Genomic DNA, 144179 nt, shown 5'->3' with positions numbered 1-144179 from the left:
CACTCAGACAAACCCCAAACACAGGATGTTCAGTCTCACTTGCATACATCTGCATATTGAATGGGTCTTCCTTGGCTGGGAGGGTGGAGGGCCTGACACTTACATGTTAAAGGACAGTAGCCTGCTCTCACACAAAGGACTGCCACCCCCCCTACTGGGATCCTGGCAGACAGGATAAAACTGAAAGGGGACCTTGTGCACTTCTAAGTCACTCTTTGAAGTCTCACCCACTTCAAAGGCACATTTGTATATTTAAACAGGGCCTCTGCCCCTACCAACTCAGACACCTCTGAGGTAGGCACTCGACTTCATCAAGACTCTTCCTGGAGAAGAACCTGACCCAGAACCTGCAACCTGCCAAGAAGCACTGCCTGGCTGCCCAAAGGACTCACCTGACTGCTTTCTGAGAAGGACTGCTGCCTTGCTGCTCTCTGGCTGTGCTGAAGAAGTGTTCTCCAAGGGTATGGATAGAGCTTGCCTCCTGTTCCCTGAAGTTTCAGGACCAAAAAGACTTCATTCCTGCAAGAAGAACTCCCTGTGCGGCGAAAATCAATGCACAGCCTGCAAGAAACGCCGCACAGACTGCATCGCGGTGAGAAAATCACTGCACGCCAAACCGGAACAATGCAGCCTTACTTTGCAAGGAGAAGATCGATGCAGCGCCAGTGTAGCGACTGGAAACTTGATGCACAGCCCACTGGATCGATGCAAGAATAACGCAGCCCGACTTCCTGAGAGGAATCGATGCAGCGCCTGCTGTGCGGTAGAAATTTCCACACAACGCCCACAGGATCGACACAGCCCCTGTGACTTCGTCCTGCAAGTGCGGGATTTCAATGCATCATCCATGGGGCATCCGAAAACCCCCCAAGAGGATCCCAGTCTACGTCCTAGAAATCAACGCACAGCCAGCCCAGCGTGAAAACTCGATGACGCATCGCCTGTGTGCGCCGGAAAAATCTATGCACACCTCCCTGTTTTCCACGTGTCTCCTCCTCTGCGGTTCCTTGTGGAAAATTTGAACGCAAACCAGGTACTTTGTGCTTGCAAAGGACACTTGTTGCTTTTAAGAGACTAAAGACACTTTGGCCCTCATTCTGACCTTGGCGGGCGGCGGAGGCCGACCGCCAAAGTCCCGCCGTCAGGTTACCGTTCCGCGGTCGAAAGACCGCGGCGGTAATTCTGACTTTCCCGCTGGGCTGGCGGGCGGTCGCCTTCAGACCGCCAGCCAGCCCAGCGGGAAAGAGGCTTCCACGATGAAGCCGGCTCGGAATCGAGCCGGCGGAGTGGAAGCTGTGCGACGGGTGCAGTTGCACCCGTCGCGTATTTCACTGTCTGCGCAGCAGACAGTGAAATACATTTAGGGGCCCTCTTACGGGGGCCCCTGCAATGCCCATGCCAGTGGCATGGGCACTGCAGGGGCCCCCAGGGGCCCCGCGACCCCCCCTACCGCCATCCGGATCTCGGCGGTCCGACCGCCGGGATCTGGATGGCGGTAGGGGGGGTCGGAATCCCCGCGGCGGTGCAGCAAGCTGCGCCGCCGCGGAGGATTCAATGGGGCCGCGGTACACTGGCGGGACCCCGCCAGTGGTGCCGGTCCGACCGCGGCTTTACCGCCGCGGTCGGAATCCCCATTGGAGCACCGCCGGCCTGTCGGCGGTGCTCCCGCGGTCCTCCGCCCTGGCGGTCAAAGACCGCCAGGGTCAGAATGACCACCTTTATGTCATTTTTACAGTGATATTTCAACATATACTTATTGCATCTTAATAGTTTTGACCTGCATCCTATCAGATACGTATTATATATTTTTCTAAACACTGTGTGGTGTATTTTTGTGGTGCTATATTGTCTTATTGTATGATTTATTGCACAAATACTTTACACATTGCCTTCTAAGTTAAGCCTGACTGCACAGTGCCAAGCTACCAGAGGGTTGGCACAGGATAATTTGGACTGTGTGTGACTTACCCTGACTAGAGTGAGGGTCCTTGCTTGGACAGGGGGTAACCTGACTGCCAACCAAAGACCCCATTTCTAACAGTCACCAAATGACGAAACGGTCTCCTCTGTTTGAACAGGAAATGGATTCCATGTTTTCCACTCGAGAAATTACCATGACCAGCACATTGATAGAACAGATCAGAATACATGAATGGTTTATCTATCCAGTTGGATAAATGACAAGGAAGTTAGGGGAAATTTTAATTGCACAACACTTTACTTAGATTTATACCATTGATGCCGGAAGGAGGTTTAGTAAATTGAATAGTTGTCTCAGTGATCTGCAGGTTACGAGTTTGCATGCCTGCAAGATCTATTCAGTCTTTCACCACATTAAGTCAGTAAATTGAGTACCATTAACTAGGATAGTGGTGACTCCTGCTGCTGACTGCTTATAAAAGACAGAAGTGTGGTGTTTGGCGCAATGTAACTTGAGGTTGATGCTCAAAAGAAGCAGGCCGCAGCGCAATGATATTCCTTGAGAACTGTTAGCAAGAATTACAAACACTCACCTCATTATCATTCATTAGGTAGGTATCTTGAAAATACAAACACTGGGATGGAGGCCTGCTGTTCCATGCATATAACTATTCACAATAGGTGGTCCGTTTCTGACTTATTGCAAACTGTTGCTTCAGGCTGCAAGGGCTTTTAACATCCTTCTGAACACATAAGGGGGAGCTGGTGGTAGCCACCATGTGAAACACTGAAGTGTGACCACCTATGTGAGCCATGGGGAGCTACAAAAGGGTCTCATTTCACACCATGCATTCTTATGCACCAATGTTGGCATGGTTCAGAGCTTACTATTACTGTATTCTTTACATGTTTGTAATGATGCGCAAAGTGCTTTTGTAGTGCAGACATTTCCTGACGTTGCAATCCTTTGTACATTTTGAAATAAGACTTTGCGTTCATAAAGTGATTTGCACTGAATTTGCAAACTAAAAGGCACACATTTTCTAAACTGTCAGATGAGGGGGCACAGAAGCCAAAATAGCTGCTCTGTGTTGCGTGACATGGAGGGAGCAGTAAAGTGCCATATCTACAGAGATATGGATCACTCCTCCACTCCTCTTAGCGCCGGCGCAGATTTTTGCTGCCATGCGCCACGCACACACCTTTGCAGCGTAGTGCAAGGGTGTGAGTGAGAGTCTAGCATAGGTTTTGTATTGGAAGGGTTCCCTTCCAGTACAAAAGAATTTGGGGGTCATTACAACGTAACTGATGTGCAGCGGCCAATGCGGCCGCACTCCTGCGGTGCCCATTATGACATCCCCGCTGGGCCGGCGGGCGGAAACAGAACGGGGATGTGGGCTGCAACATGGGAGCCGGCTCCAAATGGAGCCGGCGGTGTTGCGGCCGAGCGACGGGTGCAGTTGCAGCAGACAGTGAAAAGCTGCTAGAAGCCCTGTCAGGGCATGGGCAGTGCAGGGGCCCCCAGGGGCCTCGCGACTCCCCGTACCGCCAGCCTTGTCCTGGCGGTTCAAACCACCAGGAAAAGGCTGGCGGTACGGGGACTCGTAAACCCCTGGGCAGCGCTGCGCTGGTGGATTATCACCGCCGGGGCAAATGTGTCTCTCGTAATCCCCTCTGAAGCACTGCCAGCCTGTTGGCGGTGCTTCAGCCAAAACAGCCCTGGCGGTCCAAGACCGCCAGGGTTGTAATGAGGGCCTATGCCTGCGCAACATTTAAAACTTTTCCTACTTTGGATGTGTGCTGCACAGTGTAGCACGAATGCAAAGTAGGAAAAGAAAGGAGAAATTACAGCAATTCTCCTTTTACCGCCTGGTTTTAAAAGGCATTATGATTTTTGACCAAAACCCTGTCTAATATTTTTGGTAGATAGGGTTTTGCATCAAAAAGGGTGAGTAGTTGCATGGGAACGTCCATACAACACCCCTTGATGCTAAGTAATGCAAAGCAGCGCTTCGGGCTGCTTTGCTTTACTTTTAGTTAATTTACAGTGCAAAACACGTTTTGCGCTGGAAAGTAAATAATGAAAAAAGCATTTTGCTCTGGTTTGCTCTGGTCACTTTTATGACGCAAAGCCAGTGCAAAATGTTAGTAGATCACCCTCAAAGTCTTTTGAACAAAAGGTCCCATATTTGATGGACCCAATTAGGAATTGTACACCCCTGAACTAAAGTGTGGTGCTCCACTGATTTGTAGTTGGGATTCCGATTTTCAGGTACCCATACATGGTTTCTGCTCCCAGCAAGCTTGCAATATACTTAATAAATCAACTTTAATAAAATTAAGGTAAAATAGAACACAGCAAACTCACCTTAATTTGATGCCAGTTGACACTAGATTACATTTTCTACTTCAAGAATTCCACACGAAGCCTCAGTCCACCATGTAGATATGACACTAGATTATCATAACAACAGAAATATTTTGCCCTAAATATTGTTTAGAGAATGCTCTTCACAGAAATATGTTCCCCTTTGGTGATAACACTAGGCAATCTACATCCAATGAGCCAATATTTTTTTAAATAATTTGTAGCACACAATATTCCTGCTATACGATATTTTTTCTAATGATAGCCAGACACAGCCCTCGTCTGCTATCCCTAACTGCATTGCAGGCGATTCCTAACTCAGTCAAAGCAGCACCCACAAATAAGCACTGTATGCAAGCATCAAGGAGATACTTTTTAACATACAGTCACAAAATCTCGGCTTTGGAGGATTGCCACGTGGATGGCCATGATCGCTTTCTAACCTGATGTTTGCAGTATCAATATTTAAATTTGGCGCCTAGGCTCCAAGTCTAAAACTGCATGGCTCTTTGAAAAAAAATGAGGCACAGAAATTGATAATCATTTATCTTTCTGCCAAGCCACACATTAAACTTAACAGTGTGTTGCTTTGATTTCATCAAAAGGAGAACTATCCGCAGAGTTTTGCTTAATATATCTTGACAGACCGTTTCTATCCATGCAAAAACTGAGTTTACACCATATTAAATGACCACGTACAATAACCGCATGATGTTATGAAGTCATACGCCTGAATAGTTGCACAGACAGATCTTTAGAAGCATTCAGCTGAGACACATTTCCAAAGAGAAACAAGTATCAATTTATTGACACTCGGAGGAAAAAAATGTACTTTATACTCTTTTACACTGGTTTTCAAATTGGGCTGCAGTATTAAGTTAAGCTCAGACGTAAAGACAATCAAAGTAAAACAGTGGTGCTTTCATTTGAAACTCCAAGAGAACTGATTGTTCCCATGTGTGCCTAATTCTAGTTGTAAGTACTTCCGGGTGTATGTTGGTGCTTGATTTAGAGTGGCAGGATCTATTATGCTGCGGCTGGTAGCATGTTGCAGCTAATTGTAAGCAGGTTTGTGGCAAACATTGCCTTTGAAATAAGATCCTGCCTCCCTCTGGCTGTGCCTGTTAAAGATTAAAGTAATCACTCTGGATTTGGTGATTTAAATTTAAGCGAATTGTCCATCATAAAACAAAATACTGCACATGGATTTATATACTACATCATTTTGCCTGAAAACATAAAAGATTCCACTTTATCTGGGAATTATGGAGTGTTATGGTGTGTTTGTGAAATAAACTAGGCTCCCGTCTGTATTAGAGGTGGCAGCGGGGAGAAAATCAAGCCAGGGGTGAACTACCTTCCAAGATCATCAAGTGCTGGTTTTAACAGACCACACAACATGCAATGCGTCTGCTGGAACAATGGCTCTGTTTACTTTTCAGGAGTCCTTAATTTGCGAAAATAAATAATTAACCTATAATGTGCAGGAGTCTAAAGTATTTCACAGAAGCTTGCTGCTGGTGCTGCTGAATGCAAGGTTGCTGAATACACAGCAAGCCAGCATTGCCTTGATCCTCTTATGCCTCTTTGCCGCATCACACTACACTTGGTGTCACTTTATCTCTGCCTTGGAGGTTTTTTACATCCCTGCTTTCTCCCTGTGTTACAGTTTCCCTATCTTTCTTTTCATCATCTCTCCCTTTTCTAACTTTCTCTTTCTTGCTTGGGATCAAAGCCTGATGACGAAAATTAAGTCTGGGTGATGGTGCCTACCATCTGCAAACACCTTCACAAATTAAGCCCAGCTTGTCAGCAGTTACAGAGACAACAGCCCTGTCCATTATCATGGTGTAGTGTGTTCTGGAAGCATGGGTAGCATGTGGTGATGTTGTGTCCTCAGAAGAAGTTTTGTGCAGTGGACAAAGATACTTTTGTGTCCAATAAGGAATGAATAAAAAGCTAGGGAAAATGCGAGGTCACCAATTTCACAAGGGTTAAAATGGCTCCCTTTGTGGGCTTTAGTTTAATGGACATAGGCCTACATATGCACAACAATAAAAACTAAGACATGCTACTGATGAACAGAAACACCAGTTGAATCAATGTATAAAATTTGACTGTAATTACAATTCCAAGATGTACCAGGAAAAAACTAAAATATACTTCATCACAGTTCATTATACAAACAAATGTCACATAAGTATTTATGTTGTTGTTCCATATTGTGAATCTGCCAAAAGGCAGTAGAGTGCTGAATAGGCTTAAAGCAAAGATTCATTCAACAATGATGGGAGAGGAAGCGGGTTCTGGAAGTTAAAGAGACTCTAATTGCACTGTAATGTAGAGTTGTTTAAAAAGGTTCGGTTTCAGCTCTGCCCTAATTTAGAGCAAGGTTGGGATGGATGCTGGGTGCTCCACTTGTTTAAGTCTGTTTGGTGTTCTACACATAAAACACCAAGAAATAGATAACTTAAATTCTTCGTCGACAATCATTCAGAAGTCGTCTACTTTATTTTTATTCATAAATTGTGTCCTGTAAAGCACAGTGTAATTAAAGTATAGTGTTGTTGCTTTAATGAGAATTTACCTTGAAAAAACATAATTACATAAACAGGGTGTGAGGACTGTCTCAAAGTACAATCTCTCTGAGTGATGTTTTCTACATTTCTCTAGAAACCATAAAACAATTATAGCATTCCTTTTTGAGGCAAAGAATGTGGGTCGTTGACTTGGAGTCATAAATAAGGTCCTGATAACAAATGGAGGTGGGCCTCAAACTTGTGTGGACACAATAAGGGCCAGGTGTGTAACGTGTCCAGATGTCCAGCCTGAGGGGTGCGTGATTGCTGCATGTTACTATGTGTGCTGTGTTCTGATTGGCTGTATGTTCCTAACTTCCTGTGGCATCTGACTTTATGGTGTTTTGGCGAATGTGTGTACCCCTCTGGCCACAAGTGCTTTATTCGGGGCAATCTCCTGGGACCATTGTGGTGTCACTGCACCTATCTGTGGGATTGATCTGAACTTCCTGTTCATATTTGTCTGTTGGCTACGTGCTGCCCACATGTGACCTGTCAATCAGTAACCTCAGGCCTAGGTCTCAGAGCCTGCCTGACCATGTGTATCTCAGTCGGGGTTGATGGAGAGTTCCTGACGGATGAATGCAATAACAGTGATGCAATTTTGTTTTTATATATGAACATATCATTATGCATATCAACATCGACTTTTTCAATATTAACAGTGTAAGAGTGCAGACGCTCTTGGGAAGTATCAGTCTGAGAGGAGGTGAGTGGTAAAATAAGGGCACACTGTGTGGTAGAGTGTCACACTGCCACACTTGCTGCATTAAAGACATTCATGTCATCTTCAAACATTTAAATACTGCACATTTTTTGTATGCAAGATAGAGACTTCAAAGTATGCTTACAAGATATAGAGAGAAAGGGTGCCAACCTACCAGGAAATGATGATATCTAACTTAAGATAACCTCACAGATAATGTTTCTTCAGGCTCAGCTGTCAACCAAAAGGACTACTCTGTTGAGGCTTCAATCAGAGTGAGCACTGGAGAACCTGGGAACATTTTTAAAACTTCCCATTACTATCTTCTGCTGAGTCCATAATGGGAAGGTCCAGGTAATGCACAGATGCACATGACTCGAGCCAATCATTTGCAAAGCCTGCCACCTTCCACTCGCTTTGGGAGTTTGGGATGAGTAAGAAAAAGATTCCAGTGAAATATTACATACAGGCACCTTTTTAGCCTATTTGGAAAAATGTCTCTCATTTGTGCTGTTGTAGTAGAGAACAACAGTCCAATCATAAAACAAGGTTTGTGATTCCTTGCAGAGGGCCATCAACAGTTGGAAATGAACAGTAGTATAACAATCACTGAGGCTACTACTACCACTCTACTCCCAAACTTTACTCTCAATTTTTTCAGCTCAGGTTACTCTTGCCTTCTAACAAATGTACAATCTCTGGTTCATGGAACCACCAATCTGTTAGCTTTACTAAAGGTTAATGACCTAAAAGTGTGTGCAAATTAAACTATGGTGCAAATACATTTCATAAGCATTTGCCCCCCTCCAGAATATAACTCTTAACTTACTTAAATTAGCTTGTTACAAATTCAATGCCTAGAACTCACTTGCAAGGCAGCAGTGTTTGTTGTGTAATTGTGACTTGGCAAAGGGGTAGTAAATTAATTATCATGAAAAACAAGTTTGGTGATGAAAGGCATGTCTGTAAGGAGAAGCAGTTAAGTTTTCCTGACTAACTGGGTAGTGAAGCAGTTTCCTCCCAGCCAAATAAGTGGAGAAATAGAAAAGTTTTCCTAATCAAGAGAAATGATGAAAGAAAAAAAATGAAACCAACCTTGTTTTTATTATGTGAAGGGGGAAGAAAACTAAGATCTTCACAAACAACAGAATGAGAATAGCTGTAACAGTAAGATAGTACTGTGAGTTAACCTCTTACTTCTGAGATATGTATAACATATGCAAGTCCCACACCTGAACACATTTAGAGACAACTAAGACGTGTGTCCTTCCAAGGTAAATAAAATGAGTCAGTTGAATTTGGAAAAGTTAATAAAATTCTTCAAAATAGAATGAGTACATTGGAGTTAAATACAAAATGGCAAACCACACAATATCAAGGCAGGAGTACTTCAAGGTACTATCATTTCACAACTCCCCTTCAAAGTGTACCACAGCTAGTTTAAGAGCCATTCAGAACCACATGGAATTCAGTTGGATTGTGAAGACATGACTTTCAGTAGCTGAGGCTACAGGAAATGGACAAATCAAACCCACACCGTTACTAATAAATGCGGATAGACACAATAGTGTTTCTAAAAGTACCATGTAATCTGTAGGGAATGGGGGAGGCCACAAAGAATGATCGAGTTCAGTCACTTATAAAGAGCAACCCAAGAAAAGCAGTGGATATGACTAACATAGCCAGAGTTGGTGAATTTGGTACCACACAGACAAAACCTATGCGAACAAATAATGACACTTCATTATCAAAGTAAGTTTTTGATTGCTAGTGAAATGCAATTAGTGTTGTGTAACACTCCTGGTAATTTGTGAATTATTATATTACATCTTATTTCTTCATGCATGTCCCATGCACGTTCTTATTGAATTACAACCTGCAAGATCAGGAAACTACACCTTACAGTTGTGTGACAATCATATAAACTGAAAGTGCAGTACAATTTGTAATACCCATACATAACAAATTGCATGACAAATTCAATGACACATTGTTTCAAACCTAATGACAACAAAGTGATAATCAGCATAACAAACTACAGCTCCTTATACATAGTAAAGTCTGTACTGTTGTAAACATTCAGAACAGCAGCGGTGTTACTTATCTGGAAAGTGTTTCAGGGTGTCATCAGGGATATTAATACCATACTATTCCATACCATGTAAGACTTTGTTTATGAATTAAGCACCTAAAGACTATCTTTTATCATTTGCATCCAAAACTACTCAACACACTATTTTGTTCTTGATGACACTTTTTAACCTTGTGTCCACATACCTTCAGATCCATATTTACTACCATCCCAGTGTCACTGTTCAACCCTTCACACCAGATGTGCCCTAATGCCTCCTGAATTCTACTGCTGATAGTATTGCATATCATCCACACCACACATAACTACTTTTATGCCCTTAACCATACATAATTAATTAGTCTGTGCCTGTTCCGCAATTAACTGCTAGGTCTCTTATAATTTCACACCGTCTTCCACAGTTGCGCTGGAACTAGGGGCTTGAGAGGTGCTGTAACACCCCAAGATAACCCAGAAGTCTAGAATGATAATAAGCAAAAAAAAGCTCACTGAAATGTTTATTTTCTAACACCATTTGTTTATTTTCAAAGATCAGGCATTCTCCTGCCAAACTGTTGAAAATGATTTTAACATAAAGATGTAAGGTTTGCTTTTCTTTCTGTCACTGAATAATGAGGGAATGTTGTAAATTGAACTTAATGTCACTCCTTATTCTGACACATAAGTGTGTTTAGAGTTAGGGTGCCATATTTCTGGAAAGTCTGGTGTGTGGAGCCACAAATGGAATTTGCTTCCTCATTCCCTGAAGGCCATCTCCAAGAACCCATGTTCATGAAGACATTAAAAACCTTTTTGCCTCAGCCGAGGGTGATGTAGCCATTTGACCTCTCGTTGTCTCAAGCACCACAACACTGTGCTGAGTAGTTGAGTGCTTTACAAATTTGTCATTCATCCATTCATTATAAGAGTGTGTCAAAAGGAAAGAGTCTTTCATGTAAATAAAAGAAATGTGTTTGCTTTATAAATTAGACTTCATAAATGTTTTCTAATAGTGTATCAACACGCAAAGTACAATAATCAAACAAAGATTTGGGTAGACGTACTGGGACGATTCACAAAGCTATTTGTTCATGTAAATTCAACTTACTTGCGCACATCGCTCGCTTTCCAAGGAATAATTTACTCTACAATTCACAAAAGGGGAATTTGCACTTGTTAAGGTATTTCCTCTTGCAATTCAGTACCCCAGTAAGATGCAACACAGCCATAAGTATATTCTCACCCAAGAGTGGGAAATAGGCATTCATTCCTGCGCTGCCTAGGAAAGACCAGAACCACCTTAAACTTGTCAGTTTGCAGACACTCACAGTCTTCTTCAAAACCCACTTCCCTCCTGGAAACAGTCAATGATTTCCACTTGTCATAGGTAGGAGCAAAATCCCTTTACAAGGTAGGACTGGGAATGTCTGCTTCAAAATGGAGCAGGAGAAGGGTTTTGCTTTGTGGATAAATAATTTCCCTGTGGAGACAAAAGAGCTGAAAAATAAAATTGGGGAAGCAGAACTGGCTTCAGATGACAAGAAAAAGGAATTCACAAAACTCCTGGAAACTTCACTCTGTTGCTGATTTCAGAAGTACTCTTGAAAATCTTTCTGAACTTCCAAAAAATATATTAATCTGCAACTATAAGGGGAGAAAATCAGTGGGTGTAGGTGAGAGCGTGTTTTCTTCTCCAGGTCAGGATTCGAAAACGCTCACACCAAGGTCAATAGGATCTTTGGACCTAGTGAAAAGTGTGGTAAAACCAAACCCATTGAATCAAATCTCAATCGATACAGCAACAAATTTAAACACCATATGCAATTGGGGGATTGAAACAAAACTCCAATCAATGAAAAGTTTCAAAGCTTTATTACAACCACAGAGCCAAAACCATGTAAATAGTGCCCAAAACTAAGTTATAAAGATAAATGAAAGCCATAGGCTGGCCAAATCTGTGAAACAAGTTTATTCTACTCAACATCAATACCATTAAACATTTCAACAAAATTACGCAAACAAGCAATGATAATATTTGTGCAACAGAAACAGATTTCAAATCATTTGATGTTGACATCAGTCAATTTCTGAATTAAAAGATCAATACACCAAATTTCATTAGGATGGTTATCCCTACTGCTAAGACAAATTAGGATAAACGTGTGGAGATAGACTAACACATGAGGGCAAAACAGTATTGATGCAGATCATACCACATTTTTACCCAAAGTGTTAAACTGGGAGGGGACATTTAATTAAAATGTTATTTCTCCTGTTTGGTTTAATCTTTTAAATTAAGCACAGTGCTGAAAATGAACACCATAGTGTTTAGTTTAACTATGTGATGTTGCACGTTCCATATCGTTTCACTGTACCATATGCTGCCATTTCGGGACCTACAGCTACATCTTTGCCCTCTAGTTTAGATATTGTGCAGTCTGCTCAGCAGGTGCATTAGCCCACTGAGCGACTGCACCATTATTTAATTAGTTTAGTTTAATGGCAGCTCACATGTGATACTGAAATCACTGTGAGTTGATAAGTGACATGCTGGGTTTAACTCATGTTACTACCACAGGAGTCAGCGGCATCCTATATAATATATAATCACCCTGACATTTGCAGGTACCAACCATCATTAGAGAGGAGGACGCAATTAAGCAATTGTGATATTCTACATAGGCCCTATACTGAAAAGACTGCAGGGACGCTGCCCATGTTTGGCACTATTAGGAACAGAGCTTGTCGAATTACTCAGTAATCATAGACCAATTCGGTACATTCTGTGGGTTAAAATCTTCACTTTTTAGGGTATCCAATTAAACTAACATAGACAACAAAAAATACAGCAATAACTTGCCACGTGGTGCCCTGGCAACATTGAGCAATTTAGGAAACCCCCGGATGGAAGCAAGAGATGGTATAAGACACAAAATTCTGTTTGGCATGACCCTGACTCTGACTCAATATTTTTTATGCCTTGGCACAATATTCCAAGATGCTGAGTTTAGTGGTACAGTATTGCTTTTTTAGCAAGTGCAAAGTAGTGATTTATTTCTTGAGTTCACTATCAGTTCTAACTTTTTCCCGTTTTGGGAAGTTGTGGTTGCCCTGGAAAGGGGTGGTAGAGTCTGGAATGAGAACTGTTACAACTGTATTAAAAGAAGTGTGAAAATCCTTTCCTATAATACCAGGGCAGACAGAAATGAACCCTTCAATTGTTTCCTCTATGTGCTTGCTTTAAACGCAAGGACATGGAAGGTTTCCCACATAAGAGAAAGAAAGGGAAATACGGGCATAAAGAGTGACTGAAAAAGATATAAAATTTGCAAACCGGAAAGAATGATTTTTTTGATGGTTTGCATTACCAAACAGGGATAGTACAAGAATCAGAAGTTGGACTGAGGACACCTAGCGCATTTGGCATATTTAGGTGGACAAACCGTCATCGAAGGTTGAGATATAATTTTTTCACTTGAAGGTGGAGGACTCTTAGGATTGTGGCCACTGATGTGGAAGCCCCACTGGTTCTAAAGTTTGTCTTTAAAACAGACTATAATAAGTGGTGAAAGCAATTAGGGCTTGCTCTTTCCCAGTCAAAATGTAGATACCAGTATAGTGGTTGTTTCTGGTTATTTAATTACAAAAAATTATTTGATGGACAATATGCTATTTATAAATGGCATCCCCTAACCATGTCATATTTAGCCATATATTTGTGAAAATAAAATTAACAATGTCCCACTTGATTCCCCATGGTACTCTTTATTCTGCTGCTGAATATGTTTAGTCTTATGGCATGCACACTTTAAATAGCAGTTTGATTAATATGAACCCATATGCCTTTAGGTATGTGCTGTTAATGGCCAGCATCCCCAATTCTTAATATTGTTCCAGCGACTTTGGTCTCCCACCACCATTGCTAACACCAATTGCTAACAATAATTCCTTTAATTTTACACCAGTCACAAGACAGAACTTGGATATCTAACTTGTAATCCTCAGTCATATACCATATTCAACACTGGATCTACTGTGCGGATGCCCCATCATCTCTGCCATGTCAATGTTTTGCTTCCCCCAGCCCGATATGTTGTTCATGTGTTTAACCTGACTTTTTCTCCTTCACTCACTCACCAAAGTACTGATTCACCAAACATGTACTCGCTCCCCATCATAACAAAGGGCCACAACATGGTATCTTACACTATTCATGGGAAATAGATGTAACATACATATTTCATATATCATAATAAGGCATGGGAAAACATTTATGAGGTGCATATTTACAACTTGTAGTCATATTTACAACTGAGCGAGTGTTGTTTTTCAGCTGATATTAGCAACAACTTGGAGACATGCTGCCAGTACATATGAAGCTCCTCACAGGCTGTGTTTACTTAGTGATCTATGTTCCAGCTATTCCATTCATTACCCATTCACTCAGAACTGTCTGCAGTCATTACAACCATGGTCACATTGCCAAATCACTATTTTCTAAAATGCCAATACCATCTCCTTTAAGGAAAAAGTTGAGTTTTCTCTGGGTTCACAGAAGCCTGTTAATGCACAAGGGCACAAGTAACAATGCAACGTATTTAGACATCAAACTTGCTCTCTTCTTTACAGGGCCTTGTCACCAAAGTACAAGTTATAGTCAGTTTGTATTTCTTTTTGAGGCTTTATAAAGTGTTCGCCCTCCATAGAGGTTGCTTGAGTCCTATCAAATTATAGCAATCTGGCAAATATAGTGCATAGCAGGGGTGGCGCCTTCGCTATGGCGTCGCCCCTCTAGCCAGGGGATGAAAATAAAATGATAGTTGAACTATCATTTTATTTTTCATCTGCTGGCTCCTCCAGCAGTGCAGGGGGTGGCATGCTGGGCCTCAGGAGGTGGGAGGGGGGAGGAGAGTAGAGTGCACCTACGAGCGCATATGTGTTTAGCCGGCCATCTGAGGCCGGCCAAACACACATGCGCACTTAGGTTTCTCTAGCCCGGCTGTGTTTAACAGCTGAGCTCTAGAAAGGGCACAGAACTCAGGGCATTGTCTGAGCGGCAGTCACTGCCACTCAGACCAATCCTGACGCTGCTTTTATGCTAAGTTTGGCATGAAAGCAGCACCAGGATTACTAGGGAGCCTGTGCTGGTGTCCCAGAGACATCACATGGAGGAAAGAGAACCGCGAGGCGGCAGGAGACAGAGACAACGGTAAGGTAAGTTTATTTTATTTTATATTTTATCCGCTCTGTCTTCCCACCTTCCTGCCCCTGCCGCTGGTGCATAGCATAGAGCATTAAACCTTAGATTACATATTTCAAAACCTAGAATACAAAAATAGAACATAATGAAGATGTTTCAAGTAACGATGAATCCTCAATATAACATCATTTAGAGGAAATATATAGGAAGTGCTTAAACGGGTACCCTTTTGGCACAGGAGTCTCAGTGGATATAGTGGATGGACAACTTTTCTAGGGGCATAGGGGCTAGTGTTTTGCAGTGGCAACAAGTACTGAGACCTGCTCAACCAAGTAAAAGTGTAGGTCATGGATTATTTGTATGATTCTCAAGATTTGGAGTTGGTATTGCACTTCCTGTAATAATATTAAATTAAAATATAACTTGCTGACGAGGAACAAACCTAATGATGTTGGTTGTGACTCCCCGATGGGTAACGTGCTAATCGCCCTCCAATAAGCTACGGTGCTGGGACTCATTGAATGGTCTAGTAAAAAAAAAGTGAATCCTCTCTCTAATCATCAATGCCCGGTGCATCATCCCATAGTGGAATTGTTTCAGTGCTGCATCTGACTCTGAAAACCTACTGAGAGAACCCCATTATATTCTTTCCCGAAATATGCTCATTTAAATGTGAAGCAGAAGCTATATATAGAAAGGAGAGACCTACGATGGTACACATTTTGGCAAAATAAAATGGCTCTTCTTTAATTTTTTCATTTCCGAATAGTGCACTGAGTCTTCTTGTGAGTTTTAAGGTACAACTTGAATGTAGCAAGGGTGCAAATGGACACCCGGAGGCAGCGGATCAAGTGAGCCTTGGACATATACTTTGGACGTACAGGTGTCTTGGGAATTGCAAAAAAATGTATTAGTTACATTGGGACTGACTGCTCTTCTCATGAGATAATGTGTGAATGTGGTGGAGTCGTATAATTTATTTTTTATGAATGTAGAGAAAGAATATAAGTACACACATGATTTTTAGATTTGGCATTGGTTAACATGAACACTACAGTGGAGACTGAGGTCCATTTATGCGGAGATATAATATTTTGGGAACCAAGTCTATTTCTTATTTGAATGCTTCAGGTTAGATAGGCCCCAGAGAGAAATATAAAAGTATTTTAATTAATCAAATAGGTTTAATTTGAAAACAACTATTGCAAAGAGGACATTTGGTTAAAACAGTATGGATACTTCAAAGTAAAATAGATTTAAAGTGTGATAGCTTTCCACATTTATAGATCAATTTCATGTGTCAAGAGGAGTCACCATGATAATGCGCATGGAATTTAGTACAAAAATTGTCTACTTAGAAATTTGGGTTGATTTTAACATGGTGAAAAAATGATTTGTCTGATATATGGTTAAACATTTTTTGTATTGTGTATTGCTATATTAAAATGAAAAAAACTGAAATGTATTGTGTGCATGTTTTTGATCTATTAGCTGCATATTACATTATATATATTTGTAGAAATTATTACCTGGAGAAAGCTCTCACCGAAATAAGTATGGTAGTACTTGACAGTTGAAAGAGAAGAGTATTAGGAGAGGATGAAGGCGCAGAGGAAAAGAGGGGTAGAACAGGATAACAGTTGAGGCACACAAGGGGTCTTTTACCTTTTTGAACAGACACATGCTTAAGATGTAGACAATGGCCTTGTCGGAGACTGTGGAGGACAGGCAGTTGGAGCTGAACAAAAGTAGCTTCCAGGGCCATCATGGGGCGAGAACCAATTACAGGCTACCTGCATCACAGTCATCGCAACTGTAGGGGCCTGGACAAGATAAGTAGCAACAGCAGAACAGCGCTGATACCTTTCAAACATATTGAGTTCTAGGTGTCCTGTTGTCACACACTACGGCCCTCATTACGAGTGTGGTGGTCTGAAGACCACCATACTCGTGGTGGCAGTCTCACCGCTGCAGGCCGGCATTAAATGCCCCAGTATTATGACTGACAGAATTAGGACCGCCACAACGCCACCAGTACTACCACGATGGTTGTACCCCGCGGCCGGAGGTGAGCACTTCCGGCCTGGCAGCAGCCATAAGACCACCGGCGGTATTTTCAGTTGGCACACCGCTAGGCTTTCCATGTCAGTCACATGTCATGAAAACCCGTGGTAACAAACCCAGTGACAGGACTCACCATTACTGTCGCCGGCACATGCACCCCACATAGCCACACACTTTAGACACCCGCACACTTGTACACACATCCCTCATCTGCACACTTGCACACACCCCCTCCTCATCCGCACCTTTGCATACACACCCCCATCCGCACACACATCCACACAAACACCCCCACTGACTAGCAGACTTGCACACATGCACCCCCTCATCTGCACGCATCCACGCAGACACCCCCACTCACTCACAGACTTGCACACATGCACCCCTACTCGCATGCATCCCAATACATACACCTATTCACTCGCACCCCGACACACCCTCCTCCCCTCCTCATACATGCAGACACCCCATCCACACACATGCAGACACACACCCCCAACTGCACGCAAACATCCAGACATGTGCACTCGCTCATTTACAAACATGCACTCAGACACCCCCATTCGCACACATACAGGCACTCCGACACCCCATTCACACACAATCACACACTCAGAAACCCCCATTTGCACACATACACGCACTCAGACAGATACTCCACCGCTCTGCATACAAACACACAAGCACTCGCACCCAACTCCCCCCTCCCCTCTGCCTCCATTCGGACACACGCACTCTCCACGCACACATACATACACACACGCAAACCCATAGTGCTATATATACACATACACGCACACACCACACACATGCACACAACCCCCCCCTTTCGGACGGTCCACCTATTTGTCTCGGTGAGACGGTCATTCAGGAGGGGATGGGTCTCAGCGTTTTCCACTGCCAGCACAGCACCACTGCTCAGGAAACCGCTGCGCCATATTACGGATCGTAATACAGCAGTCGGTGTCCTGTTGGTGTGGCGGTGCTGACAGTGGAAACACCTCTCTTCCACTGTCGGCCAGGCCGACGGTGTCAGATTTCTGCCTGTAAACAGGCGGGAATACGACTTAACTCATAAAATGGTGGTCTCCTGGTACCAACAACTTCAGCAGCCTTTTCACAAGACCACCGAAGGCGTAATGAGGGCCTTTGTGTGTCTTTTCACACTTGCTTCTCCCTCTCAGTTTTATGTTTCATTATGAGTTTTTCATTTTCATGGATTCAGAGAAGCTTATGAATGCTTACCAGGACTGTTCCTTTGAAGCCAGATCTTGTGATAGTATTTACGAATTAGAATGGGGTTTTCAGGTACTTCCTGGATCCAATTACAGTTCATCTGTTTGAACAATGGGGTAAGACAAATGTTATACATATTATACCTGGGTTGTCATTATTATAGTAATCTAATTGATACACGTTTTCTGCTCACAAAGTAATTATTCAATGTTTTCCTTACATAAGGCTTATGAGGTCATGGTTCAGGTGTAGTCTGAGTTTTCGACACCATCTTATATTGAGGCTAGTATGTTCCGAAGACCAAGCCATCTTGTGATGTGTTCTTTTTTCCCTATCATTGCATGTTCCTCTGGGAAAGTAACAAAGTTTGCAGGATTTATTCTAGTGCTCTGGCTTCACAGTGGAAAACATCAATCAACTATGGGCCTGATTTAAATATTGGTGAATGGGTTACTCTGTCACAAATATGATGGTTATTCTGTCTGCTGTATTACAATTTCCATAGGATATAATGGAATCATAATATGGTAGAGGGGATATCTGTCACATTTATGACAGAGTAACCCCATCCGCTGAGATCTAAATAAGGCCCTAACATCTGTACTCTTCAAAACCCTCGCCATCATAGAGTCTTGGCAGTGTCTCATTACTGCACTACAGTTTTAATGGAAAACAGTAATGGATAGCACATGCAAATGTTGAAGGTATAATTGAAAAGCAAGTTGAATCAAGATAATCCAGGGATTATTCGGAAGATATTCTGCTAAATTGTTGTGCATGTGTGTTTTGACAAGTAGAAGGTAATTGATGGCCTGACTGTCAGGCGTGTCATGTGAGCGGCAATTTGATGGCCTGGTCCCTTTATGGGGATTGTAACGCATAGCCCTTTTAGGCTGCATGCTGTATCCAGAATGACTGCTCATCGTTCAGGAATTCACACTCAATTCTGCTTACCTGAATCGTTTGAGTACAGCGTCCTCTGTTTTCCATGGCGTCGTAGGCTTTCTCTAAGCGGTTCCCATCCTGCTCTCCTCTTTGTCTTCGCCCCAGCACCCATCTGCCCTATCGGTCTTCTCATCGGGGGGTATGCCAACTCTTTGTTCACATCTGACACAATCCTGCAAGAGAAGACAAACTAAAATTGGAAAAACTGGCACTTTCTCTCCAAGGCGGTAATGTGATTATCGCAGTAACATAATTATTAGGGATACTTATCTGATGTGACTCTTATGAAATGAATCCCTAGATCCTGGACTTTCTAAAAGCAAAAAGAGATACTCATTATAGTAGTCATGAACAAAACAATCATGGCTGAGTGTTGATTAGACTTATTTCTCTTCTTTATTGAAACTGGTGTTTAACGTTCCCATTATAAATGTCTGTGAACTTGCCTAATACAAGCTGTATTGTTATATTCTCTGGAAGCAGTGTTTGTCTCCACTTTCAGCAATGTATTTGTGGTAGGTGTTAGAGAGTCTAGAACTACATTTACCTGTCTGTACATCAAGACATGTTCTTAGATGTATTGACTTTGAATCTCTTGTATTTATAGATGCAGTTATCAGGAGCCGGGTTATTTCACAGCAATCTAACAGAAGGGAGCAGGGAACATTAGGTAAAGACACGGACATATTGCATATCAATAATTGTTCACATTATTATTAATTAGGAACTAAATCTTGTTGCCTAACTTATAGAAGCAAGAATGACGAGCCAGCTCAGAAGTCCTCCAGCGGCAGTCCGGTGTCCATAAGCTCATCCCTTTATCTTGGTAGATCAGGCCAGATGTTCATTACCTGATCTGCTTGGTCAGCAGGGAAGTTGAGAACTTTCTGCATGTCCATTTCACTCCTGCAAAAGGAGGATCCTGACAGAACTACAAGCCCACGTTAATATTTTGCCTGAGTGAAATGGAAGCGGTGAATATCACCCTTGCTGATCTAGCTCACATGATTGGTAATCTACAAAAGGAAAAGCAGTCATTAGCAATAAGGGTGTATGCCTTACAGGGTAGAATAAACAGAAATGCAGGTACACTAGGTGTAGATCAAGGGGGGAAAATTGCAGAGGGAAGTCCTGCACAATTTGCCGCAGTCGGAACTAGTCAGGGAGTTGGAACTCCTGTAATACACATTACTGCTTCCATCTGTTATATTCACCTCACCTGAGCGCTTTTCTCGAGATTCCACAAAATTCGCAACAGTGTCAATTGCATTTTCTGTGCAAACCTACATGTTTTCCAAATGACCATGCCAAGGTGGCTTTTATTTTATCGCAGTTATGGGCACTGCCGCAACACGATTGATACCTCTAATTGAGAGAGACAACCCATTATTGTATAATTCTCCTGCCTTCAAAGCAGTACCAAAGAAGTTGTTTGACCACCATATATTCACCCAATCCAGGGACACGGAATTGCTTGATCTGCAACAAGGAATTAAGGGTTTATTGACCAATATAACTATGTTCAAGAGATTGGAAGCAGAATCTGGTTGACCAGGGACTATGAGATGAACTAAAGGATCTCCTATTCCAAGTGTTCGATCCCCCAAAAAATTGTGCCGAATTGCTAGATTTGGTGGTCAAATTAGATCATCGATTAGCAGAAAACAGTTGAGATAAAGGTAGACCAGAAACTAAGGCAGTGGTTTATCAGGAAAGTAAGCCAGATGCAGAGAAAGGTGATGATTCCGAACCTATGCAGATAGGGAGCTTAAGTGACAAAGAATAACAAAGATGCAGAGTGTTAAAACTTTGCTTATATTGTGGTAATAATGGGCATTTTTTACAAGACTGTCCCATAAACCCCAAGAAAGCTGGAGACTCTGGAAACTAGAGCGCCTGTTTCTGGTTGTACAGCATGATTTAACCTCAAAATCCTTGGCTCAGACATCTGGTGTATGACATACTCAGCATTTTTTGTGACAGCTTAGTTACTTTCGGGTGGGGGCTCAGTTTGTTTCTAACTATTGATTGACTCTGGGGCTACTGGAAATTTCATTGATCAGTCACTTGCTTCATTGTATCAGATTCCTAGGGAGTCGAAAGATCAAATAGACAAAGTGAAAATAATTGATGGTAGTGCCTTGAAGTCAGGTCCTATTACTCATTCCACAGTTTCCATGTGTCTTAACACACAATGTGCTCACAAACAAAGGATTAGGTTCCACTTGATTCAGGCTCCCCAGTTTCAGGCTTTTTTAGGGATACCATGGCTGTAAACTCACAACCCCGATATTGATTCAATGACTCATATCACAGTCTTCCTCTCCACGTATTGCAAAACAAATTGCCTCCATAAGTCTCCAAATTCTAGCCCTGGCCATATCACAGCACTGACACCAGGTGTCAATTGTCCCCAGATCCCTTCCTGTTAATAAACAAAAGGCAACGCTTCTTCCACTGCATTATCCTTACGACTGTCAAATTGATCTGATTCCCGGAGCTTCTATCCCACGCAGTAGGATCTATGCCTTGACTGAGAAATAAAACATCCATCTCAGGGAACATCTGAATGAAATGTTGAGCATTGGGTTTATTAGACCATCTTGCTCTCCAGCCTATTCCTCTCTATTTTTCATTCTGAATTAAAGGGGCGAGTTGCAATTGTGTATTGACTGCAGGGGGCTCAACTAGGTAGTCGTTAAGAACTGTTATCCATTGCCTTTTATTTCTAGCCTAGTAGAGCAGTTGAACGATGCTTGGATATTCACTAAGCTAAACCTAAGAAATGTCTACCATCTGGTGCGTGTCAGGGAGGGAGATGAATAGAAAACAGCCTTTTTCACTAAATTTGCACTGAGTTTGGCTTGTTTGAATATCTAGTAATGCCTTTTGGTTTGTGCAATACACCTGCTGCTTTTCCATTCTTCATCAATAAAGTATTGAGATATTTTTGGGATATATGTGTAGTTGCCTATCTTGATGACATCCTAATATATTCCCTCTCCATGGCTGAACACGAGAACCATGTAAGAGCAATGTTGCAACAATTGCGAGATAACCACCTATTTTTAGATCTAGAAAAATGTGAATTTCATGCTCCTACTGTTTCCTTTCTGGGCTATATCTTGTCTTCCCACGGGGTGAGCATGGACCCACAAAAAATCACAGCCATTTTACACTGGAAGTCTCCAAACTCTGTAAAAGAAGTGCAGAGTTTTATAGAGTTTGCTAATGTTTATCGACAGTGCATAGACTACTTTTTCACCATGATAGCCCCTATAATACACCTATTGAAAAAAGGGGTGGCATTTAACTGGACCGAAGCAGCTGAACAAGCCTTTCAACTCCTAACAAAGGCTTTTGTTAATACTTCCATTTTACAACACCCAGATACCTCACAACTGTTCATAATGGAGGCAGATGCACCCCCATGCAGCAGTATGGGGGTTTGGGGATGTCACTGGGAAATAAGGAGACAGGCTTATTACGCCCCACTGCGTTCTTCTTGCATGAACTTGGAACAGCTGAAGTAAGCTATTCTGTATGCTATAAGGAACTCTTAGCCATCAAGAAGGCATTCGAAGAATAGCATCATTATTTGATGGGTGCTTTACATTTCATTACCGTAATTACAGACCATTGGAATTTCACATTTCTGAAATCCGCAAGATCCCTATCTATGAGGCAACTGCGATGGACCCAGTTCTTTACTAATTATGACTTCGTAATCCAGTTTCAGTCAGGTAGGCAACATGGAAAAGCTGATGCATTATCCTGCCTAGGGTTTGATGGTAGAGAAGTGAAGCCACATTGTCCCTCAATTATACACCAGATCGTATCCTCAGGACTACAGCACAGCAAACCAAAGAAGCAAAATAAATCACACATAAACACAATATCCAAATACAGTGCAATATCTTTACATACAAGATAGTATCTTTGTCCCCACATCGGTCTTACAACAACAGGTGCTACAGTGGTGTTCTACTCAAATATTAGCGGGTCATTCGGGTGAAAAGAAAACCATAGAATTAGTGAAACATCATTTTTGGTGGCCTGCTCTTGTACCCAATGTAAAACCGTTCGGAAAGAGCTGTGTTGTGTGTGCCCAGGGTAAAGCTAATCATCAAGCGTCTACTGGTTTATTACACCCGATATCTACACCTCCATATCCATGGCATACCATCTCTCTAGACTTCATCGCAGAGCTACCCAAGACAGAGCTCAGGCACATGGCAATCATGGTTTCTGTAGGCATGTTTTCCAAAAGGGCCCACTTTACTCCATTACTTTGTTTCCCTACCTTGAAGATCCTTGCAGACACCTTTTCACAATCTATAGTCCACTTACATGGTTTTCCATCAGTAATAGTGTCTGATAGGAGACCACAATTCATCTCCAGGTTCTGGGGAACTTTATGTGGAGTCTTACAGATAGTGGTTTAGCTATTCACAGGTTATCATCCACAGACAACCGGCCAGATGGAAAGGGTGAAACAATGCTTTGAACAATACATAAGATGTCAGGTGTTAAGAATACTGCTGATTGGAATGGCTGTCTTTGGGCAGCAGAATTTGTTTATATTAATGCACAACACAGCTCTACCAGAATCATCCCATTCCAATGTAATTATGGTCTACATCCTCATTTTTTACTATCCTCGCCTCCTCATACACCTAGGTTCCTGCAGTACAACATTATGTAGACCACATTAAGTTATTGTAACAGACAGCCAAGGAAAATCTTGAGCAAGCAAAACTTGTCGCTAAACGCAATGCTGATAGACATCATGGAGCAAGTCCTGACTGTCAGGTTGGAGTTCAAGCATGGTTGTCCATACAACACCTAAATCTACAAGGTCCTCAGAAGTTCAAACCACATTACATAGGCCCATTGTCAAGAAGATCAATGAAATCGCTATAAAATTAGATCTCCCATCACCACTGCGGGTACATCTGGTGTTTCATGTGTCTCTTCTAAAGTCTGTCTCTCTTGGAACCGTGCTTCCCCCAAAACCCACAGCTGTGGTCATGGACCAGGAACCTGAATTTGAAGTCAAGGCAATATTGGACTCTAAGCATATTTGCTATAGACTATTCTATCAGATTCATTGTAATGGTTCAGGCTCGGAAGATCATACTTGGGAACCTGCATGTCATGTGCACACCCCTTGCCTTTTGAGCATGTTTCGTTGTCATTATCCTGATAAGCCCAAACCAGTTGGGAGGACCTTGGGGAGGTGTACTGTTTGGCGTGTCGGATGAGGGGCACTTTGACAGCCTGGTCCTTTTAAGGGAGTGGTGCGCATAGCCCTTTACTGCTGCACATTGCACCCAGAATGACTGCTCATCATTCAGGAATTCACGCTCACTTCTGCTTACCTGAATCCTTTGCATTCAGCGTCCTCTGTTTTCCAAAGCATTGTACGCTTCCTCACAGCAGTTCCTTTCGTGCTCTGACAGAGGAGCGCTCCAGCACTCCTCTGTCCTAGCGGTCTTCTCGTCCGGGGGCAGGTTTGCTGACTCTTCATTTCCATCTGACACTTCCTGCAAGAGAAGAAAAACTAAGGGGGTCATTCTGGCTGGAACCGGCAGAATACCGCCGTGCGGTCAAAAGACCGCCGCGGGAATTCTGAGTTTCCTGCTGGGCGGGCGGGCGACCGCCAGAAGGCCGCCCGCCCGCCCAGCGGGAAACCCCCTTCCATGAGGATGCCGGCTCCGAATGGAGCCAGCGGAGTGGAAGGGGTGCGACGGGTGCAGTTACACCCGTCGCGATTTTCAGTGTCTGCCACGCAGACACTGAAAATCTATGTGGGGCCCTGTTAGGGGGCCCCTGCAGTGCCCATGCCAGTGGCATGGGCACTGCAGGGGCCCCCAGGGGCCCCACGACACTCGTTCCCACCAGCCAGGTTCTGGCGGTGAAAACCGCAAGCAGCGCCGCCATGGAGGATTCCTTTGGGCAGGGGTAAACCGGCGGGAAACCGCCGGTTGCCCTTTTCTGACCGCGGCTTTACCGCCGCGGTCAGAATTGCCCATGTAGCACCGCCAGCCTGTTGGCGGTGCTACCCCCGGCCTCCACCCTGGCGGTCATAGACCGCCAGGGTCAGAATAAGGCCCTAACATTGGAAAAGGAGGCACATTCTCTTCAAGGTGGTGACACGCTTATCGCACTAGCATAATTATTGGTTGTACTTATCTGATGGACTCTTGTGAAAAGAAGCCCTTGTCCTGGACAATCTAAAAGCAAAAAAGAGAGACTCATTATAGTAGTCATGAACAAGACAGTCATGGATGAGTTTTGATTAGACTTCTTTCTTTTCTTTATTGAACCTGGCGTTTAAGGTTCCCATTATAAATATTGGTTTACTTGCCTTATACATCTGCCTGAACATAAAACAGCTGTATTGTTATGTTCCCTGGAAGCAGTGTTTCTCTCCACTTGCATCAATGTATTTGGGGTATGGGTTAGAGGATCTAGAGCTATAATTACTTGTATGTACATCCAGACATGTTCTTAGCGGAATTTATGTTGAATCGCTTGTATTTGTAGATGCAGTTATCAGGAGCAGGATTGTTTCACAGCAGTCTGCAGTTATAAGGATCTGGGTTGTTTCACAGCAATCTAGCAGAAGGGAGAAAGGGCCATTAGGTAAGCACACTGCATATCAATAGTTGTTCACACTATTGTTAAATGGGCACTAAGGGCCTGATTCCAACTTTGGAGGACGGTGTTAAACCGTCCCAAAAGCTACGGATATACCACCTACCGTATTACGAGTTCCATAGGATATAATGGACTCGTAATACGGTAGGTGGTATATCCGCCACTTTTGGGCCGGTTTAACACCGTCCTCCAAAGTTGGAATCAGGCCCTAAATCTTGTTGCTTACCTTAAAGAAGCTGAGAGAAGACAAGGCAGCTCAGAAGTCTCCTCTAGTGGCAGTCCGGTGTCCATCAACTTGTCCCTTCACCCCAATAGGTCAGGCCAGATCATCATTACCTGATCTGCTTGGCCTGCAAGGAAGTTAGGAACTTACTGAGCGTCCATTTCACTCCTGCAAAAGGAAGGATCCTGATGCTGATCTTGTTACTAGAAGTATCATGTTCACATACAGGCATTTTTCTCTGAATTAAGGAATAGTTTTTTTGCTGTTTTTTTTTTATTTCTTTTTATGAGTTGATAGAGCAGTATATATGCATGTCAGGTAAGTATTACCATTAGTTAACCCAAGTGCCTGATAATAAATTAAAATAACCTTTACTACTTTCGGGTTTCACTCACTCTCCTCCTGCTGTGATGGTATAGCTTCCCATTGTGTATTTGTATATTCAAGCAAGGCCCAAGTCATTTCTGCCCAGGCTGCCAGGACATATTGGGGGTCATTCTGACCCCGGCGGTCTCAGACCGCCGGGGCCAGGGTCGGCGGGAGCACCGCCGACAGACCGGCGGTGCCCCGCAGGGCATTCTGACCGCGGCGCTTTGGCCGCGGTCAGTGCAGGAAAACCGGCGGTCTCCCGCCGGTTTTCCGCTGCCCGTCAGAATCCTCCAAGGCGGCGCAGCATGCTGCGCCGCCTTGGGGATTCTGACACCCCCTACCGCCATCCTGTTCCTGGCGGTTCGCCAGCCAGGAACAGGATGGCGGTAGGGGGTGTCGCGGGGCCCCTGGGGGCCCCTGCAGTGCCCATGCCAATGGCATGGGCACTGCAGGGGCCCCCGTAAGAGGGCCCCGCTTGTATTTCACTGTCTGCATAGCAGACAGTGAAATACGCGACGGGTGCAGTAGCACCCGTCGCACCTTCCCACTCCGCCGGCTCGATTACGAGCCGGCTTCATGGTGGGAAGGTCGTTTTCCCCTGGGCTGGCGGGCGGCCTTTTGAAGCCCAGGGGAAAACTCAAAATACCCGCCGCGGTCTTCCGACCGCGGTACGGTATTTTGACGGCTCCCGCCGGGCGCGCGCTGACCGCGCCCGGCGGGAGTCAGAATGACCCCCATTGTGTTTTCTCATCTTTTCTTATTCTCTTCATGTGACCCTCTTCTGCCCCAGCCCACCTCACCATGTCTGTGTCCCAAGCTTCCTTGTTGGGGCGTAATCCAGTGGATTGAAATATGTCTTTTTGCTACAGATAGACCTAGAAGGGTATAATATCTGCTGAGCTTCTTTTTTAGGAAAGTCCTAACAGGCATTTCCTAATCATCTGTCGGATTCCCCAACCTGTGGCCCCCCTTAGTTGAACCAGGACCTCTGTCCAATAGGCTTTCACTAATGGACAGTGGCAGACCATGTGAATAAAATCTGCGACCTCTGAATGGCACCTCGGGCATCTCTGGTCCCTAGAGGGGCATATGATGTATTGGCATTTGGGGGAAAGGTAAGTCATATGTATGAAGTTATATTGTACCTTTTTGACTCTGAAGCACACTGCCACCCCTTCACACCTGCACGTATCTTGAGCCAATCTCATGGGGAAAGTGGGTACGGACTGTGGTGTTGACATGTGTTCACTTTGGATAGTGGCTGCAAGTGCTGTCTGCGCACAGTGCTTGGTACAAATTAATTATATGTTTGCATCCTCCCACCATCGCCAGCATTGTGACAAGTGTTTGAGTAGGTTCTGAAGCCTCTGGAAATATAGGCCATAATTGTCTAGCTGTTCCTGCCACCTTTGGACATTGTAGAAATTGACCTGTGCCCAGGTTAAACGACTCCTGGGCCTGTGGTAGAGGAATGAATCTACCGTCCGGATAAAGGTCAGACAGTATTATGCAGCCTCCTTCCTACCACCATAGTGTGGGCAATTTTTGTGAAAGGTAATAATAGCCAAATATCTAAGTTCTGAGCATAGGGCGCCCTCTTTAGTACTTCCCTGGCAACTCATTACATGTGGGAATGTGTGGGGAATTCCAGCGCCTCACATCAGCAGTTCCCCTAATTATGTCCCTTATGGGATCCCTCCAGCAATGTCCTTTACCAGTTTAGCTTTCCATCCAGCCAGTGTACTGCATGCTGTAGTTTTGCATCTATGTAGAACAGTTCTAAATACGGGACCTCTAAGCCTCCGTTTTCCCATTCACGTCTGAGGGTCGACAGGCTTACTCCACATCTTTTGCCCTGCCATAGAAGCTCCATTATCATTTTGTCTAGTTCCCTGAAGACCTCTCTAGGGATTTCATAGAATGTGTTCTGCTTAACATATGAACAGTGCAGCAGCACCACATGTTTTAGAAGTGCTATCTTTCCCATTAAAGATAAATGTGTGGCATTCCAGAACTGGATAGAGAGTCCTGTTATTACTCTCCCCATGTTGAGTTCACAGAATTGTTTCTCCAGATGGGTGACATGAGTGCCTAAATACCTGACGTTATCTACCTTCCAGGGCAAGTCCACCACCGGCATGTTCTCTGATGGCCGACCAGCCAGGAAACCCAACGGAAACAGAACTGATCTTGGCACATGTACCTGGAGCCCTGAGATCTCCCAGTATTCTTGCATTACATTCAGAAGGATTGGGCGATATATAAGGTTGGCATAGGTATACCATAGCGTCAGCCACATATCATAAAACTATTTTTTCAGTAGCGACTACTGGTATTCCCCAATCTGTGAGGATCTGTCAGAGTCACTAAATAAAGGTACACTGTTCCAAGAGAAAAAATGAAAAATGAAAACAGGGGAGACCGTTAATCTCAGGAGCGACCACCCTCAAGCATCACTCTGGATGACTGGCATCATCATCGGGAATAGCTCCTCACTAGGCCGGCACTGCAATGCCTAGTGGGCACCCCGAAGTGGGGGCTCTCAGACGGATTTTTAAGATAGTGACTGAAAAGTTCAACTGTGCAAAATAAGGGTGCTGTGAGTCACCACCAAAAACAAAGAAAGAGGTTTAAAATTAGTTATTCATCCGTTAAACTCCATCATTTAATCAGTCTAATATAACAAGGATGAAGACCAAGGTTAAAAACATAGTTTTGAAAGTAAGGTTGAGGATTATGCTCAAAGACCTTTCAAAAAGTAAATCAATATAGTAAAGTGTCCTAAACATTAAAAAGAACCTCTATGTTATGGTCGACACATTTCGCGTCTATCGGTCCATCCGGATCCATTGACGCTTCATCAGGACCTACGTAACTAGATAAACAGACCTCTTTAAAGTATGTATCATTGATAAAGATACATGGAAACCGGTCACTTACTAAAGTTAACTGGTAATACAGGTATCCTGAAAGAAAAAAAGCCAAACAGGCATGGAACAAATCTCACAATTATGATATATCTATACATATATGTATTAGATGAGAATTAGCGTAACCAAACTCTGGTATAAAGACAAAGAACGGGACATCACACAAGAATAAATGCTTACCACCCCCTACTCGAGAACAGGTTCCATGGGTAAAGCGTCTCTGGGATTCAAGGTGACACTAAGGTGATCTCTCAGAGTCTACATGCCAACGGCGCCATGGTAATGGCAAAACGCCCTTGGGTGTGTATAAAGCACCTTGACCAAATTTACATAGGAGGAGCTTAGTCCGACCTTTTCAAGGACCCTCCACTCATCTCCCAACTGAGGGAAATCAAAAGCCTGCTCAATATCTAATAAGACTAGAGTAAAATATCCCTCCTGTATGTTCAGTGCGTGCATCACATGGGCCAGTCGCCTCAGGTTACACAGGGTGTTCCTATGTCAAATAAACCCCGATTGATCCTCATGGATCAGATGCAGAAGATACAGAAGAAGGTGGGTCACCAATACATGAATGAGGAGTTTAAGGTCCACGTTCAGCATTGATGTGAGGCAGTATGATCCTGTCTCAAGATGGTCCTTCCCTGACTTCGGAATCAGAGAAACCAGGCCTTCACTCATTGACCGAGGAAGTTGCTGCCGTTCATAGGCCTCATGTTAGACCTTAACCAGTTTATTTAGCAAAATAGTTGGAAAATTCTTATAAAATTCTGATGGTAGGCTGTCACCTCCAGGCTTTTTTGCCATTCTCAGCGTCTTCAATGTCTCCATGAGTTCCTGCTTACTGATTTGAGCTCCTAGTATCTTCCTGTCTTCCTGGGACAGGACTGGCAACAGGAGCTGGCTTAAGTACTTCAACAACTCACGCATTCCCCTCAGCAACTGTGATTGTGTATAGACTTCAAGCACATGGGCAGCAAATAGGCAACAATGGATTGTTGTGTATGCACCTCGCTGCCTCATTGGGCCCCTATAGCCAGGATTGGTTGTGCAGCTGACTCCGATCTAATAAGCCGTGCTAACAGTCTGCCCGCCTTATTTAATTCTATGTACCAGTGTTGTCTAGCCCTTTTCCTATTCTATTTCTCTAACTGGTGCCATAATTCGTACAGTTTATGTTTTTGCCCATTCGATACCGGTTTCATGGAATCATCTGTGGACAGTTTCTTTTCTAGTTTCCCTAGCTCTGTCTCATGATTAGATGACAGATCTTGTTTTAGTGTGTGTGACTCACTCCAACTGTCACCATGCATATTTCCCGAATGACCACTTTCATGGCATCCAATTCTTTGGCTATTTTACATGCTGTCTCCCAGTTTTCATCGAAATACTGGATGAATGATGTTGCTAAGGTTTCTCCAAATACTGTATCAGATAGGGTTTCAACATTTAACCACCAGAACGGGCAGTTGCCTATGTAAGGAGTATGTTAGTAAAAGTGGTGAGTGGTCGGAAAAGTAGTGAGTCAGGTGTTGTTTATCATGGACTCAGTTATCCACCATCCTCTGTACAAGGAAATAATCTAGACAACCGTGGGTGTCTGTGCCCAGTGTATAGCAGGAATATGTGTGTGTGTGAGGGTGACTCTAGCGCCATATGTCAATCAACCCTAGACTTTGCTGCACCTGTTGTACTACTGCTGTGGGGGGGGTTGAATTCCTATTTGAGGGGGGCTTCTATCGATATCCCTCTTCAATGCACAGTTAAAGTCTGCTAGAATAATCTCAGTGCTTGGTGGAATCTGTGTGGCACAGAGTACTGATACCAGAAAGTCTGCATCATTTGTGTTGGGTGTGTAAATTTTGACCTGGCAGAGGTCGTTGACATCTGATGATGTATCGCTCCTCCGCATCTATAATGACCGTAGTGGATCAAAAGGGGAGCCCTGGGGCTATCCAGATTAAGGTCCCCCTAGCACACCCAGAGAATGACAAGGCAAATACCTTGCCACGCCACCTCCTCTGTAGGGTTTTAAGACAGTACCCCCACAAGTGTGTCTCCTGAAGGCATGCTATTGCTATCCCATATCACCAAAGGTAAGCAATGACCCTGTTGCATTTCAATGGATTGTTTAGGCCTCTCACATTCCACATTATGATCTTATATTTTGTTCCCAGGTTCATCCTGGACATATGGTGCCTCTATACCCCACTTCTCGTGATCCATTGCGCTGGCCCGTGCCACCTATTGATGCATCCTACAACATGGAAGCTCCCCCCAACTATGTTATATGTAAATAACTGCAGATTTGTATGTTTGTCAGATAGAAAAGCAATCAATACATCTGCTTGTAACAAAACCTGAAACAGAAAACATTGAATGCCAATTACCCTACTCCCCCATTCTCAAAGGTAGTAGCCAGTAAATCCCTCCTACTCACCATCAGTCAAAAGTGTTGTGAACTGCGCCCCAAATTCTTCTCCTTTAATCTAGACTTAGGTCAGATTAATACTGTTTGCTTGGTGTAAAAACGGACCGAGACCCTCATGCCCCACTCGTCATGAGACCACAATAAGAGCTCAGCAATTTACGGAGGCCTGAGCCCCAGACTCTTCCGACCCAGACTATATTCAGCTCTGTGGCATTTTCCCCTGTTGTCTTATATATTCTCCATTTGCAGCATGTTTTAGGCTTTGTAATATTTCTTTCCTGTGCCATGAGGCCATCATGTCCCCCAGTGTTACCTGTCAACCCGGACCCCCTGTCCAGTCAGATGGTCCTCATAAGCCCTCAGCCCAACAATGCCTCTTGTTCCTAAGATTCCCACTGTTGGCTCATTGGGGTAAAGGGTTTTGTATTTCTATCTGTACTCTTTCTGTCCTTAGTGTCCCATCTTCTGAGACGAGCATCCGTTCCACACTGCATTTATGGGGTGTATCTTGTTGCTGTGAGGACGCCTTCCACTGGTGGTTGGAGAGATGAGTGCCTCTGCATCTCGGCTCCGGCCATTCTTAACAATACTCCCCTCTACCCATACCCCAGGAGTCCATCCAGTCAGATGCCTCTCATGGGGCCTCAAAGAAGTGAACATTGCTTTCATGTTGGACACATAGACGTGCTGGGAAAATTAGACTATACTTGATATTCTGTTCTCGCCTTCTCCATTTGACTGAGAGGAAATGTTTGCAGAGGTCATGTGCCCCCGGCGTAGTCTGGAAATGTCTGTATTGAGGTAGCCTCATATTGTGGGGGGCCAGTCATTCAAACATACTGAAGTACAATGTTCCTTTCTCAATGGTTAAACATCTCTGCTATAATTGCCCTCAGCAGGGCCCCAGGCTGCAGCTCTGGACCCAAAGTTCTGTTTGCCCGTTCCATTGTGAAAAACATTGAAAGGTCTATTGTGTGAATTGCGGACGGAATCCAGTCTTATAAGAACAGTTCTGCCGCGGGGCCCTCTGCACATTCAGGAAATCCTGGGAACCGTAGATTGCATCTGCGTCTTCCAGGCGTTCATCAATTTCAGGCCAGCCACAGTCACCTGTAGTTCCTGTACTCTGGTCTGTATAGTGGCCACGTCTTCCTTTGTAGTCATGACTTCTTCTTCCACTTTTCGAAGATCCAGCCTCAAGTGATTGATATCCATGGTCATTGTATCCATTTTTGTTTTGAGTGCCTCTCAGGAGCCTCCTATAGCGTCTGGTATTTTAGCCGTGCCTTGCATTGGCTCCCGTCCTTCTGGGGGAGGAGAAGCATCTTGCCTTGTGTCCTGAAGTCCTTGACCAGGCACATTGTACTGGACAATTTGTTTTTTGCACTGGGCCTTCCTAGCAGGTTTATCCTTCCCCACTGTAACTAATAACCTCAGATGTAGTCCCTTCTGGTGGAATTCTATTCCTGAGACAGGTGAGTATTATAGGGTGTCATTCTTTCTGGCCTCTTCTAACCAAGTGGTTCCCATGCAGTGTGAGTCTTCCCAGGTGTTACTCTCCCTGTGTTTTAAATGATTTGTGAGGCCTCGTAAGTGTGTCCTTGTGCAATACTGGCTAGGCGCTGTCAGTCCAGTGAGCCCACGCCTCGGGGTCCTCCACACCTGGGCAGAAATTGGTTCTGATCTCTATCAACTATAAATGCATGCACATTAACTGCCGGCTGAAGTCTCCCTACTATTGCCTTTCAGAGTCTATGTGCTGTTTGGGGAGCCTCTCCACTATAGATTGGGGGCTAGCATTCTTAATTTTGTGTGATGTTGGCCTTCTTCGTAGTGCACTATACTCTATTGTGCCCCGAGGTGCGTATGCTTATCAAGTGCCCCCAGGGTAAGTGTCTTGCAGGCACTCACCAGCTCTGCCAGTTGGCTTCTTTACTCCGTCCAGCTCACTGCTGTCTGTCACACTTGTAGTCATTACTGATTTGCACTTTGTGTGTTTCAGTTCCCCCAGGCAGGCCTACAAGAGAGGGTCGCTCTCCTATTGCTGCTTCCTCTGTATGGTTCCAAGACTTCTGCCTCACCTGCAGGACTGCCCCAGCTCAGCTGCTCCCTAGATCTGATGTATTCACAGTTGGCCATTTAAAACACCCGCTGGGAGTGCACACGGTGAGCGTGAGTCTTGGCAGGGCTCCAACACCATAGTCGTAGTGGAAGTCTTCGTATGTAGATAAGACTCCTGGGCCAGTTTCTATGAGAGGGCCGTTCCTCTTCCTAGTGTTCTCCTTTATGGCCCACAGCATTGGCTGCCCTGGCAGGCCCGTCTCGGCCCGGCCGCACATCTGCTCCTATGTCGTTACTGTTTGGCATCTATAATGGCAGCTGGGATTGGTCACTGTTGGTGGGAGGCCTTGCCTGGCTCAGATGCCATCCTCAGTCAGGGCCCCTGCCTTGGATCCATTCCACAGCCGCTTTCTGCTTCTGCCGTCACCACTGCTCCTGCTATGGGCGGTTCTGATGAGGGATCACCAGTGGTGCTTCAGCAATCCTCTTGTGTCAGGCTCCTGGAGCTCAGGTCTGCCCTTCTATTATCGGCAAGAGGGCCGGGCACTGATCCTTCTCCGTTTCCCAGCTCAGCCTCTCAGAATCGAGCCCACCATAACGCCATCAGTTCTGTAGGTAGCCCGCTGTGCGCTGCAGCTTGATTGGCCATGTTTGCCTTGGGGGTTGTAGGGATTTTTAAGGATTGTGCCATCCAGGTCAGGAGCTTTAGCAAGGCATGTTTATACGGTCATCTTGCTCAGCCAGCCATGAGGAATAGTGATAGTTTTAAGGTGTGGTGCATGTCTTACAACCTCAAATAGCTTTCCTAGACTGTATTTTCAGTATCAGTCATAGCTAGGTGATAAGAAGCGTTATCTGGTTTGATATTATTATCTTGATGTTTCATGGCAATTTGAAGATTTATAACCATATTAGGTTTGGTCTCAGCCAAGACCTTTTCAGTTTACTAAAATTACATATAAGATGCTTACCTAGGCACACTTTCGCCTGTCTTTTCCATTCAGTGGTCTGTTTTTTGTGTCATTTAGATCTTTGTTTGGTTCACCACAGCACACAGAGTGGTGTCATGGGTCAGCCCTCTTTAGTCATTAGTTAATTTCAATGTGGGTTACGGCATACTGCTCTCTCAGAAAGGAGCACATCTGCACAGAATGTTGTTACTTTCAGTGCCAGGGACCAACTCTGGCAAATGAGTGTGTTGTTGAGACCAACTAAAATGTTTAAATTTAGCCATTTTTAAAAATTTGTTGGTAAGGACCAAACAGTGCTCCTAAAAAACAGGTTTTACAAAACCTATGACAAGACAAAACAAGCATTGACAGAGACAAAATGCTGATATCTACAGAAAACCTATTGGGTTTCCAATAGCACTTATGACCACAATACGCTACACATACAATCACAAGAGTCCCAAAGAAAATGTCTCTTACAACCAAAATGCCTTTGTAATAATAGAAAATACAGAATTTCTCAGATTAAGTGAGAGATGTACCATTTCTTTGAAAGATTAGACTGCAATATTCTCTTGCAGGGAAATCAGATGTAAGATTGATGGATCCACTTCCCCTCTAATTTCAATACTTCTTCACATTTAAAGACAGTAGAAATTTTATTTGAGAACATTGAGTTTAATCAGACAGAAGATCTAGAAAAAGCTACTCTATATAAGGTACTGAGAAATGTGCTGTCTGGAGCCTGACAAGGAACTCTGACATAACAACCAAGCCAGCAGACAAGGGTAACAAAGTAGTGATATAGGACACATGAAAACAACACTGAACACTACTCAAAACTAATAAACTAACAAGGAATTAATTCACATATTATAAAATAAAGATTAAAATAATCACACACCAGGCACTATTTCTGAATGTCATTAGTGAAAAGGAAGATGTGCTCCTCAACAAACTATACAACAGATCATTAATGATCTATGTGATACCCAGAAGTCACAAGGATTCCTTGACTTCAATAGATAGTCCAACAGTCTCTGGGTGTGGTTCACCATTAGAGGTATCATGGAGGGCTCATCCTACAAATGTGAACATGACTTCCTGTTGATTTGGACATTGTACGTGGGGGCATGCCCTACCAACACACAAATACCAATAGATGGGGCTGAGGGCTGGTGAGGACCTTCAAATAAGGCAGTTGAAGTGCAGGCAGAGTGGCATATGTAGTGTCCTCAGCCACCCTGATGGAACAGCGGGCAGCCTGACAAAGTTATAGTCAGCCCCAGAATTTTGACTACTATGTAAGGGTGTGGTCTGGAAGCATACTTTGCAACAGACTTAGCAGATCTCTTTGTTGCCAATTTTAAATAAAGATGGATCTTGACATCTTACTAACCCTACTGGCAGAACGTCCACACATGTTGCAGGTACAGAGTTGACATTTTTGTAATCTGGCACTGGATAATCTTTGGATGAGTTTATAAGCTGTGTGCATTCACAAGCAAGACTTAGCATTCACCTCACAAACTAACACAACAGAGGTCAGCTACCTCCGTCTATTGCTACTGCTGAAGCAGATATGTTAAATAGAAATATTAATGAGTGTTTATGAATTTTGAATACTAAGAAAAAGGTAGAAATAAATAACATAGAGAATTAATGTGCACGTTTGAAAATGTGCCCACGGAGAGTGGTCACCAAGATTCATGGATTATACTAAAAAGTGACTAAAACGAATGTTAAAATGCGTAGTAATGATGTAGTAATATGTCATACTGAGATATACAACGTATGTTTTACATTATATTGTAGAGCTAACTGAGTCGAAGTTGTGGCCTAGTTTTGCCAGGCCTCATGCAGAAGCTGAATAATCATGCAATGTAGAGAAGCTAATGTGCTGAACTGACCCTGAACTGCTCGTTGTTAATAAAGTCTGCTTAGCTAGAATTTTCGGCGATGAACCGACGGACAGGAGGTGATGGAACTAGAGTGTGTATCAAAATCGGTGTAAAGCAGATGAAATGTACTTTCCCAATAGAGAAACTGACTGGAGAAGAAGATGCAACATTTTCGATACCTTATGAGCCAGATGATGAGAACATCGTACAGTGAACCAAGTGACACCCTGAGAACCGTGTGATATTAGAATTCACAGATTGGGAAAATGAAGATTATTGGGTAGAGTAATAACTGCAGATTAACTGACCAATTAGGAATTGGGGGATAGTCTGAGTGACTTTGTTATAATGACATGACAGAAGGGGAGAGTCAGAGGTTAGGGGCAGATGCCGGAGGAGAGACCATATTCCGAAATTGATGCGATATTGGGGAGAAGAAGTGCGAGAGTCTGTCATTGGGCTCATGCTAGTGAAAGCCTGATGTGATGCTGATCGATTGATGACCTGAAGTGAAGACTGACTTTGTTGCTGATCAATACCGTGGATAGGTAGCTATGACAATGTGACTGATTGACCTTATGTGCCTTTTCTTTCTAGGTACCAACTGCGCTGTCTAAATAGGTTTTCTCTTAGCTAGATGTTTTCCCAAATTCACGTTCTAAACTGTCTTTGCATGAAGTCCCACATGCTAATCTAATCTGGGTTAGATAAGGTCCCTATTTTTGAGACATTGACAATTGATTGACGGACTGATTTGCTGAACTCTGCTACTGATATTAACATATTCATCTTTGTTAGTTTACGCTGAAGCATTAGAATGTATGTTTTCTCAAGTTCTGATTAGATTATGTTATTGGTGGACACTAATGAATTAATTTTGATTTGATTGAATAAAGTTTAAATAAATCTCATGAATTTGTATTGCAAACAATAGGGAAATAAAATTGCTAAAACATATAATTGAGTTGTGGTTATTCATGAAATGTTGATGTTATTAACTGCTGATTAATGTTTTGCTGAATGGTTATCGATTTGTATATTGATTATTGATGACATTGGTTACTACATGGCTAGGATACCCCATGCGAATCAAAAGGTTCATCGACCTATATGCGTCCCCTTGTAAGTTTACTTACCAAGGACCGGGCGCGCTAAAAGTTTTTGGTAGCAGCTTAATGGTTAGTTTCCTTGGAGAACTAGTTAAGTGGTGATTGATGGTTATGGTGGTAGTTTGAGTTAGGGTTAGTTGTTCATTTTTATTGTGATTTGGATTTTATTTTTCATTATGGCAATTGTAACAAGAATGATGTCCCCTTAAACCCAGAAATGACTTTCCCAGATCCTGCAAGCAGAGTTGGGTGTGTTCTTGGCATTCTAGTGATAGTGTGAAAGTGGTTGGTTGCGCTTGCAAAGGCTTATGCAAATCGAAGGTGAATTATGAAGTATGTGAGGGAAGTAGGGAGTCTGCGTACTCCAGTTGAGGTTTAGTAGGAGTGTGCTTACTCCACAGTATGAGAGTAGGGAAGTCATTGAACTTCATATGTGTGTGGCGCTTGTGCTAAACAATTGTCCACGTGGTTGTTGGTGATGTACGGACCCTGTGTGGTCTAAGACTTCAGAGTATATTGACTAGTGTAGGAGACACTATATATATTTTAATCTGTCTGGTTTAGTAGGTTGATCGGACGTGGTCAACAAGTCGGTGTATAAGTTAATTGAGTAAGATAAAAAAATGTTGACTGAGATTTGGTGAGCCCTATGTGCACCAGGACAGACCCATTGATCAGTTGAGAGTGAAATTTGCGGGTCGAATTTTGCTTGCGAATGTGAGAGACTGTGAAGGAGGAGTAACTGCAAGAGCGAAAGGGCCATCAGTAAAAATCCGTAAGGTCTCTGAAGAGATTGTGTACCTTCCTGTAGTAAACCAGCAGGTTTGTTTTTGGTTATTGGTTTTTGGTTAGTGCTCATAATAATTTGCATTCGTTTTGTATGATTTGAAGATTAGGAAGACAAGCTGCAAGACTTTGTCAGCCGTAGTGTGTGAGTGTGATGTCAGAGTGAGCCATGCTGGGATAGGTTGGTTAATGAGAAGAGTTGCAAGCGGATTGGCAGCCGTCTGTAAGAGGCAATTGGTTGAGAAAGCGGGTGAAGGGAATCTTGGGAGTAAAAGTAATTTCCTTATTGAATCGAATAAATACAACAGATGAAAGATTACGTTTTTCAAAGCGTTTAGGAGTGCCATGAAGGGTGATACATACATTAAGGTGACAGTGGGGGAGCCTACCCCACCGGACAATTCTCCGGCTTATATTGTGATGAAGGAGGGAGGTGTCGCACCATGTTTTTGGTTAAAGCAATGGTGCAAACTGGCAGAGAAACAGGGAGCTTTAGCGTTTCCAGAGCATGGAACATTTAATTTGAGAATATTGGATCGGTTGCGAATAATGCTATATGAGACAAAGCCTCTTTCGAGACCAGGACAGTTTCAGGCATTAGCGGTTGGGAGCTCATAGCGAGACAGCAGCAAGAAATCAAATTCCAGAGAAGAATAAGGAAGGCAGAGAAGTCCCTAGCAGAAGCGAGATGGGATTGGGAACAAAAGAGGTGGAGAACAGCAACACTGCAAGATATTGAGTTGTTTCCAGCTATCACAGAGGAAGATGAGTCAGAAGGAAAAGAGGATACTAGCAAAAGTGACAAGAGCTCATCAGGGAGTAAAAAGAAGAAAAAGTCTTATGTAGAAGAAGATTCAGATGTCGAGGATCTTATTACTCAGATGCTGAGGGACCGCCCCCCACCATATGTGGTGTATGAAGGGGGTCCAGGTATTAGTTCTGCTCCAACTGCTCCAGTTCAAGTAATGGGGACAGCAAGACCAGTGTAAACAGATAATGGACAGGTACAAGGGGTAGTGCAGAGTACTCCTAATGCAGTGACTATCTCAGTAGTCCAAGCACAGATGCACCCACCACTGGTACTGAGAATTTATCCAGAGATAGCAATTCTTGAGACAACCTCGAACTTAGTGGTTCCCCCAGAGCAAGTGGTTCCGGGGCCGATGCTAGTTCAGACTGAGCCGACTCCAATGTTGTTGCCCTAGGCACAGCCACAGGGTTTACCGAAGTTCACACCAATGACAGGGACACAGTCAGATGGGACACCAGTGATGAATCAGAGCATGGGAGTAGCCCTTCCATAAAATGCGGGTGTCAGAGCAGCACCAGATGCAATATCGCTGGCAATTACTGTTGGTCCAGCGGTATCATTGTTTGCGCAGAAGAAGTCGATTTCAGGAGAACAGGGTGAATTGTCACAAAGCCTCCTGAGGAGAGGAGTGAGAGACCATGTGCAGATAATATCATCTGTGGGTCAGACCTGTGATGGATCTAAGCCATTAATGGACCTTAGTCCACTTGTTGTGCTTCCAGATGGCGTAAACGGCCTGAGTGTAAGTCAGAGTTTGAAGCTTTTGACACCGCAAACTCCAGGTGCAGTGGTACAACAGGTGCCATTGCCGAATGCAAGCAATATTTTGCTGCAGGGATTGACAGCACAGCAGTTAAATCAGTGGTTAGACAGTCTGAGTACCCCTCGAAAAACATCCAAGCGTGAAGAGCAGATTGATCATGTAAGGCTGGCTACAGAAATAACTGAACTAGTCGAGGGATCGATGGGAGTGAATAGGTTAGATTTCTATACAGAAGAAGAACAGAGATATTTGTGTCTGAGAATTACAAGAGAAGTGGGCAATATACATCAGAAATAAGCAGATATGGCCAATAAACATGACATAGAAATTTAAAAAACAAAGCATTTGAAAAGGAGTTACAGACTAGATTTTGAGGTAAAAGAGTTTAAACACATGAGATCAGCAGGGATGAAAGCGCATCTCAAAGAATTATTGCAGAGTTCTCAGATTTGGGGAGCATTAGAAAAGTGGGAAGGCAGATGGGCAAAGAAGAAGGATAAACGGAAACGAGATTCACAAGAAGGGTCTGAAAGTGTGCAGAAAGAAAAGGATCCAGTAAAACTTTTACCAATGAGAGAAATTCCAGGAGGGCAGTTAGTTCATGTCCCTTGGCACAGCAGTGATATTCTTTCATTCACAAATGATCATCCAAAGCTGAGGGAGAAACCGGTTGAATGACACCAGCAGACAGATAGATTTGTGAAACTTTCGAAATGTCTGTGTGAAGACTTGAATACTCTATTGGAGATAGTGGTTCCAGCTGACTTGTTGGTTGAATGCAAGATGGCAGAGGTTTGGCCAACGAGTGAACCAGAAAGGGATAGAGTTACAGGTGCACCATCATCTGAAGTGATGAAACATTATTATAAGGTGATTGAGTTCCCGAAGATGAGAATTTCACCTAAAAATATTGATTGGCAGAGAATTGACAGGACAGTGCAGGAAGTAAAGGAGTTGATACATACATACTGTAAGAGATTGTTGAAGGCATTCAAGGAGTACAGTGGTAAGGAAGCGATTGAGCCGAAAGACATGTTGCACTTTGTGTTCAGGTTTGTGGAAGGATTGAGACCTGAAGTAGGTCAGATGATTAAGAGTCATTTGATTTGTTGGCAAGCGAAGCCGATTAACAAAGTATTGCAGTATGCGAAATACTGTAGTGAAGAGATTGAGTTGAAGCAGAAAAAGTTGAAAGAGAAAGCGATGGTGATGCAGATTAAGGCAGCTCAAACAGGAGTGCACTGAGCTTTAGTACAACAGATACTACAGCAGCAGGGAACTGTTATGTTCCAACCCCAGGTAAGGGTCGTAGAATTAATATGAAATGCAGTCCGGATTTGAGTACTGTAGTGGTTCAGAATGATGTGCAAGGGATGAAAAAGATGTTACAGTGTCATCTTTGCGGAAAATTGGGACACTGGAAGCGGAAGTGTCCGATGATGGTGCAGGATGGTGTTGTTCAGCGAAGTGGTGATGTCAATACGTTCCAAACTGTGAAAGTCCCTAGAATGAGAGGACTTAATCCGAGTTTTCAGAATAACATGAATCAAGTGCAGAATGTTCAACCCATGCAGCAGGTGCAAATGCCTTGTGCACAAATGATACAGTTGCAACCAATACAGCAGCAGGTTCCTATGGTACCTAGACAGCAAATGCAGATATCTCAAAACCCGACGGAACAGCAACAGATTATGCTTACTCAGCAGATCACAGGTCAGAGACAAGACAGAAGTATTAACACATTGCACCAATCCCATTACATTGTGAAAATGAAATAAATGATGAATGGATGTGTGATAGTTCGGATGAGGAGCCGTGTATGCTTGCAGCCTCATTAGAAGTAGATCAACAAGGACTTTTTGTGAAAGGAAAGGTGAAGGGTCATAGGGTTTTATTCCTAGTGGACACAGGAGCTACACGCTCTACAATGAGAAGTGCAGAAGTGCTGAACTTACCTCTTTCAGGCAGAACAGCTCAGGTTGTGGGGGTAGCAAATAGACAGTTGATAAATCCGATCACAGATCCAGTACAGGTGGAGATTGGCAACTTCCAGGGACTGCATAAGTTTGTAGTCTGTGACTCAAGTCCGGTATCCCCATTGGGAAGGGATTTGTTATGTAAGACCAGATGTTCGATTAGTTGTTCAACTGCTGGGATAGTCCAGACAAATAGTGATAATGAGGATGAACAAACTCCTGAAATTAAGAATTAAATCATTAATGAAGAATACCTGTTGATTGAGTTTTTCCCAATGTTTACTGTGAAAGAATTGCATGGAGACTTGCAGGGAACAGTACGGGAAAGTGAGTGGGACCTGACAGGTAAGGAAGTGGGTTTGGTCAAGGGAGTGGAGCCGATTAAGATCACTTTGAAGCCGGGTGTAGTGTTCCTGCAGCTTACACAGTATAACATGGCACAGGATGTTCTGATGAAAGTGGCGCATAAAATCGGAGATTTTCTGAAACAAGGGGTCTTGAAAGAAGTATTGAGCAGTCCATGTAATTCACTAATAATGGGCTTAAAGAAGCCTTGTGAGAAAGTGTGCATTGTGCAAGTCTTGTGAAAAGTGATTGACATGGTGGTCAAGTGTTGTCCTTCAGTGCCAAACTTAGCGGTAATATTGTTTCGGATTCCATGTGATGCAGAATGGTTCACAGTGGTTGATTTGTCACAAGCCTTCTTTTCTGTGCCTCTTCATGAGGATAGTCAGTTTCTCTTTAGTTCCAAATTCCTAGACAGAGTCTACAGCTGGTGCACGGAGTCACCGTCCTTGTTCAATCAGATTTTGAAAAAGAATCTGGAGTCGTTGGAACTACTGTATCAATCGACTCTGGTGCAGTACATTGATGACTTACTGATTGCATCCAAAACGAGGGACGACTGTAAGTACGACACGATTGCCCTGTTGAATCATTTGGGAAAATGTGGACATGAAGTGTCACCTTTGAAATTGCAGTGCTGCCAGAAATCAGTGAAATATTTGGGTCACCAATTTTAGAAAGGGTCAAGGAGAATTTCAAGAGAAAGGTTACAATGATATTACAGAGATGCCCCCTGACTTCACAGAAAGATGGCAGAATGTACCTGGGGATGGTAGGTTATTGTCGTCAGTGGATTCCAAATTTTGCTGAGATTGCCAAACCATTTCAGCAGCTGACACATAAGGATGTTACAGATCCCATTACACTAGACCAGGATCAGATGCAAGTGTTCACTGAGTTGTGAGAGAGTTTGTGCAGAGAGCCAGCGTTGGGAATGCCTGATTACACAAAGCCATTCATATTGTTTTGTCATGAACGTGATGCTTGTTCTTTGTCTGTCTTGACACAGGTCCATGGAGGTGCTTATCACCCAGTAGCCTATTTTTCAGCTGCCTTGGACCCAGTTGCAGCAGCCTTACCAGGTTGTTTGCGTGCAGTAGGCACAGTTGGTCAAAGCCTTTCTCAGTGTGAGGGAGTAATGATGGGATACCCTCTGACGGTAATGGTACCTCAGTCTGTTGAGATTTTACTGACAAGGATGAAAACGCAGTATTTGACTGGTGTTAGACTGACAAGGTATGAGACGAGCATTCTAGGTGCTCCAAATGTAACATTGAGAAGGTGTACCATGCTGAACCCGGCAACATTAATTCCAAGTGATACTGTTTAAATCGAAAAAGAAGAAGACATTGAGCATGATTTTCTTGAGGTAACTGAGTTATGCACAAAACCAAGACCTGACATCAGAGATACACGATTGGAAGACAAATGACCAAATTGTCTTTGTTGATGTCTCAGAGATGGTACAGGAAAATTGAGAGCAGAATATTCTGTGTGCACAATAACAGGTACTTTAGAAGCTTCTTGGCTTTGAGGTGTATATTCTGCACAAGTAGCAGAATTGGTAGCTCTTTCTAGAGCGTGGCATGTATCTGCTAGATTGAGATTCACTATCTACACAGACAGCCAATATGGATTTGCAATTGTTCATGATTTTGGTCAATTGTGGTCGCAAAGGGGTTTCCTGACCTCTACTGGTTCACCAGTAAGAAATGACAACAGAATAAAAGAATTGTTGCATGCAATACAGTTACCTGAAGAAATTGCCGTGGTGAAATGCAGTGCAAATCTAAAGTCACAGGACTACATCTCACTAGGAAATGGATATGCAGATCAAGTCGCAAGGTTTTTCACATTGAACTGTATATCGTTCAAAGACAAGTGGGAACTGACGTCAGAAGAAGATAACACATGTACATGTTTTGCCTTGAAAGTGATCGATACGTTAGAAGAGTAGAAAATAATGCAAAGAAATGTTGACAAAAAAGAGAAATGATTTTGGTCCAAATTAAAATGTGTTCAAAGACCTGATGAAATATGGGTTTTTGAGGAAGGTCAGATGGTCCTGCCCAATAGCTTATTGTCACACATGGCCAGGTATTATCATGGCCAGGCACACATTGGGAGGGATGCCATGGTTCGTTTGTTCAAGATTGATTGGTTCAATCCCAAGTTTAGGAAGGCAGCAGAGGCAGTATGTCATAGATGTATAATTTGTCAGCAGCTAAATGTGGGAAAAGGAACAGTGGTGAATTTGAGCCACATTGGAAGAGCAGGAGGTCCATTCAGCAGAATGCAATTGGATTTCACTGAGATGCTTGCATGTGGAGGTTTGAAGTATGTGTTGGTGGTTGTGTGCATTTTTAGTCATTGGATTGAAGTATTCCCTACAAGAAGGAATGACAGTTTCACAGTAGCAAAGTTGTTACTTAGGGAGTTGATACCATGTTTCGGGTTTCCAATCTCTTTAGAATCAGATAGGGGAACTCACTTCAACAACGAGGTGATTAAACTCTTGTGTGCAGCACTATACATTGAGAAGAAGTTGCATTGTAGCTATCGCCCTGAAGCATCAGGACTAATGGAACAGATGAATGGCACCTTAAAATCAAGAATTGCTAAGATGTGTGCAGCTACAAATCTGAAATGGCCTGATGCATTGCCTTTGGTGTTGATGTCGATGAGAAATACACCTGACAGGAGGACAGGGCTGTCGCACCATGAGATCCTCATGGGCAGAGCAATGAGATTACCAGCAGTCCCAGCCAATGCATGTGTGAATATTACAGATGATATGGTGTTCGACTACTGCAAGGGTCTGGCTGATGTGGTTCGCTCTTTCTCTCAGCAGGTGCAGGCCACTACCCTGCCACCCATCCACGATCCAGGGCACACTCTGAGAGCCGGTGACTGGGTCATTGTCCGAAAACATGTTCACAAGACGTGTTTAAAGCCACGCTGGAGAGGGCCTTACCGGGTGGTCTTAATGACTACAACAGCTGTGAAGTGTGCAGGACTCCTGAACTGGATTCACGCGAGTCATGCTAAGAAAGTGATATGTCCACAGGGTCATGAAGAAGTGTTGTTGAGAGCACTAACAACAGCAAAAAAGGTTGCCTCACCTGAAGCAGGAAAAGAATCAATAGAGCCTGAAATTGAACAAGAGCTTGTGGAAGATGGTTCTATTACACCTCTAAGGGACGAAAGTGAAGAATTACAGGAGGGTATGGAAGAATCAATCTCAACAGATATAACAGGAGAGCCAAGCTCAGCAGGGGTTCTCCCAGAAGCAGATGGTGCTGAGAAGCAAACAGGGCAAGTGCCAGACCAAGAGGGGAAAAGAGTTGAGAGGGATCAAAGTCAAAGTGATCCGACTCATCCTGAGCCTGTTGCAGGTCCATCAAGAGAAAACACCATAGAGAAAGAGAAGGAGAAGAGTTCAATCCTGAGAAGAATACTGACAGAAGGATCGCGAAAAGGTGATAATTGGCCTGAATCACAGATAGGTAAAAGAAAGGAACTGGTCATAAATGAAACAATAGAGGAAGAAGTAGATACTACAAGAAAGGAAGAATTGAGTGAAGGAGAACTAAGTGGTGATCGAAAGTTAAAGAGAAAGAGCATAGCAAGTCGGCGATACGCAGGTCCTGAATGGGCGTATGCACCTACTAATGAATGGCAACACAAGTTTATGTCCTTTTGTTTTGATAGAGAGTTCTGAGTCAGTACTTTGATGTAACCTGAAGGTGAACAAGAAAGCTGAATTGTTGAGCTAATAAAAAAAAAAACCTTAAAAGAGACTGTCGAAAATAAACTGGAAGAAACATTGATAACCTGATTAGACGTTAAAAACCCAGATGTGACAAGCTGCTAATTGATTTTTGACAAAGGAAAAGGGTTCCTGAATGTAAGACTGAACTGCGAGAGAAGAATTTTTAGTTATTTTTTATTTTATTTTTTTACTGTACTTTATATAAGTGTTACTTCTGCTTTCTGATTCTTTACAGGTCATGACTGAATTGAATAATCAAGTTAGGAATGCTAGGCGCTGTAGATATATGAGTGTTGGATAGGTGATTATGTGTGGAATTTTATTTATAGTAGTAATTGTGGGAATGTCTGTTCTCGATGTGAAAGGAACCAATTGTACTTCTGCTCCTGAGACTACTACACTAATGGCTTTAGAGATGTGTAAGTTATATGAGAAATATTTGCATGTTTATACTAAGGCTCAAGGAGAACTTTCTTCTAATGTTTTCTATCGCTTGTTGAGTGAATATGTTGAGATTATGGATGCAAGAGATTGTCTTGTGTGTACGCAAATTCCTTCATCAGTAGAAGAAGGAGTTACGTACTATAGTCTTCCGCTAACCTACGGAATGAGCTGTAGTCTGCTACTAACAAGGTTCTATAATCAAGAGTATATATGGTATTTTTACTCTAACTATGATTTGGCTTTTTCGTTTGTCCCTATTATTAGGTATTTGAGTAGGGTAGCTAAGGATCATGATATAGTATTAGTTAGAGGATTCTTTGAGCCTACACTAACATTTGGAACCGCATACGCACACAGAAATAACCTCATGTGCTTGCTTACACCTTTAGAAAAGAGCTTTATTGGGCATACTGATGACAGAAGAAAGGCATTAAAAGACAAATTAGAAAAAGGCTTAGAGAAAAGGACTTATAAGAATGATTATGCTTGGTGGCCACGGAGCTGAGCATGGCGCACGCTTAACCGCTCGGCTCCGGAGGGGCCGACTTCAAACGTATGCTTAGACGCGCTGGGGCGGGCAGTGTCGCGCTCAAAGTGGAGCGTAACGACTGCTGAAGACGTGGGGAGACGGTGGCGGCGCGGCTTGGCCCCCGGGGTGAGCGCCTGGGTTCCCGGGGCCAATCGGGGCTGCGGAGCGGCTGCGGCCTAGCTGACGGGCGGGGCCGCCCCGCGCTGAATTGAGGTGCCGCTGGCTCGGAGCGAAGGAGGAGGTGAGCGGCGATTGCGGGTGGGGCCACTGGCGAGGGGCCGTTGCCCCGGGGGTGGCCCCCTGCGGATTCGTGTGGCCCGGCGGGGATCGTGCCCGGGGGCCTGCTGGCGGGCTGCGGCCGCGGACCTGTGACGTGCGGCGTGCCGCGCCGGGCGCGGAGGCTGTGCGCGGGCCCACCCCGAGGTGTGAGGGGCAGATCGGAGTGCCGAGTGGGGACGCCGGACGGAGTGAAGTCGGCCTCCCACCCGGGAGGCGGGGCCTGGTGCTTCCCGGCTGCGGTGGCACGGACGGTGAGGAGACCAGGGGACAAGAGGCACCCCGAGGAGGACTGATAGGGAGCCCGCTTCTCCTGTGCCCCCTGGGGGCCGTACGACTGCGTTGCCGGTGGTCGTTGCCCGGGTGCCCCCTGTATGGTGGCGGGGGGGCCCCCTGCGCCTAGGACGGTTCAAGTTGGACACTGATCGCCCGTCGCGGGGTGTGGCGGCGAGGGTCCGCCCCGTGCTGATTGCTGTTATCACCCGAAATTTTAGACTGCGCACCATTGTTGCCCGGGGTTGGGGTCCCTCCTGGCTGCTGGAGACGGCGCGGCCTTGGGGGCCTACAGCGGCTGCCCCTCCTGCGCAGGGCGGCGCGGTCTTGGGGGAGGCGCCACCCCCGACCCGATCCAAACCACCTTGTTTCCGACTGCGCCGCTGGTGGGGACGCTCGGCGACATCGAGGATCCTGGGCGCACCTGCTTACTGTGGCCCAACGAGCTGGGGATGACTGGCATGGTGTCTGAGACTCCTCCTAGAGCGACCAGAACCTGAGATCTTGACGGCAACAGATTGGGTGAACAGGCAGGCCAACAGCAGGCAGTATAATTACCTGCACAGCGCGCCGGCCTCGCTGAGACGCCCTCCTCTGCATATCCAATGCCCTCCAAGGGCAGACACAAGAACAAAGCCATGGAACCCATGACACTGATACCAATGGCGGACAACGAGCTGACCACACAGAGCCAGTCACAAACCAAGGTTCAGGACACCCTGGACAAGATACTGGGTGCCATTGAGGACACCAAATCCACTCTACAGCGTGACATTAATCAGGTGGCGATAGAGGTGGGGCTATTGAGAGCCGACCACCACAAATTGGCCGACAGAGTAAAGGAGGCAGAAGCAACACTAGAGGAAGTTGTCCCAAAACAAGTAGAAGTATCAGCGGAGGTGACCTCTCTGGCAGACAGAGTGGCGAAGCTCGAACGGCGAGCTGAGGACGCAGAGGGCAGAAACAGGAGAAACAATATTCGCGTGGTGGGTCTCCCTGAGGGGGTCGAGGGGACTAACATGGTGGAGTTTCTGGAGAAATGGCTAAGTACGGTTGTGGCACCAGGAGGCCTGACCCCCTTTTATTCATTGGAACGTGCACACCGGGTGCCGGCTAGACCGCTTGCCCCTGGCAGACCGCCCCGGGCTGTAATTGCTAAACTCCTGCACTACAGAGACAGAGACATCCTCCTGCAGAAAGCCAGGGAATTGGGTCCGTTTAAAGTGGCCAATGGCGAAGCAACACTGTTCCCTGACTTCACCTTGGAGGTCCAAAACAAGCGTGCCTCCTTCCTGGCCGTTAAAAGAACTTTACGAGAAGAAGGGATACAGTACTCATTGCTCTATCCAGCAAGACTACGAGTGATTGTGGAGGGGAAAACCACTTTCCTCCAGACTCCGGAGGAGGCATGGGAGTGGCTTGAGAGCTCGGGGTCGGGCCCGGCGCGGCCTGCGCCGGGGGGCCGCGGTGGGGGGGGGTCCCGGCGGGCCCTGAGAGGGAGAAGGCCAGGGGGCGGCCGACGGCTAGCACCCACGCAGGCACAAAGGGAGACTGGAAAGAGAGAAGCCCTAAAAGCGGCAGCCAAGATGGGAGTGGAATCGTCTCCGCCGGCGGTCTCTGAAGAGGAATCAGAAGACATAGTGGTGTCCTCGCCCGAGGGCTCTGGGGGATCGACTAGTGCACCGGAGGTAGCCCCACAAACGGCTGATGAACTGATCTAAACAGAACCCGCACCGGCGCTGAAAGGCGAGTCAAGATAAGAAGTAAGGTGGCCCCTCCGGACCTGGCCGCCCCCCGGACCTGTTTCTCGCCTGTCAACCCTGACCGGCGAGTATTGACTTGATGTGTTTGTGTGATCTGCAGTGTTGTAGGACTTATTGGGCAGCCTACAGTTTTGGAGGCGCCCTGGGGAAGGGGAGTTGGGTTTTTTTGTTATTAGTTATACCGGCTATATGTGCGATGTGGGCTGATCATAATGAAGGTGCAAGCTTCTGGGGGGCTTGGCCGGGGCCGGGGGCGTGTAGACTCCATGTACAACGGGTTCTAAGAATACGATGGGGGGCTACAACACTATGACCTGGAACGTTAGGGGGATGGGCACTCCGAGTAAGCGACATAGAATTCTTTCCTTTTTAAAAAGAAGAGGGGTGCATATAGCTATGCTACAGGAGACTCACCTCGCGCCCGGAGAGGGGGAGAAATTACGGAGGAGATGGAGGGGTCAGGTATTTGCCACAGAATATTCAGCTTACGCAAGAGGAACCCTAATTTGGATTAGAGCGGGAGTTCCATTTGTGCTAGATTCCTCCAACATAGACAGGGAGGGAAGATTTGTCATTCTAGAAGGGAAACTACAGGGGCTCCAGTTGACCCTGAGTTGTATATACGCCCCCAACCAGGAACAAGCATTATTCATGACGGGCCTGTCTGGGCATCTCACTCGTCAATGCACGGGGGAAGTACTAATAGGAGGAGACTTTAACGCAGTGCTTGATATCAACCTAGATAGGTCTAACCCCCCACTGCAGGGAGCAACATCAATTAAAGCAGCAAAAAAACTAGCAGAGTGGCTGGACGCCTGGGGACTGGTGGATGCTTGGCGGCTACAACACCCTGTTGCCAGGGATTATTCGTTTTACTCGGGCCTCCACCAGGTACATACTAGAATCGACAGAATAGTTTGCACAGCAGGGCTGGCCCGAAATATGACCCACGCGGAGTACCTTGCCCGCACAATATCTGATCATAATCCTCTATTGATGACATTGAATGTATCTCGGGACAGACCTCCTATACCGGCATGGAGAATGCTTCCGTCGGCCTTGGAGGACCAAGCGTACAGGGAGGGGGTACAAAGCTACTTAGAGGAACACATAGAGGATAACCGGGGATCCACTTCCTCCAGAGGCATAGAGTGGGAGACACTCAAGGTGGGGACGCGGGGTCATTGTCTGGGACAGTCAGTGGGGATAAAACGTACACTTGAGAGAGAATTAAACGCACTGGAGAAGGTCATCCACGAGGGGGAGTTGAGAAAGGGCCCCACAAGACAAGCGGATGAAGAGTACGAGAGTGCGCGTGGGGAGCACTCCCGAATAGAAGAGCGTCTTAGATGCCACAGTGTGCAAAGATACTTGGTATCCATGCAATCAGAGGAGGGGAGATCCGGTAGACTTTTGGCATGGCTAGTGCGCCCGAATAGTGATAGTGGTCCTATTGCAAGTGTATTGGACAGGGGTGGGGCACGCAGAATTAGTCCAGAATCCATTAACGACGCATTCAAAGATTATTATACATACTTGTATAGGAAGCCCACAGACTTGGAGGTGGGGATCCTTGATGGTTTCCTAACTCGGATGTCTCTGCCGGCTTTGAGCCCGGAGGACGGGGCCGGCCTGGGGGGTCCAGTGACTGCAGAAGAGATAAACGAAGCAATCACGCAGCTGGCTCCTGGGAAGACCCCGGGCACAGATGGTCTTCCGATGGATTTTTATAAAAAGTATAAATCCTTATTAACTCCCAGACTGAAGGAAATGTATATGGAGGCGGTAAAGAACGGGGTGCTCCCTTCCACGCTCCGTGAAGCATTGGTTGTGCCGCTCCCAAAAACAAACATTAGTGATCCATCGGTAACAGAATTTAGACCACTATCAATGCTAAATAGCGACTTTAAGATCTTGAGTAAGATACTAGCTAATCGGTTACTGCCCCTTATGCCGACCCTGGTGCACCCTGACCAGAACGGTTTTATTCCCGGTCGCAGCACCTCCTTGAATCTTAGGCGGATTTTCTCTATAATGCATATGCCTGATGAGGCGAAGCCACCAGCCGGGACCTTGCTAGCTGTGGACTTTGAAAAGGCCTTCGACTCGATCAGATGGGATTACTTGAGGGCGACAATGTTAAAAATGGGCCTGGGTGGTGGCTGGGTTGCCTGGGTGGACCTGTTATATTCGTCCCCATTGGCAAGGGTCAAGACGGGTAGGACAGTCTCAGCTGCTTACCCAGTGTATCGGGGAACTAGACAGGGATGCCCCCTGTCTCCATTGTTGTTCGCTTTGGCGATGGAACCCTTAGCGGCGTGGGTGCGAGGTGAAGGAGCGGGCAGAGGGATTCGGTGGGGACCAGGGGATCACATTATCTCGCTATATGCAGACGACATTTTGATATACCTTAGAGACGGGGCGAGTGGACTCCCCTGGGCCCTGAACGTACTTGAGGAATTTGGTTTAGTATCAGGATTAAGACTTAACCGTAATAAAACATATGTGTTCCCCCTGACGTCTGGATATGGTCGCCCCATAGCGTGCCCGGTGGACCTGAAATGGGCTCCGCGTACATTTAGATACTTGGGGATCCAGATCTACGATGGTATGGCTGACCTAAGAGAGGGTAACCTAGGTGGAGCGCTTCGTTCGCTGAGATCATCAGTAACATTCTGGCGCTCTTTAAAATTGTCAGTGATGGCTAGAGTGGCGCTATCCAAAATGATCATGCTCCCCCGACTGCTCTATTACTTTGCCAATTTACCGCTGCTAATACCCCGGGCATGGTTCCGTGATCTGAACACATTGCTTAGAGAACTAATTTGGGATAGTGGGCGAAGACGTACCACTCTCGTGACCATCTGCAGGCCTCCCCAAGCGGGAGGCCTGGGGGCACCTGACTTTGAGGCATATTACCTTGCATCCCAATTGCAGTGGATAGCCGGGTGGCTTACGGGTCGGGGCCAATTGGATTTATATACGGCCCAGGGAGTGATTGATACGGCGTGGATTGCGGCAAACATGGCAAACAGGAAGATAACTCTCCCTGGGAACAACATAATGATAAAAGTGGCAATGGGATGTTGGAAAAGATGCACGAAAAGAGTAGGAGTTGGTCACCCGTATTCTCCAGCTCTGCCGCTGGCAGTACTTGCTATAGAACCCAGGGGGAGGGGGCCGGGAAGTATGGGACTCAGTCATTGGCTAGCAGCGGGAATAGAAGTAGTGGGAGGACTTTTCAAAGAGGGAGTCCTGAGGGGATTTGTTGACTTGATGGAGGAGGGTGTTCCCGGTGGACAGTTTCTACTGTACGGGAGACTGGTACACACCCTTAGGGCTCACTGGGACACGGCAAATGCGGAACCTGACACACACGGGGTCTTGCACTCACTGATGACATTAGGTGAGGAAACACGTCTCATCACCAAGATATATCGGTCCCAGGTTGAGGCAGCTTTAGACCCCCTACGTTCACTGAGAGGAAGCTGGGAGGGCACGGTTGGTCGAGAACTCACAGACTCAGAGTGGAAAAAGATACTGGCTTACCCCCGGATGGTGTCCCGTAATACACGCTTAAGGTACCTTCAATATAATTACCTGCATAGAACATACCTCACACCCCACAGGCTGTTCCGTATATACGGTGGATCTCCAGCGACCTGCCCGAGGTGCGGGGGGGGGGGTGGGGCGAATTTCGACCACATGGTTTGGACTTGCCCGGTGATCCAGACTGGCTGGAAGGAAATGTTGACTACCTTAACTGAATTGCTTGAGATTGAGTTAAGACCCAGCCCCGAGATGTGCTTGCTGGGCCTTGGACCAACGGCACTCCGTGGAAAAGTGAAGGGGCGCTTTTTGGACCTCACCCTGGCACTATATAAGAGACTAATCTCGAGGGGCTGGAAAGCTGCGGGTTGTCCTTTACTGACTGTCTGGGAGAATGATACATTAACGTGGGCTAGAGCTGAATTACAGGTCCTAAAAGCAGAAGAAGCCAGGAGTATCCGCCGGGTTCCCATAGCTCCGGGGTGGGAGAACTTAGTGACGAATTGGGAGAGTATAATTAGGAGATTGGTGAACCCAGCAAGAGAAACCAGAGACTCCCAACCCACGCCGAGGTCGGAGCCAGGCGATTGTAGCACATAGATAGGCGCCCAGAACAAACCCGACCTCCACGTGGCTTTCATTAAGTGTAGAGGCCTGAAGGCAGCTGGGCCGTGGATCCCCACCTCGCCATCGAACATGATAGGCAGTGTGCGTGCCCCTCCGTCTACACGGCGCGTCCCTGCGCCCTGGGTCGATATCACCCCCTGCTTAAAATTAAAATAAAAAAAATAAAAAATGGATCTGACATAGCACCTTCAGTTCAACAACTATAAAAATCATTTGCACATAGCCGCATGGTTGGCCCTGTGTGGCCTGTTCTTTTTTATTCCCGCCTCTTCCTCCTTCCTCCCACACCCAATTGGGTGGCACCTAACCCTCTATATCATTATTCCAAGTTACAAGGAAGAAGGGGTTTAAACCTGTTGCTTGACTATTGCCTATGCAGAACAAAGAGCTGTAACAAAGAAAAGTGATTGAATAAGTAAAAGAGTAACTGGTTGAATAAAGAGAAATAAAACGACTGTTAATAAAGATCGAGCAATAAGCGAAAAAGTACAAAATAAGAAGCAGATATAAAAGTGCATGTGAAATGAATAAATATGTAACGTTGTAATAGCAAAATGTTAATAAAAATATATTAAAAAAAAAAAAAAAAAAAAGAATGATTATGCTTACACCACAATTAAAATGCAAGGAAAATTAGCACTAGATGCATTAAACATATGAAAGCTTTGTATATATAGGGCAAAATCACGCACTGACACTTTATTTATGGGAATGAGTGAATGTAGGCATTTGTTTTTGTTCCAGAGTAAGTGGACCTTTATGTTGAATGGTCAGGACCCTGTGATTCCTGGTATCAATTATATTTGTGGACTTAATGCTTATTACCGTCTTCCAAGAGGATGGTATGGGACATGTTATTTGGTAATAGTTTTCCCAAAGATTTAATAAATAGATGACTTAAATACTTTTCTGAAATTGACTGAATTACATCATAAGCGACAGAGGAGGGAAACCTCTTCTGCAATTGTGGAAGATATCTTTGGTGCGGTGATTCCTTCACTGGGAGTCACCCCGAATTCGATCAAGATACAAAAGTTGTCTACTATTGTGGATAACATGCTGACAAATTTTACAGGGGCAATACTCCTGATAGATATTGAATTAGCTGCGGATAGAGCCATGACACTTCAAAATCCCTTTGCTTTGAACATCCTTTTAGCGAAGGATGGCGGAGTCTGTAAAATGATAAACTCTAGGCATTGTTGTTCTTATATACCAGATAACAGTAAGGAAATAAGAGACTTACTCACTAACCTGACTAACTCAAGTAAGGATTTAACAGAATTAAAGGAACCAGGTGTTTGGGAAAAGGTTGGAAAGGGATTTGATTCAGTGGGAAATTGGCTTACTAACATTTGGAATGGGGTATTATTAAAAATCATACAGGCAATCTTAATTGTGATTGCTTTCATATTAGGATTATAGGGTTTGTGTAAATTGTGTTGAAAGATTAAATTAAAAAGGTCTAAAAATAATCAGAGAAGGGAAGAACGAAAGAGGGAAAGAATTTATAGAGAAGATTTGAGAAGGAGACAAAATACTGAAGAAATTGAGCTGTGAAAATGATGATGGTAAAAGTAGTGTGATGACATTTTTAGTCCTCAGAGGAGGGATTGCTGAAGCAGATATGTTAAATAGAAATATTAATGAGTGTTTATGAATTTTGAATAATAAGAAAAAGGTAGAAATAAATAACATAGAGAATTAATGTGCACGTTTCAAAATGTGCCCAGGGAGAGTGGTCACCAAGATTCACAAATTATACTAAAAAGTGTCTAAAAATATGTGAAATGTTGAAAATGCATAATAATGATGAAGTAATATGTCATATTGAGATATAGAACGTATGTTTTACATTATATTGTAGAGCTAACTGAGCCAAAGTTGTGGCCTATTTTTGCCAGGACTCATGCAGAAGCTGAATAATTATGCAATGTAGAGAGGCTAATGTGCTGAACTGAACCTGAACTGCTCGTTGTTAATAAAGTCTGCTTAGCTAGAATTTTCTGCGATGAACCGACGGACAGGAGATGATGGAACTAGAGTATGTATCAAAATTGATGTAAAGCAGACGAGATGTACTTTCCCAGGACTCGGAACAATAGAGACACTGACTGGAGAAGAAGATGCAACATTTTCGATACCTGATGAGCTGGATGATGAGAGCATCGTACAGTGAACCAATCGACACCCTGGGAACCGTGTAATATTAGAATTCATAGATTTGGAAAATGAAGATTATTGGGTAGAGTCCTAACTGGAGATTAACTGACCAATTAGGAATTGGGGGATAGTCTGGGTGACTTTGATATAATGACGTGACAGAAGGGGAGAGTTCAGAGGTTAGGGGCAGATGTCGGAGGACAGACCATATTCCGAAATTGATGCGATATTGGGGGAGAAGAAATTTGAGAGTCTGTCATTGGGCTCATGCTAATGAAAGCCCGATATAATGCTGACCGATTGTTGACCTGAACACGAAGACTGACTTTGTTGCTGATCCATACGATGTATAGGTAGCTATGACAATGTGACTGATTGACCTTATGTGCCTTTTCTTCTAGGTACCAACTGCACTGTCCAAATAGGTTTTCTCTTAGCTAGATGTTTTCCCAAATTCACGTTCTAAACTGTTTTCGCATGAAGTCCCACATGCTAATGCTAATCTGGGTTAGGTAAAGTCTCTATTTTTGAGACGTTGACATATACAGTGACAATTGATTGACGGACTGATTTGCTGAGCTCTGCTTCTGATGTTGACATATTCATCTTTGTTGGCTTATGCTGAAGCATTAGAATGTATGTTTTCTCAAGTTCTGATTAGATTATGTTATTGGTGGACACTAATGAATTAATTTTTAATTGATTGAATAGAGTTTAAATTAATCTCATGAATTAGTATTGTAACCAATAGGGAAATAAAAATGCTAAAACTTATAATTAAGTTGTGGTTATTCATGAAATGTTGACGCTATTAACTGCTGATTAATGTTTTGCTTAGCGGTTATCGATATGTGCATTGATTATTGATGACATTGGTTACTACATGGCTAGGATACTCCATGCGAATCAAAGGTTCATCGACCTATACGCGTCCCCTTGTAAGTTTACTTACCAAGGACCGGGCGCGCTAACAGTACGAGATGCTAACAATGAAATATATGGCGTCTAGTTCCACAAGCAAACAGAAAGGACTCTTTACTTCTATACATCAGTTATCACTTCAGGACTTTGCCTGGCAATCTGCCTTTCAGCAATTGTTTTAGAATGTGACACAATTATACAAACAGAACTAACTTTTTCCAAGAAATTAATGTGTTAGTGCGGGTGTAGATGGCTTCTGGCTTCTGATGAGTGTCCCATGGCATGAGGACGATAGAGAGTAGAGAAAAGAAAACATAATAAAAGTACGAGAAAATGGACAGGAACAAGTGGGAAAAGAGAAAAAGATAGAAAGAGACAAGAGACTCTTACACATTACCCAACGAAGAGCAAATGAGCAGAAGGAAACCTGTAAAAGGAAGGAGAAAGAGAAGACAGGCGCATGCTGAAGGTAGAAGTAATGCTGGAACCAGAGCCCCTAACAAGGAGGCCAACAAGAGCAGAAGGAGAGAAATGATGCTACCCAAATGAGATGCACAGGATCAGAGGCTGGAGACATGAAGAGAACAGGAGAATTCCTTTGCGAGGCAAGCACTCTCCACTGAATATCTCTTATCTCAGGAAGGGGCTGGATCAGTACACGGATCCAACCGCACTTCCGGAGGTGCGTGGCTAACCCAAGTGGCTGCATGCATAACGGGCTGTTTGCACCAGCTGGTTAGGGGACAATCCACATCAGGTACGGAAATGCTCTAATATTTAGGTAAAGTACAGTGGAAGGTACAGGTTGGTACAAGAGATAAATATGCCTTTGAAAGCAATATTTTTGGTTGTTTGTTTCGTGGTAGTTTGGGCAAAATTCACTTTATTTAATATATAGTAGAAGGAATAAAGCTAGAAAGTATCTTGCAATTGCAAAGGCCACATAAGAAACTGAAGATAAGAAGAGAAGTTAGAAAAACCGGAGGCAACAGGAAAAGGTCTGAAAACCCTAGAAATTGGAAACCAGATAAAGGAAAGGTTTATTTTTTAGCAAAAGCCACAGGTAGAGAAAAAGAGCGTCCTTTATCAGAGAGGAAAGAATACACCAGTAATTAAAGGAAAGAATAAAAGGAAAGCTGAATGACAGAACAATTCTTAAAGATCAGAAATTTAGAATAGAAGAGAGAATCAGAGGGAAATGTTACAGAGAAGAGGAAAGGAAGGAAATAGATATGCCGTCAGAAATAATTATTTTATATATGAAACACTGTTCCTCTGAGTTTGGCAGCCGCTCAGGCATCCGGTCCTGGAAAGCCTGAAAGAGAAGACAAGAGGTTTAAAGAAGGCAGTCAAGTACCTCCTAAGAAAGTTACTACCACTATAAAAAAAGGAAAGCCAATCAAGCCAGATATGAAACTGAACCGTACTTTGTTTAAAGGGATCTCTGCTGAATAAATTAAAAACCTACTATTTTCCCTTTCACTTGTTTACACAGAAACAGTTAGTTAATTAACAAATTGATCACTAGGGGGTACCCAAGAAGTTTGATCAAGACGTCTATGAAAAGGGCATGATTGTGTCCTCGTGAGACATTGCTTCTGTTCAAAGAGAGAAGAGAATCCACAGACAGGGTGATATGTGTTAGTCCATTCACCAATGATCAGTACAATACAACAGTAATTCAACAGAACTAGGTCCTGCATACAGAAGTAAGATCTGCTTCCACCAGCCAGGATTGATACATTCAAAGGAGCATTTTAATGGTCGCTAACAGGGAATTCAAGTATTTGCAACGATTAAAATGCTTAGTACATCTGGCTCTATAGTCTTTGGGTTTCAAAAGCAAATTAAAAAGTTAGTACAAGTTAGTACTTGGCACACTAAGCTCACACTATAACAGCACAGACAGAAAGGTTTCTTGAGAAGAAGGGTACTGTTTTTACGACTATTTCCAGTGGGAACTACTAAATCTGATTGAAGAAACATGGAGCGTACATATGCATTGGAGAATTTGAGCCAGACAAAATTGGACTCCCAGTGAACAATAAGCATGTCTGACTTTTGCAGTTAAAAGTGAGCAGTGCAAGCTCTGTGCCCTCTGGAGCACCAGGGCTATGTGAATCATGGGTGTTTCTAAAATCCACTTGCTTCAGGAATCCAGGTGATAAGAATCATCGGTATGAAATACTCGCCAAGAGCAGAAATTACTCTTGAGTGCTTTGCACAATAACCTGCATCCAAGGCCAAACTGCTGCAAGTGAATACCTGCCTGTGGAGATGTGCAGCACATCGAATCTATACTTAAATCATGGTCATTTCTCATTATGGTAGATTCAATTTCCATCCAATGCCCCAGCCGTCTCAGCTACCTAGAACTATGTTTTCCTTTCTAATGAAATGTATGTGCTAGTTTATTTTAGGAATTGGAGTTGTGTCAACAGCTTTCATGTTGTGTCAACCAGACATCTACCAGATAAAAGCAGAGCCCCATCTGGCCTATACCAAAAAATGTAGATTTTCCTAGTAAGTTATGACGGAAAGTCTTAATTTTATTAAAGACACGGAGGCGAATATTATGCGTTCTTTTCATGCTTTAATATTAACAGCAGCAGTCAAGAAACTACAACTCCCATGAAGGTTAGGATTGGACTAACCAATGGGAGCAAAACAGTAACTAAAACTAGATCAATAGGAACTGGCCATAAACCATAGAGAGTACCCTTGACTGCAAGCAGCCCTCTTTTCTTGAACGAGCAAGTCAAATAGTGTCATTAAACAAAGGGTAAGTAAGACCAATTATTGCAAAAGCCAACAAAATGGAGAAAAAGTCTAGTAGCAAAGTGAAGAGTCGAAAGGATGATGGGTGAGGAAACTGAGCCTGGAACAGTTGAGATGACGTCTCTGGAGGCCTCTTCATGAAGAAGGAACTGATTGAACTGGCGGCGTTATCCGGAAGCTGGAGGCAACGCTGGAGTCGCTGGGAGGGAAAGAAAAAAGTACAATTAATAGAAGTACTGTGGTGGGATAATATTCGCCTCCGTGTCTTTAATAAAATTAAGACTTTCCGTCATAACTTACTAGGAAAATCTACATTTTATGACAAGACCGGAGGCTCTATTATGCGCGTTTAAAGCTTATCAATAACTAGGGAAGAAGCAGTTCTAACAGGTTTACAATAGAAGGTTTTGAAAACATTATCGTTTGACCAATCTGCTGACCTGAGAATGTCCTCCAAGCTAGACCCAAGGGCGAAAGCTTTGGAGGCCATAGCTCCTCTGGAAGAATGTGCTCCAAACACAGAAATATCAATACCAGCCAAGGACATAATCATTTTAATCCAGCGGGCCAGAGTTGCCGAAGTCACTGGACCATGAGGTTTTCGGAAGGAGATCAGTAATTGAGTGGAAGAGGACTTTCTCAGGACAGCAGTTCTATTTTCATATTCTTTTAAACAAAGACCCACACATAACTTAGGTTTGTCAGGAAAGAAGGGATAGAAAACGGAGTGTAAATTAGTTTTGGTGCGTTTGGAAATGTGAAATAGAACCCCAGAAGGCAAGAATTGACGGGCAGAAACATCTAAGGACCTAACGTCCGAAGTCCTTTTAATAGAAATTAAGCAAAGCAGCATAGTAAGCTTGGCGGAGAGCATCTTAAGAGAAAGACTTGGATTATCCGGCCAGGAAAGAAAAAGGTTTAACATGAGGGAAACGTCCCATATATACGAGTACTTGGGCGAGGGGGTTTTGGAGAGTTTGACTCCTTTGAGCAGACGACAGATCAGTGGATGAGACCCGACCGGGTTACCATCAATGTTTTCGTGGTTCATGGAAATAGCTGATCTGTAAAGGTTGATAGTGCGATAAGCATTACCTAGGCCTGCCTGGGCGGCTAGGAAATTAATAATGAGGTTCAGATCTGCTGAAAAGGGATTGGAACATTTTCCCAAACACCAGCTTGTCCAAAGAGCCCAGGCTGATTTATAGGCTCGCCTGGTACCCGGCGCCCATGCGTTATTAATGAACTCTGAAGCTTCTGCCGAAATAGAATGGGTCTGTCGGGCAGACCGGAAATGAGCCAGGCCGAGATGGTTAGAGAGTGGTCGAGTATGAGATTGTGAGGGCGACCAAAAGGATCTAGAATGATGGACGGGAAAGTCGGAAGTAAGATGGGAAAGTCCACCGTTAACTCTAGAAGAGGAGGAAACCAAACTTGGGCTTGCCAAAAGGGAGCTAACAGAACAATGGAAGCCTTCTGACGTCTGACCTGGTTCAGGACTCTGTTGATGAGGATAAATGGAGGGAAGGCATAGTTGAGGGAACCGGACCAGTCTTGTAGGAAGGCGTCCGTGGCTAACGCTAGAGGGTCCGGGCGCCAGCTGAAGAAGAGAGGAAGCTGGGTGTTGAGTCTGGACGCAAATAGATCTACGTGGAAAGGACCCCATTTGCGTTCTATCTGATAAAAGACCGACTGATGTAATTTCCAATCGCTGGAATCCGAGAGGTGACGGGAATACCAGTCTGCATTGGAATTTAGCGAACCCGGAAGATATTCCGCTAGTAGAGAGAATTTGTGGGACAGGCAAAATTCCCAGAGGCTCTTGGCCAGAAGGGCCAGGGGTTTGGATCTGGTGCCCCCTAAATGGTTTATGTAACGCACGGCTGAGATGTTGTCCATACGGAGCAGAATGGAGCAGCGTGCTCTGTTTTTTGTGAAGCTTTTGATTGCAAAGGAGCCTGCAAGAAGCTCTAAACAGTTTATGTGCAATCTGGACTCCTCTGCGGACCATATACCGCCAGTCGATATTGACCCACAGCGGGCGCCCCAGCCCGTGAGACTTGCATCTGATTCTAACACAAGATCGGGCACAGAGGGGAAGATGGATCTGCCGTTCCAAGCCTCTAAATGGGATATCCACCATTGAATTTCCAGCTGGGATTCCTGGTCTAGAGAGACAAGGTCGGAAAAGGCGAGACCTCGGCGAAGATGAAGAATTTTGAGGCGTTGGAGGGCACGGTAATGAAGGGGTCCCGGAAAGATGGCCTGGATAGAGGACGAAAGGAGGCCGACTATCCTTGCGAGAGCCCTGAGAGAAATAGTATCTTTTTGAAGGGTTAAAATTAGTTCCTTTTTTATTGCGGAAATTTTGGAACGAGGCAGGAAAAGAGCCGCAGAAACGGAATCGATTTGAAAGCCCAGGAAGTCTATTTGTTGACAAGGCAGGAGAACTGACTTCTCGTAATTTATTAGGAAACCAAGATCTGACAGGAGAGTGGATGTAAGCCGGAGATGGTTCAGTAAAGAGTATTTGCTCTGATGCATGATCAGAATGTCGTCTAGGTAGATAATAAGTCTGATGCCTAGAGAGCGAAGGAAGGTAACGACTGGTTTCAATAGTTTTGTGAAGCACCAGGGTGCTGAAGATAAACCGAACGGGAGAGAGGAAAAATGATAAGTTTTTGAGCCCCAGAGGAATTGCAGAAACTTCCGGTGTGACGGATGAATGGGAATGGTAAGGTATGCATCCTGTAAGTCTAATCTGACTAACCAATCGAAGTGGAGCAAAATGTCCCTGAGATGGATAATGGTCTCCATCTTGAAGTGTCGATAGACGACAAATTGGTTGAACGATCGCAGGTTGATGACCGGCCTTAACTTTTTGTTCTTTTTGTGAACGAGAAAAATGGAGCTGATGAACCCGGAAGGGTCTGGAGAACAACGGTGAATGGCGCCCTTTTCTAAGAGCGATTGAATCTCTGAGGATATTAGAGAGGACATTTCTAGAGAAAACTTTGGAAAAGGAGGAAGGCAGAGTTGGACGGGAGGAGAAAGGAATTCGATCTGGTATCCCAGGACTGTAGAAAGAACCCAAGGGTCTGTAGAAATTGACTTCCATTTCGGAAGAAAGAAACGAAGACGCCCTCCTACGGGAGGGCCAGAAGGTAGGCTTACCTGAATTAATGGCCAGTCTGGAGAAACGTTGGCCACGGTTGCGAAACCCTCTAGATCGTTGCGGGTAGAATTGGGGTTTGAACTCGTGGTAATATGAGTTGAAGGAGGAATTGGTGGATCCTCTAGAGCCTTGATTCCTGTATGAGCGGCCGGTAAAGCGGCTCCTACCTCTACCGGCCCGGGAAAAAACACGCTGGTTGAAGACCTTTTTGAGGTTCTGTTGGGCTTTGTCCAGAGAAGAGAATGTGGACACAAAACGGCTGACGTCCTTGATGAAATTGTCGCCGAAGAGTTTTCCTTCAGCTTGAATGCCAGGATCTCGAGAGGCGAAGTTGGCTAGCTTAGGATCCATTTTGAGAAGAAGGCCCTTACGCCTTTCATGAATAATAGCAGCGTTAGCATTGCCCAGGAAACAAAAGGCTCTTTGAATCCAAAGAGAAAGGTCCAAGGGATCAATAGGAGAGTCATCCAACCTGGCAGATTCGGCTAGATCGAAAATTCTTGCCAGAGGTCCCACCACATCCAGGAGCTTGTCCTGGCACGTGGTCCAGGCCTTATCCACTCCTTTGCGAGGGTCCTTACCAAACTTAGTAAAGAAAGTAATAAGAGAGTCATCAATAATAGGAGTTGCAGTAATATTACAATTTAAAGACGGTCTGGGGCATTCAGATTTCAATTTGGATCTTGTCTGTTTATCCAGAGGGAGACGTAAACGGAAGGCAATGTAATCTCCTACATGGTCCAAAGGGAGCCATTCCGTCGAGTTCGGGTGGTGTATGAGGGATGGGTCGAACATAGGGACACCCTCCGAGTCGACAACACTAGAAGAGGGGTCAGCAACCGAAATTTTTCTACGTTTGGGGGAAGGGGAAGAAGGAGAAACACCCTCCTCAGGAGTATCAGACTGGGATAAGACATCCATGTCCTCGTCATCTGTGTCCAAAATTTTTGAGATTACAATCTTTTTAGGCGCGATAATATGTTTTAATTTAGCTCTGCATTTGGATTGAGAAGCTGGGTTTTTTGAAGGAATCCCCTCCTTAGAAGGAGGCCTGGGAGGAACCAAGGGCCAGATGTACCAAAGGATTTTACCCATTCTGTGTCTATGGGAAAAAGCTTTCGTACATATGGCCCCAAGTCCTCAGTCTGGCGTGAGGGAACCTCACTTTCTGTTTGTGCGCCTTTGCTCAATTTAGAAGAAAAAAGCTTTCGTTTTCTGCTTTCCCCCGCAGAATGGGCCATAGATTTGGACACCATGGACAGAACAGAGTTTTCAATGTTCTTTGACATCTTGTCCATAGAAGCCTTCATGGCTTGTTTGACAGAGAACTGGATAAATTTATTAAGATCCTGTGAAAAGGATCCCTCATCCTCCTCAGAGGCAGACCTGGAAGGGGAACTCCTCAAATCCATAATAATAAGAAAATGTGCCAAAACTCAGTAAAAATACAGCTAAAACGGTGGGCAAGAAAGCGCCCTCAAGAAAATGGCAATAATGGGGTTAATAGAATTAATAGGAGCAACACGCTCCACTGACTGAAAAAATGGCTCCTCCCCTGGGCGGGGATTAAACTTTGCCGAAACACGGGGAAGAACGAGGAACCGCTAAGGAGTGGTCATGAGATTCTCCAGACTAAGCTGGAGGCGCGCGAAGGGGAAAAGGAAGAGTCTGACCGCTGTCGGAGCCGGCCGCACGGACGAGAGCTGCGGTCTGGAAACAGTAAGATTCTTGTCAGGCAACGCGTAGATGAACGCGCTGAGGCAACGAAGAAAGAGCGCAATAGAACGCTCAAACCGGCGCGCGGCAACGCGACGGTTTAAGCCCGGGGGCTGAAACAAAAAAGTTAAAAGGTGGAATAACGGGTGCAAAGCGGTAGAAAACTAAATTATAAGCCACATTTAGAATGGTGACAGTAAAATATACAAACTCAAAAGGATAAGGAACAGTAACATAGAATAAACAAAGTAGTAAATATCAGGACGACCAAAGAGAGTACTTATCTTGACTGCGAGCAGCAAGAAAAGAGGGCTGCTTGCAGTCAAGGGTACTCTCTATGGTTTATGGCCAGTTCCTATTGGTCTAGTTTTAGTTACTGTTTTACTCCCATTGGTTAGTCCAATCCTAACCTTCATGGGAGTTGTAGTTTCTTGACTGCTGCTGTTAATATTAAAGCATGAAAAGAACGCATAATAGAGCCTCCGGTCTTGTCATAAAATTACGTTGGGCTTGATGCGCAATCATTGCTTACCACTGGTTAGCTTTTTCTGGGACTCTCATTTTGCTTTACTCTGTTTCAGTGATTTGCTTTCCTTTTCTTGTGTTTGTCCCTTTTCCGGAGCACGACATATTTACCATTCTTTTGATTGTCTGGCTTGTATGTTTCTGCTGTTGATATTTAGGGAACTAAAAATATGCACCCCATTGTGTGCATGTGGTTTTCAGTTACAGTACTTGTTTGCTGGTTACCCACAAATACCTGCCCCCACGTTCTATATTGTCTCACCTTTCCCCCACTTGTTCTCTTCCTTGGGTTCTACTCTTCCTGTTGGATGCCCACCCTAATCCCATGCACTCCTTGTTGCTCCCTTCTCCCTTGACTCCAACATTTTTATTTTATTTAGTCCCCTCATGTCAGTTGTTCATAAGGCGCACTCCCCGTTGCGCTCCCCCACTTATTCCCCAACCCAGTCCTTTGTTGCCAACCAGCCAGTTTCTGGACCTTAAAATACTTATTTTTACATTTGTTGGCAGGCCCAACAGCTCCCATTTGCTACTGAGCAGCTATACTTTCACAAATGCGCTTTTGAGTAAGTAAAAAACATTCATTTCTTTAATTATTGCTCCAAGTGGCTTCTGCAATTTTGGATTGGTGAATAAAAAACATTTTTAACAATTTGGTGCACACGTCATTCAGTAGGCTTCCATATGTGTCATCACTAGGCTATCCTGTTTTAGGCTTAAACATACAGGGCCAGATGTATGAAAGCTTTTTGCATTCGCAAACAGTGCGAATGCCCGTTTGCGAATGCAAAAAGCCAGTTCAGAATGTATGAAAGACATTCTGAACTCAATTTTAAGGAATCGCTAAAATAGCGATTCCTTAAAATTGTGACCCTGTTTAGAGAGTCGCAAATTGCGACTCTCTAAATAAGAAATCGCAAATAAGGATTCCTTATTTACGATTTCTAAGCACATGTAAGAAGCAATTCCTAAATGCGATTTGGGAATTTAGGAATCGCTATTTACCACCAGGTTGAACCTGGTGGTAACCATGTGCAGATTGTAAAAATGCATTTTAAATGCATTTTAAAAATTTACATGTAAAGCACACATGCCCTTTTGGCATGTGTGCACCTTACATGTTGCAAAAAATTATTTTGGGGTGCAGCAGAGGGGGCCTTAAGCCCCCAGCACCCTGGGGTTTTGCATTTCCAAAATTGCGATTTCTGGTTAAGAAATCGCAATTTTGGAAATGCAAAAAATTCGCAGATATGGGACTACAGGCCCAAAGGTGCGAATGGGGCCAGTATCGCAATGTGCGATTCGGTAATAGCATTTGCGATTTTTAAGAAATCACTATTACCGATTCGCAAATGTGATACATTGCATTTTGCGAATCAGAAATAGTGGTTTCTTAAAAATCACTATTTCCGACTCGCAAAAGGCCTCCTTGCTACATCTGGCCCATAATAACTGATACAACCTCACAGAAAGGGAAACAGCCCTCATCAGACATCATCATTAGTAACGGCATGTTTTGAGCCTCATCTAATTATTTTATAAAGACGCTGGGAATATTTAAATCATTTGAGCTTGCTTTTGTCAGCATTTAATTATTTCACTGATTGGTGAAATGGGCCCTAAAACACACACTTTTGCCTTTTTTAAGGGGGTACCCTGCTGAATAAATAATTAACACAGTCGCATGACGTCAAGATATGCACATGGTGTGTCGTCATTTTTTCTTCGCTTTTTTGGCCAGTGCTGTATCGCCAATTGTCAGCAGACCTATGAAATCATGGCGAGGTCATCATTGAAAGCCTAATTAGAAGTGCTGCAGAGAGATAAAATACATATTCCACTGGGTGAAATATTGTAACCAGGGTTTGGAATTCATCAAGTGCATTGATTACAATCAATTGCAAGTTTTACCCTTTAAATGTGGCACTTTCCACACTGAAATCGGTGTGTCACACTATTTATTGGACTTTTTCTCGGCAAAGTATGCAGCAGAGTTGACTTGCTGAGATGTACATGGGGGAAATTGTAGGGGTGCAGAGTTTAAACAACCTGGGGCCATATGTACGAACACATTTTCCCATAGAAACAGAATGGGTAAAACCCTTTGCTACATCTGGCCCCTGGTCATTTGTGGCTCGGTACACTGCGCAGAACCTAAAATCAAAACATTGGGCATTCAGGCGTTTGCGCATGGGGGACTTATCTGTCCTGCTTGTAATCATGTAATCAAGGCCTGAATTTATATGAAAATGGCCAAGCCTTGAGATTGAATGGAAGATCATGTAGTAACTTCCAGGTCCCAAATAGCAGATGTTATTGTCAGTCTACTGGCACAATTCATTACCGCTAATCGCCTCTATTATTCCTATTTCCGAGTACTCTGGCGGTTAAAAGACTATTAGCGGCCAGTGTTGAAAATGTCACAACGTTTTGCTGTACAAAAACAGCTGCAGTGTCACATAAACGTCTAGATACCTGAAAAAGACCAAAGTTGCTGTGCCACGAAAAAAGGTCAGCGTGACGATTGGACAGCCTTTAATCACAGAATAATTGCTCTTGTATTTATTGGCAATTGTAGCAGAACTTTGTAATACAAATACAATAATTCGAGCACAGAATGTCTTTAAACTGTTTTATTTCTGCTACTTCTGATGGTTTTGCTGTGCTTTCCAAGATCTTCAGATCTTTTTCTCTACAACTGTACTCCATTGCTCATAGAAAACATATATGCTAATTTGCAAGGGCCTAATTCAGTCTGCAAATTTTCATGCCCCATTCCAAAGAACAGCTTCATTGACTCGCTTGTCCTAACCTCTCATCACCATAGGGAATGTCACAGGCCAGCCCATTTGCAGCACACAATACGGATGTTATTATAACAATAGACCTGGAAAGTTCCTGTAGTGGAGAACAACATTATGGGCCTGCAGGATTGCCCAAATTACCAGGTGCAGAATCACTGATTCTGTATGGCAATTACACCCTTGGTCTAAACAGTTTCAAGTTGTGGCTCCCTGGGTAAGGGTTGGGAGGGTAGGGGAGTGGTTGGTGCTATTGGCGTGGTGTTCCATGCTTCCACTGTGATGCAGAAATCGGCTGAATGGGGATTAATACTTGGGGCCAGATGTTCACAACTTTTTGCATGTCGCAAACAGCTAATTTTGCTGTTTGCGACGTGCAAAAAGCACATCGCGATGCCCAATCCCTGTTTTGCGAGACGGTAACCTGGTTACCGATTCGCAAAACGAGACTGGGAGTCGCAATTAGGAAGGGGTGTCCCCCTTCCTAATTGCGAGTCGCAGCACGATGCTGTATTGTTTTGTGACCGGGTACACAGTTGCAAAACAATTGCAGTTAGCACCCATTTCAAATGGGTGCTAGCCATTTTCAAAAGAGAAGGGGTCCCCATGGGACCCCTTCCCCTCTGTGAATGGCATTGAAAACATTTTTTCAAAGCAGGTAGTGGTCCTATGGACCACTGCCTGCTCTGAAAAAATGAAACAAAAACGTTTCATTTTTTAATTTTGTAATGCATCTCGTTTTCCTTTAAGGAAAACAGGCTGCATTACAAAAAAAAAACTGCTTTATTTAAAAGCAGTCACAGACATGGTGGTCTGCTGTCTCCAGCAGGCCACCATCCCTGTGAGTGCTGCGAGTCTCAAGGGGGTTGCAAATTGCGTCCCACCTCATTAATATTAATGATGTGGGCCTTTGTGACCCAATTGGGAGTCAATGATGGTGTCAGGGACACCATCCTACATTCTGAATTGAATTCAGAAACTACTTACATCTGGCCCTTGGTTTCACCAGGTGGGATTCCTCATATAGTACAATTGGGCTTCGGATTACTAGATGTGGAAACACAGGCACTTGTGGTCAGGAGTGGCATTGAACCCCTAGTAAAAATGCCTCACCCCGCTTGTAATTAGCCCTTATGTGTCATTGCTGGCTGAGTAATGCAGGAGGAAAAGTCAAATCATGCGGCACATTCTGTGGCAGTAATATCTCACTATTTTTGCAATTTTTGAAAATCTGCAGCTTTATTGAGGAAGACAAGTATGCATATTTAACAGTGCTGTTTTCACTGTGGCAGTTACTGCATAGAACCAGAGGAGTGTCACCCTTCCCCACACTGCTACAGTAAGACTGGAAAATAAAATGGTGATCAATGGTTTTATTACCAATTTATTTTTTAATCCCTGGTGAACAGAGTGTGGGGGAGGGGCCAGTGTGTCATTGCTGCTGATTGACAGCAAAGAGGAGTGGCCAATTCAGTTTGAAGTGTGCATGTAGTGCAGCTCAACATGTGCAATTCAAACCTCTCCAACCCAGCTGTCTCAGACAGAGTGCAGAGCAGACACAGGCCTCCAGTGCCTTTCGGAGAACTGAGACAGCCTGCCCCAGCCAATCCAGAGGCTTTACTCATGTTGCTTAACATTTTTAACTTCACGAGAGCAGCATCTGGATTGGATATGGTAGTTGGCTGTTTGACATCACCTCCCACTTGAAGGGGTCTGGAGCCAGGGACTGGAGACTATCGAGGATGTGCTGCAGGATAAGGTAGGTAAAACTTTTTTCTTTCTTAAATGTTTATTTAACTGTGTCTTTTAATGTAATTTTTAACGTGTGTATGTTTTAATGTATAGTGCTTCACTGCTTTTTTATTTCACCAACCGCCACTGTATTTTCATCAGTCTTCTATTGAAAATTTAGGTTACGTTCCATACTCAAAAAGCGTAGCTATGGACAACTGCACTGAAAAGATAATCTACGACTGACCAACTCCTACTACTGTCCATAAAACTCAGCGCTTCTTAGGTTTGTCTATCAGCATAAATCGGTTTGAAATGGCTCATCTTTTATCACTCCTGTAACTAATCTTCTTAAGGAAATCAAGACATTTCAATGGACTCTCAGGCTGATTAATCATTTTCAAGATGACAGAAATAATTTTAAAGCACTCCAATTCGATTCGATTACGACTTATCATATTGAAAACATTTATTCTGGGGAGTAATACTTTTGACTAGGTTTTAGGAACAAGAATCTCAAGGTTTTGAACACTGTACCCTTTCACTTCCTGAAATTTAATTCACCAGAACAGAAGTAGAAAAGAAACTCCTTGCAATAAAGGATGCCTATATATAATGGAGACATCTTGTACTGGAAGCTTAACAGGGAATGTTTGTATTTGTATACTATTGAACTCTACAGGTTCTATAATGCAATTGTAAGTAGGGAGCTGCAGAATAAATGGGGAAGGAGCCGTAAGTCCACAGATGGAAAATAGCTGAATGCTTTATTTTGTGCATTATAGTAGTATAAATTAGTGAAACAATTGGAGAGAAACATATTATGCAAGTTTGTCAGAATAAATTACCCATTTTGAAGAAGATTGGATAAGTGGAAAGTTTATTGGATGAAAACTGACATCATAGCTAATCTCAAATATAGGGCCTTCTTCTCAATGCATAATGCATGGAAAATATTAGTAAGTGTGAGAGAACAGGGCTGATTGCAGAGGCCCCCTAACTTTCTGCCTCATTTTCCACTTTTTGCTGGTGTTTTCCTGACTCTGATGGTGCCCTGGGTACTGCTAACCAGTCCCAGGGCCTGTGCTCTGTGTAAAATCAGTATGCAAATTAGGCTAATTATAATTGGCTAAGTCAACCTACCTATAAGTCCCTAGTAATGGTAGGGCATGTAGGTTTAGGCACCCTAGCATAGGTAGTGCACCCATAGGTGTCATTTTAAAGGCAGGCCTGCCTTGCTGGCTGCTTTTAAATTAAGGTTACATGCAAATTCAACTTTGGAATTAAAAGTAGTACCAAAGTCTTAAACTACCTTATTTTTACATATAAGTCACCCCTAAGGTGTGCCCTATGTGCCCTTAGAGCTGGGTGCCATGTGACTATAAGCAGTGACCTTATAAAAAATAGTTTTATAAGCCCTGGTGAGGTAAAACAGCCAAATTTGTTTTTCCCTCGTTGTAGTGAATGGCCTCCATAGGCTAGAAAGGGGAGACTTTATTTTAATTTTAAAAATCCCCTTAAGTAACAGAGACCAGAGGTTTGGTATCAAATTAATTGTTATAATAATAAATCCCACAACTTCCAGTTGTGGGATTTAATATAACTTGTTCAGGTAAACAGTTTTAAACTTTACCTGAAAAGTTGCCAGCTTCAGCCCTGCCATGTTTTTGCTGCTTTTCTATGATTGACCAGCCTGGCCAGGCTGCCTTGATGAGGTGTAAAGTGGCCTGGCCTCACACAAAGAGATGTGCCTGGGGGAGATCTCCCCTCAGCAGATGGGGAAGCAGGAAGGGGGAGGCTGCCAAACTCTTCAAAGGCAGAGGACATCTGGAGCAACCCAGCAACACCCTCACATCCTGCAAACCCAGACAATTAGGTGCCCCCTTGATTAGATTAGGAGAGGGCAGGAGAGGGGTGTGTTTAGGAGTTTTAGCCACACCAGTGGGTGGGCTCAGCCAGATGTAACCTCCAAAAATCACTTTCAGCCATGATGGATTTTTGAGGAATGTTGCTCCCTGGGATTGATTTTTGCCACACTTCCCAGGAAGTGGTCATCACAGGGGGAAGGACCCTGCCCCTGATTGGAGAACCAGGAGCCCCCAGTTTTTCACCCAGGAGCAAGGATAAAACTGACAGACCTGCACCCACACCTCAGATCCCTATCAGATTCCAACAAAGAAGAACTACAGAAGAAGAAGGACTGCCCTGCTGGACCCCTGACCTGCATCTGGACAGTGCACTATGGAGGACTGCACCAGCTGCACACTTGGGCTTCACCACTAAAAGGACTTTACCTGTCTTCTACTGCTTTAAGAAGGGACTCCCTGTTTGATACAGGTACAAAGGAGCTGCCCAGAGTCCTCTGCATCAAGTCCTGCAAGCAGAGTCCAGCTGACCAGCGTCCAGTGGCCATTTGAGGATTCTGACCAGGTGCATTCTGGGAATTGTAGTCCCAACTCCCAAGGATCAACTCAGAGCTTCTGGAACCTTGGATCAAGTTGTGGACACTTCAAGGACACAAAAAGGACCTCTGGAAGAAGATCCAGAAGTTTGGAGATGTTTGGAGCAACTCCATATGTTAAAGAGGTGCATTGTGGGAGTTGTAGTCCTAGACCCCTAGAGGCACACCAAAGCCTCTGAACCCTTGGCTGGTGCTGTGGACCACTTTCCTGAATCAAACACTTCTGAAAGTAAGTGTGACAGTGTTACCTCGTGGGTGACCTGAGCTCTGGACTTTGTTCCTTTCCAGTGTGACCTTTTTTAACCCTTTGAGCGCCAGTTGCTTCTATGCGCTAGAAAGCATTAATTCTTTAAAACATCATATTCCGGTTCCCCTTATCCAATTTTATTAGTTTTGGAGTCATTTTAAAGATACAAATATAATCTATTGGATAAACTGTTTCCTGTGTTTTATTTAATTACTGTTTTGTGATATTTGAATGCTTTATGCTTTGTCTCCTAAGTTAAGCCTTGTCGCTCGTTGCCAAGCTACCAAAGGTTGAGCTAGGTTTAATTTACTGAGACCTAACTGGACCTAAGTGGTGGTTAGTGGCCAGTTGCTAAGTGTGGGTACTTACCTGCCCTTACCAATACCCCATTTTCCAACAATAAACATCTATATGAATGTTCTGAATTTTGAGGTTAACACATTTGGCCAATTTTCAGTCTTTGGATAGATCTAAGCATGTCTTTCTAGCAATGGAGGCATAGGGTATTACTGTATTGTCCCCTGAAAGCAGAGCTATTTTTGCTCTAATCCACAAAAAGCTGAACCTGTTGTTTTCTGGAATTGCTATAATCAGTATGGAAAGTCAACAGAGTCTCTGCCATCACACACTCTCTTGTTCCTCACCTCTGAAAGTGGCAGTGGAAGGGGCAGAGATTTTGCCAATCTCTAAATGGCACCTAGAATCTCCTCACTCTTTCAGAACCATCAAATATCCTGCATTATGCTGCTGGTTAGTGACCTGTCTGAGGCCCAAGGACTACCTGTGGGCTGGAGAGCCCAGGCCTACCTTAGATGTGCCCAAAATTGTGGAGCAGATCCCAAAGAAAGGTGTTGCATGGCAGTCAGACAGGCAACCCTGTGGTCCCAGAACTGAAGAAGATGGTAGGGGAGGTGCTAATGTTCTGCTGGTGCTGATGGTATGGGATAGGTCCTGATATAATCCCACAGCTGAGTAGCTCTTTGTTGAGTGTTTCCATACTTCCAGGAGTGGCGAAAGACCCGACTCAGTGTGAGGAGCAGTGACACAGCACCATTGTACGCCAGAGCACTAGGAACAAAGTGGCTGAGGAGCATGATGGCACGGGGGATGGACTGGCTCCACCACCACTGAGTGAGTTGGTGAAAAAAACAAAGGTGATGGGTGGAATGATTACAAAAGTCTCAGGCACTGGCAATCACTCAGGGTGTGTTCCAATCTGGTTTCACCCACTATGCTACTTCAGAGATCAGCCACATACAAATCAGTCTTGGTTTTGCTGAAAAAGGAATTGTTCAGCCTGAACCACCATGCCAGGTCACCTCTGAATGGGAACTCAAGCAACACCAGATTGGCTTTGATTGTATCCAAAACGTTGTTTTAATAAATTCAAAGTTATACACTGACAAATTGTTTATCTGTGGCCCTGAAAGTACCAAACACATCCAGCTGGCTCAACTCTAGCCATTTAAAACCCTGAAATAATAGTGTGATAGAACTCAACAATGAGTTCTGTGGTTTACAGGGAGTACACAAAGTGAGCAATAATTAAAATTACATAAATACCAACATATAACATATGATCAACAATTTTTACATATTTCATATGCAAGATAGATATGAATAAGAATTTGCCTGCTCTAGCACTCAAAGACGTTTTAGCATATACGATGTGAAATCTTTTGAGGCAGTCTATCCCATCTGTTTGATTTCATGTTTTAGATGATGGATTAAGGTGATTGAGCTCTATGGAAGATTATGAAAATCTACAAGGATGGTATTGAAAAACAAATATTCTGATAAAACTTTGCTTGGAGAATTGTAATTGTGACTATAATGTTTAGGGGGTGAGACATATTTGGGATCTGCTACCTTACTTTTTGAGGATCCCATTGAGCTGCTTGTGGATGGGCCACTACATACTGTGAGGCTTCACATACTTATGCAAGACCTTTTATTCAGCCATTATGAGAAGACTCTCATTGAAAACATTCATGCCTCCTATGTGATGTTGTAAAGAAGGGGATATTTTATTCTATACTGCGAAACATGTGTTGATAATGTTCTTGTGGCTTCTTTGGATATTAACTCTACTATGAAAAAAGCAACATCTTCTAACTCAGATGTTATTGAGCCTACAAATTAAGTAGAAATTGTTGATTGTATGGTACATGTTGTTATAGATTCAGAAAATATAATTTTATTAGTGTCAGGACTTTAGCTCGGAAGTTATTTTTTTTCACTTTTTGTACTCTCCAAAACCATAGAACTCCTTGTTGGGTTTTATATACACTATTGTTCCATATTGGTTTTGGTCTACTTATTCCTTGCCTGTGAGATTTAGCTTGAGACCTGTGGCACAGTGAGCTGAGATCCCTGTCTGGGCATACCCATAACACTTGCGGCACTGCACTGAGGAAAACACAATGGTGATGAGATGAATGTTTGAAAAAGTCCCAGCCACTGAGAAATTATCAAGCAATACCCTAGCCCACCATTGTTCTCCCAATATACCAATACAGACCGAGACAAGCCATATCGAAATTAACCTTGTCCTGCGCCAAAAGCAAAACAAATATTTCAGCCTGAGCTACCAAGTTAGGTCTCCTCTGAAGGGAAACACAAGCAAGCCCAATTCAGTTTTGTCTCACGTAGGCCTTGTCGGTGAAGTACAGCTTGAGTTAAGTGGCACAGTGATCACAGAACATATGTCTGAGTGTAACCCTCTCACTTAAAACTCAGAAAAAACATGGGTGATGGGTTGAATGCTTGCTAGTTGTTGAGACATTTGCAAGCATTCCACCACTATCCTTTGTTCCTAAAGGGGATTGGATCTGGCAGTCTGGGCTAGACTATTCTTACTACAGTATGACCAAAACTCAGTTGCATATACCTGATCTCTACCTGAAGTCGCAGAGTCAGTGAAATATGATAGACTGGAATGCAGCATGAAAAAAGCAATGCAGAAAACCACACCCAGGGAATGGTTTAAATATATCTGGATTCATAATAGCTGCACACTCTGCAGGAAGTAGAAATCCTATTTTACACTTAAGAGATAGGATTTTGGATCCTGTGAGAACAGCGCTAGAGGATATCTGAACTTGGTATCCTAGTGCAATCCCACTATCACAGGCATAGTGCCAAGCCAAGCAGGGAACCAGGGTAAACCAGTTGAACCAAAACTAAGGCATTTGGTTTGGGTGCCGTTGTAACCAGAGTTTCCTGAGAGTCAGGGTTGGGAGGCAAAATGAGATAATGGTCCACTAGTTTGTGCTTTCCCTGCATAATGTGAATGTGTATCTCTGTCATCAGGTTCATGGCAGAGGGAAAACCAGATGTAACAGACCTAAATAGTGTGTTTATATATTTTAGTAGGTTCTACTCTCCCAGTACATTTATCAGTTCTGGCATTTGGCTAAATGTTGAATTTGAACAGACTGTTCACTTCTCAAAAAAACATGCAGAACTGGGCTGCTAAATTGATTAAGTTTTGGATCAAAGATGACAGGGGAGCACCACTGGTTGCCAGTTGGATTACATCCAATTTTAGCATATCTTCTTCTGTTGCTTTACTGCAGAGTTCCAGAATACGATGTGGTCTGAGCCTAACTCTTGTTGTTTCTTTTATAGAATCTGTCAAAATTATGTTCTTTTAAATGGCTCTTCCCTGGCAAACGTGAACTTTCTGCATTACCACTAGGCGTCAGGTAGGGTAAGTCTGCCTTTGGGTACTTGAAATCTCAAAGGTAATATTGCTGGTGTAATTTTTACTGAAACCCACAAGCCTTCTTATTTCTGGATTTTCAAATGGCTTCAAGATCTTTACATGATAAAACGTTAACAGTAGGTTTCTACTTGGTAGGGATATTTGATAGATGGTCTTTCCAACTCTATCTGTGATTTCATAGTGTCCATGAGACTGCACCTTTAACTTATGTTCACTTGTGAGAAGTGCCACCAAACTGAAGTGCCTCGAACATTGACAGTTCATAGAGAGGGTCCCCTGCAAATGCTGGATTTGATGTTAGTGTTCTGCAACTGTTTTGTTTAATTATTGTAAGTAATCTTTTAAATGTACGATGTAATAAACCAAATAAACTTATTTTCCTCTTCTTCCCAGTCTTATACCATTGTGTCAAACAACAACATAGGTTGTCATCCAAAAAGACCAAAAGGACTGAATCCAGTGAATGCATTTGGGGTAGTTGTCAAAGTGAACAAGATTAAGTGGAAGACCTTATGCCAATTCCTGCCATCCAGATTAACTGTTTTACTTAGCATTACAAGCCTTTCAGTTTGTCTATGGTTTTCAGGTTTTTTTAGATGCTTACATTTGAAATATACACATCTTTTATGCATCAGCTGCCGTATAAAAATAGGACCTTGGTAAGTGAGGATCACCTCAGGCATACCAACTTGATTGAAGAATAGAATGAGATGGCATATATGGGCAGTAGAGATATCTTGCTAAGGAATGGTCTTGGGATATCTGGTAACATAATCTATGGTGACTAATATATAGCAAGTCTCCCTGATATTTCCAAATGTCTTACAAGTTCCAATCTGATCCACAGTAAAGGTATCTGTGTGTAATGGTTTCAGAGGGCTTTTTGGAATATGGCCCTTATTTTTCAGCTGAAATTCCTGGCACTTTTAACAAAACTGCTTAGCCTCTACATATATTCCAGGACAGAAAAAACAACTCTATAACACATTTTGAGTGTTTTCAGCTCCTGGATGACCTTTTTGGAAAGTACTGTGAGCCAATTGCAATATAGCTGATCGAAATGATTTGGGTGCTAAGAATACGTTTTGGGGTACATGGCTTTATTTCAGGACTGTGAGAAATTGAGTTACTGGTTGAGCGGGGTGAAACCCTACTCAAGCAGCAACCACAATTCTTGTCCGGGTGAGGCACAAGCACAACACAAATTAACTAGTGCTCAACCCTCTGGTAGCTTAGCACAGAGCAGTCAGACTTAACTTAGAGGCATTGTGCAAAGTATTTATGCAGCACTTCAAACAGTAATAAAGTCAAAACACAACCAAAAAAGGACCCCATACCAGATTAGAATAATATAGTTTATTTTACTAAATAAACAAGACCAGAACAACAAAAATCCAATCAGTGGAACTTGAGATGTGCACGTTTAAAATGGTTTAGTGAAATTGGCACCAAAAAGCACAAAGCTCCATCTCTGGATATTTGGTGGTGCTAGACCGGATAAAAGTCACAAGTTCAGATCAACAGCTATTTTGTGTGGGCCGGCTACAGGAACCTTGTTAGGCCAGGTCCAAAAAAGTCCCTTAAATCCTGGTTCAGGAGCATTGTGAGGTCCCGTGTCAAGGACACATCATGCAGCTGTAGCGATGTGTTGGTTTCGAGGAGCTGCGAAGCTGCAACATGAGGTCCTGCACTGTCATTGAGGATCCTGTAGACGAGGCCTTGTGATGTGAAGTCTGACGTCAAGGATGCATTGCACAGCTGATGCAATGCATCACTTCTGCGGATCTGCGAGGCTGTGACATAGGAACCTATGTTGTGGTTGAGGCTGCTGTTGACAGGAGATTTGAGATGCGAGGACCTGAGTTGGGGAGGTGTCGTGCAACATTGGTTCCAGTGAGGGCTGCGAGGGCAAGGCGTCGTCCTTGCACTGGGAGAATCCCAGCAGGAGAGGCAACGTTTCTGTTCTGCTTGAGGTTGCACTGTGCAGCAGAGGAGATGTGTCAGTTCTGCTGGATCTGCAGATGGGCTGGTAGAGCACCTTCAGGTCCTCTTCCAACGGTCAAGGACTGGAGTGGTACCACTTGGCAGAGTAGGACTCACAGATGGCAGAATCTGGGTGCTGGGTTCAAGGTGGTTCGAGCATTCTGTCCTTGAGGCTCTAGTCAGGAATCCTCCTCACCCAGGGAAGAGGGCAGCAGGTCAGCACAGCAAGGCAGCCATCCAGAATAGAGGCAGTCCTTCCAGCAGCACATGAGTCCTTCCTAGCAGGGACTTTCGCAGGTCCAGAAGTGTAATGAAAAGATTGTGTCTGAGAGCTAATATTTATATCTGGGCCTTTCCTTGAAGTGAGAGAAGCTTCAAGAGGTTTCCCTTTAAAGTGTACAGGTTTCCTGCCTTCCCTGCATTGACTCCAGACTAATCACAGGAGATATATAGCCCCTTGCCTATTCAAGTGTAGGTAGGGCTGTGCCAAACTCTACCCTCCAATCCTGCCAGTGAAGGCCCATCCAGTCACACCTAAGCTCTCTATTGTGTGTGCTGTCTTGGAGGAATACACAAAGCCAGTCATGTGAATCAGAGACAGACTACAGTCATTATATGGCTAAGCTAGGAAAAAAGCCATCTTTTTAAAAGTGTCAATTTTAAGATTGTAATGTAAAATCTTACTTTAAGAGAGGATTTCTCATTCCATTCCCAAAGACCCAAAATATGAGCTGTGTACCTGTTCCCATTTGGAATTTACAGCTTAATAAATGTAATAAGATAACTCCAATGTTATCCAATAAGTGAGGTGGGCTTTACAATAGTGAAAAAACATATTTAGTACTAGGATATGTAAACCTTAATAGCACCAGTCCAAATTTTTAAATACACTGCTCCCTGCCCTCTGGACTGTTCAGGCCTATCCTAGATGTGACACATGTATCAAAGTGGAAGATTTGTGTCTGGCAAGAGGGTTATCTTGCCAGGTTGTAATGTTAGTGAAAGACTGAGACATGTGTAAATGGTTACTGATGTTGGTGACACAACCACTGCTGCAAGAGCACTAATAGCATTTAGTTTACAGGCTCAGGGCACCAGTAGTGCCGTGTTACTAGGAACGGACAAGTATATTAAATATGCCAATCGGATATGCGCCAATTCTACCATGTTTTAAAGAAAGAGAACAAGCACTTTAGCACTGGTTAGCAGTGGTAAACTCTGCAGAGTTCTAAAGCCAGCAAAAATAAAGTTAGCAAAACAAGAGGACAGAAGGCAAAAAGTTAGGGGAGAACCACACCAAGAATGCCAGGTCTAACAAGGACTATGTGATATAACAGAGTTGTATCTCATTGAAAGAAAGGCCCTGCTGGAATTGGAGCTTCTTTGGTTTCCTTTTGGGTTGTTAGCCAAAAGGTTGTAGTCTGGGGTTTTGCTTCTGTGCTCTTCTAAAGGATATTTGATTCTCTACATCCGGTTGTTTTTTTATTCTAGTGTATCTTGGATATGAAGTGGAGGTTTTCCTTGCTATTTTTCTCTTCTTCTTTGGTGTTAATACCTGGGAGGAGAAATACATTTGGCACTTCATTCCACATCTTCTTTAACATAGGAGTAAAACAGTGGAATCTAGGTATCTCTGTACCTCAGACTACCTGAGAAGGTAGCTTCTGAAGAACTCCAGCGGTCATTACATATATAAAATGCATCAGTCCATGTATTGCCAGTGTTTTTTTTTCTGTGTATGGCAGTTTTGAGTGTCACCTTAAATGCAAGTAAGAGAAACTGTCATCTCCCAAGTGAGCAAGGCAGAGACAGAGATTAAGATTCACAGCAGTCTGTAGACATCAAACAATGTACTAGTCCCTGTACTTTTTACTAATTTATTTACTCCTTTTATACAGGAACATTCTTCTCTGCTGTTTTTCTCTCTCTTTTCCCCAGGGAACCCTGATGTTCTTGTTTCTCTAAATGGTTTTATCAACTGCCTTGTTCAGTTAGATAGTTCAAAATTGAACTCTATAATTGTTTTTGTGAAGTCTCATTCTTTCTAGAACATCCTTTTTATCTCAGCATTTGCAAACTAATTATCGGAATTAGCAGTCTGGTACGTGACTTCCATATCAACCAATAACAAGGGGTGATATAATGTACCCACTATTCAGGAGGCCGTACAGAGGTTGTAGCTTCACTTTCAAATGTCACAAGAAAAGAGTCTGGGTCATCTGCTAGAGTTTAACACCTTAACCCAGATGCTGGGCATTAGGGTGAACGTGGGAGGCTGCAATCACCTCTGTCAAAAGCCCTATGGCCTCTTGCTGTTTATCATAAGCAGCCAACCGACAAGCCCCTAAAGCTACATGGCTCTATGAAAATCTTGGAGATCCACTTGAGTCTGTTGTTGGAATACTTGGTTCAGCTGTCATTGGGCTTCTCATTGTTGAAGTGTGTTGTCTTAATCCTACTTCTGACACCACCTTGTGTGTTTTTACACAAATTGACACAGGAGTCATGTTAAAAAAAAACTATTCTTTAATGAAGTAGACCGCTTCAGGTATTGCATACCCAGTTTCATAATATAATGCAGCATCAGTGATATTCATATTTAGATTGTTTTATGTCCAAAGAGCTAAACACCAAAGTAGGTGATTTGTGAGTGAGTCTGTCAGTAATCAAACATATTCCTCTCTTTCAAAGTATCCTGGAATGTACAGAAGACATTAATCTATGCAAGACCTCTTAAGGCTACAGCATCTGCTTGACTGCCCAGGTAAGATATTACCCACCCATGACCTCCTGTCATGTATGGTGTTTTCCTGGAAAGCAGAGAATCAATAAGAAAATAAGTCCTTCAATCAGCCATCAGTTCCATGATAATTAATTAGGGTCAAGACCTGATTTAGAGTTCTGAGGGCAGGTTTTACTGTCACAAACATGATGGATATCTTTTCTGCCATATTTACAAGTGCCTTTGGATGTAATGCACTTGTAATACAGTGGACAGGATATCTGTCATGCTATCCGCCAAACTGGAAATCAGGTCCGTGAACATGAATCTATTACTGCTTCAATTTATTTACACTCAGTATAATATGTTCTATCTTATTTTAACCAAAACATTTTATTGTCATTAACGTAAATATGCAATACAATTAACTTTCACCAATGTGAACTTCCTTTTACTGAGTCAGTGAGAGAGCAGGTTCAATAACAACTAACAATAAATTCAATTGAACAAAGCTCAGCAAGAGCTCATAGTTTTAAAACATGCAAAAGTGTTTTTCCTTCAATCAATCCTGTTAATTAATGCATATTCCAAGCAACAAATGTTGTCCTTAATGACCACTTTCTTATTGCTGTTCTAAGGGTGCCTTTTGGATACCTTTGGAGTGCCTTAGTACAAGATGGAGGGTGAGAACTGTGGCCCTAGACATTGGAAGTATATTGCTTGCATTGCCCTACCTGACATGAGGAGACCCAAACAGTGAAGTGAGAAAAGGATCTGGGCTGCCATTAGAAATTCAATGATCCTTTTGGTATAGGTTTGTCTCCCTGAGTACTGCAATTTGGCGGACAGTATGTGAGATTGCAGACTGGTGATTAAGGGCCAGATGTAGGAAGCGTTTTGCATGGTGCAAACAGCGAATTTAGCTGTTTGCGCCATGCAAAACGCGCATCGCTATGCACATTCCCATTTTGCGTGTCGGTAACCTGGTTACCGACACGCAAAATGGGAATGCGACTCGCAAATAGGAAGGGGTGTTCCCCCTCCTATTTGCGATTCGCATCGTGATGTAGAATTGCTTTGTGACCGCGAACGCGGTCGCAAAGCAATTCGCATTTAGCACCCATATCAAATGGGTGCTAACCCATTCGCAAAAGGGACCCCTTCCCCTTTGTGAATGGCCCTGAAAAAATGAAACAAAAACGTTTCATTTTTTCAAGTGTATTGCAACTCGTTTTCCTTTAAGGAAAAAGGGCTGCAATACAAAAAAAAAAAAAAGTTGCTTTATTAGAAAGCAGTCACAGACATGGTGGTCTGCCGTTTGCAGCAGGCCACCATCCCTTTGAGTGCTGCGAATCGCAAGGGGGTAGCAAATTGCGACCCACCTCATTAGTATTAATGAGGTGGGTCTTTGCGACCCCCTTGCGATTCGCAGATGGTGTCAGGGACACCATCCTGGATATGGGTTTGCGACTCGCAATTTGCAAGTCGCAAACCCAAACATACTTACATCTGGCCCTAAGTTTCTTAGTATGGTTTGCCCTTTTGCCGTTCCCTGATTACTCCTTCAGTTGGGCTGATGGTAGCTAGGTGCAGAAACCTCACATCTCTTTTGTGCCTCTTTTCAGAATCAGTATTAGAATAACATGAAGTTCAATCATTTCTTGGAAGCATACAGTGATGCAGACACAAGCTCTGGTGCCCATCAGCATTCAGAGTACTCTTCTGGTCACCCATTACATTTGATCTTACAGGAACTGGAGGAATTAGAACTGATCAACAATTGTGGGTGTTGACAGCCCCAATACTGCCTAATGTGAGAAGACACACTCTTCACAAAGGCTTGGCCTGGAAAACAGCCTGGAAAGGATACTTCAAAGATGAACCATCCCAAACTGTTTGTACAGTCTTAGACATTGAATCTATATCACTGTTATGTGTTGTGTGTAAAAGAGAGACAGCACCACCTTACTTCCAGTTCCATGACCTTTATAAACAGGTAAGGAAATGATGTGCATAGCACCCGAAGGGCTGCTGTGTAACTAGGGCTGGTGTATACCTGACAGCCAGTCTCCAAGAAGTGAGGAAATATCACCTGAAGTCTGGATGTCCTTCCAGGTGAACTGTGTACATGACGTGCCTAGAATTTTCCTGAGAGAGGAAAGGAGGTTATTTAGCCCTACAGAGAGAGAGAGTGTCCAGGTAAGGGTGATGCTCAGTGCATTGCCAGTGGCTGTGGGGCACCCAGGAAGAAAAAGACTGCAGGACAGTGATGTGGATCAGCCCTCGTACCTATTGGATCCCTCAGACTTTCAGTCCAGTTCCTAATGGGAACCACAACACTGTGATTGCATGAGTGCCAAAGGCCCACTTAGGCTGCAATTAGGTAACCACAGAAGGCCAAGGCAGGGCTTCATCTGTCTAATACAGTAGATTCGGATGGGGGCTCCTAATAATGTTTGATGAATTCCTAGTCGGGGTAGCATCTTCAGCATACAGTAGAATTGGACCGTGGCTGCAGCTGCCATTTGCTAAAGGATGAGTCAGGAGAGTATCTGCCAAATACAATAGGCCCAACCAGTGCTGCGATAGTATTTTGATGAAAGACGAGTTAGGGTTGAATTTTTAGTCCTTGGCGTGGGCTACAGCTGTGGATATAGTGAAACCCCCATAACTGTGCCTGCTTTTGGTGTAATCAGGACTGCAAACCATCAATTTTGCTGGGTGCCCAACTGCATTTGCAAAGATGGAGCCACATCATCAAAACTGCCAAGGGCAGATCTTTGAATTCATCCCTGCAGGACCTAGCACTGCCACCTCTAAAGGAGATGCTAGCTGTACGTGCTGCTGAACCTTGCCTGTGCCCGACTCCAATGAACCTGGCATAGACTTGCCAGTTCTCTGTGGCTCTTTCAAGTGCATGGAACAGCTGCTTTGGGTGTCCCACTGAAACAGCTAGGGAGAACTAACTGATCATGAGAAAGAGGTAATACAAGACTGCACACAATTGTGAACTGTAGGTAACAAAAACTGCAACTGAGACCCAGAACCTAGGGAGAGAACCTGGGAGGGAACAGAGAGGGAGTAGGGCGGGTGTTGTGACTACATGAAATATGGCCAGAGTCACTGATTTGTGTATATTCATTGAAGTGGTAATATTTAGTACAACAGTGTTATTGAAGTACTTTCTTCCGTATAAAGATAAGCACTTGGTTGGACAATAACTATAAGCGACTGTTGGCTGATTGTTGAACTCTAAACCTGAGCACACCCACGCTTCCTTCCCAGAAGCCTCTAATAGCTCACCCACACTACCCTGATTGCCAAGTGTGGAAAGCGTTATACTTCGGCCACTTTGCAGAGTGATAGTAAGACAAACACAACCCTGATAGCTGAGGCCTAGAAGCCCATCCATGCTCTGTGGCTCCCATGAACGGGGTGTGATACATGCCAAAACAAGCTCAGTGGAATGATAAGTAAAGTTACATCTACTGTGGTGAGTATTGGAAGATATGGGGGTCATTCTGACTCCCGCCGGCCGCGGTAACCGCGGTGCCGGCGGGAGCCGCCAGAATACCGCTGCGCGGTCAGAAGACCGCCGCGGTTATTCTGTGTTTCCCGCTGGGCTGGCGGGCGACCGCCAGAAGGCCGCCCGTCAGCCCAGCGGGAAACCCCTTCCCACGAGGAAGCCGGCTCCGAATGGAGCCGGCGGAGTGGGAAGGGTGCGACGGGTGCAGTAGCACCCGTCGCGATTTTCAGTGTCTGCATGGCAGACACTGAAAATCTTTTAGGGGCCCTCTTACGGAGGCCCCTGAGGTGCCCATGCCATTGGCATGGGCACTGCAGGGGCCCCCAGGGGCCCCACGACACCCCTCACCGCCATCCTGTTCCTGGCGGTCACAACCGCCAAGAACAGGATGGCGGTGAGGGGGTCGGAATCCCCATGGCGGCGCAGCAAGCTGCGCCGCCATGGAGGATTCCTCAGGGCAGCGGAAAACCGGCGGGAGACCGCCGGTTTTCCGTTTCTGACCGCGGCGGGACCGCTGCGGTCAGAATGCCCTTGGGAGCACCGCCAGCCTGTTGGCGGTGCTCCCGCGGTCGTTGACCCTGGCGGTCAATGACCGCCAGGGTCAGAATGACCCCCTATATGTCCTAGTCACAAAGAAGCCCTCATTTAAGCATTCAACCCAAAAAAGCAAAATGCAGTCAGAAGATGTGACTTTAGAGATGGCCACACCCCGTTTTTGCTTCGATTATTTCAAACAAAAACTCAGAATATTTCAACAATCTGAAGCACCTTGATTCTGACTTAAAAAGATGTTCCTCTGCAGACATGTAAACAAATGCTTCTGCATGGATTCTGAGAGAAAATACCTTTATGTGGAGCTTCAAGGCACTGTATTATATGCCATACTAACACACTATTGACAGAACATGATTGTGAACTGTTGTGTGCCCCAACCAGCACACTGATGGGGCATCCGGGACCCTGAGGGATGTACAGACCACAGTACACTCGTGTGGGTGAAAAACTAGCCTTCCGCACGAAACCTCAGGCACCTTTATTAACTCGCCTCTTAAGTCAGGGGCATAACATAATTAGCCGCAACAGGCAGGAGGAACCATGGAGGTCTCCCCTCCCTGGTGGAATATCCCATGACCTAACATTCCTCCTATACCCACAGCAGACTGAAAATAAAAAAACAACATGTGGAAGGAAAAAGAAAATGAAGAAAAACAAAACGAAAGGAAGACAAAATCAAAGACGCCCTCTGGGCAGCATGAAGGCAAAGGAAGCCAAACACAACAAAGTGCACAGACATGTACTAGACTCGCCGTGTCCATGCTTGGCAGGGGCAGTGTGACCAACCCATGTTTCTTGCCTTTTGAGTGTCGCCAGATACCTTAGGCATGAGTCTCTAGACACTTCCTCACCTTAGGGCAAAGTCTCTCAGCTTGCTGGAAGGCCAGGGTTGAGTTTGCATATGGTGCCTCCCAGGGCTGTCCCTCAGAGGGACGCACTCTTCTGAAGATGCTAGACTGCTCACTGCGGATGAGCCCTCACTCCCGTCTCCCCTGGGGACCACCCATTGGTCAGTGATCTGGCATGGCTCTCTTTCATGCGTGGGACGCGGCACATCATTCCCTGTAGATCCAGTGATGACTTCATCATCCTCCTGGCTCTCAGCATACTCAGGGGTATCAAAACTTTTGTCAGCACATGTCCCGCGCTCCCAGCCTGCAGACCGGTATTGCTGCAAGAACGACACGTTTCTGGACATGAACTAATCTTCACATGTCTCAGTGATCATGGTGCCCTGTACGTTCAATACCATCCATGGCATTGGTTCAAACGGGAACTTGAACTTCCCTCCCGGGTGTCAGATCTTGACTAGTACCCGATACCCCACTTTTAAGTGCCTGGCTCAGGCATGTCTTTTCCTTGACAAGAAGTCATTTTTGGCACCACGTTGGCATAGCGTCTCGGCTGCTTGATCCTGCAGGACAGTAGGGGTCTCGTGGTGTGGAATTTTATCACTGAGCATGTGATTTATGCACTGTGAGCTTGGCGATGCCTTGGTAGTGGTATGGGGCGTGAGCCGGTACTCCCTCAAGAAGGCATACAGGGCACAGTCTATGTTCTGCCTCTTGGCCTCAGGACTTTGTTTAGAGTTCTTATAAACCGTTCAGCCTCTCTATTCGTCTGCAACTAGCACGGCATGATCTTGCGATGACAGATGCCCTGGGAGGCCAGGTATTCTCTAAAGTCCTGACTCGAGAATGGCGGTCCGTTACATGTCCTGAGTTCCTGAAAACGGTCATGCGTAGCCATGATCTTCTCGAAATGTGGGATGGTCTGTTCCGCTGTGGTCTAGAATCTCCACCTCTGGATATTTGGAGAAGTCATCAATGACGACCAGCATGTGTCGCCCATCGGGCAGGGCTCCTAGGTCAGCGCTCGCTCGGTGCCAGGAAACAGAAGGGATTAGCTCTGTGATGACGAGCATTGGGGGCTCACTTGGGCCACCTGCCTGACAATTTTGCATGACTCTTAACATGTTGGTCCATCCCCGGGAACCACACCTTGCAACTGAGTATCGCCTTGGTCGTCGATGTGCTCAGTACGGTGATCCTAGAGTGCGGCAGGATAGACACAGGTCTCATTCCTGTTGTCACCAGTTTGTTGTGTGCCCCAAGCATCACACTGATGAGCATCTGGGGGCCCTGAGGGAGGTACGGACCATAGTACGCTGGTGTGGGTGAAAAACTAGCCTTCTGCGCAAAACCTCAGACACCTTTATCAACTCACTCCTACGTCACGGGTGGGGTGTACCATTATTAGCCACAATGGACAGGGGGGAACAACAGGTCTCACCACAGAGGTCTCCCAATCCCTGGTGGACTATCCCACGATATAACATGAACTAATTCATGGCAATTTGATATCAATATAACATTGCATTTGTTGTTGTCTACCTTTCAGATGACTATTATTACAAGCTCCGTTTCCTGTTTATCCGTACTGCAGGCTACATTAACAAAAAACATTCGGTTTAAGCAACATATTATAAACAACATGCTACTTCGAATTTAGAAGCCATTAAAAACATACATTTGTTTTTAGCGATGAACCTCCAACAGCAGATTTATTTGTTATGAATTACATTTTAGTATTCAAGTTCAGATTGGCTACCAGTTTTAATGTTATAAGCCAGCGCTGTGCTTCTTCAAGTAATGACAAATGTACTTCATTTTGTGTGAGAAAGAATTCCCGGATCCTCGGATCTTGTGCCAGGACGCTGAAAAAAGCAATTGGGTATTGAATATTTCCTGCTTGCAAAGTATTCTCTGTTACTGACTTCAAATGTGCTGCATTTAGACAGGGGTGTGAAATGTTTCTTAGGCACCAATAAATATTCCACAGTTGCTTCTCACGGGTGAGATCATACACCTTCAAAGGCATGCTGCTCCCTGCCCCGTATGTCTCCTGCTCAGCTGTGATTTATCACCTCTGTGCAAACGATACTGTGGTTACAGGGAGGGTATTATTAGCACTTCCTGTTTGCAGATAGCAAATAAAACTGAAACACGCCTGTCCCTAGTAACGAAAATCCCAGCATAATATGTACCGCAGGTGTATTTCTTGTATATCTACGGGACAACAGATACACTGTAGGTAAGAATTTAACAGAACAGAACATTTGCAACGGCTTGATATTCGCCCATCTAAAGAAATAAAGTTAAAATGTGCCACTTTAAGAATGGCATTCGGTGTTTTACCTCTGCATGTTTTACTATCATCACAAGTGGCCACCTGCTAAACTTCAGGAAAAGCCCACGGGTCGGCATTTCTATAGTGACAATTGTTTGTGTGTCTTGTGTATGACAGAGAGTGTGTGTGTATGTGCGTGCATGTCTCAATATGTGGGCGTGTGTTTGTGGGTTCGCATGAGTGTATGCGTGAGTGCAAATGTAGGAGCGGTATTACGCGTGTGTGCACTATACACTCATTTCTGTGTGTGAGGAGATTATAGATCGTTTTAGTAAAGGCGCAAGTAGAATAAAATGATCAGTGCTCAGTTTTTAACCCCCGAACTGGGAGATTGTTGCAGCCGAACTGGGAGATTATTGGCGCTGAAGACAATATTAAGCAGGGCTGCCACACTTTTAGTGGCGCCAGCACATCTCAGCAGGCAAATAAGGAAAAGGAATGGTCAGAGAATTCTCCTGGCAGAGTGATCGAAAAGTACCTGTCACTTTTCTGATGTAGAGCTTAAGCTTGTCCAAGGCTAAAAGCTTCGATTTAGCTTCCATAAGCTCCAGTGCAAGGAAAGTAAAATCGATTAACAGTGGCCCTACCTGGGACTAATTCAGCACAACTTGTACAAGGGATAATACATCTTTATCAAAAAGTTTCTCAGCTTCTAGACTGACTCTCAATCAGAGGTCTACATGTTAGCTACTCACATACTGCCCATATGCAGACTAGCATGTAGGGAAGCAACAAAGGACCTCCATTGCTATCTGTCTTAGGCAAGTTTCCGTAGTGCCTCAGCTGTGGTTCAGGGACTTCATTTGTTTCAATAGTTTGTCTCCAGGCCTGCGGCTCTCCCATTTGCCTTCTGGGGTCCAGTGGAGAGCTGGTCTTGTGATGGAGACTTGTTCTTTTCTGATAGTGTGTCCTATCCATTGCTACCCTTTTAGTTGGTGTCCATATTCTCTTGCTTGTATCCGCTGAGCAGTTCCTGGTTGGAGATTGTTCATGGCCAGAAAATGTTAAAGATTCTTCTCAGATTACTGGTGTGGAAGTCTGACAGTTTGGTAATTTTGTTTTTGGTCATCTGCCAGCATTCTGATCCATACAAAAGTGTGTAACAAACACATTTGTGGTATAGCCTCAGCTTGGTGTTGGTCCTGTACTGAGATGACCTCCACACATTGTTCAGCTACCTGAATGCATTCTTGGCCTTGTTCAGCCTGCTCTCAATGTCACTGCACACCCTCCATCGTGTCTGATAGTACTGCCAAGGTAGGTGAACTCTTCAGTCATGGCTAGGTCCTCTCCATACACCTTGATTGATGAAGGTTTGAGATGCTGAGTGACATGAATTCCGTTTTCTTCAGGCCCAATTGCTGTGCATAGATGTTGATGTGAGATTTCTTTTCATGCTTTTGCTGCTGTGCGTGCAGGACCAAGGCTAGGTCATCCCCATAGTCAAGATCCTTCAGCGTAGAGAATAAGGTCCACCTGGCTACCCCTGGCTTGTCTTCAGTTGTGCGTTGCGTCATCCACTCAATGACTAGTTTGAAGAGCAATGCTGACATCACACACCCATCTCGACTTCAGAGCTATACTCTCTATCTCCCACCTCACATTTGAAATTATCTAGGAAGATCTTGATGAGGAGAAGTATCTGCTGTGGTATGCCATAGGATATCAGTTAACACCAGAGGCTGTCACTGTGGATTTTGTCCAAGGCTCTCAAATTTAATAAAGTTGATGTCTTGTTGACTCTACATGTTAGCAGCCATGTAAAATTCATGCTAGAAGACAGCGATCTTCATTATCAGAAAAGATGTAATTTTTAAACTGCATTTAGTGGAGGATGACTGCAACCACTATTGTCTTCATAGAGATAGTACCAGCACTTCAAGAAGGACTGCTGGCTGCTGCCCTTTAGAATCAATATAATTTGCTTAAGTTAAGATAAAAAAAGACTACATGAATTTGAGATAAGGAAGGTGGAGACAGTGAAGGTAAAGAAACATCAAACTCACTTTTAAAGATATTCTAGAGAAGACCTTCAACAGAGTTATATAAATTATCTTGTTTTGATCAATGAAATTGCTTATTGGGGTAGGTTTGTATTTAGTTTTGGCTCTCTAGAATAACTATAAATGAGTATGAATAAAACTGTAAAGATTAATATTTTTACAATATCTCTGAAATAAGTGATACTAAAGGATAAAAAGTGGATGATTCTTCATTCCTGTTCCAGTTTAGCTTTCACACATATTGAAATCTACTCTAGGTTGGCCATCTGGTTAGGGGTGAACTGCTAAGGCACTTTCAAGTTTCTTTACAGAAGATTCTCATATTTGTCTAAGAGAGGGACAGAAATAGCTATGGCATGGATATGATAATGGGAGTGACAATGAAGAACTTGCATGGCTAATTCTGCTTGCTGAATTGGATTTGATATTGTGAATGAACTGATTCTCCACTGAATTTGAGATGCAGAGAGTTGGGACAGTAAGAGCTGGAAGGCAGGATGATGCTGACCCTATGGACATGTGCAAACAAATTATGCTAGCTGTGCGTGGAAAGTGCCAATATCCCCTATATCAGGAATTTCCTAAGAATTTCTGAACCTCTACTACGTTCAACCAAATCACTTTGCTTGTTGTATCCCACCTTCAGAAATGATTGTCCAGGAATTTGCTGGGCTACTATCATTTGATGTATAGGTCTTTTGTTAAGAGTGAGGAGAAAGCCAAATGGATAATCATGTTTAGGAATGAGAGAGGTTAATGTGAGTGTTCAGTGGCTTTTGGAGAAATACCCAACAGAAACACTATCACCAAAGAAATATGAAACTGACTTTATGTGTGACCTTGAATTGCACTCTGAAAATACCTATAATGCAGAATATGGTTTTTACTGGATATAACATTTCTTCTATGTTCTGAGTTTTCCTGTTCGGAATGATGGCTAATCTGTGGTGTCTGGGATGGTGCCACCCTCCACCACAGGTTTTCAAGCAACAGTGACCCTATAGAATCCCACAAGTCAGTAGAAAACTGACTAAATTTGACAGTTATCCTTTGCCATGTATTAATGATTTGATTGAGCAGTTAGGAGAGTCCAAATATATAACCATTATTGATTTAATTAAAGGGTACCAGCAGATCCCATTGAGGCAGGAAGACGAAGAGAGAACTGCCTTCTCCACCCCCTAGCATAGGCTCCACTTTACTGAGCTGCCCTTTGGTGTGCATAGGGATCCTGCTACCTTTCAGAAGTTAATACATCAGATAGTAGACACACATAAGTCATATGTCTCTGCCTGTTTGGATGATATAGTATTTTTTAATAAAACCAATGAAGAACACTGCAAACAATTGACTCTGCTGTTTACAGATTTTCAGTCAACTGATCTCTTAGTAAACTCCAAAGTACTAAGATGGACAATGATTGTGTAAAATACTAGGGGTACATTTTAGGAAATGGCTTGATGCAACCTCAAGATGGAAAGTAAAGGCTACAACTTCCATACCTTTTACCCTGCTACAAGAATGCCACGAGGGCCTTATTGGCTTATTTGGCTACTACAGAATGTTTATTCTTAATTATTCGCACATCTCTGCCATTTTGACTGATCTCCTAAAGAAATCTTCATCCAATCAAAATTACCAACATCCAGCCCCCTCTACCTTGCAAGCAGTTAAGTCCATGAAGGCTGTTGTATCTTCCAAACGAGTATTACATTCTCCTGATTCAAAAACAAATCATTTTACAAACAGATGCTTCAGACATCAAAACTCAGGCAGTTCTTTCTCAATTAGATGTGTTTAATGAAGGGAACCCAATTCTCTTCCTAAGTCAGAAGCCGTTCCTCACGGAACAAACATAACCAATCATAGAGAAAACATATTTAGCTAAGAAATGAGCTATTGAATATTGAGGTACTATCTAGAAGACAGCTCCTCAAACATGGCCACATCATTAACAAGGGAAATAACTCCAAAATCCTACAATGGTTTCTATAAATACAAAGTGATCAGTTTGAGGTAAATCATAGGTTTTTAAAAGATTAGGAGCTATTGAAAACTGAGGTTCTATCTAGAAGGCATCCCTTTGTACTTTTGACAGACCAGGCTCCTCAAACATGACCACATCATTAACAAGGGGAATAACTCCAGAATCCTAAAATGGTTTCTATAAATACAAAGTGATCAATTTGAGGTAAACCATAGGTATTTAAAAGATTAGGAGCTATTGAAAACTGAGGTTCTATCTAGAAGGCATCCCTTTGTACTTCTGACAGACCAGGCTCCTCAAACATGGCCACATCATTAACAAGGGGATTAACTCCAGAATCCTAAAATGGTTTCTATAAATACAAAGTGATCATTTTGAGATAAATCATAGGAAGTTAAAAGATTAGGACAATATTGGCTTTCTCTCAAGGTATCCAGTAGCTCTTCCCAAAAAGAAAGAGCTAATTGAGGAGGGATGCAATGGGGGAGGGGGACTTAGCATGTCTTCCTGCAACAGGCAGCCTAGGATGTCACATGGACTGCAAGAGAAGAAAGTGAAATTAAGGAAGACATAACTAAAACTGAAAAGTGACAAAGAATAACAGAGACAGAGAGAAAAATAAACAGGATGGAGACTCCCATCTAGGTTCTCAAAGGATGCAGCAGACCACGACGATGGTGGGGACCCAGAAGCCTCAGAGAAGAGTCAGTAAAGAAGGAAATTGGACTTGCCTATTGATGCCTGCAGGAGAGTTGAGAGTGGAAGCTGCTGATGGCAGGGGTCAGAGTCGGAAGGACAGAATGACAAAACAAGCCTGATAGGGGATGATGAAGGGAGGCAAGCACTGCAAACCCTGAAGGAACATGGCTCACAGAGGTGGGTAAATGGGTGCACGTTTGGGGGCCTATGGAACTGGACAGAGTGAGCTACAGACTCCTGGGCAATCTGGTGGCACAATTTTGAAACAATTAGGAAGAGGGGGTAGAAAGTGCATGAACACAACATTTTCGGAGAGCAGCCAGGACTCAAGAAGGAACAGAGTTAAAAATGCTGGGGCAAGAAATGTGAAGCACCTAGAACATGACTAAAGAGACAGAAAAACACTGAGAATAGGTGGAGGAGTTATCAAGCGAAGGAAAGGAAAGATAAGGAGACAGAAGAGTCGAAAGCAATTAAAGGAGAAATAACTTACTTGATTCATGGTCTCTTTTCCTCTGATGACAGAGCTCCTTAATGTCCAGTTTGAGGGTGGACTCCCCTAGATGAAATAAAAGAAAAGATGATTCCATCACCATTTCCTAAAGGGAAAGCAAATATACCAAAGGAGGAAATGACAGAGACATTAATATTTGGATTGACATTTTGATCTCTTAAACGTTTGGAAATAGTTTCCCCTATGAAACTTCCCAAGCATCATGACTCTATTGAACCTGCAACAGTCCCAACCCCAAATGTTGGCACATTTTCCCCAAGCTGTGAATTATCTCAATTCTTTGTAGGCATAAGACTGTGTACCAGTAGTTTAACGAAAATTCAGAGGACCCCCCTGCAGAGTACATGGATGCCCCCTCTATGGACTAATTCAAGAGGTCTCAGACCTGGGTGCTGTGCTGAGGGGGCCTCCTGGAGCTCGGCCACCCCCCCACACTTCAGGGGCTGTGGAGGTCTATGTTACGACATTGCTATGTGCCTTTTTTACATAGACAAAAATTCCCCTATCGGAAACCGACACAACCAACATTGGTCTCCTCACAAATCTGCATTCATGCTACTTGCATCAAGTATTCAACTAGAGGTTTTGCCTTTTGAGCGGACCACTTTAAAAGAAGCAGAGCAGAGAGACCCACAGAAAAGAAAGGCAGGCCCGGAATGAGCTACAAAATAACACTGAGTTGATTTAAGAACTTCTTCATGAGACTCACTGGGAACACATCACTCTCTTGCATTGTGTTATTGATTCATCACGGATAGCCTTTACACATCCATGGAATGTCTATGGGAAGCCCTATCGCCCAAGGTAGGCACCTTTCCATGATTCTGAATTTGAAAACACACACATATATTCATGGAATAACACCTTAGAAGAACACATCAGACTATAGTGTCGGTACATTGACGATGTGTTTATTGTGTGGCATGACGATATTAACTCAGCGACTGAGTTCATATCAAGGATCAACAGCCAAACCCGTGCTTAAGATTTTCACACATAATAAGCAACCAGGAACTGGTGTTTCTAGATTGTAGCATAATGTTATCTCAAGAATATTTCTGCTAATGTATAGCCAGGGCCACTGGAATTATGCCGCAGGGGAGGGCCAAATTATGTGGCAGGGTTGAGAAAATTATGCAACAAAGAAAATGTAAATTGTGTGGCATAATGAGACACATTTTGTGGTAGTATTATTATAATATTTTGCCATTTTTACACTTTTAAGCACTGTTTGGGCATTGGTTGCAGTTTATTAGTACCAGTTTAACATCCAAATGTAGGAATAACAACAGAAAAATTAACGGTTGATATTGGCAAGTAGCCTTCCCCTGTGCAGCAACATGTGCAGCTGCGCTCCTAGTAACTTTTGAACCATTGGAGCTAAAAACATTTTTTGTTAAAATCTGCAGATTATGCAGTAAATGACGGACTATGTGGCTAATCTGGCAAATACATAATTATGCGAAAAACACCGCGGCTGCACAATCACATGACTCCAGGGGCCCAGTGTATAGCACACGTCAACTGAAAGAAATAATAAAATCATCTTTGATAACTTCCTCTCTCGCTTGCTGTTGGAAAATGTACTCTTTGGTCAGTTTTTCGGATTGAATCATGACTGTACTGAAAGAAAAGAGTATGAAAAACAAGCACACACATTGGCATTGAAATTACAAAAACAAAATTACCCCAGGAAGATTATTAAAAGGGTTAAAAAAGATCTAGTAATCGCAAAACCCTCCTAAGACTCTCAGAAGGATGTGAAAATACCGAAATGTTTAGCCATTTAATAATAGTAATTAAGGAAAATCGTGATAAACACCGGCATATCCTGATATCAGGTTATTTCAATTTCGAAAAAAAACAAAGTTCTCCTTTGAAAGGAACACAAGCCTATGTGATGTTATGTTAATAAGACTTATAAAGCGCATGACTACATGTGAAGTTTCCCAGCGCTACTCTCCTCCTTAACCCAGGTCATCAAGCCATGATCATCCCAATTATAAGGAAGGTGGAAACAGCCAGGTTTTTAGCTGCTTGCGAAAAGCTGTGAGCAAATTGCAATCTCTCAGTGAATGTGGCAAATTGTTCCAGAGCTTGTGGCGCTACCCTGACAAGACTTCCTGATCCTAGGAACTATTTCCAGATCCTGATAGCTAGATAAAAGTGTGCGGTACAGTACCCCGCTACCAACTGTCTCATAGACACTGGTCCTGTGTTGGCAAGATTCTTGTGCAGGTAGCAAAGAGTACTGAACTGGACTCGCTGTTCAATAGGGAGCCAGTGTTAAGTATGTAATAGATTGACCGAAGGGGTAAATGTGGGTGGATAAAGGAGTAAGGGGGCTGCCACATTGTGAACTACTTAATGCTGTTTCACTAAAGCTTTTGTTGCATCCAAAAATAGTATGTTACCATAATCCAAGGTGGAAACCACAGCGCTTGGATCACAGTCCGTTGAGCCATTTAGAATGCCAAAATAGTTTGTCCTTAGCTCCCTTGCCAGGATGATGTTCTGCGTCAGTTTGGGCACGCCCCGCCGAATAGTTTCATTTAAGATTTTAATAGCCTTAATGAACTCAATTATATTTGTTAGCTAGTTCAATTTTTGGCCATCATCCTGGAAAATAGACGTGTGGATATCCATATGTATTACCATCTTGCACCCATGTGGTAACCATATGGATTTACTGTGATAAAATGTCTGCCGTTTTTCTAATGTTGTGCACGTGACTGTGAGGAAGAGCGGTCTGTCGAATGTCATGGGTTACTCAAGTTTGAAAATGGCAACTCACTTTGAGAAGACATTGATTGATTCATGCGTTGGAAGGCAAAGTGAGTGGGGGACCTTGTCTACTGCCCTTGAAATAAGACCAGCATTTGGGTACAAAATTGTATTAAGAAGACGCTATTTAATTTGTGCACCCCTAGGCGAAGTAAGTACCATCATCTTCGAGATAATCACGTATGGGGGCGTAACTTGTGAGATTTTGACTTAATGTATTTCTATATTTAGATTGCATCATTCATGATTTGGTGTTGCTCCAATTCTTCTTTCGATGGTAAGACTGTGTTTCTGAGGGAACATGGTCACTGGTTGAATTGGCAGAGCCGGTGAACGTAGTGTGGCCATCTGTTTCCGGGCTGGCGAGAGACAAGCCTTGGTAGCCACAAGAGTGGTCCACAGGCTTTCTGTCATCTGGATGTCGTTTGGTGGAAAGTAGAGGCTTGAAGCTTGGCTCAGGCCTTACTCCTTCTCTTTGGATGCTGGATACTGAGTCTATTTAAGCTCAGACATGTAGAGCCTGTCGGGTCTCAGATCTTTGATCTCAGCCCTCCTTTACTCCTGCAAGTTATAGGGGACTAGTACCACCAGTCAGGGGAGACTTCCTTGGGTTCTCGGTGTCCACTGGGGTCACTCTTGCTGGGACCAATGAGCCTTCACCTCAGGCACATGTCGGGCACTCGGTCTCCTTAGGTCACTCTGTGTCCTCTCTGCGTGCTGGGGCTGGAGTCCATGTTCTGTTGTTGGTGCAGACATCTCTTTGTGCTTCTTTCTTCTTTTCCAGGTAAGATCTGAGTTCTAGTGCTAGGGGAGCCCCTTAAATCCTGTTTTAGGGGGTGTTTAAGGGTGGGAGGGACAGTGGTAAATGGGCTACTAGTTCCTGCGGCTAATCTGTCCCTGAAGTGGACCGCCAGTTACTCGGGCCGGCATCGCATTTTAAATGCCAGCACGGGGGCATATGTGCTCCTGCACATATGTCCTCACTCATGAGACAGTGCACTCTGCCTCCTGGGCTAGAGGGGGCCTGCCTTAGGAGTGACTGACCTGTCCATGGACAGGAACGGGGACTCTACCTGCACCTGGGCACAGTCTCACTCGAGTAGCAAGCTGCATGTGCAGGCTGACATGGCAGCTTTGCAGTCTCTGTTTTACTTGAGTTACTTACCGGGGTGGTAAGCTCCTTGCCAAATGGCCTATGAAATACGATAAACAATTTAAGGGAAAGAACATTGGTGCTGGGGCCTGGTTAGCAGGCCTCAGCACGCTGACAAGTCAAAAACAACAGCACCTGACAGCAAAAAGTGTGGGGGGGGTGACTGTTCAAAAAGTGGCACTTTAATACAAAGAAGGACCACTGAATTGTTAGGAGGGACTGCCACTTTGCTGTTTGCTCTGCTGTGATGGCCTGCTACCTGCTACTTCTTGCCTGGGAGTGAGAGGACTAGCTCTAACTCTCTACATACTGCAATCTAAAGTTTCTCCAAATGCCTGACTGAGCTTGCCTCTTGTTTCTGAAGTCTCATGGAGATCAAATACTTCACCTGCATCTTGTTACTAGCACTTGGGTTCCTCTGTTGTGAGTCCTACTTTGCCAAGTGGTATCAAATCCAGTTCTGGGCCCTTGGGGGTGTGTGTGGTGCTGCAACACAAGAACTGATGCAACAACACCAGCGCCCCACTTGGAACTGATGCAACCCGCTGCAGAAATGATGCTTTGCCACTGCCAGCACCGAAGCTGCAGACAGCACTCACTCATTGCACAAAGCAATGTCCCTGACTAACAACCCAGCCCTGGCTTGGCCGGCGTGGCACTGATGCATCAGAACCATTACTCATCGCTTCTGGACATCGACGCATCATGAACTTTGTCCCATCAGGTAGGATGAAATGCCTCCAATCACGATGCATCCCCTCCTCTGGATCAATGCATCATCACTGAGAATCAACGCAACAAAGGCACAGTCAATGGGTCTGCATGACTTCTCTACTCAGCCCGTGCTCTATCAAGGTTGGACTGCACATTTGAATTTGACCCCAGCCAGCGCAACCAGATAGTTCCGGTTGGAGCTACTGTCTTCCAATCACTGTATTTTGATTTAATCTTTGAAAATTCATATCTTGCTTGTGCATGTTGGATTTTTGTAATTTTGGTCTTGTTGGACTCAGATTAATATTGGCTATTTTTCTAAAATGGTGTGGAGTCTTTTTCTGGTGTTTTCACGGTGATACTGTGTGTGCACAAATACTTTACACATTGCATTATTAGTTTTAGACTGACTGCACCGTGCCAAGCTACCAGAGGATGAGCCCAGGTAAACTTTTAGTGTGTATCTTACTTGCCCTGACTAGGATTGTGGTCCCTACTTCGACAGAGTGCAAACGTCTGCCAACTAGAGACCCAATTTCTAATACAGATGTTAGGAGCTTCTGCAATGCAGTTACATTTTGTAGATAAGGATACCACAGTTTGGGTGTCATTGGAATAAGGAAAAAGTTTCAACCCATGGGATTCCACAATCTCAGCAAAAGGCCTCACATAAAGTTTGAACAGTGGACTAATGGTTGAGCCTTACAGCACTCTAAAGGCTAGGTCATGAGGTTTAGACCTGTGTTGGTGTGAATGCACCCAAAAGGTGAGGTTAGACAGGAAGGAACTGAATCACGACTATGAGATATGATGGTTCGTACTAAGTCACATAAGGCCCTATGAGACGACCATGCAACTCTATGGGGTCTGCACAAATAAGAAGTAAATTCCTGTGTGGGGAACGTACATTTGTCACTTTACTAGAGCCACCAGGACTATTGACCTAGGTCTGCATACTTCTTGCCAGATTAATCATTTTACTAATCGCAACACAAACAATGCAATATACCTAATCTAGTGCCCTTGTAGTTTTAGATACTTTGATAAGATTAGTAGAGAAATCCAGATCCGACTAGCTGAAGACCAGAACATTATTCTTTGCAAGAAAAACAATACGCAGCTACCCAGCCGCTATATTAAGATTGATCATACTGACAGTGATATGGAGTGGTGGGTTATTTATTATAAGGTAAACACAAATAACCCAAACAAGAATGCATTCTGTGTGCTACAACAATAACAATAATGGATCTATAGATTGGAAACTCACACTCACCTTTTGAAGGCTATCACATGGACACAAATATAGACTTAATTCTAGATCTATGAAAAACTAGGTCTACAGAATCAGCTTCTTCGAGTGCAACCACAGTGTCAAATTGTGTTTTTTCATTGCAAAAAATAGTTGTTTTCATTATTGAGTCTCTTTACCGAATTACCGTAAGTGGAAGGCCGACGATCCTTTACAAAACCACAATTTAAAATTACAATTCCATTCTTGTATGATCTGCGGCAGGAGTAAAAGTTTTGTTATAACACTTTAACAACGAGTAAGTTTATCCTCAACATGCTAAGATTGACACAGCGCAATGACATCACGTATTGCATGTCCTCGACGCGTCCGAGTCTGGCATGCTCAAAGAGGACTTTCCATTTACAAGAGACCGTCCTTCACCTATGACCTAACAACCAGAGGAATTGGAGGACTACAGGTACACCCTTAAGCAATTTCCCTTGATGAAGTAATTTGTTTCATGACATGTGAAATGTGTGACACAAGCTCTTTACTTTTGATTCTACTTCATGCCGACAATATACGTTATGACTAAGAAACGTGATACTCATGTTTATTTGGGTAAAGTTTGACTATAGGAAATACAATTTCCTTTTTTCTGTGAGGCTCAGACCTCTTAATGCAAGGGTGAATTAGACAACATGATATGGTTGTACCAGTGCTTAATTTGTAAATAAAGAGGTGCCGGTGCTCAAAGTCCTCCTCTTAAACACGCGGCTGCTTCACTTAAATGTGTGAACACGGAATACTGAGGCAGCGTAATCCTAAATCCATCTTGGGCCTCTTAAATCCACTTAAAGCAACTACCTGCCCCTCCAGCTCGCTCTTGTAGCTTTCTGCTTTCTCCCTTTGTGACGCTTTTTCGTTTTTCCCTTCCTCCGTCTTTCCCATATGTGTCTTTTGCTTGCAGTAAATGCTTGAGGCATAAGAGCAAGCCCCGGCCCTCAAAAATAAGTGCCGGTGCTCAGCACCGGAAACAACAAGCACAAATTAAGCACTGGGTTGTACATTTATGTGTCATTTCATACACAAGTGTCTTATTAGTGAGTGCTGACGTGTGAACCACTGTGTGTCTACACTGAAAAGGTACATTGTTTTTATCTTTTAGAACTTAGAAGTATGAACACAGTTTTCTGACTGTATTATGTTTTTATATCTTTTCATTAGGACATACATTGGATCCTTATGTTTGCAAGGATTTTTCTAATTTTCTATTGATGATTTTTCACACATCACCAATTACACACACTTTAGGTAGGCTGGGGGAGATCTGTCTGTAGTGCTTGGTGAACGGCTGAAACTTCTTGATGTTAGGATGTGGGAACCACTGATGTTCCTACACATCGTTCTATGTTAATTTTAATCATATCAGGGACCCCCCGGAACACAGGTTTCCCTAGAATTACTCTACATAATTTTACACTCATACACATTCTCTTCTCAAACATTGTTAGATATATAATATGTGAGAGCTCCCAAAGTAAGGTGAGCCCAGCCAGGGGACATGAAATCCTGACTATGGGGAGGTCCCTCTGATGAAGCATGCCATGATTTGTGGGTGAGGGACCTCTAACAAAACAACTATATGCTTCACCTACGTTTCTTCTCCGTTAGCTCCTTAGATTACGTATAGGCTTGACATCTGCCTTACAGTTTACTGTGATTTTTGGATTAGCTTTGTGTCTGTTTTAGCAAATAATTCAGCTGTCCTTCGCAGGATGTAAAGTTTTCCTAAGATCGAGTTTGAGATTTCGATTAGTGAGGTGGCAAAGCAAGAAACTGATCGTTTTGTCGCCTCAAAGTTTCCACTAGCTATGGCAAGGTATCCTTGACATAACCAATGCTGTAGCACCAGCATGAGGGACTATGGTGGAGTGTATGAAAAGGTGGCATGAATACACGTATAAGACAAAGGAGGAGCTGGTGCTGAATCTCAGAGTTGCACTTGAAAATGTAGAAGTCCAGACATTCAGCAGGAGCTAGTGTGAATAAAGGAGCAGCTGACAGTAGTCATTGGCCCTGAGATGTTGACAGAATTAAGGGTACAGGCACTGCCGGTCTTCGGGACTTCATCATAGCTCATGGTAAACTAAATGATAAAATAAGGAAAAGTACTTGCTATGTGACCACATTTTTTTATTTAAAAAATATTTGATTAAAGGTCTCAAATGTTAAATGTTGTCATATTTTTGCCTTGGTATAATTATGTTTCATGAAATATTATGTTTTCAGAAAAGCCCTCCATTGCTCTTGTTCCGACATATAAACCACGCATCTAATACTCACACCATATACAAAAAACACACCAACATACACTTGGGGTGGTAGGGCTAGGTGCTGGTTAATCCACAGTAGCAGAGCGTTACGCACATGGGCCAGTAGGGCTCCCCTGCTGTAGGACAGATGCTATTTATATGACAGTTACTGCAATCAACTCATGTGGTGGTGATAAATCACTTCTAGAAAGTACCACAACTTCAATTATTCTAATGAATTACTATGTCCAAAATGGTGGACTTCCTGTTCTCGAAAAAAACTGTGTGCTTCAAACATACGCATCTTTGTAACTATGCCTCCTGAATAATTTCAGAGGTTTAAAACCAACAAGAAAATTGAAGATCCTCATAGTCAAAAATACCATGCAACTGAAAAAAGTGAACAGGAAATCAGTACTCTAATGATACTGGCCTTATAATCTGTATAACTGTGGGAGGGTGGCCTGGTTTGTAATGGTCACCTATGGTACTTACACCTTATACCAGGTCCAGTTATCCCTTATTAGTGAAATGCAGGCAGTGTCTATAATCAAGGCTGTCTAGAGGTAGCTGTAGCCAGAGCAGCCAAGGCTGACCAAGGAGACATTCAAAGCTCTTGCAATACCACTGTAGTCACACAGTACTTTATTTTAGTGACACAAAGTCAAGAATATCTTAGAGACTATACTCCTTAGGAGGTTATTATTAAACACAAAATATACACTAGTAACCAAAATCAGGTAACTAAACAGTCATAAAATAGTGCAGATAGTGAAAATCACCATAGGTTACAATGTGCCTAGGGGTAACACAAACCATATACTAAAATAGTGGAATGCGAATGACGGTTTCCCACCTAGGCAAGACTAGTGTGTAGAAGGGTGGTGGAAGTGTAAGAAAACCCCAAAGGTAAGTAAAGTACCATTAATCCAGAGCCCAGGAAAGGAGGAGTAAAGTACACCAAGTTTCCTCAGAACACACTAGGATTCGTGATAAAGAATTATGCAAAAACCAAGCAAGACTACAAGACCCAGGACCAGAAGACCTGCAGAGAGAGGAGATCAAGTCCAAGGACAGCTGAAGAGTCCAGGAGTAACAGGAGCCCCTGCTAACCCGGATGAAGTTGCAAATGTGGAACCTCCGGTTGGAAGAAAAAGTCAGAGATGCACCAAAGAAGACGGCTGTGGATTCCTGCTTCCTGCTTGGTGCAAGAAATGTCCGACATTGAGTAGATGTTTGCCAGGCTGGTTTTCATATTTAGATTCCGCCAAAAAGCCTTGGCTCACACAAAAGACGCGTTTGGCAGGAAAAGGGGCTACCTGGACCCGGGAGGGACCTAGGGGTCTCAACTTGGACTGAGTAGACAGAGGGGGCTCTCAGCACCTCATAGAGCCCTCAGAAGACCAGGCAGCACCCACAGGAGTCTCAGGACATGGGGGCAAAGGAGATGCAAATCATGGTCATTGCAGCACTACACAAAGGGATCCCATGCCGCCGGAGAACAACTCAGGGAGCTGAGTGTCACAGGATAGAGTGCTGGGGATCTGTGCTAAACTGTGCATGAAGGAGAAGTGCACAGAAGTACTAGGAGCACTAAAACATGCGGTGCACAGGGGTACTGTCTGACTCGGGGAGGCAAGCTCTTACCCCCACCAAATTTGGACAGTTGGACCTTTGGACAGTCTGGGTCACGCTGGTCCACCACCTGTGTTCCAGGATCCACGCTCTGTGTCAGGAGAGGAGACCAAGGGAACCGGTCATTGCTGCAGAGAGGTGCCTGCAGAAGCAGGGAAGTGACTCCGACACTCCACAGGAGATTCCTTCGGTCCTTCTGGTGCAGGCTGAAGACAGGCAGTCCTCGGAGTGTGCACAACCTGGAAACTGTTGCAGTTGCTGGCAGGAGCTGAAGTTACAGAGTTGCAGTAGCCTTCTTGGATACTTTGTTGCAGTTGTAGAGTTCCTGGAGCAGTCTTGCGGTTGATCTGATGGTAGAAGATGAAGCAGAGGATTCCTGTTGGAGTCTTGCAAAACCGAATCTGAGGAAAAACCAAGAGGAGAGACCCTAAGTAGCCTTGAGAGGGGGATTGGTCACTTAAACAGGTAAGCACCAATCAGGAGGGGGCTCTGATGTCACCTGCTGGCACTGGCTACTCAGATGCTCCCAGGGATCCCTGACCATCCTGAAAACAACATGGCAGAATCCAGGGATACTCTTGAGGAGCTCTTGGCACCACCCCTGGGGTGGTGATGGACATGGGAGTGGTCACTCCCCTTTCCTTTGTCCAGTTTCTCACCAGAGCAGGGACTAGGGGTCACTGACCTGGTGTAGACTGGATTATGCAATGAGGGCACTGTTTGTTCCCTTCAAAGCATTTCCAGAGGCTCTGGGAGGATACCCCTCCCATGCCTGTAACACCTATTTCCAAAGGGAGAGAGTGTAACACCCCTCTCCTAAAGGAAATGCATTGTTCTGCCTTCCTGGGATTGAGCTGCTCCAGTTCCAGGAGGGTAGAAGCCTGTCTGTGAGGTGGCAGCAGATGGGGCTGCAGTGGAAACCTCAGAGAGCTGGTTTAGCAGTGCTGGGGGCCCATGGTGGAGCCCCCACAGTGCATGGAATTGGCCCCCCAATACCAGAATCAGATTGGGGGTGCAATTTCCAGTTTCTAGACACCTCACATGGCCATATTCAGTTACCATTGTGAAGCTACATATATGTATTGACCTGTATGTAGTGCACACTTACAATGGCATCCCCGCACTCATGAAGTCTGGGAAAATGGGCCTGGATGACGTGGGGGCACTTCTGCTAGTGCAGGGGGGCCCTCACACACAGGTACTATGCACCTAGCCTTTAGGGTCTGAAGGTTAGACATATAGGTGACTTATAAGTGACCTGGTGCAGTTAAAATGGCTGTGAAATAGTGTTTACACTATTTCACTCAGGCTGCAATGGCAGTCTTGAAGAAGTGTTTGGATGAGCTCCTTATGGGTGGCAAAAGAAATGCTGAAGCCCATGAGGATCTCCTGGAACCCCAATGCCCTGGGTACCTAGGTACCATAAACTAGGGTCTTATAAGGGGAGATCCAGTATGCCAATTTGGAGGGGAATACTGGGTTACCTGTATGTAAGTACAAATCTGGAACCAGAGGGAGCATAAGCACTGGAGTTCTGATTAGCAGGATCCAGTGACACAGTCAAGCATAGTGACAAAACAGTAAAACATACTGACAGTGACACAGTAAAAACACGCTGACAAACAGGCAAAATGGTAGTAACCATGCTAGAAAGAGGATACTTTCTCACATAACCCCCCAAAAGAAGGACAATAAGGCTAACCTTGGCCAGTTGAGACTTTATTGTCTAAGTGGTGATAAGTGGAGATTAAGGTGGTCATTCTGACCTCGGCGGTAAAAGGCGCCTACCGCCGGTCAGAAATCCTCCATAATCCCGCCGCGGTCGCGGTAACCCGCCACGGTCATTCTGACCCGCAGAAGGCAAACCTCCGAAAATCCGACCGCCACAACAGACCGCCAGACCAGCGGTCGGCGGAAAGGTGGAGGTGACAAAACCTCCACCGTCACGCCAACAGAAATACGCCCATGCCATTACGACCCACGAATCCACGCGGCGGTCATTCAAACGCGGTATTCCATTGGCGGGACACACCGCCGCGGTCAGAATACACACAAACGAACAAAACCCAGCCACATTGGACGATTTGAATCCCACACACCTGATACACATACACACACCACTCCCACACACACAATACAATATAAAACACACACCCACATCACCCACAAACCCCTACGCTAAAAAATTCGTAAAGAAGGCAAGAGCGAGACACCAGCATCCAAAAAATAACATCCACAGCCACTCAACACCATCACCCACACACTATCCACACACAAAACAACACACACCACCACACTCAACTCACTTAAATACACATACTCCACCCCACACATCATACACACCACCCCATGGCACCCCAAAGACAACCCCGCTTCACAGACGAAGAACTCAGGGTCATGGTGGAGGAAATCGTTCGGGTAGAGCCCCAGCTGTTCGGCACACAGATACAATACACTAGCATTGCCCGGAGGACGGAGCTATGGCAGAGGATTGTCGACAGGGTGAACGCAGTGGGACAGCACCCCAGAAATCGGGAAGACATCAGGAAGCGATGGAACGACCTACGGGGGAAGGTGCGTTCCATGGTATCCAGGCACAACATCGCCGTGCAGAAGACTGGCGGAGGACCCCCACCTCAACCCCCACAATTCACATCATGGGAGGAGGAAGTCTTGAACATCCTGCATCCTGACGGCCTCGCAGGAGTCGGCGGAGGAATGGATACTGGTAAGTTGAAGCTTCAATACTGCTTCCCCCCCACCTGCATGCCAAATCAGACCCCAACCCTCACCCCCATCCTCGAACCCCACCCTCACCCCCACCCCCATCCTCACCCCCACCCTCACCCCCACCACCATCCTCACCCCCACCACCATCCTCACCCCCACCACCATCCTCACCCCCACCCCCAGCACACCTATTCCCCGCCAATGTCTCACCATCACAACCCACACATCCCAAAACCTAGGCCTGCATGCGTCCACTAAGCATGGACACCCATCACCAAAGCATGCCCAATGCATATACACATCCCCCCCACAAGCCACCCTCACCAAAGCCCCCACACACGAATGCCAGCACTTGGGGACACGAGAACCCACAGATACACCCATATGCCACACATTGAAACTATAACCATACCTCTATACCCCTGCAGGACCCGACCGTCAACACACCGCGGCGGAGGGGCCAGAATTATCCACACCCCCCACCCAAGAGGCCGTCAGCGATGACAGCAGCTCTGTCGATCTGGACACTGATGACCAGCCCGGACCATCGGGGACCTCTGGACAGTCGGTTCCCCTCACACAGGCACAGGCCACTACAGACCCTAACCCCTCTGGGAACACCAGCACAGCTCCCACCCAGCGGGCCCATGCCTCTGTCTCCAGGGCGCGTCAATCTGCGGTGTGTCTACCACTACAGGGCACCCAGGATAACCCACCACCCCAACAACAACAGGGACCTGGGGGCAGTGGTAGTGGGCACACCGGCCAGGGGGCAGAGGCCCAGGGAAACAGGGGAACTCGGAGGGCAGCTGTGCGACAGGGGGGGGAGGAGAGGCCCAGGGAACCCACTCTCCACGAGGTCCTCACCACCATCATGGGAGCATACAACCGCTCCCAGGAGACGATGGCGACGGTACTGGCCCGGTTCCAGGAGATCCAGGCACTGCAGGAGGAACACTATCGGGGGTACAGGGAGGACATCAGAGCCATCAACACCACCCTGGTTACCATGGTAGGGCTGCTGCAGGACCTCGTAAACACCAGGGCGGACACTGAACAACACCCAAGGGCCCCTGCCACTAGCCTGGACCAAGAACAGCCAACCACCTCCGCCGGCGCTAGTGGACAGGAGGCCCCCGCACAGCAGCAGCCCACCAGACCCCCACCTCCTGCAGGAGAAGAACCACCCCGCAAGAAGGCCCTGAGATCTCGCAAGAAGACAGAGTAGGATGTCAAGACCCCCGCCAGCAATGGATACCACCTGATGTCATCCCACTGTCCCACATTGTCACCCTGTCCGTCCTTGAACTGCCCATGCTCCATCTCTCCACAGGCCTCTGGACAATGCACCTGTGTGACTGTTACTCTGGACTCTGCCATGGACATTCCTTCACCATAGCCCCCACCCACTTGAAACCACTCATCCCATTTTGAGCACTTCAATAAACACCTATTTTGCACCAAAATATCTGGAGTCTGGCTGTGATTTCAATAGATTGTAATTGACATGACAGTGCAAATATGTCCTTGTACATGGTGAAGTCAACAAACAGCTGCCACAAAGCTGTAGTCCATGGGGAAACGAAGCACAGGACTCGTAGTGGGGACCCCAGATCTGAAATAGGGAGGGAAAAGCCAAAACTCAGTCATCATACACTGGGGCAAATAGACAGGCAGCAGAGATGCTGGAGAGTAGTTCACATTTACTAAATTATCTTTGAAATGTTACCTGTGTCCTATTGGAAGTACTGTTCAATGATTCTGTCCCTGTTGTCTGTTTCAGCCCCGTCGTCTTCCTCCTCGTCACTCTCCTCAGGTTCCACCGCTGCCACAACACCACCGTCTCGACCATCCTCCTGCAGGAAAGGCACCTGGCGGCGCAAAGCCAGGTTGTGAAGCATGCAGCAGGCCACGATGATGTGACACACCTTCTTAGGTGAGTACATTAGGGATCCACCTGTCATATGCAGGCACCTAAACCTGGCCTTTAGGAGGCCAAAGGTGCGTTCGATCACCCTCCTAGTACGCCCATGGGCCTCATTGTACCGTTCCTCTGCCCTGGTCCGGGGATTCCTTACTGGGGTCAGTAGCCACGACATGTTGGGGTACCCAGAGTCCCCCACTAGCCATACACGGTGTCTCTGTAGCTGTTCCATCACGTAAGGGATGCTGCTATTCCTTAGGATGTAGGCGTCATGCACTGACCCTGGGAATTTGGCATTTACATGCGAGATGTACTGGTCAGCCAAACACACCACCTGGATGTTCATTGAATGGTAACTTTTTCTGTTCCTGTACACCTGCTCCCTGTCTCTTGGGGGAACCAAAGCCACATGGGTCCCATCAATGGCACCAATTACGTTGGGAATATGTCCAAGGGTGTAGAAATCACCCTTCACTGTAGCCAATTCGCCCACCTCTGGGAAAATGATGTAGCTCCTCACGGATTTCATCAGGGCAGACAACACTCTGGATAACACCTTCGAAAACATGGGCTGAGACATCCCAGAAGCAATTCCCACGGTTGTCTGAAATGACCCACTTGCCAAGAAATGGAGTACTGACATGACCTGCACCAGAGGGGGAATCCCTGTGGGTTGGCGGATGGGGGACATCAGGTCGGGCTCCAGCTGGGCACACAGTTCATGGATAGTGGCACGGTTAAGACGGTAGGTCAGGATAATGTGGCGTTCTTCCATTGTCGACAGGTCCACCAGCGGTCGGTACACGGGAGGATTCATCCGTCTCCTCGCCCAACCCAGCGGACGGTGCCTAGGAAGGACAACATGGAGCACACAGTCAAGCAACCCACAGGTACGTACTCACAGCTAGCACAGTATACGATTCTCTATGCAGTGAATGGCGTGTCTGAGTGGCTATGCAAGGCCTAGGCCTGTGTGACGCAGTTGAATTTGAGCCATGTGGGCCCTGGAAATGGCGGCTGCCTGACCTGTGAAGTGTGACAATGGGATGTGAGGTCAATGCGCTGGCGTGGCACACCGCGGCGGGCGGCGGGCGAAGACCGCGGCGCAAAGCCGCATTGGTTAACATTGAAGCCTATGGGTTTCAGGAGCCAATGGCGAAGGGCGCCGGCGGTGGCGGGACGCACCGCCGCGGTACGCACCGCCGCGGACGTGACCGCCATTTTCTATCTACTTATCCACTTGCGACTTGAACTTTCACAGGAGAGGACCTATACTGCAAGTGTTGCTGTGACCTCGGTCTGGAAGGGACAATGGCTGCTGCGCCTGGGGAAAGGGCCCCTGCCTTCACTGGAGAGGAGTTGGAGAAACTTGTGGATGGGGTCCTCCCCCAGTATGCGCTACTCTACGGTCCTCCAGACCAACAAGTGAGTTTAATTCAATCTGGATTTGGGGCCACTGGCTGGCTTGGGGGCCTGGCGGGGGTCCTGGCGGGGATGGGGGGCATGTTGGGCCTGGCGGGGGGCATGGCGGGGGGCATGGCGGGGATGGGGGGGCATGTTGGGGCTGGCGGGGGGCCTGGCGGGGATGGGGGGCATGTTGGGCCTGGCAGGGGCATGGCGGGGGGCCTGGCGGGGATGGGGGGCGTTGGGCCTGGCGGGGGGCCTGGCGGGGATGGGGGGCATGTTGGGCCTGGCGGGGGGCCTGGCGGGGGTCCTGGCGGGGATGGGGGGCATGTTGGGCCTGGCGGGGGGCATGGCGGGGGGCATGGCGGGGATGGGGGGGCATGTTGGGGCTGGCGGGGGTCCTGGCGGGGATGGGGGGCATGTTGGGCCTGGCGGGGGGCATGGCGGGGGGCATGGCGGGGATGGGGGGGCATGTTGGGGCTGGCGGGGGGCCTGGCGGGGATGGGGGGCATGTTGGGCCTGGCGGGGGCATGGCGGGGGGCCTGGCGGGGATGGGGGGCGTTGGGCCTGGCGGGGGGCCTGGCGGGGATGGGGGGCATGTTGGGCCTGGCGGGGGGCCTGGCGGGGGTCCTGGCGGGGATGGGGGGCATGTTGGGCCTGGCGGGGGGCATGGCGGGGGGCATGGCGGGGATGGGGGGGCATGTTGGGGCTGGCGGGGGTCCTGGCGGGGGTCCTGGCGGGGATGGGGGGCATGTTGGGCCTGGCGGGGGGCATGGCGGGGGGCATGGCGGGGATGGGGGGGATGGCGGGCGGCATGGCGGGGGGCATGGCGGGGATGGGGGGGATGGCGGGGGGCATGGCGGGGGGCCTGGCGGGGATGGGGGGCGTTGGGCCACTGGCAAGGAAAATGCAGACAAACTTGAACGTGGTATTTCTCCCTCCCTGTACGTGTCACATAGGTCCGCGCCCATGAGAAGATCGGGATTTGGCGTGCCATCGCCAAGGAAGTCCGGACCCTGGGGGTCCACCATCGACGGGGCACCCACTGCCGCAAGAGGTGGGAGGACATCCGCCGCGGGACCAAGAAGACCGCCGAGTCTCTGCTGGGGATGGCCTCCCAACGTAGGCGGGGTGCCTGCCGTCAACTGAGCCCCCTGATGTTCCGGATCCTGGCGGTGGCCTACCCTGATTTGGATGGGCGCGTGAGGGCAGCACAGCAGACACAAGGGGGTGAGTACAAGCATTATCTACTCTGTTGTCGCGCAGTGGAGGTGTCTGGGTGGGGGAGGAGGGCTGGGGGTCCCCCTAGGCCAGGGCGATATCTGTAGGCTGGGCACCCCCGTAAGCCCCTGTGTCCCCAGCCCCCACCCTCAGTAGTTTGTCAGTACAGCCATCGCTGGGCCGTGTCATCCATGGGTGCAGTCACCACCCCCACTGCCATTTACACGTCCCCTGTGTCCTCTCCCACTGTGTCTGTCACCCCCTCTTCCACACCACACAAACGCAGCCACCCACCCACCCAACAGCCATCCACCTCACGACAGCCTATCCCTCCTGCACCTGCACCCAAAGACAGCAAACGTGACTCACCTACAACCACATCCTCTCCCTCCACTCCCATTCCCACTGTACCTACCACTCTCCATTGTCCCAAGAAGCTCTTCCTCGCCACTACTAACTTCTTTCCTGACCCTGAGCCCCCCCCCTCCTTCTCGTCGGGGTAAGAAGAGCACCTCAGCCACCACCAGCCCTGCAGCCCCCTTGACAAGGGTGCAGGGGTATTGGAGCCCGCCAGCCCGCATGTCTGGATCTTCGCCCAGCAGCAAGGGGACAGCCAGCCCACCCCCTGGGAAGAGGAGCAGAAGGCGGAAGGGGCGCCGCAGGAGCCCGCCTTCTACATCCCCCCCGGACACCACCCAGAGACAGTCACCAGCCACAGCTCCAAAGGGAGGAAAGGGACACAGGCCCACGACTAAGGAGGGCAAGGGCAGCAAGTCGGAGAGGTCAGGCAGCAGGCCTGCTGCCCAGGAGGAGCCCACAACCCCCATAGCCGCTGCCCCGGGAGGAACCGGCACAGCTGCCCCGGGAGAGCCCACCACCCCCATAGCCGCTGCCCAGGGAGGACCCAGCCCAGCTGGCCAGGAGGGCCCCACCACCCACAGCCCAGGTGGGCAGTGAAGGAGCACCATCCCCGCTGCCCAGGAGGGCACCACCAGGCAATTAGCAGTTGGCCATAGACCGGCCGCCATCTCAAGAACCGCTGAACTGGGCCCTTCAAGGCAAGGACCGCTGAACTGGGCCCGCCGTCTCAAGAACCGCTGAACTGGGCCCGCCGTCTCAAGAACCGCTGAACTGGGCCCTTCAAGGCAAGTAGCGCTGACCTGGGCCCCGCCGTCTCAAGAACCGCTGAACTGGGCCCTGCCGTCTCAAGAACCGCTGAACTGGGCCCCGCCGTCTCAAGAACCGCTGAACTGGGCCCCGCCGTCTCAAGAACCGCTGAACTGGGCCCTTCAAGGCAAGTAGCGCTGACCTGGGCCCCGCCGTCTCAAGAACCGCTGAACTGGGCCCCGCCGTCTCAAGAACGGCTGAACTGGGCCCCGCCGTCTCAAGAACCGCTGAACTGGGCCCCGCCGTCTCAAGAACCGCTGAACTGGGCCCTTCAAGGCAAGTAGCGCTGACCTGGGCCCCGCCGTCTCAAGAACCGCTGAACTGGGCCCCGCCGTCTCAAGAACCGCTGAACTGGGCCCTTCAGGGCAAGGACCGCTGAACTGGGCCCCGCCGTCTCAAGAACCGCTGAACTGGGCCCTTCAAGGCAAGTAGCGCTGACCTGGGCCCCACCGTCTCAAGAACCGCTGAACTGGGCCCTTCAAGGCAAGAACCGCTGGCCCTTTGGCAGACGTGGCAGGGCAGGATCTATCTCGGGCAGGGCTGCAGGATGTCCTCTGGCCAACTTGCCTCCTCCAGTGGCAGTGGGGTCTGTTATGGACTGTATGGACTGTGGCTTTGCTCTCCCCAGGATGGCCCAGTGGGCAGGCCACCCACTGTATGGACTGTTTGGACTGTGGCTTTGCTCTCCCCAGGATGGCCCAGTGGGCAGGCCACCCACTGTATGGACTGTATGGACTGTGGCTTTGCTCTCCCCAGGATGGCCCAGTGGGCAGGCCACCCACTGTATGGACTGTATGGACTGTGGCTTTGCTCTCCCCAGGATGGCCCAGTGGGCAGGCCACCCACTGTATGGACTGTTTGGACTGTGGCTTTGCTCTCCCCAGGATGGCCCAGTGGGCAGGCCACCCACTGTATGGACTGTATGGACTGTGGCTTTGCTCTCCCCAGGATGGCCCAGTGGGCAGGCCACCCACTGTATGGACTGTATGGACTGTGGCTTTGCTCTCCCCAGGATGGCCCAGTGGGCAGGCCACCCACTGTATGGACTGTATGGACTGTGGCTTTGCTCTCCCCAGGATGGCCCAGTGGGCAGGCCACCCACTGTATGGACTGTATGGACTGTGGCTTTGCTCTCCCCAGGATGGCCCAGTGGGCAGGCCACCCACTGTATGGACTGTATGGACTGTGGCTTTGCTCTCCCCAGGATGGCCCAGTGGGCAGGCCACCCACTGTATGGACTGTATGGACTGTGCCTTTGCTCTCCCCAGGATGGCCCAGTGGGCAGGCCACCCACTGTATGGACTGTATGGACTGTGGCTTTGCTCTCCCCAGGATGGCCCAGTGGTCATGGAGTCCCCTCGTGGATCTGGCGTCGTGTACTCAAGTGGCTGAGGTGCCCCCCCTTCCCTTCCCCCTGAGGTGCCTGTCCGATTTTCTTTCTGATGCCCCTGCAGTGTTCTCTCCGTGGAGTTCTTGTCGTGGGACTGGGCCTTGCCCCTTTGCACAGGAACCCTGTGATCCACGGACAGTGGTTGGACTACATTTAGTAGCTGTATATATTTTGTATATAGTTTATTTATTTATTGGGATTGCTGGTGTCCATATTTCAATATATCTGCCCGTTTATGATCTCTTCTTTTGGTCTTTGCATTATTTCGGAGGGGGGTGGTTTGTGGGTTGTGACAGTGATCTGTGGGAATGCATTGATGTGTGTGTTGTAGTGGGTGTGGGTGGGTGGGTGTGTGCCGGTAATCTTTTCCCTCCCCTGTGTCGTAGGTGCAGTACTCACCGATGTCTTCCGCGCCGCCGGGCGTGCTCCTGGTATATGAGCAGGAATAGGAGTGCGGGGATGACCTGCAACTCTGGTTCCATGCTGCCGAAATCTCGCGTGGAGTGCGTAGAGGTGAGCGTTTTCCCGTTCGTAGTCTGTTTCCGCCGTGTTCTTATCGGCGGTGCTCCCGCCCCGGAAAAGGTGGCAGATTGGTGGGTCGTAATAGGGTGGGCGGTACATTGTCTGCCGCCTGGCTGTTGGCGGGAACCGCCGCGCTGTTTGTTTGTACCGCTGTGGCGGGCGGAGTGTTAAGTTGGCGGGCTGTGTTGGCGGTTCCCGCCAGGGTCAGAATTGCATATTTTAGACCGCCGGCCTGTTGGCGGCTTGGCCGCCGCTTTATCACCGACCGCCAGGGTCAGAATGAGGGCCTAAATCTGTAATAAAGTGGTTACTCCCTTTATCATCCACTGTATGGTTACTTCCCTGTGGGGATGTAAACCACCATGTTTGGAAATTTCTACCTAGAAAACAGTACAAGTGCATATTCTCAGATTCTCTAATTGTATGTTTTAAGTGATATAAAGTGGGGCAGTGTTACTGTCCCTCTGATCCTATGTCAAGACTGGGCTGCTGTCCTATGGATTGGAATGCTAGACAGGGATGCTGTCTCAGCAAGGCCATAGCTGGGCAAAAAGTTTGTCCAAATGGTTAAAAGAGAGAAAAGGGTTGCTGTTTCTCTTGATTGGAGCAGGACAGGGCTGCTGTCCTAATGGCTCAACACAAGGACAGGGCTGCTGTCCTATGTGTTAAGAGGCAGTGCAGGGCTGCTGCACTAATGTTTCTCTGGGAAGACTGGAGGGCTGCTCCATATTTACTAAAACAGTGCAGTTTTGCTTATCTGGTTTAGTGGTTCCCCAGAGAGGGACTTTTACCTCTGGGAGTTCAGCTGTGGCAGCTGTGGACTCCCTTGGTACAGGTTCCACCCTGGAGAGGTCTCTCCCACCACATGAATTATATCCTTGGTGACAGGGTGTGGAAGGGATACTTTGATACCCTTTTTACCTGTTGGGTGAGGAGGATCCAGAGGTTTCACGGCTCCTTCTCTTCTTTGGTTTTTCATTTCATTAGAAAGCAATTCCCCAGGGACACCCAACATGGATACATGGGTCCTAAACTCTACCTCAGCCCAACCTGAGGCCTCTAGGTCATTACCTAAGAGACAGTCTACAGGTAAGCCCGGTGATACCATCACCTATTTTGGGCCAGTAACTCAACCCCAACTAAGTTGCACTACAACTAAGGGGAGAGAGTGAGTGGAGTTATTGACATCAGTAACCTGGTACTTCTGTCCAAGGAGGTGTTGTACAGGAGACACCAGGTTTTCAGTCACCAAACTGATATTGGTACCTGTGTCCCTGTAGGCCTGGGCCTCAACACCATTTATTAGAATTGATTGCTTGTACTGGTCCATGTTAAGGAAACAAGCAGCCAAGGTAGCAAGGCCAACGCCACCAGGTGTGACAGAAACTGTCTTGGAGTTTCTATACCTACCCCAGTTTCTATACTAGACCCAAAAGTGAACCCAACTACACCTTTTGTTTGCCTATTGACAGTAGTCCCACGACTATTACTACTACTGCTAGGGGCACTAGAGTGTTGAAGTAGATGTATTAGTGGTGGTAGGCTCAGGAGCTATACCTGGGCAGGACTTATCCCTAGGACTATGGCCTTCACCTCTGAACACATAGGAACAGGGCTTTTTATTGTGTGTAGAGTGTGAAGAAGAGGAAGATGCTTTATCCCCATGCCCGAGGAGTGTTATGGACCTGAAGAAGGATCTTTAGGTTTATTCTTATTCCCATGCTCACCCTTTTTCTGACCCATTTGTCTTCCTTCATTCCCAATTCTTGTGGAAAGGTCATGTTAGAACTGGGGTTTCTGGTTGGCTAGGGTATGCACCTCAGCCAGGCAGAACTTACCCACTCTAGTCAGGGCAAGGGAGTTACACATCCAAGATAACCCCTGTTCACCTCCATGGTAGCTTGGCACGAGCAGTCAAGCTTAACCTGGAGGCAATGTGTAAAGCGTTTGCACAACACACACAACACACGTGACGCAATATCCCCACCACAAAGGAAACACAACACCAGATTATATGAAAATATACTGTATTGTACACAAGGCAATTATCAGACCAAACATCACATATCAGTACTATCCTGCTACCTTAGCAGTTGTCAGAACGTTACACATTAGTTACTCTGCAACCTAGCAGTAGTCACACATAACACACAGGTTACTCAGTATTCTGCAACATAAGCAGTAGTCAGGAAAACACATTATTACAGCACTTGTCATAAGAATATCATAAAATGCCCATAGTAGGAACATTAGAAAACATGTGGCAAGTTAAAAAAACATATTAGCAAGCATGTCCATAAAAGGAACATTTGCATACACATATGTAAAAACATCAAACGGAGGTAGGTAATATATGAATCACACAAAAGTCTGTAGAAAGAACTTTGGAGTGCAACTATATTGGTCCTTTAAACAGTACCTGGTTGGATGAAGGCACCTCCAGTGCCTAGAAGGCGAACAATGGGGCTCCTATGCGCAAAACGGGGGCCTCCCTTATACTCTGGGGTCAGAGGAGGGCGACATGCACGTCCTCTCTTTTATAGACAGGCCCCTCTGGGGACCGTGATTACTGGGGGCCCCCAGGGCCTCAACCAGCCCTCACGAGGGGGGCCAAAGCCAGCAAAAACAACTTAGGGCAGGAGGGGGGCACCACGCACCCCCTCCGGTTTAATGACAGGCCCCTCCCGGGACCCGCGATCTCTGGGGGCCCCCCTGGGCCTCCGCAGGCCCTTCCACCAAGGGGGGGCCCACAATAATGCCTGTTTTACCTAACAGCAGAAAAGGAGCGTCCTGCTCCCAACGCAGAGGCCAGGGGGAAGGGGGCACTCCCCGCGCCTTCCCCTGGTCCTGCCGTGAAGCCACAAGAAGATCAGACCCCTCCTGGGGCCTGAGCAGACACTCGCCTGCACCCGATGCGGTGCACGAGTGTTCTTCCAGCTGCGGTGATCTTATTTAAAGGGGCACAATGCAGCAAGGAGCCTACGAGCTCCCAAGGCTCCATAAGCGTGCTGCAATCAGCGCTATGGCAGCCCAAACACGGAGAACCACCCCTCGTGAAGTAATGGATGCAGGAATCAGGGGCCACAGCACCATGCCCCTGGGGAGCAGAATCTTAAGACAAGGTCCTCAGGTGGAGGGCCCAGCTACAGGCCAGCACAAGGGAAAGGCAGCAAGTGGCAAGTCCTTCACAGTGACCAGGCAGGTCACAGGTCAGCACAGCAGCAGCAGTCTATGGCGGTTCCTGGTGAGTCCTTTCAACCTGTGGTGTCCAGTTCCAAGATGATTCCAAGAGTCTCCAAATTGTGGGGAAAATTCCCCTGTACTTATAGTCAGTTCTTACAGTGTTTTACAATGGTAGGGAGAGGAGGTTCCAGCCAGTTACAACTGGTTCTGGGAGTGCCCCCTCTATCCTTTCAGCACAGGCTCCAAACATTAGTGGGGGGTTAACAACCCTATTGTGTGAGGCCAGGGCACAGTCTTCACAAATGCAGGTGTGCCCCGCCTCTCCCTTCTCTCTGCCCAGGAAGACTATTCAGTATGCAGATGCACCTCTGTGACACCTCCACCCTCCCTGTTTACAGGCTGTCTGAAAAGTATGCACAAAGCCCAAACTGTCACTCTGCCCAGACGTGGATTGGAGTCAAACTGCAAAACACCAGAGTCATAAGCACAGATAAATGTGCACTTTCTAGAAGTGGCATTTCTGTGATAGTAATAAAAAATACACCCACACCAGTAAGCAGCATTTATTATCACCATCACAACCATACCAAACACGCCTATGCTACCCCTCATAAATCAGACAATACCCCTTACACATAAGGCAGGGCATTTCTAATGCAATCCTATGAGAAGGCAGCACTCACAGCAGTGAGACACCAAGTTAGGCTGTTTGTCACTACTAGGACAGGCCATGCAATATGGCACATGTCCTGCCTTTCTACATACATGGCACCCTGCCCATAGGGCTAGCTATGGCGTACCTTAGGGGTGACCTACATGTAGTAAAAGGGGAGTTCTGGGCCTGGCAAGTAAATTTAGATGCCAGGTCCCTGTGGCAGAAAACTGCGCACACAGGCCCTGCGCTAGCAGGCCTGAGACAGGTTTGAAAGTCTACTTCAGTGGGTGGCACAAGCAGCGCTGCAGGCCCACTAGTAGTATTTAATTTACAGGCCCTGGGAATAGAGATACCACTGTACAAGGGACTTATAGGTAAATTAAATATGCCAATTAGGTATAAGCCAATCATACCAACTTTAGATGGGAGAGCACCTGCACTTTAGTACTGGTCATCAGTGATAAAGTGCTCAGAGTCCTAGAGCCAACAGCGAGAGGTCAGAAAAACCAGGAGGAAGGAGGCAAAAAGACTGGGGATGACCCAGCGTAAGGCAAAAAGTCCAACAGGTCAGATCTGAGTCCACAAGATACTGATGTAACAAGTCAGACACACAACTATTCAGTATATGTTCTCTCAAAATCAGATTATACAGACCCTGGTAATCAGACACTTTACTGCCATGTAACCAACCTTCTAAAGTTTTGACAGAACAGTCCACAAAGTCTACCCAATCTTGTGAAGATTCTTTCTTGGTTTCCTTGAACTTAATTCTGTATTGCTCTGTGGTGATCCCAAAACCATCAATGAGTGCATGTTTGAGTGTTTTGTAATTGTCTGAGTCCTCCTCCCTAACAATGAGGAGTCTGTCCTTCCCTTTCTCAGAGAAGGACAACCAAAGTATAGCAGCCCACTGCTTTTGAGGGACCCTTTGAACCCTACTGTCCATCTCAAGTGCAGCAAACCACTTTTCAAAATCATCCTCCACCTAGTATGGGGGAACAATCTTATGTACGTTTCTGGAGTTATGGTTGTCCTCCTTGAACTCAGAGCTTCTGAAAGTGTTAATGCTGCTGCCACCATGGGGCACTAACCCCAACCCCTGTCTTCCCCTTTCCACAGCTAGGGATTCCCTATCTAAGGCCAACTGTTGCTGTTGCAGCCTCAGTCTGGCCTTCTCCAACCTCAGATTTCTGAGTTCCCAATTTCGGGAGTTGTCCTCAGGGTTGGATGTGTTTGACACTTCTGAGACTGAAGTGACATGGGAGTGAGCAGAGGTTGATATTGCCCTAACTTGTGTAACTCTAGCTACCTGGCCTCTACGTGTGAAGGGAACCCTACCTGAGTGTGACCCCTTCCCACTACCACCTATACTAGGAGGTAGGTTAGTGGAAAGATCTGTGGAAGGACCCTCCCCTGGATCTTCAGGACCCTCTCCTGAATCCTGAATCCAGGTTAGAATCTGCATCCACCTCCTATTCTACCTGGTGAACAAACTGTTCTTGATCATCCTGGAGAAGGAGGTTCAAAAGGAAATCTTTGTTAGGGTTCTTCTAATCCCTAGGCTTCTCTCCAAGCAAAGACCCCTCAAACGTTTAGAGTTGAGGTTCTCATAGGTAGTTTTGACAACCCTAGGGGTGGCCTCAGAGGAAGACATAGTGATAGAAAGTTTAGGGTAAAGTTGGGAAAAAGAAAAAGACCTACTTTATCTAACTCTTTAAAAGTTTTAGAGTGAAAGTGAGACTGCTAGGTATACTTATGTACAGCTCTAAGTGCAGAGTATACTTTCTTGTGGAAATACCATTGACAGAGTGATAAGGCAATTGCAAGTACTTATCCCACTGCTGCACCACCAATGTAGGAGGCTGGCCTGGTTTGTAGTGGGTACCTATGGAATTTACACCTTATACCAGGTCCAGTTATTCCTTATTAGTGAAATGTAGGCAGTGTCTGGAAGCCAGGCTGTCTAGAGGTAGCTGTAGGCAGAGCAGCCATGACTGAACTAGGAGACATGCAAAGCTCTTGCAATACCACTGTTGTCACACAGTACTTACACACAAGAAAGACAATACTCAGTGTTACCAAAAATAAAGGTACTTTATTTTAGTGACACAAGGCCAAAAATATATTAGAGGATATACTCCCTTAGGGCGTAAGTATTATACACAAAATATACACTAGTAACCAAAATCAGGTAACTAAACAGTCATAAAATAGTGCAGATAGTGAAAACCATCATAGGTTACAATGGGCCTAGGGGGAACACAAACCATATACTAAAATAACGGAATGCGAATGTCGGTTTCCCACCTAAGCAATAGTATTGTGTAGAGGGGTGGTGGAAGTTCCCTATTTCGGGAGTTGTCCTCAGGGTTGGATGTGTTTGACACTTCTGAGAATGAAGTGACATGGGAGTGAGCAGAGGTTGATATTGCCCTAACTTGTGTAACTCTAGCTACCTGGCCTCTACGTGTGAAGGGAGCCCTACCTGAGTGTGACCCCTTCCCACTACCACCTATACTAGGAGGTAGGTTAGTGGAAAAATCTGTGGAAGGACCCTCCCCTGGATCTTCAGGACCCTCTCCTTAATCCACCTGGTTAGAATCTCCCTCCACTTCCTATTCTACCTGGTGAACAAACTGTTCTTGATCATCCTGGAGAAGGAGGTTCAAAAGGAAATCTTTGTTAGGGTTCTTCTAATCCCTAGGCTTCTCTCCAAGCAAAGACCCCTCAAACGTTTAGAGTTGAGGTTTTCATAGGTAGTTTTGACAACCCTAGGGGTGGCCTCAGAGGAAGACATAGTGATAGAAAGTTTAGGGTAAAGTTGGGAAAAAGAAAAAGACCTACTTTATCTAACTCTTTAAAAGTTTTAGAGTGAAAGTGAGACTGCTAGGTATACTTATGTACAGCTCTAAGTGCAGAGTATACTTTCTTGTGGAAAGCACCAGTGACAGAGTGATAAGGCAATTGAAAGTACTTATCCCACTGCTGCACCACCAATGTAGGAGGCTGGCCTGGTTTGTAGTGGGTACCTATGGAATTTACACCTTATACCAGGTCCAGTTATTCCTTATTAGTGAAATGTAGGCAGTGTCTGGAAGCCAGGCTGTCTAGAGGTAGCTGTAGGCAGAGCAGCCATGACTGAACTAGGAGACATGCAAAGCTCTTGCAATACCAAAGTAGTCACACAGTACTTACACACAAGAAAGACAATACTCAGTGTTACCAAAAATAAAGGCACTTTATTTTAGTGACACAAGGCCAAAAATATATTAGAGGATATACTCCCTTAGGGCGTAAGTATTATACGCAAAATATACACTAGTAACCAAAATCAGGTAACTAAACAGTCATAAAATAGTGCAGATAGTGAAAACCACCATAGGTTACAATGGGCCTAGGGGGAACACAAACCATATACTAAAATAGCGGAATGCGAATGTCGGTTTCCCACCTAAGCAATAGTAATGTGTAGAGGGGTGGTGGAAGTGGAAGAAAACATCAAAGGTAAGTAAAGTACCCCACCCCAGAGCCCAGGAAAGCAGGAGTAAAGTACAGCAAGTTTCCTTAGAACACACTAGGAGTCATAATAAAGAATTATGCAAAAACCAAGCAAGACTGCAAGAGACCAATGATGGATTCCTGGACCTGAAGACATGCGGCGAGAGGAGACCAAGTTCAAGAACAGCTGAAGAGTCCAGGAGTAACAGGAGCCCCTGCTTACCCAGATGAAGGTGCAAAAGTGGATCCTGCAGTTGGAAGAAAAAGTCAGAGATGCACCAAAGAAGATATCTGTGGGTTCCTGCTTAGTGCAAGAGATGTCCCACGTTGAGTAGAAGAATGCAGGTTGGTTTTCATTGTTGGATTTTGCCAACAAGCCTTGGCTCACGGAAAAGACCCTTTTGAAGGGAAAAGGCACTACCTGGACCCAGGAGGGACCTTGGGGTCTCAACTCAGACTGAGGAGACCGAAGGAGCTCTCAGCACCTCAAAGAGCCCTCAGAAAACCAGACAGCACCCACAGGAGACCCAGGACACAGGGACAAGGAAGTTGCAAATCACGGTCCTCACAGCAAAACACAAAGGGATCCCACGCCAAGGGAGAACAAGTCAGGGAGCTGAGCATCACAAGGTAGAGTGCTGGGGACCTGGGCTACGCTGTGGATGAAGGATTCCTTGGAGATGTGCACAAAAGCCCTAGGAGCTGCAAAAAACTTGGTGCACAGGGGTACTGTCTGGCTTGGAGAGGCAAGCTCTTACCTCCACCAAATTTGGACAGTTGGACCTTTGGACAGTCTGGGTCACGTTGGTCCATCAGCTGTGTTCCAGGATCCACGCTCGTCATCAGGAGAGGGGACCCAGAGTACTGGTGATCACTGCAGAGAGGTTCCTGCTGAAGCAGGGAAGTCACTCCGTCACTCCACAGGAGATTCCTTCAGTCCTTCTGGTTCAGGCTTAAGACAGGCAGTCTTCAGAGTGTACACAACCTGGAAACTGTTGCAGTTGCTAGCAGGAGCTGAAGTTACATTGTTGCAGTAGCCTTCTTGGATACTTTGTTGCACTTATAGAGTTCCTGGAGCAGTTGTGCGGTTGATCCGACGGTAGAAGGTGAAGCAGAGGTTGCAGAGGATTGCTGTTGGAGTCTTGCAAAACCGAATCTGAGGAAACACTCTGAGGAGAGACCCTAAATAGCCCTGAGAGGTGGATTGGTTTCCTAACCAGGTAAGTACCTATCAGGAGGGGTCTCTGATGTCACCTGCTGGCACTGGCCACTCAGATGCTCACAGGGTTCCTTGGCCATCCTGAAAACAAGATTGCAGAACCCAGGGACACTCTGGAGGAGCTCTGGTCACCATCCCTGGAGTGGTGATGGACATGGGAGTGGACACTCCCCTTTCCTTTGTCTAGTTTTGTTCCAGAACATGGACTGGGGGTCCCTAAACTGGTGTAGACTGGTATATGGAAGGAGGGCACTGTTTGTGCCCTTCAAATCATTTCAAGAGGCTCTGTGAGGATACCCCTCCCATGCCTGTAACACCTATTTCCAAAGGGAGAGGGTGTAACACCCCTCTCCTAAAGGAAATGCATTGTTCTGCCTTCCTGGGATTGGTCTGCTCAAGCCCCAGGAGGGCAGAAGCCTGTCTGTGAGGTGGCAGCAGCTGGGGCTGCAGTGGAAACCTCAGAGGGCTGGTTTGGCAGTACTGAGGGTCTATGATGGTGCTACATATATGTATTGACCAATTTGTAGTGCACACTTATAATGGCGTCCCCACACTCTGGAAAAATGGGTCTAGATGATGTGGGGGCACCTCTGCTAGTGGAGGGGTACCCTCACACACAGGTACTATGCACCTAGCCTTCAGGGTCTGAAGGTTAGACATATAGGTGACTTATAAGTTACCTAGTGCAGTGAAAATGGCTGTGAAATAGTACTTACACTATTTCACTCAGGCTGCAATGGCAGTTCTGAAGAAGTGTTTGTATGAGCTCCTTATGGGTGGCAAAAACAATGCTGCAGCCTACAAGGATGTCCTGGAACCCCAATGCCCTGGGTACCTAGGTACCATATACTAGGGACTTACAAGGGGCAGGGGGTCCAGTATTCCAATTTGGAGTGGAATACTGGGTTACAGGTATGTGAGTAGAAATGTGGAACCAAAGAGAGTATAAGCACTGAAGTTCTGATTAGCAGGGCTCTAGTGACACAGTCAAGCATACTGACAAAACAGTAAAACATACTGAAACATACTGACATGTAGGCCACACACTAGGAGCAGTGTGGTCCAGACTAGCAGGATCCCAGTGACACAGTAAAAACACATTGACAAACACTGACAAACGGGCAAAAATGGGGGTAACCATGCTAGAAAGAGGCTACTTTATCACAACAACCAAATAATATATATCATGGAATCATCATTATTAAAAGTTGATTCTAAACAATAAGTTAAAGCCCAACTAATGAAATTCACTTTTCTCAAATTCAACTACTTAAAATAATGTAGGTAAATCTACGCATATATGGAATACTGTTGTTAATTCATAACATATATGAATTTCCCTTTAGAGATAGACTGTCTTAGTTTTTGGTAAAATCTGTTCATAAGTGTATTGTTGAATCACAGGTAAAAAGAAAATTATACTGTGAAAGTGATGCCACACGCATTATATTGAGATAGAATATGGCTTTCCAATAAACTTAGGCAATCAGTTATTTGACAAAAAACACTTTATGCAGTATGAGAGATTTTAGAATATAAGGTCAACTCATACGCAATCATGTTGAGTCAAATGACAGTAATATGAAGTCTAAGATGTATAAGAGAAGTGAACAATATGTGACCTTCTGTTAAGCATGAAAGGTAAAGTAGGACATTTGAATCATTAAGTCACCGCAATATGAGAATAGAAGTAAAGTGCACATATACTGGGAACTGGACAGCAGTGCCCCAGTGTGGTGAGTTTAAAAACAAGCAATATAATTCAGCAAAAAGTAGGGGTGACCACGGAAAAAGTGCATTTTCTCGTAATTGATCCATTTAAAAAAAGTAACAAAAAAGTGTTTTTTAAAACATAGCACAAAATTGCTTTTTTTAAAAGAACCGAGAAAGCGGTTTAAAAAGAAGTAAAAATATAAGGATGAGCTGACTTAGAGAAATGCACATTGCAGAGATAGCTGGAAAACAGTTTGGCTCATATTTATGAAATGTTTGCACCGCCTTAGTGTCATTTTTTTACGCTAAAGTGGCACTAACAACATCATATTTATATTTTAACGCTAGACCCACCTAGCGTCAAAATATATGAGTTAGCGTAATTTTCTGGAAGCGCCTACCCACCTTGCGTCGCACTGAGACAATGATGAAGCAGAAAATGAAGGTTTTACATTTATTAACGCATAAACGTAGTGTGAAATAATCATGTGTGACTCTAACCGAACTAATAAAGATTGTACGGGGACAAAATGTGCCCTCAGAGTAGTTTGCCAACATTTATACGCGTGCTTTATATAACGTGGTGTATTAGAATTGCACTAATCCGACATAATCATAAACGTGTACTACGATTTGCTTGTTTGAAATGCTTTAGCTTAGCATTACTTTAGCGGAGGTTTTGGCCTAGTGGCCTGGTCTCACGGTTTAGATGCTGGTATTTTTTCCAATGTGCTATTAAACGTGTATTTCTGCTTGAAGCTGTACTTTTCCACAGAAACTGTTCACATGCTTATCTTAAAGTTTCGTGCCAGCCTGGCATATTTTCTCCTTACTTCAAGGTCGACTTGCAGGTGCGGACAATGGAGGCTCTGAAAGTGAGCTAATTGGTAGACAATGTTGCAACTTGCGTACCCATCTCCAAGGATAATGTATGCTTAAGTAAAGGCTTGAGAACTGTCGTTTTTGATTGGACAATTTGAAGCTAACCTATGAACCCTCCAATGGAGACCCTACTGGATTCGAACTGTTGTCTATAAAACCCAGGTGCACGAGGAGAAGGTAGCCTTTTGCAGCCATTACCAGCTCGATACCCGCCATTTTGCAGACTTCGTAGCTATTATGGCCCACTTTGCTGCGACGCTATTTTGAGAGACTTTGATGCTTTCTCTAATCGAGAGAAAGAGACTTTAATGATTCTTGCCCTAGAGACTTTAACTTTGAAATGCCCTTTGCATGAAGTAGTAGTTTTACTTTGCCGCCGTGAGGCAATTGTCCCGTTCACCCCTGCCCCTTTGTCCCGTCCCATGCTGACCGAGAAACGATACCTGTGAGACGAAGACTTCATTGATTGCTGATCGTAATTGGTAATTATGAAAGGAAATTGTAAAATTGCATTGTGTTTCTTTTAGGTAACCAACTGCTGATTTTGATAAGAGCCCCAGCTAGGAGTTTTCTAAATTTATGTTGCTAAATTGTTTTTGCATGAAGTCCCACATGCCGATGCTAATTTGAGGTTAGATGAGGATTCCATATGTTGCACGATGCAATTTGAGATCTTGTTATGCTGACTAAATGTATGCAATTAGTTCATTACAGATTATCGTATTAGTGCTTTGCATTGCCATTATCGAATGCCTTGTGATTCAAATGCTGCATAGATTACACTTGTTCCGACGTTATGGACAGCTATTAATGTTCGTTTACGTTTATCATTTGGTGTTGAGACACATATATATTGTGCTAGCTTTGTTAATATAGGGAAATAAATTCACTAACTTTGCAATAAACTGGTGTGGTTATTCCTGGCTGAAAGGTCAGGGTTCGCCGAAATGTATTCTGGATTAATCATTAAGTGTTATGTTGATCAAGGTATTGCTTATGTACGTTATTGATTATTGATTTGATGCGATTGATCGATTAAGAGTACAGAGAGTTCCCACTTAGTCAAAAGATTCATCGGCCTAAAGAGCGTCCGAACACAGGAAAATTGTTACGACGGTTCGCTCTATCAGTAGATGGTAGCAGAGGATGGTTACGTCTTTTGGGACCCTGTACTATTAGAGTACATGGTGTTGAATTAACGGTTACGCATTTTGAGACCCCATTCGAGAAGTTGGATTAGATTTTTCTTGGATAAAACTGATTGACAGAATGATGATGGGCTAGGTCCACCGCGACTTCCCGGGATCTCGGAGCTTGCGAATGGAGAGAACGGAGGTGTGGAAACAGCGTTGGCGGTACTAGTGATGGTATGAGTGAAGTTAGAGTTTTGCGCTTGCACAGCTTATTGCCGCAGGGTGTGTGAAAAGGTTGCGAGGATTTTTTTCTTTTAAAGGATAGCGGAGGTGCGACTCCGAGTGTAGAAGTAGAGAAGTCGTCGAACTTCATAGAAATAGCGGAGGTGCGGCTCCAGGTGTGAGAGTAGGGAAGTCGTCGAACTTCATGTGCGTGTGGCGCTTTGTGCATAAAAAGGTCCACGTGGTTGTTGTTGTTGAGACGGGCCCTGCGAGGTCAAGAGACTCCGGAGTATGTTGATCCATGTTGTGGTCTGGGCGGTTTAGTAGGTTGATCGGGCGTGGTCAACGAGTCGGTACGTGTGTTAGGGAGTGAAAGAAACTTCGACTTCGGGCTTTGACAAGATTCTAAGTGCACTAGAACAGATCATTGACAAGTTGAGAGTAGGTCTGCAGGTCAGATTTGCTTGCGAACGTGGGGACGAGAAAGACGGAATAGCGGCCGAGGCTAGTGAAAGGTCCCTAAGGTCCTGAAGCGATTGTGTTACCCTTCCTGTAGTAAACCGACAGATCTGTTTTAGTTTTTGGTAGCTCGCAATACATGCAAGAAGTTGTTACGAGAGGAGCTGAGTGAAGGAAGACTAGCCGCAAGGCTTTGTCAGCCGCAGTGTGTGTGTGCGACGTCACTAGGAGCCGCGCTGGGATAGGTTGGTTGGAGAGAAGGGTCGCGCACGGATTGGACGCAGTCCGTGGGGCTCGTTTGGAAGGGGAAAGGCAAGCGAAGAGTATTCCGGGAATTAAAGTCACCTATTGATTACAAACTTTGTGGAATAAAAGTGACCCATTGATTATAAACTTTGTAAAATAAAAGACGAGAAAATGAAATTCCTTAAAGCATTTAGGAGCGCGATGAAAGGGGAGTCTTACATCAAAGCGAGCGTAGGAGAGGAGACGCCGCCCGAGGGCACACCAGCTTACATTGTAATGGAGGAAAAAGGGGTAGCTCCGTGTCTTTGGCTAAAGCAATGGCACAAACTGACAGAGAAACATGGGAGCGTAGCGTTCCCGATACATGGGACATTCAATATAAGGATTCTAGAGAATCTGAGATTCACGATGTATGACATGAAGGTGCCTCCAAGGCCAGCACAGTTTGAGGCTCTAGCGATCTGGGAATTAATGGCTAGACAGCAACAGAAAAATAAGTTTGAAACAAGGATGAGGAAGGTACAAAAGACACTAGCGGATGCTAGGTGGGATAATGCGCAGAAGGTGTGGAGGTCAGATATATTGCAGGGGATAAAATTGTTTCCAGCAATTACTAAGGAAGAAGAGGAGACAGGTAAGAAAGCTACCTGTAAGACAGACAGGAAGTGTCCCAAGGATAGAGAGGACGAGGAAAAGTTGAGAAGAGAAGAGGAGTTAGAAGATGAGGAGTTAATAATGCAATTGCTGAACGACCGTCCACCACCTTATGCAGAAAATGGACAAGGTCCAAGTACCAGTTCTGCCCCTCCGGTACCGGTACAGAACAGTGAAACCCAGAGTTCAGAAGCGCCATCGGGATCTAAGGACCCGAGTTTACTGTTCACCCCGCAGATACCGCAGGTTAGGAGAATATATCCAGATGTGCCCATAATGAAACCAGCAGAAAATTACCAACCGCAGATGCCAGGGTACTACAGCAGTGACAATAGTGGAGGAATGGTTCTAGAACAAACAGTAAGGGGAGTACAGAATGGTCACAACCCAACAATGATACAAGCTGAATCAACTCAGTTTATGATGCCTCAAAAACAGATGCAGGGAGGAAACGCACATGCTCAGATGACAGGGAGTCAGATGGGCATGCCGGCAATGATGACCCATAGTATGGGAATGAACATGCCTCAGAACATGGGAAATGGACAGAACCCAGACGCGATATCACTACCCATTACTGTAGGTCCACCGGTACCTCTGTACAGTCAGCCTAACTTAGGTATGAGCGGTCAGGGATCAATACTGCAGAATGGGACAGAAAGGAGGTGCATAGAGAACACTCCAGGGATAACTCCTATAGCGGCTCAGCCAAATGGATCTGGATCCTTGATGGAGTTTAGTCCCATATGTGCTCAGTCTACACTGGTGAGGTCGAGTCCCCCACTGATAATACCTTTAACATCGAATACTGAAAAGTTGCCGCAACCTTCAATGGCAGTCGATGTGAATGCTACACTGATGGGGGTAAATGCGCAACAGCTGACACAGTGGTTCAACAGCTTGAATTCCACACAAAGTTCAGCCAGTGGGAAAGGAGAAGACTATATGAATAGGGTCAGGTTGAACATGGAAGCACAAGAATTGGTGGAAGGGACTATGGGTGTAAATAGGTTAGAATCTTACACGGAAGAAGAGCTGAGGTATCTATGTCCCAGGATTACGAAGGAAGTGAACAAGGTACATAAGGGCTTGCAGGAAGCAGCTGACAGAAACGGGGTTGACATAGACAAGATGAAACACTTGAACAGAAGCTACAGGTTGGATTTTGGGACCACAGATTTTGAACACATGAGGTCAGCAGGCATGAAGACACACCTCAGAGAATTGCTGCAGAGTGCACAAGTGTGGAGGTGCTTAGACAAGTGGGAAAGCAGATGGATAAAGAGGAAGGAAAAGAGGAGGGACAGTGCTACAGAGCATAATGAGAAAGGACCACAAAGCAGCGAGACAGTAACCATGTTACCAATGAGGGAGACAGCAGGGGGAAAATTAATACATGTACCATGGCACAGAAGCGACATTCAGTCATTTACGGATGATTTTCCCAAACTGAGAGAGAAGCCGATTGAATGGTATCAACAGACTGATAGGTTTGTGAAACTTGCAAAATGTCTCTGGGAAGACCTGAACAATCTCTTTGAGATCGTGGTTGCGGCAGATTTGTGGGAGGATTGCAAAAGAGCTGTAGGTTGGCCGACAAGTGAACCAGAGAGAGACAGGGAGACGGGTGCACCATCACCTATGGTGATGAGTTTGTACTATAAGGTGATTGAGCATTTGAAGACGAAGGTTGCCGCGAAAAATGTGGATTGGCAGAAGATTGATCGAACGGCCCAAGAGGTAAAAGAATCGATTCATAGTTACTATGAGAGGTTGTTGAAGGCGTTCAAGAATTACAGTGGCACGGAAACAATTGAGGCGAAGGATATGCTTCATTTTGTGTTCAGATTTGTGGAAGGGCTGAGACCAGAGATAAGTCAGATGATAAAGTCGCATTTGATTTGTTGGCAGTCTAAACCGATTGATGAGGTCTTGACGTATGCGAAATACTGTAGCGACGAAATTGAGGTGAAACAGAAAAAGCTGAAAGAGAAGGTGATGATGATGCAACTTAAAGCAGCTCAGACAGGTCTGCAAGGTTTGCAAGGGATGCAAGGGTTCCAACAGCAGGTACCGCAACTGCAGCCGCAGTTGCAGGGAAACATGGCATTTCAGCCACAGGCGAGAGGCAGAGGCAGAGGAGGTTTTGTGAATAATGGTCCGGATTTAAACACTGTTGTAACGGGTGTGCAGGCAATGAAGAAGGTGATGCCGTGTCACGTGTGCGGAATTGTAGGTCATTGGAAACGCGAGTGCCCGATGGTGGTGCAGGAAGGTGCAGGTGCAGGTGTAGGTGTTGGTCAGCAAAACAATGATGTCAATGCATTTCAGACAATGAGGGGACCGAAAATGAGAGGTCCAAACCCAAATTTTCAGACCATAAATCAATTGCAGGGATTACAACCTATGCAGCCGCAGCAGATGCAGATGCCTCGTATGCAAATGACGCAAATGCAGCCGATGCAACAGCAGTTACCCATGGTACCTAATCAGCAAATGCAAATACCTTTGGCACCAATGAGTCAGCAGCAAGTGATGGTTCCTCCACAGGTCTCGGGACAGGTAATGAGTACAAATAGCACCGTACAACAGTTTCCATTACACAGTGAGAGTGGAATAAACAATGTATGGGAGAGTGAAAGCTCAGAAGAAGAAGGAGATTGTGTGCTTGCAGCATCCTTGGAAGTTGATCAAAAGGGTCCGTACGTAGAGGGAAGAGTAATGGGTCATCGTGTTTCATTCTTGGTGGACACGGGAGCCACACGTTCGACTGTTAAGAGTAGTGAAGTACCAAATTTGCCACTCTCAGGGAGGACAGTTCAAGTGGTGGGAGTAGCAAACAGGCACCTGACGAACCCAATAACGGATCCGGTACCAGTCAGCATCGGTAACTATCAAGGGGTGCATCAGTTTGTGATATGTGATTCAAGCCCAATAGCACTGTTAGGGAGAGACCTATTGTGCAAGCTGGGATGTTCGATCATGTGTTCGAACGAAGGAATAACAATCCAGACGAGCAGTGATGGGGAGGAAGAGGATAGTGTAGAGGGGGATGAAATGGAAACGGTCGATGAAGAGTATCCTCTGATTTGCCTTTTCCCGATGATAACTGAAGAAGATATTCCAGCCGAATTACGGGAAACAGTCGGAAAAGAGGTGTGGGACATGACAGGGAAAGAGGTGGGATTGATGAAAGGAGTGGAACCAGTGAAAGTGACGGTAAAGCCCAATGCGATCTTTCCCAAGACCCCACAATACCACATGGCACAAGATACCCTCATGAAAGTTGCCCAACTCATTGACGAATTTGTAAAACAGGGGGTACTGAAAGAAGTGTTAAGTAGTCCATGTAATTCACCGATAATGGGACTAATAAAGCCAAGTGGAAAGGTCCGACTTGTGCAAGACTTGAGGAAAATAAATGACATCATAGTCAAATGCTGCCCAGTAGTACCGAATCCAGCTGTGATAATGTTTCAAATTCCTTGCGATGCTGAGTGGTTCTCGGTCATCGATTTGTCACAAGCATTCTTTTCTGTGCCTCTTCATGAGGACAGCCAATTTCTCTTTTGTTTCAAATTCCTAGACAGAGTGTACAGTTGGTGTCGAATTCCTCAAGGTTTTTCTGAGTCACCGTCAATATTCAATCAGGTTCTAAAGAAAGACTTGGAAGAGTTAGAGTTGCCATTCGAGTCAACCCTAGTACAGTACATTGACGACTTACTGGTTGCATCAAAGACAGAAAGTGGCTGCACAGCCGATACCATTGCTCTGTTGAACCATTTGGGAAGGAATGGACACAAAGGTGGTCATTCTGACCTCGGCGGTAAAAGGCGCCTACCGCCGGTCAGAAATCCTCCATAATCCCGCCGCGGTCGCGGAAACCCGCCACGGTCATTCTGACCCGCAGAAGGCAAACCTCCGAAAATCCGACCGCCACAACAGACCGCCAGACCAGCGGTCGGCGGAAAGGTGGAGGTGACCAAACCTCCACCGCCACGCCAACAGAAATACGCCCATGCCATTACGACCCACGAATCCACGCGGCGGTCATTCAAACGCGGTATTCCATTGGCGGGACACACCGGCGCGGTCAGAATACACACAAACGAACAAAACTCAGCCACATTGGACGATTTGAATCCCACACACCTGATACACATACACACACCACTCCCACACACACAATACAATATAAAACACACACCCACATCACCCACAAACCCCTACGCTTAAAAATTCGTAAAGAAGACAAGAGCGAGACACCAGCATCCAAAACATAACAGCCACAGCCACTCAACACCATCACCCACACACTATCCACACACAAAACAACACACACCACCACACTCAACTCACTTAAATACACATACTCCACCCCACACATCATACACACCACCCCATGGCACCCCAAAGACAACCCCGCTTCACAGACGAAGAACTCAGGGTCATGGTGGAGGAAATCGTTCGGGTAGAGCCCCAGCTGTTCGGCACACAGATACAATACACCAGTATTGCCCGGAGGACGGAGCTATGGCAGAGGATTGTCGACAGGGTGAACGCAGTGGGACAGCACCCCAGAAATCGGGAAGACATCAGGAAGCGATGGAACGACCTACGGGGGAAGGTGCGTTCCATGGTATCCAGGCACAACATCGCCGTGCAGAAGACTGGCGGAGGACCCCCACCTCAACCCCCACAATTCACATCATGGGAGGAGGAAGTCTTGAACATCCTGCATCCTGACGGCCTCGCAGGAGTCGGCGGAGGAATGGATACTGGTAAGTTGAAGCTTCAATACTGCTTCCCCCCCACCTGCATGCCAAATCAGACCCCAACCCTCACCCCCATCCTCGAACCCCACCCTCACCCCCACCCCCATCCTCACCCCCACCCTCACCCCCACCACCATCCTCACCCCCACCACCATCCTCACCCCCACCACCATCCTCACCCCCACCCCCAGCACACCTATTCCCCGCCAATGTCTCACCATCACAACCCACACATCCCAAAACCTAGGCCTGCATGCGTCCACTAAGCATGGACACCCATCACCAAAGCATGCCCAATGCATATACACATCCCCCCCACAAGCCACCCTCACCAAAGCCCCCACACACGAATGCCAGCACTTGGGGACACGAGAACCCACAGATACACCCATATGCCACACATTGAAACTATAACCATACCTCTATACCCCTGCAGGACCCGACCATCAACACACCGCGGCGGAGGGGCCAGAATTATCCACACCCCCCACCCAAGAGGCCGTCAGCGATGACAGCAGCTCTGTCGATCTGGACACCGATGACCAGCCCGGACCATCGGGGACCTCTGGACAGTCGGTTCCCCTCACACAGGCACAGGCCACTACAGACCCTAACCCCTCTGGGAACACCAGCACAGCTCCCACCCAGCGGGCCCATGCCTCTGTCTCCAGGGCGCGTCAATCTGCGGTGTGTCTACCACTACAGGGCACCCAGGATAACCCACCACCCCAACAACAACAGGGACCTGGGGGCAGTGGTAGTGGGCACACCGGCCAGGGGGCAGAGGCCCAGGGAAACAGGGCAACTCGGCGGGCAGCTGTGCGACAGGGGGGGGAGGAGAGGCCCAGGGAACCCACTCTCCACGAGGTCCTCACCACCATCATGGGAGCATACAACCGCTCCCAGGAGACGATGGCGACGGTACTGGCCCGGTTCCAGGAGATCCAGGTGCTGCAGGAGGAACACTATCGGGGGTACAGGGAGGACATCAGAGCCATCAACACCACCCTGGTTACCATGGTAGGGCTGCTGCAGGACCTCGTAAACAGCAGGGCGGACACTGAACAACACCCAAGGGCCCCTGCCACTAGCCTGGACCAAGAACAGCCATCCACCTCCGCCGGCGCTAGTGGACAGGAGGCCCCCGCACAGCAGCAGCCCACCAGACCCCCACCTCCTGCAGGAGAAGAACCACCCCGCAAGAGGGCCCTGAGATCTCGCAAGAAGACAGAGTAGGATGTCAAGACCCCCGCCAGCAAAGGATACCACCTGATGTCATCCCACTGTCCCACATTGTCACCCTGTCCATCCTTGAACTGCCCATGCTCCATCTCTCCACAGGCCTCTGGACAATGCACCTGTGTGACTGTTACTCTGGACTCTGCCATGGACATTCCTTCACCATAGCCCCCACCCACTTGAAACCACCCATCCCATTTTGAGCACTTCAATAAACACCTATTTTGCACCAAAATATCAGGAGTCTGGCTGTGATTTCAATAGATTGTAATTGACATGACAGTGCAAATATGTCCTTGTACATGGTGAAGTCAACAAACAGCTGCCACAAAGCTGTAGTCCATGGGGAAACGAAGCACAGGACTCGTAGTGGGGACCCCAGATCTGAAATAGGGAGGGAAAAGCCAAAACTCAGTCATCATACACTGGGGCAAATAGACAGGCAGCAGAGATGCTGCAGAGTAGTTAACATTTACTAAATTATCTTTGAAATGTTACCTGTGTCCTATTGGAAGTACTGTTCAATGATTCTGTCCCTGTTGTCTGTTTCAGCCCCATCGTCTTCCTCCTCGTCACTCTCCTCAGGTTCCACCGCTGCCACAACACCACCGTCTCGACCATCCTCCTGCAGGAAAGGCACCTGGCGGCGCAAAGCCAGGTTGTGAAGCATGCAGCAGGCCACGATGATGTGACACACCTTCTTAGGTGAGTACATTAGGGATCCACCGGTCATATGCAGGCACCTAAACCTGGCCTTTAGGAGGCCAAAGGTGCGTTCAATCACCCTCCTAGTACGCCCATGGGCCTCATTGTACCGTTCCTCTGCCCTGGTCCGGGGATTCCTTACTGGGGTCAGTAGCCACGACAGGTTGGGGTACCCAGAGTCCCCCACTAGCCATACACGGTGTCTCTGTAGCTGTTCCATCACGTAAGGGATGCTGCTATTCCTGAGGATGTAGGCGTCATGCACTGACCCTGGGAATTTGGCATTTACATGCGAGATGTACTGGTCAGCCAAACACACCACCTGGATGTTCATTGAATGGTAATTTTTTCTGTTCCTGTACACCTGCTCCCTGTCTCTTGGGGGAACCAAAGCCACATGGGTCCCATCAATGGCACCAATTACGTTGGGAATATGTCCAAGGGCATAGAAATCACCCTTCACTGTAGCCAATTCGCCCACCTCAGGGAAAATGATGTAGTTCCTCACGGATTTCATCAGGGCAGACAACACTCTGGATAACACCTTCGAAAACATGGGCTGAGACATCCCGGAAGCAATTCCCACGGTTGTCTGAAATGACCCACTTGCCAAGAAATGTAGTACTGACATGACCTGCACCAGAGGGGGAATCCCTGTGGGTTGGCGGATGGGGGACATCAGGTCGGGCTCCAGCTGGGCACACAGTTCATGGATAGTGGCACGGTTAAGACGGTAGGTCAGGATAATGTGGCGTTCTTCCATTGTCGACAGGTCCACCAGCGGTCGGTACACGGGAGGATTCATCCGTCTCCTCGCCCAACCCAGCGGACGGTGCCTAGGAAGGACAACATGGAGCACACAGTCAAGCAACCCACAGGTACGTACTCACAGCTAGCACAGTATACGATTCTCTATGCAGTGAATGGCGTGTCTGAGTGGCTATGCAAGGCCTAGGCCTGTGTGACGCAGTTGAAATTGAGCCATGTGGGCCCTGGAAATGGCGGCTGCCTGACCTGTGAAGTGTGACAATGGGATGTGAGGTCAATGCGCTGGCGTGGCACACCGCGGCGGGCGGCGGGCGAAGACCGCGGCGCGAAGCCGCATTGGTTAACATTGAAGCCTATGGGTTTCAGGAGCCAATGGCGAAGGGCGCCGGCGGTGGCGGGACGCACCGCCGCGGTACGCACCGCCGCGGACGTGACCGCCATTTTCTATCTACTTATCCACTTGCGACTTGAACTTTCACAGGAGAGGACCTATACTGCAAGTGTTGCTGTGACCTCGGTCTGGAAGGGACAATGGCTGCTGCGACTGGGGAAAGGGCCCCTGCCTTCACTGGAGAGGAGTTGGAGAAACTTGTGGATGGGGTCCTCCCCCAGTATGCGCTACTCTACGGTCCTCCAGACCAACAAGTGAGTTTAATTCAATATGGATTTGGGGCCACTGGCTGGCTTGGGGGCCTGGTGGGGATGGGGGGCATGTTGGGGCTGACGGGGGGCCTGGCGGGGGGCCTGGCGGGGATGGGGGGCATGTTGGGCATGGCGGGGGGCATGGCGGGGATGGGGGGCATGTTGGGCATGGCGGGGGGCCTGGCGGGGATGGGGGGCATGTTGGGCATGGCGGGGGGCATGGCGGGGGGCCTGGCGGGGATGGGGGGCATGTTGGGCATGGCGGGGGGCCTGGCGGGGATGGGGGGCATGTTGGGCATGGCGGGGGGCATGGCGGGGATGGGGGGCATGTTGGGCATGGCGGGGGGCCTGGCGGGGATGGGGGGCATGTTGGGCATGGCGGGGGGCATGGCGGGGGGCCTGGCGGGGATGGGGGGCATGTTGGGCATGGCGGGGGGCCTGGCAGGGATGGGGGGCATGTTGGGCATGGCGGGGGGCATGGCGGGGATGGGGGGCATGTTGGGCATGGCGGGGGGCCTGGCGGGGATGGGGGGCATGTTGGGCATGGCGGGGGGCCTGGCGGGGATGGGGGGCATGTTGGGCATGGCGGGGGGCCTGGCGGGGATGGGGGGCGTTGGGCCACTGGAAAGGAAAATGCTGAGAAACTTGAACGTGGTATTTCTCCCTCCCTGTACGTGTCACATAGGTCCGCGCCCATGAGAAGATCGGGATTTGGCGTGCCATCGCCAAGGAAGTCCGGGCCCTGGGGGTCCACCATCGACGGGGCACCCACTGCCGCAAGAGGTGGGAGGACATCCGCCGCGGGACCAAGAAGACCGCCGAGTCTCTGCTGGGGATGGCCTCCCAACGTAGGCGGGGTGCCTGCCGTCAACTGAGCCCCCTGATGTTCCGGATCCTGGCGGTGGCCTACCCTGAATTGGATGGGCGCGTGAGGGCAGCACAGCAGACACAAGGGGGTGAGTACAAGCATTATCTACTCTGTTGTCGCGCAGTGGAGGTGTCTGGGTGGGGGAGGAGGGCTGGGGGTCCCCCTAGGCCAGGGCGATATCTGTAGGCTGGGCACCCCCGTAAGCCCCTGTGTCCCCAGCCACCACCCTCAGTAGTTTGTCAGTACAGCCATCCCTGGGCCGTGTCATCCATGGGTGCAGTTGTCAACTCTAGGCGTGTAGGCCATGTTCCACGGAATGCGTAGCGTACCCCAAGTGCGCAACTTAGTGCAGGGGGCATCTGTGTCTGTCATGTCCGCTAACTGTACCGGAGATCCATGTACTCAATATCCCTTTATTTCTCTCTCCCCCCCCCTTTTTGTTTGTCTTTCTGTGCTTGTGTGCATCAGCATCATCAGGCGGAGGAGAAGTGGCATCGGGGCAGGAGGGAGCTGCATCTCACATGGCCCAGGAGGGCCATGCCACAGAGTCAGACTGGACCAGTGAGACGGAGGGCGAGGGGAGCTCCACGACGGGGACGACTGGACCCTGCAGCGACACGGACACGTCCTCGGAAGGGGGCTCCCTTGCGGGGGTGGCACCATCCGTGCCCCCCGCCATTACAGGTACAGCCGCCACCCAGCGCACCATCTCCGCCCTCCCAGCAGCCCCTCCGCGTTCGCCCCGTGCCCGCTCTGCCAGGAAGCCGGGCATCTCCTTCGCCCCAGGCACCTCAGGCCCTGCCCCTGTTACCCCCGCTGCCCTCAGTGAGGAGGTCATTGACCTCCTCCGAACGCTCATTGTTGGGCAGACTACCCTTTTGAATGCCATCCAGGGGGTGGAGAGGGAGGTTCATCGCAGCAATGCGTACCTGGAGGGCATTCATTCGGGTCAGGCTGCCCATCAGCGATCGTTCCAGGCTCTGGCCTCAGCACTGACGGCAGCCATTGTCCCTGTCTCCTGCCTGCCTCTACTAACTCCCTCCTCCCAGTCTCCTGTTCCTCTGTCTGTCCCACCCACACCATCAGACCAGCCTGCACACACCTCAACACCCAAGAGAAGCTCATCCAAACATAAGCACCACAGATCACGCAGACATTCACACACGCAACATTCCGATGCAGACATGCCAACAGTCACTACCACCTCTGTGACCCCCACCTCCTCGTCTCCCTCCTCCCTCCCTGTGACGTCTACACTCACACCTCCATTCACCTCACCATCAGCCAGTGTTTCCATCACCAGCACACCCTCCACTCCAGTCCGCACACGTGCAGTCACCACCCCCACTGCCATTTACACGTCCCCTGTGTCCTCTCCCACTGTGTCTGTCACCCCCTCTTCCACACCACACAAACGCAGCCACCCACCCACCCAACAGCCATCCACCTCACGACAGCCTATCCCTCCTGCACCTGCACCCAAAGACAGCAAACGTGACTCACCTACAACCACATCCTCTCCCTCCACTCCCATTCCCACTGTACCTACCACTCTCCATTGTCCCAAGAAGCTCTTCCTCGCCACTACTAACTTCTTTCCTGACCCTGAGCCCCCCCCTCCTTCTCGTCGGGGTAAGAAGAGCACCTCAGCCACCACCAGCCCTGCAGCCCCCTTGACAAGGGTGCAGGGGTATTGGAGCCCGCCAGCCCGCATGTCTGGATCTTCGCCCAGCAGCAAGGGGACAGCCAGCCCACCCCCTGGGAAGAGGAGCAGAAGGCGGAAGGGGCGCCGCAGGAGCCCGCCTTCTACATCCCCCCCGGACACCACCCAGAGACAGTCACCAGCCACAGCTCCAAAGGGAGGAAAGGGCCACAGGCCGACGACTAAGGAGGGCAAGGGCAGCAAGTTGGAGAGGTCAGGCAGCAGGCCTGCTGCCCAGGAGGAGCCCACAACCCCCATAGCCGCTGCCCCGGGAGGAACCGGCACAGCTGCCCCGGGAGAGCCCACCACCCCCATAGCCGCTGCCCAGGGAGGACCCAGCCCAGCTGGCCAGGAGGGCCCCACCACCCACAGCCCAGGTGGGCAGTGAAGGAGCACCATCCCCGCTGCCCAGGAGGGCACCACCAGGCAATTAGCAGTTGGCCATAGACCGTCCGCCGTCTCAAGAACCGCTGAACTGGGCCCTTCAAGGCAAGGACCGCTGAACTGGGCCCCGCCGTCTCAAGAAGCGCTGAACTGGGCCCCGCCGTCTCAAGAACCGCTGAACTGGGCCCCGCCGTCTCAAGAACCGCTGAACTGGGCCCCGCCGTCTCAAGAACCGCTGAACTGGGCCCTTCAAGGCAAGAACCGCTGAACTGGGCCCCGCCGTCTCAAGAACCGCTGAACTGGGCCCCGCCGTCTCAAGAACCGCTGAACTGGGCCCCGCCGTCTCAAGAACCGCTGAACTGGGCCCTTCAAGGCAAGAAGCGCTGAACTGGGCCCCGCCGTCTCAAGAACCGCTGAACTGGGCCCCGCCGTCTCAAGAACCGCTGAACTGGGCCCCGCCGTCTCAAGAACCGCTGAACTGGGCCCTTCAAGGCAAGAAGCGCTGAACTGGGCCCCGCCGTCTCAAGAAGCGCTGAACTGGGCCCCGCCGTCTCAAGAAGCGCTGAACTGGGCCCCGCCGTCTCAAGAACCGCTGAACTGGGCCCCGCCGTCTCAAGAACCGCTGAACTGGGCCCCGCCGTCTCAAGAACCGCTGAACTGGGCCCCGCCGTCTCAAGAACCGCTGAACTGGGCCCCGCCGTCTCAAGAACCGCTGAACTGGGCCCCGCCGTCTCAAGAACCGCTGAACTGGGCCCCGCCGTCTCAAGAACCGCTGAACTGGGCCCTTCAAGGCAAGAAGCGCTGAACTGGGCCCCGCCGTCTCAAGAACCGCTGAACTGGGCCCTTCAAGGCAAGGAGCGCTGAACTGGGCCCCGCCGTCTCAAGAACCGCTGAACTGGGCCCCGCCGTCTCAAGAACCGCTGAACTGGGCCCTTCAGGGCAAGAACCGCTGGCCCTTTGGCAGACGTGGCAGGGCAGGATCTATCTCGGGCAGGGCTGCAGGATGTCCTCTGGCCAACTTGCCTCCTCCAGTGGCAGTGGGGTCTGTTATGGACTGTATGGACTGTGGCTTTGCTCTCCCCAGGATGGCCCAGTGGGCAGGCCACCCACTGTATGGACTGTATGGACTGTGGCTTTGCTCTCCCCAGGATGGCCCAGTGGGCAGGCCACCCACTGTATGGACTGTATGGACTGTGGCTTTGCTCTCCCCAGGATGGCCCAGTGGGCAGGCCACCCACTGTATGGACTGTATGGACTGTGGCTTTGCTCTCCCCAGGATGGCCCAGTGGGCAGGCCACCCACTGTATGGACTGTTTGGACTGTGGCTTTGCTCTCCCCAGGATGGGCCAGTGGTCATGGAGTCCCCTCGTGGATCTGGCGTCGTGTACTCAAGTGGCTGAGGTGCCCCCCCTTCCCTTCCCCCTGAGGTGCCTGTCCTATTTTCTTTCTGATGCCCCTGCAGTGTTCTCTCCGTGGAGTTCTTGTCGTGGGACTGGGCCTTGCCCCTTTGCACAGGACCCCTGTGATCCACGGACAGTGGTTGGACTACATTTAGTAGCTGTATATATTTTGTACATAGTTTATTTATTTATTGGGATTAATGGTGTACATATTTCAATATATCTGCCCGTTTATGATCTCTTCTTTTGGTCTTTGCATTATTTCGGAGGGGGGTGGTTTGTGGGTTGTGACAGTGATCTGTGGGAATGCATTGATGTGTGTGTTGTAGTGGGTGTGGGTGGGTGGGTGTGTGCCGGTAATCTTTTCCCTCCCCTGTGTCGTAGGTGCCGTACTCACCGATGTCTTCCGCGCCGCCGGGCGTGCTCCTGGTATATGAGGAGGAATAGGAGTGCGGGGATGACCTGCAACTCTGGCTCCATACTGCCGGAATCTCGCGTGGAGTGCGTAGAGGTGAGCGTTTTCCCGTTCGTAGTCTGTTTCCGCCGTGTTCTTATCGGCGGTGCTCCCGCCCCGGAAAAGGTGGCAGATTGGTGGGTCGTAATAGGGTGGGCGGTACTTTGTCTGCCGCCGGGCTGTTGGCGGGAACCGCCGCGCTGTTTGTTTGTACCGCTGTGGCGGTCGGAGTGTTAAGTTGGCGGGCTGTGTTGGCGGTTCCCGCCAGGGTCAGAATTGCATATTTTAGACCGCCGGCCTGTTGGCGGCTTGGCCGCCGCTTTATCACCGACCGCCAGGGTCAGAATGAGGGCCAAAGTGTCTCCTTCCAAATTACAGTTCTGTCAGAAGAAAGTGAAATATTTGGGTCACCAAATAGAGAAAGGGTCACGGAGAATAATGAAGGAAAGAATTACAAGTGTACTTCAAATGAGACCGCCCAAGACGAGAAGGGAGGTGAGGAAGTTTTTGGGAATGGTGGGCTACTGTCGCCAGTGGGTTCCCAACTTCTCCACTCTAGCGAAGCCTTTACTGAAACTGACCCAGAAGGATGCTTTGGATCAAATTGAGCTGAAGGGAGATGAGATGGATGCTTTTGTTGAATTGAAAGAGTGCATGTGCAGGGCTCCAGCTTTAGGTATGCCTGATTACACGAAGCCTTTCACATTGTTTTGCCATGAACGTGATGCATGTTCGTTGTCTGTCTTGACTCAAGCCCATGGTGGCGTAAACAGACCAGTAGCGTATTTTTCAGCTACTTTGGATCCGGTCGCAGCAGCACTCCCAGGGTGTTTGCGCGCAGTAGCAGCAGTTGGTATCAGCCTCACTCAGAGTGAAGGAATAGTGATGGGACACCCAGTAACAGTCATGGTCCCTCACTCAGTTGAGATACTTTTGACCCGCTCCCGAACGCAACACATGACTGGAGCAAGACTCACAAGGTATGAAACGATTATTCTGGGCTCACCGAATGTGCAGCTGAAAAGGTGCACTACGTTGAATCCAGCAACCTTGCTTCCTGGAGAAAATGTCGAAATTGAGAACGCTGAAGACGTCGAGCATGACTGCCTTCAGGTGACTGAATTTTGCACAAAACCCCGACCGGACATTAAAGATACTAAGCTTGATGAAAATGACCAAATTCTTTTTGTGGATGGTTCATGTCTAAGAGATGGGATGGGGATTTTGAAAGCAGGATATGCTGTATGTACTGTAACAGGGGTCTTGGAAGCCGGATGGCTCCAAGGAGTCTATTCTGCACAAGTAGCAGAACTTGTAGCCCTCACCAGAGCATGTCAACTGTCTGCATTGATGAAAGTCACCATTTACACTGATAGCCAATACGGGTTTGGGATTGTGCATGACTTTGGACAACTATGGTCACAGAGAGGTTTCCTGACTTCTTCAGGATCCCCAGTGAAAAACAGGGAAAGAATAAGGGAATTGTTACATGCCATTCAAGTGCCAGCTGAAGTTGCAGTGGTAAAGTGCAGTGCTCACACGAAAGGACAGGACTATGTTTCTCTGGGAAATGCATATGCGGATCAAGTCGCAAGATTTTGTGCCTTGAACTGTATATTACTGAGAGATGAATGGAACTCAATAAGTGAGCCAGAACTCGAACCAGCTGAAGCATTTGCCTTGAAGGTCGTAGATACAATAGAGGAACTAAAAGCACTACAGAATAATGTCAGGGAGGATGAAAGAGATTCCTGGATTAAATCACAATGTATAAAGAGACAAGACGAGTTATGGGTTTCACATGAGGGAAAATTTGTTTTGCCAAACAGTCTCCTATCACAGCTTGCGCGGTTCTATCATGGGCAAGCTCACCTAGGGAGAGATGCCATGATAAGATTGTTCAAAACTGATTGGTTTAACCCCAGATTTCGTCAAGCTGCAGAAGCAGTTTGCCATCGATGTGTCACTTGCCAGCAGATGAACCCAGGAAAGGGAACAGTTGTGAACGCGAGTCACATTGGGAGGGCAAGCGGGCCTTTTAGTCGTATGCAGATGGACTTCATTGAGATGCCTGTGCATGGAGGTCTGAAATATGTGTTGGTGATCGTGTGCATTTTTAGTCACTGGATTGAGGCATACCCCACACGTAGAAATGACAGCCTTACAGTTGCCAAGCTATTATTGAGAGAGTTGATACCACGTTTCGGATTCCCGATCTCTTTAGAATCAGAAAGGGGAAGTCACTTCAACAACGAGGTGATAAAGTTACTTTGCGAAGCGCTGAACATTGAGCAGAAACTGCATTGTAGCTATCGCCCTGAAGCATCAGGACTGGTGGAGCAGATGAATGGTACACTGAAATCAAGAATGGCGAAAATATGTGCATCAACAAATTTGAAATGGCCTGACGCATTGCCCTTAGTGCTAATGTCAATGAGAAACACTCCTGATAGAAAAACTGGATTGTCTCCGCACGAAATTCTCATGGGCAGGGCTATGAGACTTCCTGCAGTTCCCGCAAACGCGCTTTTGAATATTACAGATGATATGGTGTTAGACTACTGCAAAGGTCTGGCTGACGTGGTTCGCTCTTTCTCTCACCAGGTGGAAGCAACCACCTTGCCACCGATCCAAGGTCCAGGACACGCACTGAAAGCTGGTGACTGGGTCGTGGTAAAGAAGCACGTGAGGAAGTCGTGTCTGGAACCCCGTTGGAAAGGCCCTTTCCAAGTGATCCTGACGACAACTACCGCTGTGAAGTGTGCGGGGGTTCCCAACTGGATTCACGCCAGTCACACAAAGAAGGTGTTGTGTCCCACAGATGAGGAAGCTGAAGCGCTGAGACTGCCAGTGCCTGATAAAACAGTGCCGAGTGCTGAGACAGGACAAAAGCGAACTGAAAGCGAACAAGCAGAAGCAGGAGAGAAAGAGATATTGTTGGAGGGCGAAGAGTCCGACTCACTTGGGGAAGACCAAGGAGAAAGTTCAGACAGCGACGAAGAAGCTGCAGGTGACAAAGAGACTGAAGCAGCTGAGGGTAGCAAAAAGCCTGAACGAGCTGAAGGTGACAAAGAACCTGAAGCAGCTGAAAGTGATACAGAGCCTGACGAAAGTAACGGTGACGAAGGGCTCGAAAAAGGTGAAAAAGCAGGAGAGCCTGATCAGAAGGGGGCTTTCCCAGAAACAGATGATACAGAAAAAGAAAAAGAGAACGTGATCGATTCCCCTGAAGGAGGGGACAAGGCAGAGCAGAACGAAAAAGTTCAAACCTCTACAGAAAAGGTCGCAGGTCCATCAAATGGACATGGTGCAAAGAGGAGATTAAGTATATCACCAGTAAAACAAAGGTCTGGAGAAGGTTTGAACGACGGAGAAAGGCCAAAAGTAAAAGAGAAAAGAAAAGAAGTGTCTGTCGTGGTACCAACCTCGAGTGAAGAAAAGGACTTGACAAAAGAGGAAAGTACCAGCGAGGCAGAATCGAAAAGAGAAGCAAAACTGAAAAGGAAAAGGATACCAAACAGGAGATATTCTGGTCCTGAATGGGCATATGCAGTCAATGACGATTGGACTGACGAGTTTGTATCTCTAAGCATCGAGAACGAAGAAGAGGAAGAGATACCAATAGAAAAGAAAAGTTTTATGGACAGTGTTGATTGAAAGGGTGATAAATGATATTGCTTGCTACAATCTAACGTGAAACAAAACAACCAGCTGAGATATTGCTAAACCGGATGAGACATTTGCTAAACCGATAAAGACTGAGTTATTGCCGAATTGAGACAAATGCTGCTAACCGATAAGTGACTTGGCCTTTGGAGAAGACGGTGTGAACATTGCGCTCGCTCAGCTTCGTAACTGAATTGCTAAATAGTTTCATTTATAAGTGCTTCTAGCTCTCTGATTCTATACAGATCATGACGCAAAACAATAGAAAGAAATATTGTAAATATGTGTGTATAGGCTTGGTAGTTACATGTGTACTAATAATAATGGCAATTGTACTTGGAATGCATGGAAAGGGTGAGAATGAGAATATTGAGGCTTCTACTTTTGTTCCTGTTACTGTCACTGAACTAACCGCATTGAAAAGGCTAGCACTGGATGAGAGACTCTTGCATGATA

Source organism: Pleurodeles waltl, chromosome 4_1, assembly GCF_031143425.1.
Source record: "Pleurodeles waltl isolate 20211129_DDA chromosome 4_1, aPleWal1.hap1.20221129, whole genome shotgun sequence".
Taxonomy (NCBI): domain Eukaryota; kingdom Metazoa; phylum Chordata; class Amphibia; order Caudata; family Salamandridae; genus Pleurodeles; species Pleurodeles waltl.
Note: the sequence above shows the minus strand (reverse complement) of the source record.